Below are 118,978 nucleotides of genomic sequence, written 5' to 3'. Positions count from 1 at the left end.
TTTCAAACTTTATATTGATGATTTATTATTATAAGCATTATGATTGATATATAAGTTTGTAAAATAGCCATGATGGTAATGAGAATAATAATACTAATAAACATAAAGCGACAATAATAATAGGTAAAAATACAAATAATAACAGTCATAGTAACAAGGCTAACAATAGCAATAAGAATACAAATAAGAACAGGAATACTAACAATAACAATATAAATACTAATATGTGTAATCATTTTAATATAAGATTGATATCAAAATAATTGTAAAACCAATCTAATACTCTATTGATTATAAATTAGTATAACGACTCTTAATATGTTATAATACTATAACAAATGACAATCATACATTCATGTGTTTACAACGACGGTTATGTTAGGCCTAAGTGATCATAACGAGGTCGTATTCATAAGTAGCACAACCATATAGTAACCTAACACTTAGTCAGTTACTCGGTTATTCCCTTGTCCATAAACATTATCATTTCTTAAATCTCATATCATTGACCAAAAAATAATACGAGTATAATGTGATCACAATTGGTGATAATGATGGTTAAAGTCGATCAACACGAGCTAATACGAGTATAACTGACGGAAGCCAATGTAGGGGGTAATCACTAGGCTAAACTAAAGTAGTATATAAATTAATGTATTGCATTTCGACTATAATATGTCCATGTATAGATAATATATAGATCAATGTGTTACGTTTCTAGCTAGTATACATTAGTATAAACACAAAGTAATACAAATGGATTAGTGTATAGATTAGTCAATGTAAGTGGGTAATCATTATGATAATCGTCCTCGAGTGTAATGCATTTCATAAACAAAGAAATCTACTTGAATGATTCAAATTACATATTATACTAAACGAATGTGTCAATGGTAGTTGATAGGCTAATTAAGATAACAATACAATATTTGAGTTAATCGTCTTTATAAGAAATGCATTTTGAAAAAACATCTACTTGAGCTATATGTCTTACCTTTGTATATAGTGACTATAAACAAACTATTTTATCAGTAGACTTAAATACTTCAGTACGATATAATAATATTGGAATCATTCTAACTAATACGCGATTGATTATTAATGAGCATAGACTCTTAATATGTTCTAATAGCATAACTAACGATAATAATAATGAGTATTATATATTAACTACGAATATACAATCAATTAGTGGATACGAGATTAGTACTATAAATAATTATATTATTATTTGAAAAATGGGGTTATAATGTATGAGATTTGGGGTTTAGGGATGTGGAACATGGAGATTAGTTATTATGAATAATAATTTGGTAGGATTATTTGTTTTCTTAAGGCAAAATCCAAAATCAATATTAATGGGAAAAATCTAAACCGTTAGATCATCATAATCAAGGGCACACAAGAAAGTAACACAAAGCACACGGATCATGAATATTAACCGCTGGATACATGTCATAAAACAAAATGAACCGTTAGATCGTCTCCTACCCTATTACCTTCTCCCATCTATCCTCCAAACCTAAAAATCCTAATGGGTAGGATTATTTGCTCTTTCATCTCCTGAAAAGAAAAAACCCGCTGCTCCTTCCTTCCTTTCTCTGTCCTTGCCGGAATTCTGCCGCCACCACCACCCTTCCTCCCTTTTTCTATGCTCTTTCTCTCTCATCTCTCGTCTGCTAGCCTCTCTCATCCTCTTCAACCAATGTGTTCGTTCGCCTCCCATCATCCTCGCTGAACATCAACGTCATTCTTACTGCACATATGGGGTTTTATTCAATTATTTTGGGCTTTTGTTCGATGTTTTTACAGGTATATTAATCTGTTTTGTTCGAAAGATTTTGGGGGTATTTAAATCGGCTTTGTTCGAATTTTTCGGGGTTATATTGCGTGCTTGGTTTATGTACATAGTTAATCTGGGTTTATGCTGGAAATTTTTGCTCGGTTGATGTTCATAATTTTCTGGGTAACTGGTTTATGTGTTTCGTTTCAGGGGTTTTCTTTTTTCATTTGGGTTTTGGATCTAATCTTGTTCTTGAATTTTGTTTCATTTAAATTTTGGATCTACTTTCGGTTGATTTCAGTTCTGTTCTTGTAATTTGTTTGACTGGAATTTGTTATCTATTTTCGGTTGATTTGAATTTTTGAGGGGCGGTTGATCTAATTTTTTTTCTTGTATGTATTTTAGTTGACAGGATGAAGATGAAGAAGACCCTAAAAGATGATGAAGAACGTGGATGAAGATTCAGATTTTCTTTTTCAATTTTTTTTTAGAAATATTAAGTCAAAGTTTGATAATATGTAATGTGTTTAAAGATTTTAGGATTGTAAATTACATAAAGTATTAATTTTAATCATATCAATTGATTTATTTTTACATGTTATGTTTATTTACTGCCATTTGAATATTTGATGTTGCATAATTACATAAACTGTTGTGCGTTATGATGGCTGATGAGGAAACCACCGTGAACAAATTGGGTTTTCTTTCCGAAGAAGACGAAATTTGGGTTTGAGAATTTTAGGGTGAAGGGATATGGTGGATGATGTGTGGGTTTCTAAATCTTCCAGTAGAGGTTTAAGTATTTTTGGGATAACTATCCATTGTTTAATTATTTAGTGTTGTAATGCCTAAAATAAAAAAATAAAAAGAAATTGAAATTGAAAGAAGGGTGGGAAAATGAAAATGAAAAGTCATTTTGCGCTAAACATTAGTCATATATCAAGGAGATGAAATTGGTCGCAAAAGATCAATTGTGACGCGAAACTAAATTTAGTCGTAAAGTTATTTACGACCAAGCCTTTTACGACCACCGGAGACCACACGCGTTTCTGGTCGTAAAAGGCTTTTTGCGACCAGTTTTGAGCTTTTTACGACCAGCAATCTGGTCGTAAATTGCACATTTTCTTGTAGTTTAAAATAGATATTATTTTATTTGGTTCAACTGAATTATAGTTGAATTCGGATCTATCATAAATAAATCGGGTTAAATATCACATTTGCAGGGTCTGGTTGGATTTTGAGTTAATACTTAATATCTTGTTAGATTATGGTCGGGTTCGGGTTTGAAAGCAGGTCTGTCTGAACAGGTCAAAATATAATCTTGTCGGGTGCCGGTCAGGTCTGGGTAATCCCAGGTCAGGTTTCGGTCAGGTCTGGAGACTGACCCTCACAGGTCGAACCAGGTTCAAGTCAGGTCATAATCAGGTTGACCCAGCGGTCAGATCTGTTTCTGACACCACTACCCTCAAGGCTAGTCTTTCTTTCAAGTTAGTTCTTTCCCCGAATTCTAATTGCCACTTAAACAAAATAATTGGGTCAACCCAATTAATATAGAGGCTTTAAAATTCCAAGTCTAACATAGAGATGGCCTAACAATGCGGGCAATCCAACCTATCCCGCCCAGCCCACCTCGTGGGTCGTGTGGGCCGAGCTCGCGATTCGCGAAAAGCCCGGTCCAACCTGCCTTGAACCGTGAAATTGGTAGGTGGGTCGTGGGATGTTTTTTTTGAGCCCAACCCATGAAAGCCCGTTACTAAAGCCGCCCAGCTCGGATCACGAAATCGGCGTAGCTCGAACCATGAATCGGACTAGTCCAACCCAACTCAAGTAATTATTCAACTAAATTGCGTATATTTTAATTAATTTGTACATATTTTAGTCAAATTGCATATATTATAATTCAATCAAATTGAAAAATAGTGAAATTATTCATTAATATTGTTAATTGAATATATTTTAATGGTTCTACGTAACAATAAAAGTGAATAATTTCAATGATTAAATAATTTTGAAAAAAAATAAAAAATTCTCATGTAGACCCGATAGTCCCACGAACCACCAAAACCGCTTTTCGAAACGTGAAAATCGGTAATAGACCGGTGTGGGCCAAGATTTTCAGCCCGCGGACCAGCCCGCCCAACCCGTGTATTTAACGGTCCAGTCCTGGACCATAAAATCTCATCCCGGCCTGTTAGAGCTCACGATCTGGTGCTAGGGCCCACAATTCCGCCCGCCCAACTCGGACCAGCGGTCATCACTAGTCTAACATGCTCTTTCGAGTGAAATTAAGTTGTGTTGTAGAGATGGGTCAATTTTTTCTCAAACCTAATGACTAGGCCTATAGAGTTGTTCATTTGGATACCCAAATAAGACTAAATCCACTTCGTAGACCAATTAATTGTAATCTGAAAAATATAAACGGCAAATTATATACATATATATCACATCATGGATCATACATATATAGCAACATGTAAGGTTGGACAAACTTCGTAAGCCTCTCAACTCAAAATTTGAAAGTAAAGTTTGATAGAGTTTATAAGACTCTCATCCTATGTAATTTTCTCAAGTGAAAATGCTTAGGGGTGGAGATCCCCTTACCTTTCCCTTACACTTTTAAGTGTCTAGCTCAAGAATAGTGGAGCAATAAATTATAAAAATAATAACTATGAAACTTAAATTAACATGACAGGACCAAGAAGCTGTGAAAATTAAGATATGGTTAAGGTCTTTTTTTCCATAAGATGTATGCATATACATGCTCAATTACACACACAAACATTAACAATTATGTTCCCCTTTTTTTACAGTTCCAACTGTTGCTTAATTACTTTTTGTGTTAACTACTACCTCCGTTTCTTTTTAATTGTTACACTTTGACATTTTACACTATTCACAAATTGCACTTTGACCCTCGTTTGTGATTTATACGTGAATAAAAACATAGTCATGTGGAATCTTGCTGTTAGATTCGTATTAGTATGTATTTTATTAATATGTAGTTTTTATATTTTTTACAAATACAAAATTAGAAATATAAAAGCTCAAAGTAGTGCATCGGCATGCATGAAAAATGTAAGTGTAACATTTAAAAAGAAATGGAGGTAGTATTACATAACTTTTAGTAGTGCACACTTGTTATCTTTCCGAACTAGTCTTACATAACGATAACAATGTAATGAGCTAGCCTAAAGTGGTGCATGCTCCCGTCAAGTAGTGCAAATCAGAGCGTGTGTCATGCATGTATCACAAGTAAGATGGAAAAATACTGCATGACACAAAGACATCCATTATAGAAAGCACTACAAAATCACGATATTTAACTTTAGGCACGAGGTACAACCTAATTAACACAACTTGGTATGGGTTATAACGTGTTGTGGTCTTATCTTTGTGTTTGGTCATCTCCCATTGCACATGCACAAGTCAACATGTCATGCTTAAGCAATCATGGTCGACCTAAGATTGTCTAGACATAGTTCACTGACATCTTTAGTTTCGTATAACTATCCATCAAAAGGGGATCAAAGAGATGTAAAAAAAGTAAAATTCTAAGACGAAATATATGTTTCATACGTTCAATGTGTTATAAGCCATACATGATTTGTGTTTGTAGCAACTCGATAATAACCACAACTACAATAAGCATGATTAGACCTAACTAGCGGTAGCATACGAACTATAATAGCTAAGGTTGTTACTTGTTGGAGTCAAACCATTAATATGAATGTCTTGACTTGAAAGAGCATTATAAATACATACATAAATGTCTAACTAAGTTTATCAAATTATTATTACATTTACAACTCTAAAATATAAATTAAAGACATACTCTCTTCGTTTTTTTTAAATGTAATACGTTGACTTTGGATACTATTCATCCAACTCCTTTTGAACATCAATTGATATTTATATATATCGAAAAAAAAATATAGTCATGTGAGATCTTGTTGGATTTGTCTTGATATACAATTTTCAAATCTGTATTTGTTATAATTTTTACATTTATAAAATTAGAGATATTATGGGTTTAAGTCATGTCTCAACAAGTGTGAAAAGCCAAATTTTACATCTTTAAAAAATGAAAGGAGTAGTTTAGAGGAAGTACAGTAGTAAACAAAAAATATTATGTTCAAAAGAGCAAATCACTTCACTTAATCCTAAGGTTTCCTGACTTCTTACCTTGGGATTCCTATGCAACAAGAGAATCTTCTTCCAATAGGTCAGGTTCACAAAATAAAGTATGTAATGCCTCAATCCTTAATCGCAATTAATTACTACCTTATAAAGTCAATATTAGAAATTTCAACCCAAAATTCAATAAGGTTTCCTCTATAATTTGGACAACTCTAGATGAAAAATAATTTAAGCTTGTTTACGAACTGAATAGAATGAAGTATTCTTTATTCAAAACTCAAAATGGTCGACACTTTCACGGATGTAGCACCAACAGAAAATCGGGGGCATATTGCCAGTGGAAGGCTAAAATCATTCGACCATTCTAATCTACTTATTATTACAATTAAACTTCGACTAACAACACTTATTATTACAATTAAACTTCAACTAACAACACTTACATAACTTCAAGTGTACTCAGATTCAAATTTCTTATATGAGTTCTAGAATATAATTACGATACAATATTTTGAATATAATTGATTATCTAAATTAAAAATTATAGATTTGACTATTAGAAGATATGCAAAGATATGAGTTTAAAGGTTCTGACTAAAATACAAGATGTTGGGATATAATTTATCACGAGTTTACGTGCTAAGGGTTATTTGGGTCATCAACAAAAAATGAAGTAGGAGGTTAGAGATTTCAAAAGTGAACTATGGTCTCGAGATGTTAGGTATAGTATAAATTATGGTTTGAGGAAGATTTAATTATCTTCTTGGATTTTATGATATTATTGGAGTTAGAATAAATCTTTTGAGATGTACGATGGAATGTGAATTGATAAAGTTATAAAGCAAGATTTATGATTCTATTTTTGCGAGGAAGAGAAATTCGTATGTAAGTCAAATTATATTATACAAGAGTCTCTTTAAAGAATCTTTGGAATCGAGTTTTATAAGATTATAGATTTTTACTAGAATGATTAAGGAAAAATTGATATAATCAGTCCCAACTGTGGACGCCATGACAAAAACAATCCCAACAATCGTTTTTTATTATGCAGTCCCAACTTTAACCCCTCCCCCTTTACACTGGTGATCCGAGTGGACGGATAACTTGCTAAATCGGTCAAAGAACCACTATTTTCCTTTTTACTTTTTTTTCACCCGTTTCTTCTACCTCCTCCTTCAATCTTTCTCGCTCCTTCTTCCTTCCTTCCCTTCCCCTACCACCTCTCCTCTTCCCCCTCCCTTCCACCCAAACGACACCTCTCTCGACAACTCAATCTAGTGTTGGTGCCCACTCCGGAAGCTTTTACCGGAAAAATTAGACTTTTTCAAGTGGTTTTGGGGGGTAAAGGAGGGGGTTTCGGCGATCGGGAAGATAATTTTAAGCGCGGCGGAGGGGTGTCAGGGTAGGGGAAAGAGTTTTAGAGGGGCGAAATCATCGCGAGAAGACTTGTCTTGAGGTACAAGCTGTAACAACCCGATAATTCTCTCTTTCTAGAAAATACTTTTATAACAAATCTAGAGAATTACCCAGGCATTATCGCCCGTGTGAAAACGTTTCGGCTTACTCAGAATTTTGCAGCGGAAAACAATTAAAATAAAATCAACTTTATTAAACTTATGAAATAAATGACAACTGTTTCGAAACTAAAGCACACCAACTAAAAATTTCAAACTTAAGTAAAGATGTCCCTACGAAAACAACTTCAACTATACTAAGTATAAGCCTCTCCATTCCAGATTCCCAATGCAATGCATCTGCAAACCTGTAATGTCAATGCAATACTGACTCTGCTCACCAGAAGGATCATCACAGGATCAATAGGCAAAGCCATGATCACACACACAAACACAGCACGTAATCAGCAAAGCTGAGTACTACATATCAGGCATAAATAATCCTAAACATGATACTACAACATAAATAATAATAAGCATATAACAAACTGCAGATGACTCTTACTGAACTAGACTCTAAACTTTTATTTCTTCTTTAAATGGAATAGTTATGGGACGAGTTGTCTATACTGAAGTAGGAGATATGGGAGCTACCACATATTCCAATTGACCTGCGATATCGAGGAACCTTTGAGCTAAAAAGGAAAGGTGATCAATCCAATCCTAGGAAAATACATATCACGGCGGACTATGTATCCCAACCCTTAGTGTCCAACTCTAGACGTGCACCAGTCTAAAGTCTATAACCTATCTCGTTTCACTTTACGTTGATTCATTTTTAACTTGTGTTGAACCAACCAAGCACACAACATATATACATAATAATCACATAAGATCACAAAATCCTTTTTATCTTAGAATTAACAAGTTCACAACTTATCATTCAAGACTCTTTTAACTTCTTTTATTCTTTGCTAACTTGCCTGTTGAACCTAGCCAACAGTAAACTGTACCTTTATCTAGGTATAACTCATAATTACCAAATAAGATCCACGGTTCTTATAAGATAATATAAATAAATAACTTCAAAGAATCTATGTAACACATGATTCCAATTTACTTACATTAATTCACTCACGAATTAATACCAAACTAAACTTATCTGCTTGCATCAAACTTCCATACAAACAATCTTACTTATACATATTCTTAGTTTACATGTAGCACACAGGCAAGTAACATGTAAAGCAATCTCAGTAAATCATATATATGAACAACAAGGTCCTATACATGATACTACAAAATAAAAACATCCCAAAGCATGTTTCTAACCATATAGCACGTAGACTATGTACGTACCTTGTATAAACGCAACGGTAGGCCACTTTTATGTTCTAAAAGTCCCCTACTATAAATTCTCCGCCTACAACAATAAAATAATCAAGTAAATACTTGAACTAAAAAAAATACAGCAACTTTAAAACGTCCCAAACCTTTTAAACTTCTTTAAAAATCTTTTTATAATTTAAAATCTCGTTATTTTTAATCCCTAGTATAGTACAACTATTCTAGTGATTAAAAATCATTAAAACCTTAAAATACTAACTTTCTGAATTTCCAGCATTTATAAAATTTTCTAAACTTTCTGAAAATATTTTAAATGCATATAAAAATCGTATTCCAACAAAATTCATATTCATACTTAAATATACGGTTTCTAGTGATTTAAAACCCTAAAAACCATATCTTTCATGATTAAAACTAAAAATAATAAATCTGAATTTTTTTCTTTTATACATATGAGAACCGAAACTAATTCTTCATATAAATAATAACTCAAATCATAATCATGTAAATAGTAATAAAATAACAATAAAAATTAGGACTTTAATGGAATCTTAAAGGAGAAGTAAAGAAAAACAACCGAAATGGAGGAGGAAGGCAGCGCCGGACTAAGGCACAGCAAGGATGGCGGCAGCAAGAGTTTGGCTTCAAGAAAATATTTGTGACGTTTCTTGTTCAACAAGAAACGTTACTTAGCGAAGAAGAAACGATTTTTGAGAGAAAACGATGAACTCACGCACAAAGAAGGAGGAGAGAGAAAATGTCGAGTGAGGGAGAAGTATGAAGGACGTGGTTTTGAAGAAATAATTGGGTTGGATAAAATAATTGGGTTTTAGGATATTTACAAAAAGACTAATCCTTTTTGGTTTAGGAAAAGAGATAAGATTAGAATTTAGGAAAAGAGATAAGATTTAAAATTTATTTGATGACTAAAAAGATGATCAACTTAGGACTTTAATCATCAATAGGACTCTTTTCCTTTTTATCCTTTTAGGAGTTTCGATTCCATTAAAATTCTTTTTAAATAAATATTTTTAATGCTTAAAGCTTTTATTAAGACATGCTTAATTAAAACATTTTCAATTTTATTAAGTCATGCAAAATATTTTTAGTTGACTTTTAAAAATAGTCAACCCTTTTTAAAAGTCAAATCATTTTCCAAACTCATTTGGATTTAAATATAACTACATAAATACTTTAATATATTTATGAAAACCCTTTAAAATTGTGGGGGATTACACAAGCTGAAGGAAGGGATGTTTCGGGGGAGGGGTGCCTGAGGTAGGGGAGGGTTTCAAGGGCAGCAGAGGCGTCCCGGGGTTGGGGAAACGGGAGGTGGGGGAATGAGAGGGTAGTGGAGGGGAAGGGCAGGGGTTTGAAGGGCAGGGGGATGGGTGGTTGGGGCAGGGGTAGGGAGTTTTAGGAGCGGGGGAGGAAGGGTTGGCCGAGGCAGGGTGAGGGGTACCGGGGGAGGGGAAAGGGGAGGGTAGTGAAGGGGAAGGGGAGGGGTTTTGAGGGTAGAGGGATGGGTGGCTAGGGCAGGGCCAGGGAGTTTTAGGGGCAGGCTGGGCAAGGGAAAGGCGGCTGGGGCTGGGGCTGGGGGAGGGGAAGTGGAGGGTAGTGGAGGGGAAGGGAAGGGGTTTTGGGGGCAGGGGTGTAACACCCCGATAATTCTCTCTTTCTGGAAAATACTTTTATAACAAATCTAGAGAATTACTCAGGCATTATCGCCCGTGTGATAACGTTTCGGCTTACTCAGAATTTTGCGGCGGAAAACAATTTACTAAAATAAAATCAACTTTATTAAACTTATGAAATAAATGACAACTGTTTGGAAACTAAAGCACACCAACTAAAAACCTCAAACTTAAGTAAAGATGTCCCTACGAAAACAACTTAAACTATGCTAAGTATAAGCCTCTCCATTCTAGATTCCCAATGTTATGCATCTGCAAACCTGTAATGTCAATGCAATACTGACTCTGCTCACCAGAAGGATCATCACATGATCAATAGGCAAAGCCATGATCACACACACAAACAAGCACGCAATCAGCAAAGCTGAGTACTACATATCAGACATAAATAATCCTAAGCATGATACTACAACACAACTTGTAGAAATAAATAATAATAAGCATATAACAAACTGCAGATGACTCTTACTGAGCTAGACTCTAACTTTTATTTCTTCTTTAAATGGAATAGTTATGGGACGAGTTGTCTATACTGAAATAGGAAATACGGTCATGACTCCGTAATCCAAATTGACCTGCGATATCGAGGAACCTTTGAGCTAAAGAGGAAAGGTGATCAATCCAATCCTAGGAAAACCCACGGCACGCTCACCATGAATCCCAACCCTTAGTGTCCAACTCTAGACGTGCACCAGTCTAAAGTCTATAACCTATTCTTGTTTCACTTTACGTTGCATTCATTTTATACTTGTGTTGACATCAACCAAGCACATAACACTCACAACTAATAATCACATAACATCACAAAACTCCTTTTTAATCTTAGAATCAACAAGTGTTCACAACTTACCATTCAAGACTCTTTTAACTTCTTTTATTCTTTACTAACTTGCCTGTTGAACCTAGCCAACAGTAAACTGTACCTTTATATAGGTATAACTCATATTTACCAAATAAGATCCACGGTTCTTATAAGATAAATAAATGAAACTCATGAATCTATGCAACACATGATTCAACTTCTTACATTAATTCACTCACGAATTAATACATGAACTGAACTTATCTGCTTGCATCAAACTTCCATACAAACATACATATATAATACTTCTAGTTTACATGTAGCACATAGGCAAAATACATGTAAACAATTTCAGTAAATCATATATATGAACAACAAGGTCCTATACATGATACTAATAAATAAAAACATCCCTAAGGCATGTTTCTAAACCATATAGCACGTAGACTATGTACGTACCTTGTGTAAACGAAACGGTAGGCCACTTTTTCGTCTAAAAGTCCCCTACTATGAATTCTCCGCCTAGAAAATAAAATAACAAAGTAAATACTTTGAACTAAAAATTTACAGCAACTTTAAAAACGTCCCAAACCCTTTTAAACGTCTTTAAAATCGTTTTTATGTATTAAACTTTCTTATTTTTAATCCCTAGTATAGTACAACTATTCTAGTGATTAAAAATCATTAAAAACCTTAAAATACAACTTTCTGAAATTCCAGCATTTATAAAAATTTATAAACTTCTGAAAATAATTTAATGCATATAAAAATCATATTCTAATCAAAACTCATATTTATACTTTAAATATATAGTTTCTAGTGATTTAAAACCCTAAAAACCATATCTTTCATAATAAAAACTGAAAATAATAAATCTGAAATTATTATTTTTATACATATGAAAACCGAAAATATATTTTCATATAAAATAATAATTTAAATCATAAACATGCAAATAACAATAAAATAATGTAAAAATTAATACTTTAATGGAATCTTAGAGAAGAAGAAAGAAAAAACCACAACAAGAGGAGGAAAGAGGCGCCGGCAGCTGTGGCAGCAGCAAGGGTGGCGGCAGCAAGACTTGGCTTCAAGAAAATATTTGTGACGTTTCTTGTTCAACAAGAAACGTTACTTAGCGAAGAAGAAACGATTTTTGAGAGGAAATATGAACTCACGCACAAAGGAAGAGGAGAGAGAAATGTCGAGTGAGAGGAGGAAATATGAATAGCGTGATGTATATAAAATAATTGGGTGGATAAAATAATTGGGTTTTAGGATATTTACAAAAGCTAATCCTTTTAGGTTTAGGAAGAGATAAGATTTAAAAAGATTTGATGACTAATAAGATGATCAACTTAGGACTTTAATCATCATAGGACTCTTTTCCTTTTTATCCTTTTAGGAGTTTCGATTCCATTAAACTTCTTTTTGAATAAATACTTTTAATACTTAAAGCTTTTATTAAGACATGCTTAATTAAAATATTTTCAATTTTATTAAGCTATGAAAATATTTTTAGTTGACTTTTAAAATAGTCAACCCTTTTTAAAAGTCAAATCATTTTCCAAACTCATTTGGATTTAAATATAACTATATAAATACTTTAATATATTTATGAAAATCCTTTAAAAATGTGGGGGATTACAAGGGGGATGGGGGATGGGTGGTTGATAGGCTAAAGTCGTATCACCTAATCAAAAATAACCTAAGGTCCACTAACTAGTTGTTAGGATCGAATCAACATCGAGAAAGTTATATTATTATGTCTGAACTCTAATATTATACTACCTAAATCAGATGAAGATAGTTGTGTTACTAAACTAAGCAAATAACAGAATTAAACATGAAGGTAGAATAAATTAATAAAGAACTAGGATTATGGATCACTATGCATATAACTCGAAAAATCAGGGATGAATAATAACCATAAGTCAATATATCTAGGGCACATGTAATTTCTCTCGAACATTTCCTCCCTCAAATATCACCTAGCCGCTCTTGCATGGTCAATGGTCACTTTGCCTGATGATTGAAAGCCTATACAATATCTCTCCTCTCGAAGCAGATTCAATATTGCGATATTAGAAATATAAATCAAGCCTAACTTATAAATCTAGCATGAACAATTCAACCATAGGAAACAATTGAAATACAAGGCAATTAGATTAATGTATCAATCCCTCATTACATACATAGATCCCCACAATCCTAGAAATAGAACTACTCACTCATATTTATGAAAACAATAACAAAATCAATATAAAAACTCATACTTTGAAACATTGCAAATAACTAAGAAAGTAATCTTATCAACAATAGAGAAAGCAATAAAAGGATGAGGAGCTAGCTCATGTGGTAGAGCACTCCCCTCTGATCCTTGAGGTCAGGGGTTCGATCCTTACCCCCAGCATTATGTTGGGGTATTTCCTTAGCATGCTTTGCATGCTTTACCAGCCAATTGTGTTGGTAGTTCTACAAGGCTAGTAGCCTTGGTAGGGTTAGCCCTTGGGCTAACTTAATTTCCCAATCAAAAAAAAAAAAAAAAAATAGAGAAAGCAATAAAGAAAGAGTACCAAATTGAAGAATTGTATTGAACTTGTGAATTATCCAAAGGTTTGATCTTGAATTCAAAGTGAAAAGCAATAAACTAGTGTTCTTGAATCACACTCTAGAGAAAACTATGAAAACTAATGGCTAAAACAAAGATGAATAATAGAAATTATAATTTGGCTATTTATACTAGCCCTAAAACAAATAGGAAAAAGTCTTATAAAGTAGCTCAAAATTCATTAAATGTGTGTGTCGGGTCGCTGCCCGATCGGGCTAAGTATGCTCGATGTAATCAGGCTCATTAAACTTGCAGCAGCCCAAAAATCATAAGCGCCTGATGTAATCGGGCCGACCCGCCCGATGTCATTGGGCCGTATGCTATTCTAGCAACGCACTCAACAGGATCTCCATGGGCACCCGATGTCATCGGGCTGAATCGCCCGATCGGGCTACATCAGCGACTTACGACAGGGCGCAAGCGCCCGATCAGGCCTGCAAACAAAGTAGCTTGTGTCTCTTGGGCGCCCGATCGAAGTAGGCCGACGATCTGATCGGGCCTAGCCACTTTTTTTCGTTCCTTAGCTCCAAGTGCCAAACCTAGTACCCAAAGACCATATCTCCCACAAAAGGTCAGGGCAAAAATAATGCAAAAAACAGTGTATTTGTAGTTTTTCATGGAAAATCGAGGTGGGAACCAATGAAGCAAAGTATCTCAGCAGGATCAGTATTTTGATACCTCCCACAAAAATTTTTTCCATAAGAAATAGAGATGCAAAATGGAAAGATGGGAAGTTAAGGGCGCTTTTAATATGCAGCCTTTCGCACCTACATATTCCTTCAAAGGAAAGGCACTCACAAATCTCTCTATGGCTCATCATATGTGTGTGGAAGTAGGTAATGAAGTTAACTGCTCTTTGATCAACAAGAAAAGGCAAGCAACGACTTCATCCTTAGGTCCAAGTCCATGGTCATAGAAGTGAAGAAAAACAATCTCGCATGATCTCGAGGATACATAGATGGAGCCACACTTCTCACTAATGGTTTCCATGGAAGATTACACTGATAGGATTGTGATTAAACCAGATCAGTCACCAACCCCTCATGAATATTACATCTTACAATTGTCGATGATTGAGTGCCAACGCAACCTTGACTATCCCGTACCTTTTCTAGCTCATTTCCGATTTTTGACCAACTTTTTTGTGCTTGCAAAAAACTAACACGGGCTTGGCTAGTATACATAATATGTTACGTTCCACTAATTCTACTAGTGTAATAAGTGTATATGTAGAAGAAAATAGGGGTGGCGTAGCTTTTTTTGTTGGGCCCCCTATTCTGTAATGGTTGTTAGGATAAGTCGTCATTTTGTAGTTTATAAAATAGTACCGGGTAATGGTAACTACTTGCATGTTTTGTTTCTATACGAGGAATCGCTTCATCATTTACGCTCCTCTATATGGATTAATCTTATGGATCTCCTATACCAAGTTCCTAATTACCTCATCATAGATGGGTACCCTGCTACATTGGTGACATGAAATCACCATGAATAAATGGGTACCCTAATACATTCTTTAAAACCTATATATTGGGGACTTCTTGGGTGCGTGATGTTTCAGAATATTAATCACTTTGTCTCAATCCACCATCTCCTTAGTGAATGGAACATGACACTACTCTTCCTTATCCCCAAAAATAACAGCCCCAGAAGAAGCTAATCTAAGCCAACCAAGTGATTTGGGGATGTCGGCGGTGAGAGGGTGTTAGGTATGAGTCTTGAGGTCGTTAACTGAAAATAATTAGAAATAAATAGAACAATGCTTATTAAAAATAAAATCCTAAATGACATAGACTTGACAGGAAAGGAAATAGCTAAGGGAGGGACTCCGACTCAACCTAGAAAACTAACATTAAATGACTGTGCCCCGACATCATTTAGGCACTTCCCAAGGGGGTTGCCGCTATTGCTGACTTTTGCTGCAGGCGGAACTGGCAATCTATCGTCTTCAACCATATCCTGCAGATGATGCTTAAAATTCCAGCATTGTGATGTTGATGCCCATTCCCTTGATGGTACTTGCAGTAAGCATTAGGATTCCTTTTGCTGGATCTTTTCTCAGAAGGAGGGTCCGGAGTAGGACCTATACGTTGAAGCGCTCCTTTTGCATGGAGCCTAGTGGAGGCTTTGTCAAGAGTCATGTCCAATGGAGTGAATGTCCTTTGAGGTCCTTGATAACCTCTCTTATCAGTATTTAGGACATTGACATTAGAGCTAGAAGGGTTGTTATAATTACTCTTCTTGAAAGAGTGGTTATTATTACTCTTCTTGAAAGAGTTGTTATTATTGGAACCCTTGTTCTTGTTGGCCTGTACTTCTTCTTCAATCAGCATGCCTACGTTATAAAGCTTCATAAAAGACTCTATGGGTTGGAACTTGATATGATCCCCATACTTAGGTTATAGGTTACAGATCACTAGTCGGACTTGATCCTCCTGGGATGGCCTATTAGTCATTTGTGCAGTTTTTTCCCTCCATCTGTTAAGGAAGGTGACTAAAACTTCGTTGATTCTATTTAGTTAATTCCAACTCACGAAGGCCAATGGGAAGCCGAGTGTTGTATATGATATAATCCCAGTCATTCAACTTAGACTTGGATGGATGTGCATCCAAGTTTGAAGGAAAGACATAAGCGTAAACAGGTCCTTGCTCATGCCCTTGAGAGCCATAGAAATGGAAAAGGCTCTTAAATAATCATTTGGGTCTTCGATCCCCTTGAATTTTGGGAGGTCACCCAATGTTACCTTTTTAGGGAGCTTGTCCCTCAGTTCAGGATCAATGATGTCATGGCCATAAGCCTGACCCTCAAGCGCTGGAATTGCCTGGATCAATTACTCGAGTTTCTCAAACCTCAATTCGGTCTCGGTATTATCAGGAGGTGGTGGTGGCGGAGGAGTTCCATCTTCCTCAATCAGTTTATCTCTGAGTACTTTAATCTCCTTGTTTTGCTCTACAAGTCGAGAGTTCTTCATTTGAAGTTGGGCCATAATGGCACTGAGCTGTTCATTAGTGTCTCCCATTTCAGATGATGATTCAGAGGAGTTAGAGGATTCGTCTGAGAATGTGAAAATGCATTTGACGAGTCTAGGAGTAGGTTGACCTTGTATTCTCTATGTCGGGGGTTTCCAAGTTATAATCTCACGATCCATCCTGAACATAAATCGAATGGACCTCGTAAATTTTAAGAAATGATGCATTCGAAATGAGACACGGAAATGAGGGATGGAGAGATGGGAATAGAGATGAGAAATGAGAAATGAAAAATGATTGATGAGAAATGAGGATGAAAGTGGACATGGTAATGGGAATGGAAATGCGAAATGAGTAGAAATAGCTATGATTATGGTTATGATGGCGACATGGGCCTAACAATATGTAAATGCAGATGTGAAATGAACGTAAGCTTCGACACGAACCCACAATCGGGGTATGTCGAAGTTAATGAGTTGAGGCATCTGGTTGGCAGAGCTAAGGCATAAAGTGATAAGTCACCCATGAATTATTGTCATATGTTGTAGTAAAATTGCATCTCAATCGCTTCGATTTTCGCATTCAAGTAGGTAATAATTACTCGTGCGGTGAACGCGAATTTACCGATGTGTAAGTCGGTGATGATTTGTGATATTTGAGACTAGTGTTTCGTGGGGTAGGGCAAAGCCAAGAAAAAACCACACCACCAAAGTCCAATTAACGACTGGGTGGGAGGGAAGTTTATGTGGTTGGATGAGATAACCCATCCGATTGAGATAAGCTTGGATTCTTGGGGAGGATTCAGAGCTTGACAGGGGAGGGTTGGTAGATGGTGGTGAGAGAGTGGTGTAGTTGGAGATGGTTAGGTTAGAGTTTGGAGTACTCGGGTGGCAGAAATCCCGATAAATAGGTAACAATAAGATAGAGACAAAAGGAATAAAATACATGGATGGAGACGCACGTTACTAGGTGTTCGACGGGGGAAAGGAGGCTGCATCTGAAGAAGACGACTCTGCTGCAAATTGTAGGAAATGATTACCTCTGGGGCGCTGATCTCACAATTTGTGAGTGGTTACTACCAATAAGGAGAGAAGGGAGAGGATCATCGCTCTCTAGCTTTTGTTGTGTTTGTTCTTGAGTGTTTCCTTAAAAAGTCAAAACAATTTCTTAATTAGATATAAGCTTTCAGTTGCAAATTTGATAGGATTTTGCATAATTTAAATATGAATTGTGTTTCTTTCTTTCTTTTTTAGGTTGAATGTGTTAGGATTAAGCAAAATAGAAAAAAATATTATTCTGGATGGGAAATTTTTTGGGAAATTCTATATAGTGACCCTCAACTTTTTTAAATTCTATTTGGTAGACAAGTTTTATCTTTCCTCTATTTGGTAACCCTCTACTTTATTTTTTGTATTTTCTTTGACCTTATTACATTTTTAATTTTTTTTTAAATAAAAACCAATTTTTTAATTACAAAAAACAAATTTTAAAATGAAAAATTCTCAAACCCTCCCCACCCACCATAACCACCCATCCTACCACCCTCTCTCCTCCCCTAGCCACCATCACCCACTTCCCCCTTCATTGCCAGCCACATCACCCCCTTCCTCTTTCACTATTGTGCTCCGGACCACCCTCTCTGCCGGCGCCAAGGCTTCCTCCCCTACCGCCGACCGTAACCCAGGACCCACGAACCCTCCCCGACCATTTTTCCTCCCGCTCCGACCAGTGTCGCACCTCCCTCTCTCTCCTTTGCCGAAGAACAGGTTGCAATTTAGGATCGGAGGGGGTGGATGGGTGGTGAAAATCGGAAGGCTCGAGGTTGGTGGTCTGAAATGGTGTGGAAGGTGGTGGGTTTCGGTTTTGTTAGAGGAGAAAGAGGGAGGTGCGGCGGCTAGTCGGTGTGGGGGTAAGAGGGTTGGGGAGGGTTCGTGGGTGCTAGGTTACGGTCGGCGGCAGGGGAGGAAGTCTGGGTGCCAGCAGAGAGGGTGGTCCGACGCTTTGACAGTGAAGGGGGGAAGGGGGTGATGGTGGCTGGCAGTGAAGGGGGAAGGGGGTGATGGTGGGTAGGGGGTGGTAGGATGGGTGGTTATGGTGGGGGATGTTTTTTAAAAAAATTTCAAAATAAGTTTTTTGTAATTGTAAAATCAAATTTTTAATTAAAAATGATTTTAAAATGCAGTAAGGTTAAAGAAAACAAGAAAAATAGAATAGAGGGTTACCAAATAGAGAAAAGATACAAATTGTCTACCAAATATAATTTAAAAAAGTTGAGGGTCACCATATAGAATTTCTCAAATTTTTTCCCAAAGCTCGACATGTGTCTTTTTCTAGAAGAGCTTTAGTAGTAAGTAAATTATTTTTTCAAGTCTCAATTAATGTTGCTTTAATATGCTTTTCCAAATTCAGATATTAATGCATTTTAGCATTGATTAATTTCCTAATGTACATAGCACAAAGTACATTAAGCTATCATAACTACTCTTGTCACTTTTTTCTTTGATATGTTTTATTTTACGCTCCGTAATGTACAAAGAAAACAATTATATAATAAAAATAGCTTCTAGAAAATATATTTTGTTAATTATGTTACATAAACAGGTAGGGGTGTAAGTGGATTGAACTCGATTGGAATTCGCCATATTTAAATCCAGTACAAAGGTGTTTTGAACTCGAGAAATTACGTACAAATCCGATCCAAATTTTTTTTGAGTCCAGTCCAATTCAAAACATTTTCTTGAGTTCGAATCCAATCTAGTCCGGTTATCATATAATATATATGTTTTTTCCTATTTAGATTCACAATATTTTCTCATCATTAAATAATTGATATTTGAAAATTTGGGCTCATTACATCAATTCCACAAAACTACAAACATCTTTAAAGTCTAAAATTTCAACAAAAACGTCAAAGAATTGTTTTAAAATATACATATTATATTTTATATGTTATATATTATGTATTATATATTATGTATTATGTATTATATATGCTATATGTTAGTATTATGTATTATATATGTTATATGTTATATGTTATATGTTATATGTTATTGTTATATATTATGTATTATGTATTATGTATTATGTATTATGTATTACGTATTATGTATTATGTATTATGTATTATGTATTATGTATTATGTATTATGTATTATGTATCATGTATTATGTATTATGTATATATTATGTATTATGTATTATGTATTATGTATTATGTATTATGTATTATGTATTACGTATTATGTATTATGTATTACGTATTATTACATATTGCGTATTACGTATAATGTATTACGTATTACATATTACGTATTATGTATTATGTATTATGTATTATGTATTATGTATTATGTATTTATATTATGTATTATGTATTTTGTATTATGTAGTTGTATTATGTATTAAGTATTATGTATTATGTATTATGTATTATGTATTATATATTTTGTATTATGTATTATGTATTATGTATTATGTATTATGTATTACGTATTACGTATTACGTATTATGTATTACGTATTATATATTATATATTATATATTATATATTATATATTATATATTATATATTATATATTATATATTATATATTATATATTATACTTATTCGACTCCAAAGGTGTGAGTCCAAATCTAGTCTGAAAATATTTGGACTCGAAAATTTGAGTCAGAGTCCATTCCAAATATTTTTCAGTATGATCCAGCAGTCCGATAAGTTTGGATTGGACTTTGCACATTTGCAGTCCACTTGCACCCCTATAATTAGGAATTTTATAAAGGGATATGAATTTGTGATTTTTTAGATTGACAAGGTTTCTTTCTTATATTGCATATGAAATTTCCAGAAGTTCTTTCCGTCCTTCGTTAAGCAAAGCCGAATATCATTTAGGCAATATTGACCAATGATACGTGAACATCCACAATAAGTGCATTATTCATCTTATTAATATCGTGCAACTATCCTCGGACAAGACCAATTTTTTGTGAGGATTTATAACATGTTGATCTTATTCCACCACGCTTAACCAAGCTCAAAATATTCACGATGGGTCACTGAAAGTTGTATACGATTTTTGTGTTCTTCCCATCATGTTTCCAAAAAATTTTGATTATTATTTTGACAAATGTTGTCGATCCAACATCATCAGTCGTATTTCCAAATTTACCAGTCAACCTATTCAAATTTAGTACTAGGTGATGTTCTTTGACTTTCCACCAGACCATAATATTTGTCCCATATGCCGTGAATCGTGAAATGATAAGTTCTCACGGGTTCTAGACAACATGGGCTATGAAGGACTATGCTAGGTCTAGGCAAAATGTTGTAGGCCATGTTACTGCATAAGTCAAAGTTCTCATGGCCTTTGGAAACATGAAAAGCTAAAGCAAGTGAAATAAAATATGGTTGTGATTATTTCAACATGGACATGAAATTCTCCATTTAAATATGTAGAATTGATTGTTAGGAAGTATAGAGTGTTGTGCTTAATGTCTTTAATTTGCCTGATTCCATCAGAATATATTTAATTGCCTTTAGAGAAGCCATTAATACTCTAGAGAGGGTATTGTTAATCGAATGGTACATTCTTCCTCTGTGGCATATTATTTTATTATTTAGGAGAAGGAATTCTAATCCATTGATTTTGGTTCATTATGATACTTAACTCTAGATTCTTTGGTAGAGTAGTTTAACCCTTGCTATGATATTTTAGTTTAATTAGTTCATAATTGTTCCCATCAAGCATTTGTAACCTATGTAGTTGAATAAAATAAACAAATGTCTAATATTTGGTATCGATTATCTACGTGTGGGATCGAATCTAACCAGGGATGACATGGGTCAGTCTGGGATAGGTCAGGCCAGAACCAAAACGGTGTATTTTAATTTGGACCCAGTACTGCCCCAGACTCACAAGGTCTAGAAAATTCGAATTCTTACCAAATCAAATGCATCTAGCGGATCCTGAGTCCCAAACGAGTCCTAATTACTTATTCAAAGTTCCAATTATTTTTAAATCCCCGAATACACCGATTTTAAATTAAAGTCCTGGCAAAAAGTGGTTCTCGAAATGAGGCCTCAAAACCAAAAAAAAAGTTTTTTTTTTATTATTATTATTATATATATATGTTATTGTTATATATTATGTATTATGTATTATGTATTATGTATTATGTATTATGTATTATGTATTATGTATTATGTATTATGTATTATGTATTATGTATTATGTATTATGTATTATGTATTATGTATTATGTATTATGCATTATGCATTATGCATTATGCATTATGTATTATGTATTATGTATTATGTATTATGTATTACTCCCTCCGTTTCCTAAAGATCTTCCATCTTTCCGTTTAAAAGCGTTTCCAAAAGATCTTCCCTCTTTTACTTTATTCCTTATTTGGAGTTTTTTCCCCATTTTACCCTCTCATGTCGTTATCATATGGTCCACTATTACATTATTAATTCAATTTTACTCCATTTCTCTCTTCAACTTTAACCTCTTTTTATTTGTTTATTTATCTTAACCCTTTTCTCCCTCCTACTTTACCCACCCCACACCCCACATAAATTATTTCTCATTGGTATCTGTAGTAACAGTAACAAGGAAGATCTTAAGGAAACGGAGCAATTCATCCCATTCTTCGGTTGAAGCTGCTAATGTTTTTTTCGCCTTCAAGCCCTTATCCCGGACCGGACAGGGGATGTATGCAAACGATGCAGGAATCTAAGTTGAGTGATTCAGTAAGATAGAAGAGCAATTTACCAGTTTGTTTCCTAGTTTCCTACAGGAAGCTTGACTCACTCGGCCAAAGGAAGAGGAAGCGAGACCTTTCTACTAGTTAAAGAGGTAGGAGAAGAAAGGGATGAGACGTCTGGAAAGAGAGGAAAAGAATGTTTATTTATCCTTCTGGGGACTTTAAAGAGCTAAACCCCGGTCCTTTTTCTGCCCGAGCATGTAGAATTTATATTCTATTCTATTTGGCTCTATATGGCCTTCTAATGCTCCTCATGTGGAGAATCCCATATGAAGAAAGAAAGGTGGTTTTCTCAGTAAGAATCTAGATGTCTGCTCGCTATCTGCGTCTCGTGTAAGGGCATAAAGAAGTGACTCGAGTGAAAGGAGAGGTGAGAAGATACTCGATCGTAGGTAGGGAGAGGGATCTGGCTATGAGACTTCACGAGCAAGCTCTTCCGTAGCTGCTAAAGAAACGAAGCAAGTCGAGCGAAGCGAGGGGAGCTAACGCCTTTACCTTACATATAAGAGATTATATGTTGGCACCTTAAGCTCTCTTTCTTAACTATCTACTGTACCAGTGAAGTAACCCATGGGTATGGGATACGAGCGATTAAGAGTCTTATTGCTTTCACGTAGTCAATGTAGGTACGTACTTACTCATATAGCCAGCTATGAGTGACTACACGTACCTGCCCTCTCCTTACAGTCGAGTGGTTTCACTCCTTAACAGGAAAATGACTGACGTACCTTATTCTTGATGTCTGACGCCGTTCATGCTATGCTCGAAGAAGGGAAGTGAGAATCCTCAAACTAACCAGCAACCAGCCAAGGCGGAAGAAGGGAAGAGTGGAATTAGCCACTCTTTTAAGAAAGAGGAACGAAACAGACTCGCTTAAGTCACTCAACAATAGGAAAGGAACGAAGTAGGGGAGACAAGAAAGAGAGGAAAAAGGAGTCAGTGAGTTCATAAAAGAAATAAGGGAGAAGGCTAGTTTGATTCCTAGTTAGGTTTCCGGCTCGGTACTTCATTCGTTTTCTTTAAGAGTGAGTAGGTAAGGTCCAGTTGTTCGGGTTAAGATAACTAGTATGGCGGTGACTTTACGGAGAGAATAGAAGCTCGCTAGCGCTCTTTCTTATTAAAGAAATGAAGTAAGGGAGGATGCTAGCTTTCTTTCAAAAGGAAGATGGTTGAAAGGGTCCCAACGAAGACTTCCGATCGGTAGGATACCTTTTATACGAAAGAATCATCTTTTATGAAATCGGCTATCAAAGTGAGTTTGCATTCTTAAGCCAAGCCAATGAGGTTCCAACTCCGCATGCCCTTACACAGATCTTCTGTCACTTTCGTACGCCCCTATCACCCATTAGTTCATTTGCTCGCCCGAAGCCTTAGCATGGTTCTTAGTAGGATTGACCCACCCTTAGCAGGGTACCAAAGAACATGAGTATTCGCAAGTCTTGGTTGCAATTGGCTATTAGGGTTTAGTATCTAAGCGGCTGGCTAATGTCGCGAATTCACCGGATCTTTCCTTAGCATATACTATACTAATCTCTTCGAACCTTAGCCTTTAAAGGCTAAGATCTTCGAACCTGAGCCTATTGGCTCAGATCTGTGAACCTTAAGTGACTTCTTTTCTACATCAGTCTATGAGATAGAATAGAGGATCAGACGCGAATCGAGTGAGCTCATTTGCTTTGGTCTTCCCTGGAAGATCTATGATTTGGTAGCAGAGAAGGGTGTAGCTTGGAGCCCGCCATGTCATCAAGAAAACCTCCCTTCATCCCAGATGAGCTGAGCCCTGAACATAGAACCATGGCGGCGAACAACGACACTTCTTTCTAAGCTTCTTTGTAAGCCTTGACCGTCTCATCGGCTCGCGCCTTCTTTCTTTTTGTGTTACCATGTGAAAAATAGCTCCTGGCTACAACATAAGAGCCTAGCTGCTTCACTTAGCAAAGGTGGAAGTTCAGTCAATTAAACATCAATAGAGACCCAAGGAGAATGATAGAAAGGCAAAGCATAGGTGGCCCGTAGCGAAGTGAGAGAAGGTCGTCAGTGTTCTCATTCATCCCCCTCTTTCCTGATCTGATGCCTTGATCAAAAGGCCAATCTCAGTAATTCAAAACGAGACTTTCGAACCTCATATGTCAAACCCATTAGATAGGGATATCACATTCTATGTATATAGAATCATGGTCAATCCAACAAAGTCTCATTCAGACCTGTTGATATACATGCCATGATGTGGTTCGATTCGGAGGTGAAATCGTTTTGAAGCTAAGACCTTTCAGGTTTGTAATTGGATTCCTTCACCACTTTGAAGCTTTCCAGTTAGCTTATTAGTAGATATTGGATTGAGGGTGTAGAGTAAAATCATTTTATGAACACTCATGATATTCCACTTTTATACTCTTCTATTTCCCTTCGGGCTAGTAGAAGGAAAGCGAAGTAACTAAGGGGTATTACTGACGAGCTGTGAAAGGAGTTGCTCTCTTTCTCTTCCTTTTCACAAGTCCATGCACCTACAGCTCGATCTACTAGCGCTCTCTTCGATCCTTCCAGGTCAAGACCTTCGCTTGTTTTGTTGACCAAAGAGCGACCTTTCTTCCTTTCCATCTCCCACCCATGCATGATGCTTACGTCCTGTACTGAAAATCATACCAATTCAGATTGAGCCAAGAGCGGCAAAGCATAGAATGTGGGGTTGAGAAACTAGTTTTCGAGAGGTTTCAAGATACTCGACTGAAAGGAGAGGGATGAAGCGACAATGAGGTCATTCAAGCATTTGGGCTTGCTTTGATGATGGGTAGGCTTGTTCCCTTCTGTGGTCTTTCATCGAAACAGGCCCAAGTCTTAATTTGTAGGATGGTCCATGTACATGTAGGCTTGGGTCTTTTATTCGGGCCCTATTGGGGCACCCTGTGGGCCAATGCGTATAAGCTTGGGCTTTATTAACGTGGCTCATTTGACGACTCAGTACATGGATGTCACGAGTCCATTGGCATAGAATATGGAATCTTTTCCACGTAAGCTGGTTGTACAAAGCTTGTTTGTTCATATAGGCAGTGTGATTTGGGGATCTTTTGTTTGCTCCGCAAGGTAGCCAGAGCCAGCCAGTTTTTCACTAAATAGGCATTAGAGTATTTGAACTGCAGAAAAGTAGTGCGGATAACTAGTTAGAATTGGGCCTGCCATCCAATTCGTGACGTGGATGATCCGCCGAATCCATTGCTGACCTCACCACGATCGATTAGGTGAAACAATTCTGCAAAGTTTGTTTGTTCATACAGACAACGTGGTTATAGTAGTCAGAATTAGGGCTGCCATGCAATTCGTACTGCATGGCAAGACTCCTCTACCACTCTATAAATGGAGGCTCGATAAGTGTCCTCACTTCATGAAATTCAAATAAAATAAATTGATTACTTGTACGTATGGCTATGGATGCTGCAAATAGGTTTTATGCAATTGCTGCCGAAATGGGGCAACTGCAAAATGAGATGGAAGAGCGCCGTAGAGTGCTAAACCTCTTTTTGAGGAGTGTTAGAACACTGGATCCTGCCAGGAAAGAAGCGCGCATTCGCGCTGCCATAGAGCGTATCAAGGATTACACCGAAGGGAACTCGGTTCTAAGGCAGGACGAAGCTACGCCTCCCTTAAAATCCTTCAATAAAGGCTAATCTTCTTTTGTCTTAAAACGAAGTCAGTGTTGCTACCGCTTTCTTTCCAATAAGTTCGGGAGCCCTTGTATTATGTATTATGTATTATGTATTATGTATTATGTATTATGTATTATGTATATTGTATTATGTATTATGTATTATGTATTACGTATTACGTATTACGTATTATGTATTATGCATTATGTATTACGTATTATGTATTACGTATTATATATTACGTACTATATTATATATTATATATTATATATTACGTATTATATATTGTATGTTATACTACCTCCGTATTTTTTTAGTTGCACCATTTGCTTTTTCACATTTGCCGAGACGATTCTTTGAACGTTAATATCTCTTATTGGGTGCAAGTAAAAAATATAAAAATTTGATATTTGGAATCCTCGCATTGAGACGAATCTAACAAGACCCCACTTGACTATGGTTTTTCTTATATAATAATGCGAGATAACTTAACAAAGTTGATTGATGAATAGTGCCACCAAACCAAATGGTGCAACTAAAAAAGTACGGAGGTAGTATATTATATATTGTATATTATATATTATATATTATATATTATATATTATATATTATATATTATATATTATACATTATACATTATATATTATATATTATATATTATACATTATATATTATATATTATACATTATATATTATATATTATACATTATATATTATATATTATACATTATATATTATATATTATACATTATATATTATATATTATACATTATATATTATATATTATATATTATATATTATATATTATATATTATATATTATATATTATATATTATATATTATATAGGCTGGATTATACTTATTCGACTCCAAAGATGTGAGCCCAAATCTAGTCTGAAAATATTTGGACTCGAAAATTTGAGTTAGAGTCCGTTCTAAACTTTTTTCAGTATGATCCAGTCCGATAAGTTTGGATTGGACTCTGCACATTTGCAGTCCACTTGCACCCCTATAATTAGGAATTTTATAAAGGGATATGAATTTGTGATTCTTTTAGATTGACAAGGTTTTTTTCTTGTGAAAGTATTGGGTCAGACCGTCTGACCCAATACCTTCCGTCGGACGGGCTTAACCCATCAAAAACGCGCGGGCTTTTTTTTCATATTTGTTTTGTTGATCAGCAGTTTTGTTTATTTTTAGAAAAAACATTTAACGGTAATTAGGTCATTATCTTTTTTCGAGTTTGAAACTGTTTTTTGGATATCTGCTTGATTCTCGCTAGTTTTAAAACTGATTCTTCTTCTTTTCAAAGAAACCGATATATTATTTACTGATTATTTCTAGAATTTTTCTGCTTCTCTGCTGTTGAAACTTAGCGTGTTTTTTTGTTCGTAATTCATTACTGTTGCATCTTAAATATGGTGAAGAGGATCAGAGATGATGATTCTAGGTATAATTTCGTTTGATTTTTGCTGCAAATTTTTTTTTTGTTTTCAAATTTTTAGCGTTTTTTTGTTGTAATTGTAATGTAGCCCGAAGTTGAAGAAGGTGAAGAGTGTCGCATCTTCAGGAAAATTTTTGGCACTGTCTACTGCTGGGAAGAAGAAAGAGAAAGATGGTGATTATGATCCAAGGTAGATTTCAAGTTCTTAGTGTAGTTGAGATATTTATTTTTCTATTTTTGGATGTTTTCAGTTTATTAGTGTATTTATTTCATGTTGTTAGGGTTTGTGTTTCAGTTTTTGTTGTTTTATACACATATGTTTTCAGTTGTTGTTTTTCAGTTGATATTTATATTCTATCTGTTGATTATAGTATTCTTTCAGTTGCTACTTGTATTCTTTCAGTTGATGTTGTTTTTCAGTTGATATTTATATTCCTTCAGTTGATTCTTGTATTGTTTCAGTTGATTCTAGTATTGTTTCAGTTGCTTCGTATATTCTTTCAGTTGATGTTGTTTTTGTTTCATTTAGACATTTCTACCTTTCTTTTGGTGTTTTTCATTTGTTTTTCTTTACTTTTTTTAAAAAATATAGATGTGTAACCGAAAAATGAAAAAGTGTAACTGAAAAATGAAGTAGTGTAACTGAAACAATGTAAATTGTAACTGAATATTTTTAGTCTCATTGGAAAACAATGAAATAGTAAGAAGACCAACTGAAAAATAAAGAAGTCTAACTGAAAAATAAAGAAGTCAACTGAAGCACTATTTAGACTATCTGAAAAACAAACAAGTCTATCTGAAGCACTATATAGACTAGCTGAAAAACGGAGAAGTCTATCTGAAAAACAAACAAGTCTATCTGAAGCACTATGTAGACTAGCTGAAAAACGAACAAGTCTATCTGAAGCACTATATATACTAGCTGAAAAACGAACAAGTCTATCTGAAGCACTATATTGACTAGCTGAAAAACAAACATGTTTAACTGAAGAGTAAATAAGTCAAACTGAAAACAAAATAAGTCTAACTGAAAACTGAATCAGTCTAACTGAAGAGTAAATAAGTCTAACTGAAGAGTAAATAAGTCTAACTGAAAAGTAAATAAGTCTAACTAAAAACTTAATGAGTCTAACTGAAAACTAAATAAGTCTAACTGAATTATAAATAAGTCTAACTGAATAATAATTAACTCTAACTGAAAACTAAATAAGTCTAACTGAAAACAAAATAAGTCTAACTGAAAAATACCTTTTCAATTGCATTGCCCATTGCCTTATCTTGATCAGTGAAAATTGTCTTTGGCTCTTGTTGGCACATTGCTCTCTTGAATGTTTCTAGTAGCCATTCAAAGCTCTCTTCCTTTTCATTAGTTATGAAAGCACATGCAAACATTGTTGTTTTCCAATGGCAATTTATGCCAACAAATGGTGCACATATCAGTCCATATTTGTTTGTCCTATATGTTGTGTCGAATATCATAACATCTCCATATGCTTTGAAGTCCTCCAACATCATTGAATCTCGCCAAAAGTAGCTGACAATGTTGTTATGTTCCCCAAATTTCAGCCTGTAGAAGAATGCAGGATCATCATCCGCTCTTTGCTGAAGTAAATCCAACACGCTCTGCATATCCTTTCCTTCAACCAATCTTGTTCTGTACTGTGTGATATAGTTTAGATGGTCCCTTTTTGTGTGCCCACTACTTCTTCTGATCCAGCCTCATGACACAAAAAGTTGTATGCATGCATTGGCTTTATGCCAGATTCAACCATTGTTTCTATTAGTTGTCCTTTTTGTTCAGTTATCTTCCTTTCTGATTTCAGATGATGTATTTCTTGTTGTATTACCAACTCATGGTTGTGCTGCAACTCATGAGCTACTACAACAAAGTCTTGACCAGGTTTTTCTTGCTTAAATCTGACCATGGCTTTGCATGCTGTTCTTGTTTCATTGACTACTCTTTCCTTTCTTTCCTTGGTTGGCTGCTCAACATCTGGTATCTGAACATGTTGTTGTTGTGTGTCTTTTTCTTTTGGTTCTGTTATTTTGTTTGTTGATTTTGAGGCTCCTTCCTTTGAGCAAACCAAGTAGAATTCGTATATTGAATTATCAATTCTCCTCCTCCTTAGAGTTTGTTTCCTAATACTAAATCCTAATGCTCTTGAGTGTGCTTGATACAAGTTGTAACCATCTTTGTGATCTGTAACATGTCTCCCTATTAAACTGCTACTGATATTCTCGTCATTGATGTACTTGAGATATTCATGTTCAGCTGTTGAGTTCATTGACAAAAAATAAGGACACTAACTGAAAGAACAGAAGCACTAACTGAAAAATAAACAAGTGTAGCTGAAAATAATTGTAATAGTATCAAATGAAAGAATCATTATACTAAATGAAATAAATTAAGGACCAACTGAAAAGAAAATAAGTCTAACTGAAAAATAAAGAAATCTAACTGAGAAATAAATAAGTCTAACTGAAACTAAAATAAGGCTAACTAAACTAGATAAGTCTAACTGAAAACTAAATAAGTCTAACTGAAGAGTAAATAAGTCTAACTGAAGAGTAAATAAGTCTAACTGAAAACAAAATAAGTCTAACTGAAATGAATCAGTCAACTGAAGAGTAAATAAGTCTAACTGAAAACAAAATAAGTCTAACTGAAAATGAATAGTCTAACTGAAGAGTAAATAAGTATAACTGAAGAGTAAATAAGTCTAACTGAAGAGTAAATAAGTCTAACTGAAGAGTTAATAAGTCTAACTGAAAACTAAATTAGTCTAACTGAACACTAAATAAGTCTAACTGAAAACTAAATAAGTCTAACTGAAAACTATATTAACTGAAAACAAAATAAGTTTAACTAAATAATAAACAAGTCTAACTGAGTATTAAATAAGTCTAACTGAAAAAGAAGTTAATGAGTGAAAAATAGACTTTTGTTGCAATGTAAATGCTAATTTTATACATACTAACTGATACAATCGAAATTCTAACTGAAAATGAGTAAATGCAATTGAAAATTAATTTTAGACATACACCTGTTTCTTTATCTTCTTTTCCAGCCGATTCTTCATGTAATTTTTTTTTTCTTCTGATGTGATATATGTGTTACGGTTTTCATTGTTTAGTTCAATTTGTAATGTGAGATCTCTGTCAGTATTCTCATTGCTTAGATCAATTTGTAATGAACTTCCGATTTGTGAATTCGAATCTTCGGTTGACATTCTTGGTTGAACTAGATTTGAGTAGTGGAATGTTCAAATGAGATTTAATTGCAGGCAGAAAGTGGATCTGTTCGATATGTTTCGGTTGTTTTTGTTTTTGAACAATGGCGGATGAAGCGGATGAAGGGGATGAAAGTGTTTTTTTTATTTTATTTTTTATTTTTTCGGTCTTTCATAACTCGCGCGCGTGTTGCTCGTCCGATGAGAGTGTTGTGTCGGACGAGTCCGACACAATACGTTCTCTTTTTTCTTATATTGCATATGAAATTTCCAGAAGTTCTTTCCGTCCTTCGTTAAGCAAACCCGAATATCCTTTAGGCAATATTGACCAATGATACGTGAACATCCACAATAAGTGCATTATTCCTCTTATTAATATCGTGCAACTTTCCTCGGACAAGACCAATTTTTTGTGAGGATATCCAACATGTTGATCTTATTCCACCACGCTTAACCAAGCTCAAAATATTCACGATGGGTCACTGGAAGTTGTATACGATTTTTGTGTTCTTCCCATTCATGTTTCCAAAATTTTTGATTATTATTTGGACAAATGTTGTCGATCCAACTATTATCAGGTCGTATTTCCAAATTTACCAGTCAACCTATATCAAATTTAGTACTAGGTGATGTTTCTTTGACTTTCCACCAGACCGCATAATATTTGTCCCATATGCCGTGAATCGTGAAATGATAAGTTCTCACGGGTTGTAGACAACGTGGGCTATGAAGGATTGTGCTAGGTCTAGGCAAAATGTTGTAGGCCATGTTACTGCATAAGTCAAAGTACTCATGGCCTTTGGAAACATGAAAAGCTAAAGCAAGTGAAATAAAATATGGTTGTGATTATTTCAACAGGGACATGAAATTCTCCATGTAAATTTGTAGAATTGATTGTTAGGAAGTATAGAGTGTTGTGCTTAATGTCTTTAATTTGCCTGATTCCATTAGAATATATTTAATTGCCTTTAGAGAAGCCATTAATACTCTGGAGAGGGTATTGTTAATCGAATGGTACATTCTTCCTCTGTGGCATATTATTTGATTATTTAGGAGAAGGGATTCTAATCCATTGATTTTGGTTCGTTATGATACTTAACTCTAGATGCTTTGGTAGAGTAGTTTAACCCTTGCTATGATGTTTTAGTTTAATTAGTTCATAATTGTTCCCATTAAGCATTTGTCACCTATGTAGTTGAATAAAATAAACAAATGTCTAATATTTGGTATCGATTATCTCTGTCGGATCGAATCTAACTAGGGATGACATGGGTAAGTCTGGGGTAGGTCAGGCCAGAACCAAAACGGTGTATTTTAATTTGGACCCAGTACTGCCCCAGACTCACAAGGTCTAGAAAATTCGAATTCTTACCAAATCTAATGCATCTGGCGGATCATGAGTCCCAAACGAGTCCTAATGACTTATTCGAAGTTCCAATTGTTTTCAAATCCCCGAATACACCCATTTTAAATTAAAGTCCTGGTAAAAAGTGGTTCTCGAAAAGAGGCCTCAAAACCAAAAAAAAGTTATTATTATTATTATTATTATTATTATTATTATTATTATTATATATGTTATATGTTATTGTTATGTATTATGTATTATGTATTACTTATTACGTATTATGTATTATGTATTATGTATTATGTATTACTACCTCCTTTTCTTTTTAATTGTTACACTTACACTTTTCACGCATGCCGATGCACTACTTTAAGCCTTTATATCTCTAATTTTGTATTTGTAAAAAATATATAAACTACATATTAATAAAATACATACTAATACGAATCTAACAAGATCCCACATGACTATGTTTTTATTCACGTATAAATCACAAACGAGGGTCAAAATACAATTTGTGAATAGTGTAAAATGTCAAAGTGTAACAATTAAAAAGAAACGGAGGTAGTATGTATTATGTATTATGTATTATGTATTATGTATTATGTATTATGTATTATGCATTATGCATTATGCATTATGCATTATGCATTATGTATTATATATTATGTATTATGTATTATGTATTACTCCCTCCGTTTCCTAAAGATCTTCCCTCTTTCCGTTTAAAAGCGTTTCCAAAAGATCTTCCCTCTTTTACTTTATTCCTTATTTGGAGTTTTTTCCCCATTTTACCCTCTCATGTCGTTATCATATGGTCCACTATTACATTATTAATTCAATTTTACTCCATTTCTCTCTTCAACTTTAACCTCTTTTTATTTGTTTATTTATCTTAACCCCTTTCTCCCTCCTACTTTACCCACCCCACACCCCACATAAATTATTTCTCATTGGTATCTGTAGTAACAGTAACAAGGAAGATCTTAAGGAAACGGAGCAATTCATTATGTATTATGTATTATGTATTATATATGTATTATGTATTACTTATTATGTATTATGTATTACGTATTACGTATTACGTATTACGTATTATGTATTATGTATTATGTATTATGTATTATGTATTATGTATTATGTATTATGTATTATGTATTATGTATTATGTATTATGTATTATGTATTATGTATTATGTATTATACATTACGTATTATGTATTATGTATTACGTATTAAATATTACGTATTATATATTATATTATATATTTTATACGAGAAGGTATTGTATCAGACTCGTCTGACACAATACAACTGGTCGGACCACATCAGTTAGTCTTAATTTTTTTTTTTCAGTTAGTCTTAATTTTTTTCAGTTAGTCTTAATTTTTTTCAGTTAGTCTTAAATTTTTTTCAATTAGTCTTAATTTTTGTTCAGTTAGTCTTAATTTTTTTTTCAGTTAGTCTTAATTTTTTTCAGTTAGTCTTCATTTTTTACATTTAGTCTTAATTTTTTTTCAGTTAGTCTTCATTTTTTTCAGTTAGTCTTAATTTTTTTTTTGTTCAGTTGGTTTTAGATTTTTTTCAGTTGGATGTCTTCTAAGTTCAGTTATTTATCTTACCTCTAAATGAAAGTAACTTACCTCTAAATGAAAGTAACTTACCTCTAAATTAAAGTAACTTACGTCTAAATGAAAGTAATTTACCTCTCTAAATGAAAGTAAGTTAGCTCTAAATGAAAGTAACTTACCAGAAAGTAACTTATCTCTAAATGAAAGTAACTTACGTCTAAATGAAAGTAAGTTACCTCTAAATGAAAGTAATTTACTGATAGGCTAAAGTCGTATCACCTAATCAAAAATAACCTAAGGTCCACTAACTAGTAGTCAGGGAAGTCAGGATCGAATCCACAGGGAGAAGTTATAATATCGTATCTGAACTCTAATATTACACTAACGAAATCAGATGCATGGTTGTGTTACTAAACTAAGCAGATAGTAGAATTAAATATGAAGGTGTAAATATATTAATAAAGTACTAGAATCATGGAGCACTATGCATACAATTCGGGAAATCAAGGATAAATAATACCCACCTAGAAAGTCAACTGTCTAGGGCACATGTAATTTCTCTCGAACATTACCTCCCTCAAAGATCACCCAGCCGCTCTCGCATAGTCAAGGGTCACTTTGCCTAATTATTGAAAGCATATACGGTGTCTCTCCTATCGAAGTAGATTCAGTATTGCAACAATAGAAATATAAATCAGGCCTAACTTATAATCCTAGCATGAAGAATCAATCAAAGGAAACAGTTGAAATACAAGATAATCAAACTAATCTATCAATCCCTCATTGCATACATAGATCCCAACAATTCTAGATATAGAACTACTCACTCATAATCATGAAAATAATAACAAGAATCATATAAAAACTCATACTTTGAAATATAGCAAATAACTAAGAAAATAATCTAATTAACAATGAAAGAAATAACAAAGAAATAATGAAGAAAGATTACCGAATTATATTGAACTAAGAACAAGCAAAAGGTTTGATCTTGAATTGAAATCACAAAGCACTAAATTAAGGTTCTTGAAACACTCTCTAGAGAAAACTAATAATAAAAACTAGATAAAAGCTAATAATTCGGATTTTTCTATTTATACAAGCCCTAAAACAATAGCCAAAAGTCTCGAAAGAAAGGCCCGTATTCATTAAAAAACCGCGTCTCGTCAGTCGCCCGATCGGGCCAAAGATGCCTGATGGTATCGGGTTCCAAAGCGAAGGAAAAACCCAAAAACCATCAAACGCCCGATGAGATCGAGCTGACCCGTCCGATGACATCGGGCGGCCTGATAACATAGTGTTACGCAGCAGCTGGAGGGGCGCCCGATATCGGGCCAACTCGCCCGATCGGGCGAGACACCGAATCACGACTGGGCGTTGAACGCCCGATCGGGCCCGCAACAGAACTATGGACCTGCTTCTTCGCCCGATCGGGCAGGGCCGCCCGATCCCGTCGGGTCGATCAGTTTAAACTCGTTTCTTATTTTTCCTTTGCTCAAAGTCCCGAAAATCATCCTCGGGATCTAGAAACTCGGCATCTAACCTCTCTAATCCAATGTGCAATCATGTAAAGTAGGTAATAGCTTCCAAAACCTACAATCCAATACAAAACAGCAAACCACAACTAGATGGAGAGAGTTAGTACCAAATGGCTCCTAAGAGCACCATAACCACAACTTTTAGCACATAAATAGGGGAGAAAACTCTATATAAAACCATAATATCATTTACCTCTAAATGAAAGTAAGTTACCTCTAAATGAAAGGTAAAAATGTCTAAATGAAAGAAAAACAACATCAACTGAAAGGAAAAACAAATGTAAGCCAAGAAACAATAGACTAGCGCAAAAAGCAGCTCATGTAGTCATGTTATTGTTTGACTGACTTAGCAAAATCAGTAGCGGAAGGATATATGAAACTCAAGAACAAGGTTTTGCCTATGTGTGAACTTACCAGTGGGTTGCTGTTGAAGACAAAACCCCCACACACAAATATTATGGGTATTCATGTTGCAGGTGGAGCCTCTCATTTTCTCACTCGTCTTCTTCTTCCTCTTTCTCTCTCTCTGTTTTTCTCTCCCAAAAAACAAAAATAAAACAGATCCTAAATTCAGTGGTTTCATGAAAATCGCAAAGGTTGCAGTTATCAGTGGATCATCAAACCTAAATATGTTTCTGGGAACGAGGAGCATCCCGTCCGACGGAACCTATTGGGTCAGACGGTCTGACCCAATAGTTTCACATTGTATATTATATATTATATATTATATATTATATATTATATATTATATATTATATGTTATATGTTATATATTATATATTATATATTATATGTTATATATTATATATTATATATTATATATTATATGTTATATATTATATATTATATATTATATGTTATATATTATATGTTATATATTATATATTATATATTATATATTATATATTATATGTTATATGTTATATGTTATATATTATATATTATATTATATATTATATATTATATATTATATATTATATATTCACTACAACAAATAGCTTCAAGGAGGGCAATTGAAATTGCCATCTTTGATACAAAATTTGCCTTCATAGGCTACGAGGGCAATTTTAAAATTGCCCTTCCGTTGCCCTTGTAGCCCCGTTGTATTAGGTTTCAAGGGCAAAACTCATGTTTTTGCCCTCTTTGATCCAATAAAAAAGGCAAAAAATTTTACCCTTTTTGCTTCATCAACTAAGGCAAATAAAGTTGCCCTCTATGATCATCAGAAAGGGCAATACTTTTGCCCTCTTTGCTCAAAACCAAGGAAGACCAACACAATTGTCTTATTTATTGATCTGCAAGAAACAAGGCAAAAATAAGATATTGCCCTGTTTGTACTTTATCAAACGGGGCAAAAATAAAATATTGCCTTCTTTGTATTTTATCAAGCAGGGCAAAAATAAAATATTACCCTCTTTTTACTTTGTCAAGCCCTGCTAGTCATTATCTAAAAACCATTATGCATCGAAGATCAATCTAATACCAAAGGAAAAAATATTATTATACTGATTTACTAAAGTTTTAACAAAATCATATTCACATAATGTTTACTTGAGATAGTGCAACAACATATACTAAAATAATTTATTCATCTAAATTATAGTGTAGGAAGTTTAGGATCAAAAGTGAACTCATCTAAAATGCTCAAGTGAACTAACATTTCTACAATCATTTGATAACAATTACGCGCTGGTTTCGAGCCAAAGTTGTCATGTGCTAATAAACTGTAGAACAAAGAGATATGTCGAAGGAGATTCCATCACAATAGTACCTCCATGGCTCATGACACCTATAACAAAGAAAAAGCATGATACATTACCAAGGAATTCTCCACAGCATATGAATTCAAAGAATGAGATTGAGAGTTTCAGAAAAAGGCAATCTTTCCATAGAAAACATAAAGCATCACAATATCACATGATAGGTACTCTTAATGGCACTAATTAAGTTTATAAAGGTGATTTGCTTCCTCTTAATTACTCCCTCTGTATTTTTTTATCTTTCCTACTTTAACTTTGCACGTTTGCCAATACACTTATTCTACGTTAAATATCTTTCATTACATATTAGTAAAAATTATAATAATTGAATATTAATAAAGTACTCATTGAGATGAATCAAACAAGACCCCACATGACTATATTTTTTCTTATATATTGAGAAAAATCTAAAAGATTCTCTCTAATTGTGAATAGTGTCAAGATTCTAAGTGAGAAAGATAAAAAAATACAGAGGGAGTATCAAACAAGTTAGGCAATCAGACTTGTTTTCTTTCAAGGGGATAATATCATAATACTAACCTCATGTCTTCAACGACAGATTTGCCTAGTTCTGGAAATTTAATATAATGTATATATACTCAATTCTAGTACAAGGAGCATAAAACCCTAAAATGTCAAAGTGACTCCAGCAGCATGAACAGTTAATTAGCATTAACACTAAAACAAAATGGACCACCTACATGAGTGCTAAGCTGCTAACAAGAAAAAATTAAAGGGACAAACATATAGGAAAAAGGTCTACAATGCTTTCTACTTTCAATGATTTTTTCCATGTCCATAAAACTCCCATTGACATTGTTTCGATGTGCCTAGATTGAGTTGACCTGACTTCATAGTGGTGCATGCATGGTTCCTCATTAACGTTTTTTACTTGTATAAAATTCTTATGAGATGCAGAGGGGATCCCTATGCAACTCAAAAACATAAGGAAATTAGAAACGAACGCTGAAGATGACTAAAATGAAATAATATTAATAATGAACTACATCATATTACGATTGCTATTTGCTGCATTGAGTTCAATAGCACAGAGCATCAGATAGGGTTAGTAATAAGAAAATTTTAACACCGACATCGCACAAAAATCAGCTCAATTATAGACTTCACATCTACATTTTTGAAAATCAGATCCTATAGCTTTGATCCGATAACTACAATACAGAACGCAGCTGAATCCAATTGAAATGTTGAATACTCATTATTTAGCAAGATCATATGCTTCTTGTGTGAAAATACAGTAATATATTGAGCTTAGTATAGCTAATAAGTGGAGCTTTAAGCAAATAATTACGTGCTCCACTTCATGAATACCATATAAATGAACTAGATTTGAATAAAAACTGAATATTTCAGCCAGATTATAGATCCTGTGAACATATGAATTCGACTACCAAAGGCAAAGAGAATTAAGCACTATTCAGCAGCATCAACACTTTATAGCTAGCGTCAGCACTATTCAGCAGTCAAAATTGAATTTCAGATCAATAAAAACAAGATTATATGGAAAATTTGTGATTTGTGAACCACACAAATTCAATGACATAATTTTAAGATCAAGTAAATCAGAAGAATAATTAATTAATTACAAACTAATTGAAAGGAAATAAACCTGAATTATGAATCAATTGAAGTGAAATTAAAGAAAGATGAGGATGAAATCGAGTGAAACAAAGTCGATCGAACAAATTGCACGGACTTTGACCAAACTAAACTTGAAATTCTACCCTAATACACACGCGCGCGCGCGCGCACGCGCACGCGCACACGCACACGCACACGCACACGCACACGCGCGCACACACATACATACATACATAATTTCAAATTCCAAACCTAAGTTCACGACAATTTATCTAATTGAAACACAGATTTTCAAATTCCAAACCTAAGTTCACCAAAATAACAAAAAACACACATACAAGCATACAAATCTGTCACTCATAAGCAAAATCATTCAGAAAAATAAAGGATAGAAAAGTGAAAAAAACGAAATATAAACAAAAATTTGAATCAGATATAATAAAACACTTTATTCATCAAATTGAACCATAAACAGAAGTTATTAGGTATTTACCTTGGGATTGAAAAGGCGGAGATTGAAAATATGTTGTTATGGTGATTCAATAAGCTTCGATTTCGAATAACTTCGCTTTTGATTCCAAAAGTAATCGAACAATCTGATGGATTAGGTTGAATATAGTGACAAAATTGTTGCGTAAAATTGAGCTTCAACAAGTAGTAGCGAATCGGCTGAGCTTCAATTGTTTTGTGTGTTGTCTGAGATGAAAAATATCAGCGTTTATGATTGTTCATTAGTTATATCAAGGAGGACTTCATAATTATTAATTATGTTATGGCCGAACTTCTCCGAAACTAGACAGTACGGTTCTCTCTCTAGTTTTCTAGAGAGAGTTTGTTCCCTCTAGGTTTTTCCTTGGGAGGGTTTCTTCCTAGCCTCCGCGGCTAGGGTTTTCACTTTTTCAAAGCTTTCTCCTTCTCTCTTTCTTCCTCCTCTTCTTCCTTCATCCTTTTCTTGGGGGCTACCACTGGTATCTTAACCAGTGGTAAGCCCCGAAAAATCCTATTTATTTGCTTTCAATAAAAGTTCCCATCTTTTAGATGGTGATTTTTTCTACTATGTTGATTGTGTTGGTTTTTGAAGAATTAGGGTTTCACAACTTTTGTAAAATTATGGAAGACTATTGGAGTACGTTCATCCCAAAATTTCCGCATCTGCAGATCGTATGCCGAACCAGAGCGAACTCACAGATTGCATTGCTTCAGATGAAGATTTTTATTGGCAAAATTAAGTCAAATCTGCGATGTTTACATTTCTAGGGTGGTATGTATTTTTATTAGAATTTTATGTTTTTCAAAAATGGCTTGTAAGTGCCGTTTGGCGAAATATTAATGAAATCCCTTTTCTTTCCGTCAAAAAAAAAAATTATGTTATGGCCCTTCCTTCTCACTTTTTTTCTTTTTTTCACTTATATCAAGGAGGACAAATAGTTTACTTTTTTTTTTGGTGAAGACAAATACTTTACATTATTTTGCCCTCTTAGTTAATTTCAAATAGGACAAAATTAGATAAACTGCCTTTTTAATATATTTCAAAGAGGGCAAAATGTTTAAATTGTCCTTTAAATTTTTCAAAGATATCAAACAAATAAATTGCCTTAGTAGGTGTCTTTTAAAAGGGCAAATTTATGAAGTTGTTTTATTAGGTAATATTAGAGAGGGCAAATTTAATATTGCCCTTTTAGGTGATATCAAATAGGACAAAATGATCAAATTGTCTTCTTATTTATTATCAAAAAGGGGGAATTTTATTTGCCTTTTTTTATACTATTAGACAAGGCAAATAGCTAATTGCCCTCCTTGATTGATAAATATTGCCCTCTTTGAAATAATTTCTTGTAATGATTATATATTATATATTATATATTATATATTATATATTATATATTATATATTATATATTATATATTATATATTATATATTATATATTATATATTATATATTATATATTATATATTATATATTATATATTATATATTATATATTATATATTATATAGGCTGGATTATACTTAATCGACTCCAAAGGTGTGAGTCCAAATCTAGTCTGAAAATATTTGGACTCAAAAATTTGAGTCAGAGTCCATTACAAACATTTTTCAGTATGATCCAGTCCGATAAGTTTGGATTGGACTCTGCACATTTGCAGTCCACTTGTGTAACACCCCCAAATTTCTCCACTTTAAAAACTTATACTTTCGTAAAATACTTGGAGAAACTTAAGGGTATTACCACCAAATATAAATATATTTTGGCAATACTATAACTTAATACACAGAATATACAGCGGAAAGTTCTCACTTTATTTAAAAAAAATATTATTATTATCCAAAAACCACAATACTAATACGAAAAGTCTAAAGACTACAAAAATAGTGATCTAGTTCTAATGATCCCAAAAGGTTCCTCCCATGCATCATGAATCATCAATAGACCTGCAAACTACTCCCCGTAAGGAAAGTAGGGCAAAGCCAAAACAAATAGGAAATACGACTCAGTTGAAATACTGAGTACAATTACGTGCAAGACTTGTAAACTTGTAAATATATAATTCACATACTTTCATGAATATGCTTTATTTCACAATTCTAGTGATAACAAAATATAAGATCAATCCATTATTAAATTCACGTTAACACCAAAGAATATATCTCCTTTAATAATTCCATTAAAAGTGGAAAATAATAATATAAGAACTTAACTTAAACCCCTTTCCTTAGCTTGATCCGCGGATCCTAAGTGTGCACACCCCCAAGTTAGTATCCCTTTATGAATACAAAGACATTGGAGTAACCTTGATTCCAACTAGTGGACTTGGAAGAACCCTTCTTGAATAAAGCCAAGTGATTGTAATCAGAATAACATAGGGATAACCTTTCCTTTAATTCAAATAAAATATTATGATAAACAAACTTAATTATAGGGAATTAAAAAAAAGATAATTTAAACTTTTAAAACTAAAACTCATGCTAATATTTTTGAGTTACTCAAAGCCACTGATTTGCAAAAGTGGATTCCTTCATAAAAAAATGGATTATACATGCAAACTGATTTTTTTTTATTTACTTTTCTAAAAAAACAAAACAATATTTGGTTGGTTTAGCATATCTACGAGTCAACAAAGCAAGAGAAAGACAAGCTTTAATTTTATCTAGCCTAAATGATAAGAAGGTTTGATTAAACCAATTGCATATACCAATTCATATAATTTATATTAAAACACATAACTAATATATACATAATAATTAAAGATCAAGCCACGTAAACGTACCTTGATAATTCACGAAACAAGAAAATCAACTAGTAAGGGAATGTTCACGAACGAAATCCTCCTATTAATTATAAACTAGTTCTAATCAAAACGATGAACAATATATGAACTCTAAAAGAAAATTATGCTAACTAACTAATTATAGAAATTCATGCTCAAACAATTAAAACATGTTTTTATAAACTCAAAAGATCAAAAACTAGGAATTAAAACAACTTTAAAAAAAATGGTACTTACAAAACCTCCGCTAAAACTCCTCGGTGAAAACTAAAACTACTCAAATAGACCACTCACTTTAGGGAATCTCAATATTTTTTTGTGAAGAGAAAGTGAAGGATTAGAGGGTATTTATAGTGTAAACTAGGGTAGAAAAGAGGTAAAACTTTCCTAAATTATTAAAATTAGGGCAAAAGAATTTTTAAAAAAAAATAAAACTTTGCAACATTACAAAGCTGCCGTGCAGCAGCTGTGTAATGCAGCAAAAAAAAAATTGTTTCATTTTTTTTAAAAAATAACTCTTCCCTTTATTTGTAAAAATTCTTTCCTAAAATCAATTTTGTTTGATTTTAAAGAGATTGTTAAATGTTCCCAAATCAATTAAAATCCCATACTTTTAATCAATATAAATCTCATAAGAATATGATTTTATAAGATTTAACAAAATATTTTAAATATTTAAAGTTTTCGGTTTTATTTAAAAGAATCGATTTTTCAAAACAACACTTATAAAAAATCCGAAAATTACATACTAAAATGTATAATCTAATTTTATTACCCAAAAATGAATTTTGGATTTTATAAAATTATTTATCAAATATTTGTTTAAATAACTAATTAAATAAATAAGATAATGACAAGAGCAGCTATTGTTAAAAAAATTACTAAAATAACCTTTAAAATTCAAACTATATTTCCCTCCAAATGATTCCCTCCAATGTGATTTTAAAATAGTTTAAAATGAGTTTTGAAGATAAAATTTAAAATTTTTTAAATAATCTCAATAAATGCCTAAAAATACGGGGTATATAAGTCTACCCCCTTAAAAGAAGTTTCGTCCCGAAACTTACAAAGATTTTAAAAATATTTGTTTTCATGCTAAAATTATGAATGCACATGTAAGATGCAATATAACGACTCTATATGCTCTAAGAATGTAAAAGCGCGCGAAACTCTATCGCCCCCCTTAAAAAGGGAGTTACGCCCCCGTAACTCTACTAACCTCAATGAACAACTCTGGGTACTTTCTACGCATTTCGTCCTCAGCCTCCCAAGTCGCTTCCTCGGTTTTGTGATTGGACCAAAGAACTTTCAATAACTTTACATCCTTGTTTCTAGTACTACGGACTTTGCTATCTAGGATCTTAATCGGTCTTTCCTCATAGGTTAAGGTCTCATCCAATTCGATAGATTCAGGCTGCAACACATGAGAAGAATCTGCAATATACTTCCTCAATTGTGACACATGAAAGACATTATGTACCTTGCTTAACTCATTAGGTAACTCTAAACGACAAGCCACCTTGCCAACCTACTCAAAATTTTATAGGGTCCAATGTACTTTGGGCTTAGCTTGCCTCTCTTTCCAAACCTCATTACCCCTTTTGTCGGAGAAACTTTGAGTAAGACGCTTTCTCCAACCTCGTACTCCTCATCCCTCTTCTTCAAATCGACATAGCTTTTCTGTCGATCTTGGGCGGCTCGTATCTTTTCCTGAATCAACCTGACTTGCTTCACGGTCCTCGATAAACTCTGGCCCAAGTACAATCGTTTCACTTATATCATTCCAACATATCGGGCTTCGACATTTTCGACCATACAAAGCTTCAAACGTGCCATTCCAATACTTGCATGATGACTGTTGTTGTAGGAGAATTCAATCAAATCCAAGTAATCTTCCCATGATCCTTGATACTCCATTACACAAGATCTTAACATGTCTTCCAATGTCTGAATAGTTCTCTCAGTTTGCCCATCAGTAGCTGGGTGAAAAGCGGTACTCATCAGTAGCTTGGTCCCCATTGCTTTTTGCACACTTTGCCAAAATTCATAATAGAATTCTGATCAGAGATGATGTCCTTTGGTACTCCATGATACTTCACTACGAACTTCACATAGGCTATAGCCAATTGATCCATCGACCAAGTATTCTTCATTGGTATAAAAACTGCGGTCTTAGTCAAACGGTCCACTACCACCCAAATAGTATCATTTCCTTTCTTACTTTTGGGCAAGGCTCCCACAAAATCCATTGAGATAGAGTCCCATTTCCAGCTAGGCACTTCCAAAGGTTGGACCATCCCTTGAGGTCTCTTATGTTCAATCTTTACCTTTTGACAAGTAAGACACTTAGCCACAAATTCAGCAACTTCTTTCTTCATGTTTGACCACCAAAAAGTCTTCTTCAAATCCTTATACAACTTATCTCCCCCTGGATGCATTGAGTATGGTGAGTTGTGAGCTTCCTCCATCAATTTCTGCTTAAGATCCCCTTGATTCTGAGGCACACACCATCTTCCTTTGAATCTCACACTGCCATCATCAAATATTTTGAAGTCTAGTGCTTGGCCTCTTGAATTTTCTCCTTAATTTTTCCAATTTATCATCCCCAGCTTGACTTTCCCTGATCTCATCAAGAATAGAAGGTTGGATCGCTATGGCACCTAGTAGTTCTTCTACGCTTCCAGCTCCATGACTTCCAAGTTCATCTTCTGAAACTCCATACAACTGATCTGGCAATATTATTGCGTTAATCGAATGACTAGTCTTCCTACTCAAAGCATCAGCCACAACGTTAGCCTTCCCTTCATGATACTGGATATCCAAGTCATAGTCCTTAATGAGTTCTAACCATCTCCTTTGCCTCATGTTCAACTCCTTTTGAGTAAATATGTACTTCAAGCTCTTATGATCTGTATAAATCTTACAAGTTATCTCCATATAAAAGTGTCACCACATCTTCAAGGCGAACACAATGGCAGCTAATTCAAATCATGAGTTGGATAATTCACCTCATAAGGTTTCAATTGCCTCGAAGCATAAGCAATCCCCTTTTGATTTTGCATCTGTACACACCCTAAGCCATATTTCGATGCATCACTATAAACCTCATATTGTTGACCTTCATCTGGCAATGCTAAAACTGGTGCTGAAGTTAACCTGTTCTTCAAGTTCTGAAATGCCTCCTCACACTCTGAACTCCAAATAAATTTACACTCCTTTTTCATCAAGTTATCATAGGCCTTGAAATCCTAGAGAAGTCCTTATAAATCTTCGGTAATATCCGGCCAATCCCAAGAAACTCCTTATATCAGATACACTCTTCGGAGTAGGCCATTCAGTAACAGCTGAATCTTAGCGGGATCCACTGAAACACCCTCTTTCGAGATCACATGGCCCAAAAATGCAACTTCCTCCAACCAAAACTCACATTTAGAAAGCTTGGCATATAACTGATGCTCTCTCAACTTTGACAAAACTTGTCTTAAATGCTCCTCATGTGCCTCCCTATCCTTAGAGTAAACCAGAATGTCGTTGATGAAAACAACAACAAATTTATCCAAGAACGTTCTGAAAGTTCTATGCATCAAATCCATGAAAACTGCAGGTGCATTAGTCAAACCAAAAGGCATCACCGTGAACTCATAATGTCCATAGCGAGTCCTAAAGGTTGTCCTTGCGATATCATTCTCCGCAATCCTTAATTGATGATAACCAGACCTCAGTCTATTTTAAAAAGATTCCAGCCCCCCTTGAGTTGGTCAAACAGATCATCTATTCTCGGAAGTGGGTATTTGTTCTTGATAGTTACACTATTTAGTTCCCGATAGTCAATGCATAGCCTCAAACTCCATCTTTTTTTTCACAAACAGTACTGGTGCACCCCATGGTGAAGAGCTTGGCCTGATGTAGCCTTTCTCCAACAGCTCATCCAGTTGGACTTTTAGTTCCTTCATTTCTGCAGGTGCCATTCGGTATGGGACCTTAGAGATTGGTCCTCTTCCGGGCACTAAGTCTATGGTGAAATCAAGATCTCTCACTGCGGCATTCTGGAATCTCGTCAGGAAAAACATCTGGAAACTCACTCACCACTGGTACCTTGCTAGGTTCAACCTCTTCCATTATTTCTTGAACACTACACATAAACAATGGGTACCCTTTCTTTATACAAGACTGTAGTTGCAAGGCATAAATTATCCGTAGACCCTTTTGTTTCCCTTCCCTCCTGTAAGTCACCCTAACCTTGTTTGGTCCGATTAAAATTACTTTTTGAGCCTCACAATTGATATGACCCTCATATTTTCCAAGCCAATCCATCCCAAGGATGACATCTAGGTCTTTCATCTCATACTCAATCAAGTCAGACGGAAATTCTATTCCTGCTATAAGTAGAGGTACCTGCCTATACAACTTAGAACAATGCAATTCTTCTCCTGATGGTAATGCAAAACTGACAGAAATGTATTCTGGACTGACTAGTCCTAGACGTTCACCTAGGGTCCTAGTCATGAATGAATGTGATGCTCCTGAATCAAATAGAACTTTAACAGGCATAAATTAACAGAAAAAGTACCAGCTATCAATCAGATGTGGCTCGCCTCACGACCATTTATTGCAAAGATGCGCCCCTTGGTCTGACTATTTCCATTCCTGCTTCCTGGCTTAGCACTCCCAGATTGTTGGAGTAGGGTTTAAAAGCTATGGTCTTGTTATCCTGGGCAGGAATAGGTGGTTTTCCTTCAGATTTCCAGTAACATTCATACTCACGATGACCTAGCTTTTGGCAATACCTACAAGTCACTGGCTTTCCTTCACATTCTTTTCTTGGGTGGTTCTTGTTACACTTCTTACAATGGAACACCATTTTGGGCCTTTCTCCGCCTGATTGATTCCTTGAAGTCTGATCATTGGTCCTAGCCCCAAGGTTTCTTCCATCTCTTCTTTCACTTCCTTCCTTAAACTTTTTCTCATTCCCCTGGTTCGGGTAGTTGCCATTCCCTTTCCTCTTTTCTCCTGAAGAGTTTCCTCTAGTTCCTTCCCTCTAATCCATAAAAGTGGGCAGCTCTCCCATAAACCTCATCAAGGTGCTAAGGGCCTGCTCCAGCTTATTTTCAGTTCAGTTCAGCTCCAATAAGTTCAGTTCAGTTCAGTTCAGCTCCAATCAGTTCAGTTCAGTTCAGTTCAGTTCAGATTAGTTCAGTTCAGTTCAGCTCCATTCTTTTATAACTATTTTGTTAAATACTATTATTATGTTGGTATGATTTATTTTACTAATTACTCTTATTATTACTATTATTATTATTATTATTATTATTGTTATTATTATTATTATCATTATTATTATTATTATTATTATTATTTATATATATCATTACTATTAAGTATTACTATTATTATTGTTGTTCTATATATTATTTTTTTATTATAGCTTTACTCATTATTATTACTATTATTATTAGGAGGAATATGGTTTTGGTCAAAGTACAAATAAACCCACTTTTTTTAGCCCATAAACCAATCAAATCGCGTCAAGACGGTTTATGATGTAATTTTCGTGACCCAACCCAATCATTATTTTTATTACTAAATATTTTTATATTATTAAATCTAATTATTAAAATAGAAATAGTAATTTACTTCTTAAATATTATTGTTATTATACATCATCATCAAGTATTAATATATTAATATAAATAATAAAAAATAATTATAATTAATTATCATTATTATCATTAATTATTATTATTAATTTATGATTATTAATATTATTTATTTATTACTATCATTTAAAAATATCCAAAATACTATTATTATAATTCATTATTATTACTTATCATTATAATTATTATTTAATATTCATATTATTATTGTTTCAAATATTATATATATATTTATTACATTCAGTTTAATTCAATTGAATTCAATTCAATTCAGTTCAGTTCAGTTCAGTTCAACTCCAATAAGTTCAGTTCAACACCAATAAGTTCAGTTCAGTTCAGTTCAGTTCAACTGTTTTATGCCGAAGAGAACAGGCCCTAAAGGTGGCTCCTCCGAGCTTTCCTTGCAAAGATAGGGTCAAGCTTTGCTCAAATCTTTGAGCCTTAAGAGCCTCAGTGGGTACCACTTCAGGTGCAAATCTCATTAGTTCTATGAACTTACTGTAGTATTCTGAAATGGACATGGCCCCCATCCTAAGGCTAATAAACTCCATACTTTTCTGCTTTCTTAAGTCTGTAGGGTAAAACTTGGTTCTTAAGACTTCTTTCAACTTGGTCCACCCAAAATTGCGCTCAATTGTCAAATCATTTTTCCTTTTGGCTCCACCAAAGATCTGCTTCCTCCTTTAGATAATAAACTGCGATATTCAGCTTAAGCTCTTCTGGGCAGTTGATGGCATCAAAAAGCTTGTCAAATTCCCTAATCCAGTTTTCAAGACTAGTTGGGTCCTCTTTCCCATTGTAGTAAGGGGGTTTTGAAGCAGACACCCTCTTAAATACTTCTCCAAATGCATCTAATTCATTGGACTTCGGGGGTGGGGCATTTGCAGCATGGGATAAGGCAGCTGCTATTTCAGTCAACTTTTTCAAAGCAGAATTCAATTTGGCACTATTTCCATCCCTATGCCTTTGAGACGTCTTCCTGAGTGGAGAACAATAGATCTTAACTAAACAAACATATAATGAACTGATAACAGGTAAACCATCTCATTAATAATAATCAAATTGCATACATGGTTTCTTTATTCGAAAGCAACACAAAAATGATAATAGTAATAATAACTCCATAAAGTTACTACATTAACTTGTCAACTATTGACAATTATTTAAGCCTAACATGAAGATCCTATTAATAATAAATCATAGGTAAGACTCCCTCCCTCCGAATTCTCTTTCATAGGCGGCCGACGACATGGGTGAGTATTCAGGACTCAGTGACACTTCTTTAAGAGGGTTGGATCGTGCCTTTGAAGTGTTATCTTTCGGAGTTGTAGGTGTATATTCTGAACTTGTAGAGCGAACAGATGGTGGTATAAGATGATGAGATGATGAGGCTTCAGACATAAGCGAATCAGTTATCGGAACTTCTATGGTAGAAACTTAAGGGTATTACCACCAAATTTCTCCACTTTAAAAACTTATACTTTCATAAAATACTTGGAGAAACTTAAGTGTATTACCACCAAATATAAATATATTTTGGCAATACTATAACTTAATACACAAAATATGCAACGGAAACTTCTAACTTTATTTATAAAAAAATAATATTATTATCCAAAAACCACAATACTAATACGAAAAGTCTAAAGACTACTAAAATAGTGATCTAGTACTAATGATCCCAAAAGGTTCCTCCCATGCATCATGAATCATCAACAGACCTGCAAACTACTCCCCGTAAGGAAAGTAGGGCAAAGCCAAAACAAATAGGAAATACGGGTCAGTTGAAATACTGAGTACAATTACGTGCAAGACTTGTAAACTTGTAAATATATAATTCACATACTTTCATAAATATGCTTTATTTCACAATTCTAGTGATAACAAAAGATAAGATCAATCCATTATTAAACTCACGTTAACACCAAAGAATATATCTCCTTTAATAATTCCATTAAAAGTGGAAAATAATAATATAAGAACTTAACTTAAACCCCTTTCCTTAGCTTGATCCGCGGATCCTAAGTGTGCACACCCCCCAAGTTAGTATCCCTTTATGAATACAAAGACATTGGAGTAACCTTGATTCCAACTAGTGGACTTGGAAAAACCCTTCTTGAACAAAGCCAAGTGGTAATTGTAATAAGAATAACATAGGGGTAACCTTTCCTTTAATTCAAATAAAAAATTATGATAAACAAACTTAATTATAGGGAATTAAAAAAAGATAATTTAAACTTTTTAAACTAAAACTCATGCTAATATTTTTGAGTTACTCAAAGCCACTGATTTGCAAAAGTGGATTCCTTCATAAAAAAATGGATTATACATGCAAACTGATTTTTTTTATTTACTTTTCTAAAACAACAAAACAATATTTGGTTGGTTTAGCATATCTACGAGTCAACAAAGCAAGAGAAAAGACAAGCTTTAATTTTATCTAGCCTAAATGATAAGAAGGTTTGATTAAACCAATTGCATATACCAATTCATATAATTTATATTAAAACACACATAACTAATATATACATAATAATTAAAGATCAAGCCACGTAAACGTACCTTGATAATTCACGAAACAAGAAAATCAACTAGTAAGGGAATGTTCACGAACGAAATCCTCCTATTAATTATAAACTAGTTCTAATCAAAACGATGAACAATATATGAACTCTAAAAGAAAATTATGCTAACTAACTAATTATAGACATGATTCATGCTCAAACAATTAAAACATGTTTTTATAAAACTCAAAAAGATCAAAAACTAGGAATTAAAACAACTTTAAAAAAAATGGGTACTTACAAAACCTCTGCTAAAACTCCTCGGTGAAAACTAAAACTACTCAAAGAGACCACTCACTTTAGGGAAAACTTTATAAGGAACTCTCAATATTTTTTTGGTGAAGAGAAAGTGAAGGATTAGAGGGGTATTTATAGTGTAAACTAGGGTAGAAAAGAGGTAAAACTTTCCTAAATTATTAAAATTAGGGCAAAAGAATTTTAAAAAAAATAAAAATTTGCAACATTACAAAGCTGTCGTGCAGCAGCTGTGTAATGCAGCAAAAAAACAAATTGTTTCATTTTTTTAAAAAAAATAACTCTTCCCTTTATTTGTAAAAATTCTTTCCTAAAATCAATTTTGTTTGATTTTAAAGAGATTGTTAAATTTCCCAAATCAATTAAAATCCCATACTTTATAAATCAATATAAATCTCATAAGAATATGATTTTATAAGATTTAACAAAATATTTTAAATATTTAAAGTTTTCGGTTTTATTTAAAAGAATATCGATTTTTCAAAACAACACTTATAAAAAATCCGTAAATTACATACTAAAATGTATAATCTAATTTTATTACCCAAAAATGAATTTTGGATTTTATAAAATTATTTTATCAAATATTTGTTTAATAACTAAATAAATAAATAAGATAATGACAAGAGAAACTATTGTTAAAAAAATTACTAAAATAACCTTTAAAATTCAAACTATATTTCCCTCCAAATGATTCCCTCCAATGTGATTTTAAAATAGTTTAAAATGAGTTTTGAAGATAAAATTTAAAATTTTTTAAATAATCTCAATAAATGCCTAAAAATACGGGTGTATCAAGTCTACCCCCTTAAAAGAAGTTTCGTCCCGAAACTTACAAAGATTTTAAAAATATTTGTTTTCATGCTAAAATTATGAATGCACATGTAAGATGCAATATAACGACTCTACATGCTCTAAGAATGTAAAAGCGCGCGAAACTCTATCCCCCTTAAAAAGGGAGTTACGCCCCCGTAACTCTACTAACCTCAATGAACAACTCTGGGTACTTTCTACGCATTTCGTCCTCAGCCTCCCAAGTCGCTTCCTGGTTTTGTGATTGGACCAAAGAACTTTCAATAACTTTACATCCTTGTTCATCTAGGATCTTAATCGGTCTTTCCTCATAGGTTAAGGTCTCATCCAATTCGATAGATTCAGGCTGCAACACATGAGAAGAATTTGCAATATACTTCCTCAATTTGACACATGAAAGACATTATGTACCTTGCTTAACTCATTAGGTAACTCTAAACGATAAGCCACCTTGCCAACCCTAGTTAAAATTTTATAGGGTCCAATGTACTTTGGGCTTAGCTTGCCTCTCTTTCCAAACCTCATTATCCCTTTTGTCGGAGAAACTTTGAGTAAGACGCTTTCTCCAACCTCGTACTCCTTATCCCTCGTCTTCAAATCGACATAGCTTTTATGTCGATCTTGGGCGGTTCGTATCTTTTCCTGAATTAACCTGACTTGCTTCACGATGTCCTCGATAAACTCTGGCCCAAGTACAATCGTTTCACTTATATCATTCCAACATATCGGGCTTCGACATTTTCGACCATACAAAGCTTCAAACAGTGCCATTCCAATACTTGCATGATGACTGTTGTAGGAGAATTCAATCAAATCCAAGTAATCTTCCCAGGATCCTTGATACTCCATTACACAAGATCTTAACATGTCTTCCAATGTCTGAATAGTTCTCTCAGTTTGCCCATCAGTAGCTGGGTGAAAACGGTACTCATCAGTAGCTTGGTCCCCATTGCTTTTTGCACACTTTGCCAAAAGTTCGATAAGAACCTAGAATCTCGATCAGAGATGATGTCCTTTGGTACTCCATGATACTTCACTACGAACTTCACATAGGCTATAGCCAATTGATCCATCGACCAAGTATTCTTCATTGGTATAAAAACTGCGGTCTTAGTCAAACGGTCCACTACCACCCAAATAGTATCATTTCCTTTCTTACTTTTGGGCAAGGCTCCCACAAAATCCATTGAGATAGAGTCCCATTTCCAGCTAGGCACTTCCAAAGGTTGGACCATCCCTTGAGGTCTCTTATGTTCAATCTTTACCTTTTGACAAGTAAGACACTTAGCCACAAATTCAGCAACTTCTTTCTTCATGTTTGACCACCAAAAAGTCTTCTTCAAATCCTTATACAACTTATCTCCCCCTGGATGCATTGAGTATGGTGAGTTGTGAGCTTCCTCCATCAATTTCTGCTTAAGATCCCCTTGATTCTGAGGCACACACCATCTTCCTTTGAATCTCACACTACATCATCAAATATTTTGAAGTCTAGTGCTTGGCCCTCTTGAATTTTCTTCCTTAATTTTCTCCAATTTATCATCCCCAGCTTGACTTTCCCTGATCTCATCAAGAATAGAAGGTTGGATCGCTATGGACCTAGTAGTTCTTCTACGCTTCCCAGCTCCATGACTTCCAAGTTCATCTTCTGAAACTCCATACGTAACTGATCTGGCAATATTATTGTGTTAATCAAATGACTAGTCTTCCTACTCAAAGCATCAGCTACAACGTTAGCCTTCCCTTCATGATACTGGATATCCAAGTCATAGTCCTTAATGAGTTCTAACCATCTTTTGCCTCATGTTCAACTCCTTTTGAGTAAATATGTACTTCAAGCTCTTATGATCTGTATAAATCTTACAAGTTACTCCATAAATAGTGTCCCAATCTTCAAGGCGAACACAATGGCAGCTAATTCTAAATCATGAGTTGGATAATTCACCTCATAAGGTTTCAATTGCCTCGAAGCATAAGCAATCACCTTTCGATTTTGCATCAGTACACACCCTAAGCCATATTTCGATGCATCACTATAAACCTCATATTGTTGACCTTCATCTGGCAATGCTAAAACTGGTGCTGAAGTTAACCTGTTCTTCAAGTTCTGAAATGCCTCCTCACACTCTGAACTCCAAATAAATTTACACTCCTTTTTCATCAAGTTAGTCATAGGCCTTGAAATCCTAGAGAAGTCCTTCACAAATCTTCGGTAATATCCGGCCAACCCAAGAAACTCCTTATATCAGATACACTCTTCGGAGTAGGCCATTCAGTAACAGCTCGAATCTTAGCGGGATCCACTGAAACACCCTCTTTCGAGATCACATGGCCCAAAAATGCAACTTCCTCCAACCAAAACTCACATTTAGAAAGCTTGGCATATAACTGATGCTCTCTCAACTTTGACAAAACTTGTCTTAAATGCTCCTCATGTGCCTCCCTATCCTTAGAGTAAACCAGAATGTCGTCGATGAAAACAACAACAAATTTATCCAAGAACGTTCTGAAAGTTCTATGCATCAAATCCATGAAAACTGCAGGTGCATTAGTCAAACCAAAAGGCATCACCGTGAACTCATAATGTCCATAGCGAGTCCTAAAGGCTGTCCTTGCGATATCATTCTCCGCAATCCTTAATTGATGATAACCAGACCTCAGGTCTATTTTAGAAAAGATTCCAGCCCCTTGAGTTGGTCAAACAGATCATCTATTCTCGGAAGTGGGTATTTGTTCTTGATAGTTACATATTTAGTTCCCGATAGTCAATGCATAGCCTCAAACTCCATCTTTTTTTTCACAAACAGTACTGGTGCACCCCATGGTGAAGAGCTTGGCCTGATGTAGCCTTTCTCGAACAGCTCATCCAGTTGGACTTTTAGTTCCTTCATTTCTGCAGGTGTCATTCGGTATGGGCCTTAGAGATTGGTCCTTTCCGGGCACTAAGTCTATGGTGAAATCAAGATCTCTCACTGGCGGCATTCCTGGAATCTCGTCAGGAAAAACATCTGGAAACTCACTCACCACTGGTACCTTGCTAGGTTCAACCTCTTCCATTATTTCTTGAACACTACACATAAACAATGGGCCCTTTCTTTATACAAGACTGTAGTTGCAAGGCAAAATTATCCGTAGGCCCTTTTGTTTCCCTTCCCTCCTGTAAGTCACCCTAACCTTGTTTGGTCCGGTTAAAATTACTTTTTGAGCCTCACAATTGATATGACCCTATATTTTCCAAGCCAATCCATCCCAAGGATGACATCTAGGTCTTTCATCTCATACTCAATCAAGTCAGACGGAATTCTATTCCTGCTATAAGTAGAGGTACCTGCCTATACAACTTAGAACAATGCAATTCTTCTCCTGATGGTAATGCAAAACTGACAGAAATGTATTCTGGACTGACTAGTCCTAGACGTTCACCTAGGGTCCTAGTCATGAATGAATGTGATGCTCCTGAATCAAATAGAACTTTAACAGGCATAAATTAACAGAAAAAGTTCCAGCTATCACATCAGATGTGGCTCGGCCTCACGACCATTTATTGCAAAGATGCGCCCCTTGGTCTGACTATTTCCATTCCTGTTTCCTGGCTTAGCACTCCCAGATTGTTGAGTAGGGTTTGACGAGTTAGAAGCTATGGTCTTGTTATCCTGGGCAGGAATAGGTGGTTTTCCTTCAGATTTCCAGTAACATTCATACTCACGATGACCTAGCTTTTGGCAATACCTACAAGTCACTGGCTTTCCTTCACATCTTTTCTGGGTGGTTCTTGTTACACTTCTTACAATGGAACACCATTTTGGGCCTCTCTCCGCCTGATTGATTCCTTGAAGTCTAATCATTGGTCCTAGCCCCAAGGTTTCTTCCATCTCTTCTTTCACTTCCTTCCTTAAACTTTTTCTCATTCCCCTGGTTCGTGTAGTTGCCATTCCCTTTCCTCTTTTCTCCTGAAGAGTTTCCCTCTAGTTCCTTCCCTCTAATCCCATACAAGTGGGCAGCTCTCCCATAAACCTCATCAAGGGTGCTAAGGGCCTGTTCTCCCCAGCTTATTTTCAGTTCAGTTCAGCTCCAATAAGTTCAGTTCAGTTCAGCTCCAATCAGTTCAGTTTAGTTCAGTTCAGTTCAGTTCAGCTCCATTCTTTTATAACCATTTTGTTAAATACTATTATTATGTTGGTATGATTTATTTTACTAATTACTCTTATTATTACTATTATTATTATTATAATTATCATTATTATTATTATTATTTAAATATATATCATTACTATTAAGTATTATTATTATTATTGTTGATTCTATATATTATTTTATTTATTATAGCTTTACTCATTATTATTACTATTATTATTAGGAGGAATATGGTTTTGGTCAAAGTAAAAATAAACCCACTTTTTTTAGCCCATAAACCAATCAAATCGCGTCAACACGGTTTATGATGTAATTTTCGCGACCCAACCCAATCATTATTTTTATTACTAAATATTTTTATATTATTAAATCTAATTATTAAAATAGAAATATAAATTTACTTCTTAAATATTATTGTTATTATACATCATCATCAAGTATTAATATATTAATACAAATAATATAAAATAATTATTATTAATTATCATTATTATCATTAATTATTATTATTATTAATTTATGATTATTAATATTATTTATTTATAACTATCATTTAAAAATGTCCAAAATACTATTAATATTATTCATTGTTATTGCTTATCATTATAATTATTATTTAATTTTCATATTATTATTGTTTAAAATATTATTTATATATTTATTACATTCAGTATAATTCAATTTAATTTAATTCAATTGAATTCAATTCAGTTCAGTTCAGTTCAGTTCAACTCCAATAAGTTCAGTTCAGTTCAGCTCTAATAAGTTCAATTCAGTTCAGTTCAGCTGTTTTATGCCGAAGAAAACAGGCCCTAAAGGTGGCTTCTCCGAGCTTTCCTTGCAAAGATAGGGTCAAGCCTTGCTCAAATCTTTGAGCCTTAAGAGCCTCAGTGGGTACCACTTCAGGTGCAAATCTCATTAGCTCTATGAACTTACTGTAGTATTCTGAAATGGACATGGCCCCCATCCTAAGGTTAATGAACTCCATACTTTTCTGCTTTCTTAAGTGTGTAGGGTAAAACTTGGTTCTTAAAGCTTCTTTCAACTTGGTCCACCCAAAATTGCGCTCAATCGTCAAATCATTTTTCCTTTTGGCTCCACCAAAGATCTGCTTCCTCCTTCAGATAATACACTGCGTTATTCAGCTTAAGCTCTTCTGGGCAGTTGATGGCATCAAAAAGCTTGTCAAATTCCCTAATCCAGTTTTCAAGACTAGCTGGGTCCTCTTTCCCATTGTAGTAAGGGGGTTTTGAAGCAGACACCCTCTTAAATACTTCTCCAAATGCATCTAATTCATTGGACTTCGGGGGTGGGGCATTTGCAGCTTGGGATAAGGCAGCTGCTATTTCAGTCAACTTTTTCAAAGCAGAATTCAATTTGGCACTATTTCCATCTCTATGCCTTTGAGACGTCTTCCTGAGTGGAGAACAATAGATCTTAACTAAACAAACATATAATGAACAGATAACAGGTAAACCATCTCATTAATAATAATCAAATTGCATACATGGTTTCTTTATTCGAAAGCAACACAAAAATGATAATAGTAATAATAACCCCATAAAGTTACTACATTAATTTGTCAACTACTGACAATTATTTAAGCCTAACATGAAGATCCTATTCATAATAAATCATAGGTAAGACTCCCTCCCTCCGAATTCTCTTTCATAGGCGGCCGACGACATGGGTGAGTATTTAGGACTCAGTGGCACTTCTTTATGAGGGTTGGATCGTGCCTTTGAAGTGTTATCTTTAGGAGTTGTAGGTGTATATTCTGAACTTGTAGAGCGAACAGATGGTGGTATAAGATGATGAGATGATGAGGCTTCAGACATAAGCGAATCAGTTATCGGAACTTCTATGGTAGCATTAGATGTAGACTCTAAGTTCCTTTCCCATGTCTTCTTTGCATAGTATAAGTATCCCTCAAATGTCAACATATCAGCTATCCATACCCCTTCATGCACGTGTTCACGCTTATTCCACTCATTTTCATTCAATAGTACATCATCATATTTCCTAAAAAGATTTTCATACTTTGGAATTCTAGGTAAGTGAATAAGAGTTAGAAGAATTTTCCAAGGGTCAGCCCTCATTTCTCTTCTTCCTTGTGAAACTAAGAACTTGGCATTAAGATTAATTCCTTGAATAAAGAATGCTAGTGTGATAATGCCTCTTGGAATAGGCGGCATCATAGTAAGTATCCCTTACAAACTCTAGCATCTGAAATTTAAAATTTAACAAGTAAGCATTTAATTTGCAAATAGTTAACCAAATAAAGTTGCATAACGCAATTTCTTTCTCCTTTTTCCACAAAAGAATAGTCCTAAAATAATAATGCAACTTGATAAAAATCGGCCTACTATTTAGGTATTCGAAAAAAAAAATCAAATTCTATCATCTTATTCTACTTATGCACATAAAATGCTAAAACTTTTCTTGCCAAAATTATTTTTACAACCTTTTGTTTTTCCAAATATGTTTTATAATGAGTACTTGATTCATGAAAAAGAATAGTCGGGCCAATGAATTTCCTAGGAAAGGGTTGGTTACACGCAACGTTGGTGAGAGCCCAAGCCTTTCTTTGCCAGAAGCATTGACAACCCAACTTATCCAAATCAATCGTTTTTCCTCAAATAATAAAATAGAAGCCTTTCCTTACCAAAAGCATTGACAATCCCTAGGCTTTTAAACTGATACCACTTTGTAACACCCCCAAATTTCTCCACTTTAAAAACTTATACTTTCGTAAAATACTTGGAGAAACTTAAGGGTATTACCACCAAATATTAATATATTTTGGCAATACTATAACTTAATACACAAAATATGCAGCGGAAACTTCTAACTTTATTTATAAAAAAATAATATTATTATCCAAAAACCACAATACTAATATGAAAAGTCTAAAGACTACTAAAATAGTGATCTAGTTCTAATGATCCCAAAAGGTTCCTCCCATGCATCATGAATCATCAATAGACCTGCAAACTACTCCCCGTAAGGAAAGTAGGGCAAAGCTAAAACAAATAGGAAATACGAGTCAGTTGAAATACTGAGTACAATTACGTGCAAGACTTGTAAACTTGTAAATATATAATTACACATACTTTCATAAATATGCTTTATTTCACAATTCAAGTGATAACAAAAGATAAGATCAATCCATTATTAAATTCACGTTAACACCAAAGAATATATCTCCTTTAATAATTCCATTAAAAGTGGAAAATAATAATATAAGAACTTAACTTAAACCCCTTTCCTTGATCTGCGGATCCTAAGTGTGCACACCTCCCAAGTTAGTATCCCTTTATGAATACAAAGACATTGGAGTGACCTTGATGCCAACTAGTGGACTTGGAAGAACCCTTCTTGAACAAAGCCAAGTGGCAATTGTAATAAGAATAACATAGGGGTAACCTTTCCTTTAATTCAAATAAAAATTATGATAAACAAACTTAATTATAGGGAATTAAAAAAAAGATAATTTAAACTTTTTAAACTAAAACTCATGCTAATATTTTTGAGTTACTCAAAGCCACTGATTTGCAAAAGTGGATTCCTTCATAAAAAAATGGATTATACATGCAAAATGATTTTTTTTATTTACTTTTCTAAAACAACAAAACAATATTTGGGTGGTTTAGCATATCTACGAGTCAACAAAGCAAGAGAAAAGACAAGCTTTAATTTTATCTAGCCTAAATGATAAGAAGGTTTGATTAAACTAATTGCATATACCAATTCATATAATTTATATTAAAACGCACATTAATAATATATACATAATAATTAAAGATCAAGCCACGTAAACGTACCTTGATAATTCACGAAACAAGAAAATCAACTAGTAAGGGAATGTTCACAAACGAAATCCTCCTATTAATTATAAACTAGTTCTAATCAAAACGATGAACAATATATGAACTCTAAAAGAAAATTATGCTAACTAACTAATTATAGACATGATTCATGCTCAAACAATTAAAACATGTTTTATAAAACTCAAAAAGATCAAAAACTAGGAATTAAAACAACTTTTAAAAAAATGGAGTACTTACAAAACCTCCCGCTAAAACTCCTCGGTGAAAACTAAAACTACTCAAAGAGACCACTCACTTTAGGGAAAACTTTATAAGGAACTCTCAATATTTTTTTGGTGAAGAGAAAGTAAAGGATTAGAGGGGTATTTATAGTGTAAACTAGGGTAGAAAAGAGGTAAAACTTTCCTAAATTATTAAAATTAGGGCAAAAGAATTTTTTTTAAAAAAAATAAAAATTTGCAACATTACAAAGCTGCCGTGCAGCAGCTGTGTAATGCAGCAAAAAAAAAATTGTGTTTCATTGTTTTTTTATAAAATAACTCTTCCCTTTATTTGTAAAAATTCTTTCCTAAAATCAATTTTGTTTGATTTTAAAGAGATTGTTAAATCTTTCCAAATCACTTAAAATCCCATACTTTCTAAATCAATATAAATTCTCAGAAGAATATGATTTTATAATATTTAACAAAATATTTTAAATATTTAAAGTTTTCGGTTTTATTTAAAAGAATCGATTTTTCAAAACAACACTTATAAAAAATCCGAAAATTACATACTAAAATGTATAATCTAATTTTATTACCCAAAAATGAATTTTGGATTTTATAAAATAACCTTTAAAATTCAAACTATATTTCCCTCCAAATGATTCCCTCCAATGTGATTTTAAAATAGTTTAATATGAGTTTTGAAGATAAAATTTAAAATTATTTTAAATAATCTCAATAAATGCCTTAAAATACGAGGTATTACAACTTGCACCCTATAATTAGGAATTTTATAAAGGGATATGAATTTGTGATTTTTTATATTGACAAAGTTTCTTTCTTATATTGCATATGAAATTTCCAGAAGTTCTTTCCGTCTTCGTTAAGCAAACCCGAATATCCTTTAGGCAATATTGACCAATGATACGTGAACATCCACAATAAGTGCATTATTCATCTTATTAATATCGTGCAACTTTCCTCGGACAAGACCAATTTTTTGTGAGGATATCCAACATGTTGATCTTATTCCACCACGCTTAACCAAGCTCAAAATATTCACAATGGGTCACTGAAAGTTGTATGCGATTTTTGTGTTCTTCCCATTAATGTTTCCAAAAATTTTGATTATTATTTGGACAGATGTTGTCGATCCAACTATTATTAGGTCTTATTTCCAAATTTACCAGTCAACCTATATCAAATTTAGTACTAGGTGATGTTTCTTTGACTTTCCACCAGACCGCATAATATTTGTCCCATATGCCGTGAATCGTGAAATGATAAGTTCTCATGGGTTGTAGACAACTTGGGCTATGAAGGACTGTGCTAGGTCTAGGCATAATCTTGTAGGCCATGTTACTTCATAAGTCAAAGTACTCATGGCCTTTGGAAACATGAAAAGCTAAAGCAAGTGAAATAAAATATGGTTGTGATTATTTCAACAGGGACATGAAATTCTCCATGTAAATATGTTGAATTGATTGTTAGGAAGTATAGATTGTTGTGCTTAATGTCTTTAATTTGCCTGATTCCATCAGAATATATTTAAGTGAAAGTATTGGGTCAGACCGTCTGACCAATACTTATTGTCAGACGGGCTGAGCCCAAAACTCAAACTCTGTACGCACCACTTTCTCTTTTCTCTTCTTCTTCTCCCCACTCTGTACTATTGTTGCCATTACCACTACAAGGCCCCATAAATTGCTTCTTAAAACTAGCACACCTCCTTTCTCTCTCCTCTGACCACCTCAATATCACCAATTTCCCCTCTCGATTTCGCATGTGAAGCTCTCTCATTTTTCTGACGGAATCTCCGGCGATGAACCTCGAACTCCGGCGAAGTCGTCGTTTGCCGGAGTTTCAAAAAGCTTTATCATATTGCAATAATGCAGTTGGGAAGATATCTGGCTTGGTTCAACCCAAGAGTTGCTTGAACTTAACTTAGATTTTACTTTCTGTTGCTTGAAATCATTCATTTTGTACTACTACTATGAAGTATATGTAGAGTTAGGGATTCTGGTGGTTTAAGAAAGGTATTATGCTTTTTTGACATTTTTTCAGTTAATGCTTATAATCTTTCAGTTAGTTCTTTTTTCTTTCAGTTGGTTTTTGTATTGTTTCAGTTAGTTTTTGTATTCTTTCAGTTCGTTTTTTATTTCTCTCACTTGGTCTTTTTATTCTTTCAGTTAGTTCTTTATTTCTTTCAGTTAGTTCTTTATTTCTTTCAGTTAGTTCTTTATTTCTTTCAGTTGGTGTTTTATATGTTTCAATTGGTGTTTTAAAAAATTTGAAACCAACTGGAAAAAAAAAAGACTAACTGAAAAAAAATGAAGACTACCTGAAAAAAAATGAAGACTACCTGAAAAAAATGACCTAAGTTACTTTGATTTAAACCTAAGTTACTTTCAGTTAGACCTAAGTTACTTTCAGTTAGACCTTAGTTACTTTCATTTAGAGGTAACTTACTTTCATTTAGACTAAATGAAAAAAATGAAGACTAACTGAAAACAAATTAAGACTAACTGGAAAAAAATGAAGACTAACTGAAAAAAATTAAGACTAACTGAAAAAAAATTAAGACTAACTGAAAAAAAATTGAAACCACCTGAAAAGTCGTCCGACCAAATATTATGGTCGGACGAGTCCGACACAATACTAACTCTATATTTAATTGCCTTTAGAGAAGCCACTAATACTCTAGAGAGGGTATTGTTAATCGAATGGTACATCCTTCCTCTGTGGCATATTATTTGATTATTTAGGAGAAGGAATTCTAATCCATTGATTTTGGTTCATTATGATACTTAACTCTAGATGCTTTGGTAGAGTAGTTTAACCCTTGCTATGATATTTTAGTTTAATTAGTTCATAATTGTTCCCATTAAGCATTTGTCACCTATGTAGTTGAATAAAATAAATAAATGTCTAATATTTGGTATCGATTATCTCAGTCGGATCGAATCTAACTAGGGATGACATGGGTAAGTCTGGGGTAGGTCAGGCCAGAACCAAAACGGTGTATTTTAATTTGGATCCAGTACTGCCCCAGACTCACAAGGTCTAGAAAATTCGAATTCTTACCAAATCTAATGCATCTGGCGGATCATGAGTCCCAAACGAGTCCTAATGACTTATTCGAAGTTCCAATTGTTTTGAAATCCCCTAATACACCCATTTTAAATTAAAGTCCTGGTAAAAAGTGATTCTCGAAAAGAGGCCTCAAAACCAAAAAAAAGTTTTTATTATTATTATTATTGTATATATATATATATATATATATATATATATATAAATATATATATATATATATATATATATATATATATCTTATATGTTATTGTTATGTATTATGTATTATGTATTATGTATTACTTATTACGTATTATGTACTATGTATTATGTACTATGTATTATATGTATTACTACCTCCGTTTCTTTTTAATTGTTACACTTACACTTTTCACGCATGCCGATGCACTACTTTAAGCCTTTATATCTCTAATTTTGTATTTGTAAAAAATATAAAAACTACATATTAATAAAATACATACTAATACGAATCTAACAAGATCCCACATGACTATGTTTTTATTCACGTATAAATCACAAACGAGGGTCAAAGTGCAATTTGTGAATAGTGTAAAATGTCAAAGTGTAACAATTAAAAAGAAACGGAGGTAGTATGTATTATGTATTATGTATTATGTATTATGTATTATGTATTATGTATTATGTATTATATATGTATTATGTATTATGTATTACTTATAATGTATTATGTATTACGTATTACGTATTTCGTATTACGTATTATGTATTATGTATTATGTATTATGTATTATGTATTATGTATTATGTATTATGTATTACGTATTATGTATTATGTATTAAAAATAATTGCCTTTAGAGAAGCCATTAATACTCTAGAGAGGGTATTGTTAATCGAATGGTACATTCTTCCTCTGTGACATATTATTTGATTATTTAGGAGAAGGGATTCTAATCCATTGATTTTGGTTCGTTATGATACTTAACTCTAGATGCTTTGGTAGAGTAGTTTAACCCTTGCTATGATATTTTAGTTTAATTAGTTCATAATTGTTCCCATTCTGCATTTGTCACCTATGTAGTTGAATAAAATAAACAAATGTGTAATATTTGGTATCGATTATCTCTATGGGATCGAATCTAACTAGGGATGACATGGGTCAGGCTGGGGTAGGTCAGGCCAGAACCAAAACGGTGTATTTTAATTTGGACCCAGTACTGCCCCAGACTCACAAGGTCTAGAAAATTCAAATTCTTACCAAATCTTATGCATCTGGCGGATCATGAGTCCCAAACGAGTCCTAATGACTTATTCGAAGTTCCAATTATTTTCAAATCCCCGAATACACCCATTTTAAATTAAAGTCCTGGTAAAAAGTGGTTCTCGAAAAGAGGCCTCAAAACCAAAAAAAAGTTATTATTATTATTATTATTATTATTATTATTATTATATATGTTATATGTTATTGTTATGTATTATGTATTACTACCTCCGTTTCTTTTTAATTGTCACAGTTACACTTTTCACGCATGCTGATGCACTACTTTAAGCCTTTATATCTCTAATTTTGTATTTGTAAAAAATATAAAAACTACATATTAATAAAATACATACTAATACGAATCTAACAAGATCCCACATGACAATGTTTTTATTCACGTATAAATCACAAACGAGGGTCAAAGTGCAATTTGTGAATAGTGTAAAATGTCAAAGTGTAACAATTAAAAAGAAACGGAGGTAGTATGTATTATGTATTATGTATTATATATGTATTATGTATTATATATTACTTATTATGTATTACGTATTACGTATTACGTATTACGTATTAGGTATTACGTATTACGTATTACGTATTACGTATTACGTATTATGTATTATGTATTATGTATTACGTATTATGTATTATGTATTATGTATTATACATTACGTATTATGTATTATGTATTATGTATTACGTATTATGTATTAAATATTACGTATTATGTATTATGTATTATGTATTAAAAATAATTGCCTTTAGAGAAGCCATTAATACTCTGGAGAGGGTATTGTTAATCGAATGGTACATTCTTCCTCTGTGGCATATTATTTGATTATTTAGGAGAAGGGATTCTAATCCATTGATTTTGGTTCGTTATGATACTTAACTCTAGATGCTTTGGTAGAGTAGTTTAACCCTTGCTATGATATTTTAGTTTAATTAGTTCATAATTGTTCCCATTAAGCATTTGTCACCTATGTAGTTGAATAAAATAAACAAATGTGTAATATTTGGTATCGATTGTCTCTGTGGGATCGAATCTAACTAGGGATGACATGGGTCAGGCTGGGGTAGGTCAGGCCAGAACCAAAACGGTGTATTTTAATTTGGACCCAGTACTGCCCCAGACTCACAAGGTCTAGAAAATTCGAATTCTTACCAAATCTAATGCATCCAAACGAGTCCTAATTACTTATTTGAAGTTCCAATTGTTTTTAAATCCCCGAATACACCCATTTTAAATTAAAGTCCTGGCAAAAAGTGGTTCTCGAAAAGAGGCCTCAAAACCAAAAAAAAAGTTTTATTATTATTATTATTATTAATATATATAGTACTTTCATAAGAAGGGAATGAATTTTACGGGCTATAACTCTTATGAATAAGTGATGTGACTCCAAAAAAAGAATATATTAGGAAAAAAATAATTTTTTTTGGCTCTAATCCAATCGTGTGGTTGAGATTCATTATGTAATACTCTGTATTTTTTAGTAAGTTAATATTTATATTTTTATAAAAGTTTTAGTTTTTAAAAAGATTTTATTTACTAAAAAGGTTTATTATTTATTAGAAAGGCTTTTATAAGAAAGGTTTTGGGTATTTAAAATATATTTTAGCCCAAATGAATTTTGGGCCTAACTTTCCTAAGTTTTACTTTCAAGTAGATGGTTCAAAATAAAATTGAAAATGTTTTGAAGAAAATCCAAAAAGGTTTGGAAAAAGAAAAGAAGAAAAAAAATAGATTATACAAAAAGAAAAAAAAAATACGCGGCCAAACTCACGGTTGTGTCTAGGGGTGTTAATGAGCCAGGGTGGCTCGCAAACTATTCGAGTTCGGCTCGGTCAAAGTTTGGCTCGGGAGGGCTCGGCTCGAGTTCGGGATCGGCTCGAGACCTTAACGAGCCGAGCTGAGCCTCCCTAAGTTCGGCTCGAGAGTTCGTGAATTAGCTCGAAAATATTTTAGATATTTTTTTATATAAGATATTAATGTCCCACATCGACATAGAAGGTGAACAACAACCTTATTTTCATTATAAAATCTTACTACCTTTCACTAAACTTCATTTTAAATTATGTCTTATTTGTATTATTGGACTATTTATAAAGTCTTTAATTAACTAGTTCAATTATTTTAAAATATTTATATAAACATTTATTTTAAAATATTTATATAAACATTGAATACATCATATCTAAAAAAAATATTACAAAAAGGTGGCACTAAGTCAACAACTACATATTACAAAAGAAAAAATAAACCTGCATACCTCTTGCAAAAATAAAAAATAAAAAAATTGCATGCTAGAGCGGTACAACTACATCATACGAAATTGCAAGTGTCCCACATCGGTGAAGTGCAGCTTGTGATTGCAAGATTTGTTATATGAAATTTCTGAAGTCCCACATTGGTGAGGAAGGAAAGGAAAGAGTGAACCTTTTGCATTAAAAGGGCATGTGGATAAAGAGTGACAAACTTCAATGGAAGTTGGGCCTATTTATTAAATGGGCATTACCTGACTTTCATATTAGTTTAATCTTGGCAAAAGTATGTTGGGCTATATTTTTATCAAAAGCCTAATCAATAAATATCTGAAATTTTTTGTTTTCGAGCCAAACTTGAGCCGAGCTCGAGTTTGAGTCTTTCGAACTCGAGCCGAGCCTAGATTTTTAGGCTCGACGAGCTTCGAGCTCGAGCCGAGCTCAATCTCAAACATTTTCGAGCTGAGCCGAGCCTGGACATGTTTGGTCTCGGTTCGGCTTGTTAACACCCCTAGTTGTGTCGATGTGGCCAGTGAGTTGTAATCTTTGGTATTTTCATTATTTTACTTATCTTCTTAATTAGATTAATTTAACCTTATAGAATTATGTATTATAGGATAATTTATTATCTTTTGCTAATCTTAGTTGGATAGTCGTAAATATTAGCTATATCTTAGCTAGATTAGTTTATCTTTTTTTTCCTAAATTCATCTTTTAGTTTCATAGTCCTATTCTGATCTACCTATCCAACTAGTATAAATAGGGGTCTCCACCCATCATATTCTTCACACCAAATTTGAGAAATACATCTCTTTTCTCAAGTTTAAACTCTCTCTCTTTCTTAGCCTACCATTTCTCTATCTTCTCCCTTAGTAGTTATTAATTTTCAAGGTGTGTGTATATGTAGATATTTAATAATTATTTTGCAACCTTAGTATCATGTTTTTAGAAAAATATTTTGGATTGAAGTTTATGTTTTTATAAGTTATATTATGAACTACATGTGTTCTGTATGAGCATGTTTGAATGTTTATTTATTTTATTATGCACTTGAATCATGGTTTTAGGTCAATATTATTATAAAGTTTGATCTTTGAATCTATATTCATATAATTTACAAGAGTTCGATATTTAAATGCATGTTTAAATATTTAAAAAGGAGTTATTTTGAATTAGTATTATTTTTCAAAAATTACCTCTTAAGCAAGTTATTTTATTTATGTCTTTATATGGCTAAATTTATAAGCAGTACTATTCTTTTTAAGGGAGGATTATTTCAGAAGGATTTTTATTAGATATACGATCTTTTATGATCGCAATTATAAAGAGGCAACAACTTGTTATTTATTAGCAAGAACGTGAAGGATTTTGTCCTCAATCAAGTGTAATAAACTAAATAATATTAGGATAAGTTATGGAGATAATATATTCAATAATATTATATGATCACAACGTTTTGCTAGAAGTTAATTGTGGTTTGTTGGACTAATATGATTAGGGCCAACTACTAATATCATTGAGTCCTATGAGGTCACACAAGTAATGACACTTGGATATTTACCCAAATCCATTTGTGAAATGGGTTGCGCGGTTTGATGATGGATGGGAAGAGTTGTAACTCATGAGTTTATTAGGCTCATAATGTATGACATTATGAGGCAAAATAAAGCCTCATGAAACACCTCTTTTGTAACCACCTTATATAATGATATGGGGTTACAAAGGTGTACATACTTTACAACTTCTAGAGTGAAAAAATTGATTTTTCCCTTAGCCTTTTCACACTCATTTTCGGCCCTCACCACAAAAGTAAGAGAGTGTTTTTTCTCTCTTCCATACTAGCATACGTGGTGATCCAAGTGTTGTTCGTGAACCAACATTAGAGGAACGACGCTTGACGTTCTAAGGTGATCTCCACTCGAAGTTTGGTGGACAAGAGGAACATACGCATCAAAGGTATAATTCTATACTATTGTTTGATTCATACTAATTTATGCAATGATCTTGGGATAGATGTACAAGTATATGATACTTGATTTTCCGCATTATGTATCTAAGTTCCTACCGTGGTATCAGTTAGCCTCTTGCATAAATTACTATGATCATGTTGATGCATGTTTTATTTCATTTTTTAATTCAATCAAGGGAAGGCTTTATATATGAGTTTATTTGCAAGATTAATATTGTGATATTAATGGATTGGAAACATAAAAATTGGATTTTTATGTATATATAAATATATATATTATACTCAAAATTGAAATCTCACATCACAAAATATCAGATTTTGTGTGTTGGTTTATGTTTTTTTTTTAAAAAAACAAAATTGATATGAACCCTAACTTTTTCACCAAAACAATTTATTGTAACTTCCCTTCAATTATGCACAAGGGTTGTTGATAATTGAGAGGGAAGGGGGAAGGCCGCCGGAAAATCAGCCGGCGTGGTGGCTAGAGCGCCGGCGGCGCCGCCAGACTGTGGCTGGCGTGCGTGGTGGCTGGCGCGGGTCATACCCTGTGCTAGGTGCTGCAGCTGCTGTTCGCGCAGCTTATTGCCTGCGCTGCGCAGGCTGCCGTGGTTGTCGCCGTGGCCAGGTCGCCGGTGCTACCAGCCTGTTGTGCGTCGGTGGTGGGCCGCTGCTGAGGTGGCAGTGGTGCTTGCACACTGCTGCCTTGGCAGCTTCTTTTTTTTAAAAAAAAAAATGTTGTTTTTGAGTATATTCCAATATTGCAAATTGATTGATTAATGGTGATTAATTTCATATTTAAGTCATAATTGAATTAAAATAATGAACTTTGATTTTATTAGTTAATTATATGTGATAATTGACTAGTTAATTTAAAAAGGGATTACTAAGGAGTTAGTAACTATGTTTTATTATTGTTTTTATGATGTTAATTACATTTTAGGTTGTTAGTATTAATAGTTGATTAATTCTTTCATGCGTTTTTATGTGGTTAGTCATCATGTTCAGTTTTTTTTTTAATATGATTAATTTATATGTGGTGCCAACAATTGCTTTAATTTTTCTTTAAGTTTAATATGATTAAATTTGTTAGATTAATATTTTAAAGCCTTTGTGACACGAAAGTCTAATATGATTAAATTTTTTTCTAGAGGTACCAACCATAGGATTTAATGTGAGATTAAATCTTCATGGTGTTATTATGTTTTAAAGTTGTTAAAACATGATAATTTATTTTAGTAGTTGATTAAAATGTATGTTTTATATATATGATATTATGAATGCATGCGGTGACTAGTATGACCCAAAACATGGATAGAAAATACAATCTGCGTATCGTTAATGTATTTTTGTAATCTAAATAAGATCTACGCATCGTTGGTATTCTTGTAATATTTTAGTTTATAATTCCAAAAATATTTATCAAGTATTAATAAGAAGAATGGTGATTCAATCTTATCCTATGAAGCACAAGGATGGAGATCCATGGTGATTCAACAAGGGAGCCATAAAGAGTAGTCTTTAGGTTTAGGGGCCATACTAGGATCACATTTTATTTTATGCATTTAAATATTGCTTTTAAATGCTTTCTAAGTTTATTATGCTTGTGATTTAATTATTTAAATGTTCACTAGTAATTAAATCAACATAATAATTTACTTAGGTCCCTTAAATAAAATATTGGGTTTTTGCTATTCCAAATAAAACACCTACTAAAACTTGATCGTTAGTAATAGGTTCTGCCAAAGCAGGTGTTACTTTCAATCTTGGGCTAAGTAGAGTAATTTTCGAAATTTGCAAGTTTAGTTTGGTTTGGCCCAACAAAATCATCAAAACGGTTTTGGATTTTGTAGCAAAGTTTATGGGTTTTTGTGTTTGGGTGACATGCTCTGTCTAGGATTAGGAAGGCTCTCCCCAACGTTGTGGGTAACTTCCTTACCTGGGAGCGTAATCACCTTAGCAATCACCCATTAACTAAGAGTTACAATTGTTGTAATTAGTAAAAGAGTTTACTTACCTTTTAAACTTGGTTTTAAGTTGAGGCCAAAGTCCACTTATAAATCATGTTTGATAGGATCTTAGAACCACTTGATTCAAAAGGGACAAAATTGGTCAAGTGCTAGCTTTTATTTTAAAGTGTTTAAAATTTGTTAAAACTATTATGATAAACATACTTATACTTTTTGCATCTTCTATGTAGATATCATGTCTGGTAACAACAATAATTCACCTTTTAACTTACGTTCAATCCTTGAGAAGGATAAATTGAACGGGAACAACTTCCTTGATTGGGAAAGGAATCTAAGAATTTTTCTTAGGTCCGAAGGTCGAGAGGATGTTCTTGAAACCCGATCCCAGTTTTAACTACTACCTCTACTGATGCTGAAAAGAGGCCCATAAGGCCGTTGCAGAAAGGTCAGTAATTGTTACTTGCCTTATGCTAGCGGCTATGGAACCAAGCCTTCAAAAGAGGTTTGCAAGCTTGGATGCCTATAGCATTATCCGACAGTTGAAAACCATGTTTCAACAACAAGCTCGGATAGAGAGGTATGAAACTCACAAGGCTATTCTTGAGTGTCGTTAGTTGAAGGCAAGCCGGTCGCCACTCATGTCTTCGAAATGATTGGTTATTTCGAAGCCATGGAGAGGTTGGGCTTTCCTTATAGCCAAGAGTTGGCTACTGACATCATTCTGCACTCACTTCATGAGGGGTTCAATACATTTCGATTGAATTTAATATGAATGGGGTGTCGAAAACCCTTGCTGAGTTACATGGGATGCTCATGACTGCCGAGCAAAACATCACTTTGACCTAAGAAGGAAGTTCTTATGGTTCAAAAGGAAAAGGGTTTTAAGAAGGAATGGGCTGGCAAGAAAAAGCAAGATAAGGGCAAGCAAGTTGCCACTAAGACTGCTAGTTAAGCCACAGGCAAAGGCAAAGCCAAAGGTGGCCGCAAATGCCAAGTGCTTCTATTGTGATCAAATAGGTCATTGGAAGCGTAACTGCCCAAAGTACTTGAAGGATAAGAAGTCTGGGGCTTCTTCTTCAGGTATCTATGTCATTGACATTAATTTAGCAACCTCTACTTCTTGGGTATTTGATACCGGTTGTGTTTCTCACATTACTTCGAATGTGCAGGGACTAAGAAGGAGTAGAACCTTGGCTAAAGGAGAGGTGGAACTGCGAGTTGGAAATGGTGCAAGAGTTGCGGCTTGCAGTTGGGACTTATAGTCTACCTTTGCCTTCTGGATTAATATTAGAGCTTAATAATTGTTATTATGTTCCTGCTATTACCAAAAACATTATTTCTATTCCTGTTTTGGATAATGAAGGGTTTTCATTTACAATTGAGAAAGGTTGTTTCTCTGTTTATTTGAATTCAATGTTTTATGCCACTGCTAAGAGGTCTAATGGTCTATATTACCTAGACTTAGACAAAGATGTCCTTAACATAGACAGCAAAAAACATAGATCAAGCGATACTAATCCTACTTACTTATGGCATTGTCGTTTAGGACACATAAACGCGAAACGCATTCAGAAGTTAATAAAGATGGACTTCTAACATCTTTGACTTTGAGCCATTTGATGTGTGTGAATCATGTTTAATGGGTAAAATGACAAAGTCACCTTTTACTGGAAAGGGTGAAAGGGCCAGTGATCTATTGGGCCTAATACATACTGATGTATGTGGACCAATGAGCACAAAAGCTAGGGGAGGGTTTGGATACTTCATTACTTTTACGGACGATTTAAGTAGATATGGATATGTCTATTTAATGAAGCATAAGTCGGAATCATTTGAAAAGTTCAAAGAATTCCAAAATGAAGTCCAAAACCAGCTTGGCAAAACAATCAAAGCACTGCGATCCGATCGTGGTGGTGAATATTTGAGCCAAGAGTTTAGTGATCACTTGAAGAGTTGTGGAATTCTTTCACAACTCACTCCGCCTGGAACACCTCAGTTGAATGGTGTTTCCGAAAGGAGGAACCGAACTCTACTTGATATGGTTCGGTCTATGATGAGTTTTGCTGATCTTCCAATATCCTTCTGGGGATATGCTCTCGAAACTGCTACTTTCACACTTAATAGAACTCCATCAAAGGCAGTAGATAAGACACCATATGAGATATGGAGTGGAAAAGTTCCAAACTTGTCTTTTCTACGTATTTGGGGATGTGAGGTTTATGTAAAGCGTTTACTTTCAGATAAACTCGCCCCTAAATCAGATAAGTGTTTCTTTGTGGGTTATCCCAAGGAAACCAAGGGCTATTACTTCTACAATCGCCTGAGGGCAAAGTGTTTGTTGCTCGTCGTGGTGTCTTTTTGGAAAAAGATTTTATTTCCAAAAAGGCAAGTGGGAGTAATGTATTTCTCGAAGAAGTTCGAGAAGAGCAACAAATGGACATAGTTCATCCTATGTGTACAGCGACACAAGAGCCAGATGTTGGGCATGAAGCAGTTCCTTCTTTGGAGAAATCTTCTCCCATAACTGACCAAGTGTTGGAGGACATACATCCCGTACACGAACCTCCTACTGTCCCACTCGAATCTAATTCGTGCGAAAATTCTCAAATTGTTGAGAAGAAAATTTCTCCTGTTGCAGCCCCTCGTAAGTCTAGTAGAACAAGAATACCAACCAAGAGGTTTGTTGATTTCTTGTTAACCGAAAATTCTGAGATAATGATTTTAGAATTTGAGGAACCTACTACTTACAAGCAAGCTTTGATGAGTGAAGACTCCGAAAAATGGCTTGAAGCCATGAGGTCCGAAATGGCATCCATGTCTGAAAATCAAGTATGGGACTTGGTGATTTGCCCGATGGGACTACACCTATTGGTTGCAAATGGGTTTTCAAAGTGAAAACGAACAAGGATGATAATATTCAGGTTTACAAAGCAAGGTTGGTTGCAAAAGGGTTCAAGCAAGTTCATGGTATAGACTATGACGAAACCTTTTCACCGGTAGCCATGCTTAAATCCGTTCGGATACTCCTAGCGATCGCCGCCTTTTATGATTACGAGATTTGGCAAATGGATGTCAAAACCGCTTTCTTGAATGGGTTCTTGAAAGAGGATGTGTATATGACACAGCCGGAGGGTTTTGTGGATCCAGAAAATCCTAGGAGCGTATGTAAGCTTCAAAAATCCATTTATGGATTGAAGCAAGCATCCGGAGTTGGAATCTTCGTTTTGATGAGACAATCACAGTTTGGTTTTCTCAAAAACGGAGAAGATCTTGTGTTTACAAGAAGGAAAGTGGGAGTAACATAGTCTTCTTGGTCTTGTATGTAGATGACATACTTCTCATAGGAAAGACATTCCCATGCTTGAGTCAGTCAAGGAATGGTTGAAAAGTTGTTTTTTTATGAAAGACCTTGGAAACGCTGAATACATTTTGGGGATCAAGATCTATAGGGATAGGTCTAAGAGGATGATCGGACTTAGCCAACGAACTTATATAGATAAGATCGTCACTAAGTTCAACATGGAAAACTCTAAGAGAGGCTTCCTACCCATGCAACATGGAGTGTCGCTTAGCAAGACTCAGTGTCCTTCTGGGCCTGATGAGATTAAGCGAATGAGTAATGTTCCTTATGCGTCAGCTATAGGGTCCATTATGTACTCCATGATTTGTACTCGCCCAGATGTTTCATATGCCTTGAGCATGTGTAGAGATTCCAATCAAATCCAGGTGACGCACACTGGAGTGCAGCTAAGAATATCCTAAAGTACTTGAGAAGGACTAAGGATAATTTCTTAGTGTATGGAGGTGAAAGTAAGTTAATTGTTGAGGGTTACACAGATGCGAGCTTCCAAACTGACAAAGATGATTTCCAATCCCAATCTGGTTTCATCTTTTGTCTAAATGGAGGGGCAGTGAGCTGGAAAAGTTCAAAGCAAAGCACTGTGCTGATTCTACACACAGAAGCTGAGTATTGCTGCGAGATGCAGCAAAGGAAGCCGTTTGGATGAAGAAGTTCATTCTGGAGCTAGGAGTAGTGCCTAGTGTTGGAGATGGTATTGTTTTACATTGTGATAACAATGGTGCCATAGCTCAGTCTAAGGAACCAAGATCACATCAAAGTGTAAACAGTACTTAGAAAGTTTCATCTCATTCGAGAAATCGTTGAGAGAAAGGATGTAATAGTTTGCAAGGTTCATACGGATAGCAATGTCGCTGATCCTTTGACTAAACCTTTGCCACAGCCCAAGCATGAGAGTCATACTAGGGCTTAAGCATATAGGAGAGTGGGTTTAATTGTGTACTATTTACTTTTAATTAATCCACAGTTATAATTACTCGCTTTGATATGTTATGTTTATGTTTATCAATAAAAGTTTTGTTCTTATTTAATCTTGGTTTAGTATTAAATAAAACGTTCAAAGTATTTTATAACGTTTGATAGAATTGTCAAATACGTGATTTGACAAATGGAACTCTATCCAGTGAACAGGAGTTATAATATACCTTAGTCCCTAGTTCGAATCATTAAGTTGAACGTAAATGATTCAGTTTCATGGACTAGATTGCAAGTTGATTGATAGCGCAGTTTCATGGGCTATAGGGACATGGAGATGTCTAGTCATTTGCATAGGCTTGTATAGTTGATACACGCTGGGCAGACCTAGTGGGAGTTCTCTAAAAGGTTTATGAGACTCTTATTAATATTTTAGTGGATTCCTTTGACATGAGTATGACACTGTTCTTACTTAAGGATTAGTATGTTCTTGACGCTGTAAAACGCCGTGCCGTAAAAGGAGGTTATAAAAGCAGCGATCGAACTGCTATGAATTGAGTGGGAGCTTTGGTCATACAAGATTGGATAAGTCCTCCTAAGAGTTAGGATTGGTGTCTTGGCCTCTTGAAGAGTGAGAACTGAAAATGCATGGCCGTGCTCAAATGGATTAAGAAGTTAATCATTTGTTTCGACAGTTCGAACTCAGATTTCAAGGAACGACTTGAATATTGGTATGATGAACATATGATGTTATCATATCATCAAGTTAGACATTAAGCGACTTAAGGAGTTTGAAGGTTACACACTTGTTCTTAGACAAGTGGGAGATTGAAGGATTTTGTCCTCGATCAAGTGTAATAAACTAAATAATATTAGGATAAGTTATGGAGATAATATATTCAATAATATTAGATGATCACAACGTTTTGCTAGAAGCTAATTGTGGTTTGTTGGACTAATATGATTAGGGCCAACTACTATATCATTGAGTCCTATGAGGTCACACAAGTAATGACACTTGGATATTTACCAAATCCATTTGTGAAATGGGTTGCGCGGCTTGATGATGGATGGGAAGAGTTGTAACTCATGAGTTTATTAGGCTCATAATGTATTACATTATAAGGCAAAATAAAGCCTCATGAAACACCTCTTTTGTAACCACCTTATATAATGATATGGGGTTACAAAGGTGTACATACTTTACAACTTCTAGAGTGAAAAATTGATTTTTCCCTTAGTCTTTTCACACTCATTTTCGGCCCTCACCACAAAAGTAAGAGAGTGTTTTTTCTCTCTTCCATACTAGCATACGTGGTGATCCAAGTGTTGTTCGTGGACCAACATTAGAGGAACGACGCTTGACGTTCTAAGGTGATCTCCACTAGAAGTTTGGTGGACAAGAGAAACATACGCATCAAAGGTATAATTCTATACTATTGTTTGATTCATACTAATTTATGCAATGATCTTGGGATAGATGTACAAGTATATGATACTTGGTTTTCCGCATTATGCATCTAAGTTCCTACAGAACGATATCCATTATTATTTACCCAGGCAACGGCTTGTTATTTATTAGCAAGAACGGTAACCATTATATTATTTACTCATGTAATTTTTGTTTAAGTCATGTGGATAAGGTAGTAATCCCTCGTAATAGACTCAGTAAAAAATACTAAACTTGGGGGGTGCACACTTTAGGAAAGGTATCTAGGCAAGGAAAAACGATTTTTTTTATCAAGGTTATATAGTTTATATTATACAAGTATTGTCAAGTATCCAGAAAGGTTTTTTCGAAATTAAATATTTCAAAAGTTTAATTAAATAAAGTGTTTAATATTCCACATATACATGTACTCAGTACTTTTACTGACACACTTTTGTTTTGTTTTGTTTTACGGCTTTGTCCCTGTGATGACCCTATTTTGGCGAGCAGAATTTATAGGTTGATATGATGCATACTTCATGTGGGGGGAGCTAGTGAGGAATCATAATTAGTCAAGGAGTTGTTATTTTACTTTTTTTATTCTTATTTTTATATAGTTATACAATAAAGTTTATATTAATAAAGAAAAGTTATTTCCGCTGCATTACTTTAAGTTCAGTTAGTAGTTAGTATTAAAGCCTTCAACGTTATCACGTGGCGGTAATACTCTTAAGTTTCTCAAGGAGTTTTATATTAAAATAAGCTTTCCAAAAGAGAGAAATTTGGGGTGTTACACATTCTCATTTCTCATGTGATCTTGCATATATATATATATATATATATAAATTTTAGGGGCTTCTTTTTAGGGACCCCTTTGGTAAGAAGAATTTTTATTTGGGTTGGCCTCGTACCCCCCCCCCCCCCCCTCAACATTGAAATTTGGTTTCACCAATATCAACCTTGGTCTCACATGTGGGGGAGATAAGAAGCAATACCATTAGATCCAAGGGTCCTTGGTATTACTCTTTATAAATACTTTGTATTATACTTATTTATTTAATATGTAAAAAATACGGGTGTGTATAAGGCGGTTTTAGGTTTGAATATATCAGACCCAGACCAATACATAAAGAGTCTCAATTTTCTAGACCCAAACCCTTAAAAACAGATCGGAGCTAACTGAGTTTGGGTTGGATCCTCGATACATGTCCCTAACTCTAACATACCCTGTGCGCAGGTCTGTCCACCTGACTCATGGCGAGTCTTTGCCAGCTTTGATTTATTTGAAACACGTTTTAAAAGATTTCGTTTATCTTTTGACTACAGACATCCGATTTTACGGGATAAAATCTGATTTTAACCCTCGAACTCAATCTTTGGTTTATGAAGTTATGATGCGAAAATCTACATTAGATACGTCTCTAAGATATCCCTAAAATGTCCATATAGTTTCCCAAAATATATATCAATTAGGTTTATGAGTCTTCCTTTAAATACTTCTTTTTTCGAAACATATTTCAAAACTAAAAACCACTACAACGAGCTAGTCAAACTTGCGCACATCCCACGTAGGCAACAAAATTATGCCTACTATCGTCAATGACTTTTTTAATACCAAATTATCAAAATAACTTTTTGTTTTAGGATTTCTTGTCAAAAGCTACCTAATAAGTCCAATGAAAAAACTACCCTTTAATATTTTTTTCAAACATAAAACTACCTTAAAAACACAAAAACCTTTAGTAGCGACTACCGTTTAACAGACGTTGTTATTAATATTTCATGTTAACGGGACCCAACACGTGACTTCCATCCACTTCTTATAGCTGCAAAATCAATTTTTGATTTTGTACTTACTTAAAACAGAGCAAGTGTTAGTACTAGAATAATTGTTTATTGTCGAGGTTGAATTGTTACGGCTTTACCGATACGCATCAACAAACCACGTCAAAAGAAAAGGAAAAATCAAAAATCAACTTATTGCTGCGGTTTTCATCATCAACGAGAATTTCACAAAATTATTTGACTAATTTGACCAGATATATTGATGCGGTTCCCACAAAGAACCGCAAAAATAGATTAAAATATTATTTTTTTAATAATATTATATTCTATTATTGTGGTTGTTGGAAAGAACCACAACAATATCCCTCCCTTTTTTTTAAATATGACATACTTAAGGTTTTCTCAATTATTAATCCGTCATCTTCCTTCACTCCAATCTCCTTCCCTCTTTTTACTCCCTCTGCATAAGTCTCTCTATATCTTTGAGCTTCCTCCCTCTACAAGTCTCTCTCTCGCTTCTTCAAGCTTCCTCGGTTTTCCTTCTTCTTCAAGTCTTTCTCTCTCCTCTCCTCATCACAACAGCTTGAATCTTTCTCCTCCCTCATCCTTACCAACCACACGAAGCCGCCAATAAATCTCTAGCACATTTAACGGTCGGCGTTCCTCGCTCAACCACACGAAGCCCTACGTTCGTCCTACTCGCCCGACGTTCATCCCACGCAAAACCCTTCGCTCGACCACACAAGCTGCCAATCTCCAGCGTTGTTAATGGTCGTCACTCGACCACAAGATCCCTAGATTCAAGGTCATCACTCAACCACAAGATCCCTAGATTCAAGGTCAGAATCAGAGACGCCAATCTCATTTTTAAATTTTTCTTTTCGTTTCTTAGTTTCAAGTTTCACTTAATTCATTTCTAGGTTGTTGTTCAATTTTTTTCTTTTTGCATCTCAGTTCCGCTTATATGTCATTTAATTTCTTTTATTTTGTTTTTTTTTATTTTGTATTTAGTTTTCGAGATCTGTTGGTGATATTGTATATTTGTGGAATTTTTCATTTTTACTTTTTTGAATTATTATGATGTTAGGGTTTCTAATTTTTGTTTTTATTCTATATTTTTGTTTTATTTGTCTTTTATTTTGTATTAGTTGGATTTTTTTCTATAAGAACATTTAGGAGTTCTTTGTCATTACTTTCAATTTGTTGTGCTTTATTTTCTTCCAAAATTTTTATCTTTTAAATATGATGGCAAAATGCAAAAAAAAATATTTTCCGGTACTAGCACCTGTTGCTGCGGTTTTTGGCTAAAATCGCAGCAATAAGCCAAACTTATCGCTGCGATTTTGATCTATTAATGCGCCTTGATTTGCGATGGCGCGAAATCCACAACAATAGGCCACTTAATAAGACCGCATCAGTTAAGGATGATTCTACTCTCCTTTACAGATTCTCTCCAACTAAAGATGGAAGACAAAAAAACTCACTCAAAATCAACCTCTCTCTTACATTATTATGTATATTTATGAAAATTAGTTCATATCTGTAAAAAAAAAGGGAAATTTCCTCAGGTACCCCTGAGGTTTGGCGTAATTCCCAAATTACCCCCACATTTGGAGAATTCCTCAGATACCCCTGAGGTTTGTGTTTGTGCTCAAAATACCCTTACTATGGATGGAAACCTAACACCGTTAGGTTTTCCTCTCCTTCTCCCCAATTTTCTTTTTCTCTCTCCATCTATCATCCTTCATTGATGAACATGGAAGATTTCTCTCTCCTCCCACCTCACTCTAAATCCCTAACCACCCAACCCCCACCACCTCCCCTTCCCCCCCCCCACCCCCTGCGTCGCGCTCAGTCGCATCCCCTGCCTCGGCCGCCGCTCGCCGGAGCTTCGCTGGCCACCAGCATCCTCGTACTCTCTCTCTCCCTCCTCTCCTTCGTCGATTTGGACGGGTTGGGGTGGGGGGGCTACGGGGGAAGACCACGAGTGAGGCGAGAGAGAGTTGCGAGCTCCGGCGAACGGCAAGCGAGCAGCAGCGGTGGTCTCCGACGGTGTGGCGTGCGCTGGTCGCCGGTTGTGTTGTACTGTAACAGCCCGATTCCCGAGCTGCTAGGTAAATACACTTAAGATTCACTAATCACAATCAATGCTTAATAAGCCTCGAATTAAATATTTACTCGCAGCGAAAACATAACCTATAAAACGATCCTGGACATGTGGTTTATTGGCCCACAAAACAAAATGCTTTATATAAGACTTCAATTACACCTATATCTCGACTAATATTCCCAAATATTGTATACAACGAAATATATCAGATTCTATTCCTTAATTGACTATCTAAAATACAAACTCAATGCATAAGCTACGACGACATCTTTATCTTGCTTCGCTTCAAAATCCTAAGCTCACAACACCAAACCTGCAACAATGTTTGACTCTGCCACCCACCAAGTGACAGGCCACATAAATGACAACACTATCAGCAAAGGCGAGTACACACTGTGTAATAGAAAATACAAGTTTAGGTGTATTTTGAAAACTAACACATAGTTATAATAACAGATAATCACATTCAACTCAGTTATTATAGTTTCACAAAATCAATCGTTTGGCATGAACGTGAATGGAGACGGGTACCACGCAGTTTCAGCTGTCTCCAAACTATTGAGGGTCGTCACCCCACCTTTTATTGTTCTGCTTGCAAGATTTAACCGGACATGTCCTATAACGCCAAGAATTCGCCCTTCCTGGAAGGCAACAGTTAGGGACTCTACCCGCCCTAACTCGGGTGCATGTTCATGCCTTACTTTTATATGTATAAAATAAGATATTTAATTATTCATACTTGAATCCTCAATACTCATAACATAACACCATATGCAACCTTATCTGGTCTTAACTCATATCTGAATCATTTCCTCACTATCATACCAAATCATATTTTAAGAAACATAGTATTTTCGAACAATTCCAATAATTGAACAAAAAGATACTTTTATAACAATCCAATAGCAATTCACAACTAACTCATAGAGATGGATCTATAATCATGACCATAACTATAAACGATATATAATATCTAAAATTTAATATGACGCACACAGGAGCATTTAGATATATTTTGCTGAACCTAAAGGTTTTCTCAACTCTATAACAATTATACGAAACCTCCAAGCATCATAACTTGATTTCCCATATCATCTTGAATTATATACGTCTACAAAGCCATTCTCCAACAACCACCTCACAATAACATCAATAATCAATAACCAAACTTAACTAATTCCCAATTCACAAATTATCAACCTTTAACATTCTAATTTCCTTAATCCTTAATTAATAACTATAACTTTGATGATATTAGCTACATCGGCTAGCATCCCAATTCATAATCATAATTATAAATTATATAACTAAACCAACTAAATATAACACACAACCTTACCTAAATCAAGAACATAATTTGGCTACCAACAAATATAATGAAAATATAAGGCTAACTCGGCACATAAATAAACCTCAATAAACTGATTTCCATCTTGCACTCAAATCCTTAACCAACCGAATAACAATTCCAACAACATGATCCCTTTCATAATTTCGAATGATACTCCATTCCAAAATCATCCTCCAATAATCACCTCATGACAATAATCAACAACCAATCTTAACTATTCTAATTAACTTCTTCTAACGCAACTACTATGCTAATCAAACTAAATCCCGCAAATAGAAATTAACGAAGTCAATCCCATAACTCATAATTCGACTTCATACATATTAACTCCAACTACAATAATCATAACAGACTCCCAGTTCTAAGTTTATGATTCCCATCACATCATCAAGAACGGCTATCCGATAATACATCTTAACCATAATAGAGATGAATAAATTATTCACTAAACAACCTGTAACCATATCACTTAATCTAAATCAATAAGCTTTTCTAAAATCATCAACAACTTAGTTTTCTTAACTAAACTATAAACTACTATAACAACACCAGAACAACATAACAGCAGCAACCACAAAACCAGCCACCACCACCACTACAATGACACAACAACAAAAACAACAACGTAACCCCACCACAACAACTCCACGGTAGCCACCAACCAGAACAACAACAACCAATAACTGTGGCACATCACCACCACCACAACAATCCCAACACCAACAATAATATAATAGCAACACCACCACTAACAATAACAACAACAGTACCACAACAACAAAACAACAACACCAGAACAGGACAACAACAATAACAGCAACGCAACAACAACAAAAATAACAACTTCACAACTCCACCACCACAACTTCACGCACTAACAACAACAATAACAACTTCACAACTCCACCACAACAACAACAGCAACACTCTAGAGCAACCACAACAACAATCAACACAACACTTACAACCACTAGAAGTAACACAAACAATAGCAACAACGACAAATAACAACTTGAGCTTGAATCACTAATCAAGAATTCTGAAATTTAAAGAAAAATAGACAAGAGGTGTGTACCTCTACTCTATTAGGAGCAGCGAAGAATCGAGAAACAGAGGGGTTGAGGGGGAGGTTTCAAAGCTTCAGCAACAACGCAGCAACAACAATAACAAACAATAATAACTTGGTTTAATTTACAAAACTTGAAATCAGAATTCAAGAGAAAGAAAGAGTATGAATATACCTCTGCTTCAAGAGCGGCGAAGAACAGAGAAGCAGAAGGATGAAGGGGTTCTCGAAGCTTTGACGGCGAGCACCATCAACCACAACAACAGCGGCAGCAGCGATTGAACACAACCGCCGATAGAAGAGAGGAGTGATGGCGATGGCGAGTGCAACCACAAAAACAAGATGGACGAAGAAAGAGAGAGGGACGAGTCGGAGAAGAACGACCAGCAACAAAGCTTCGGCGAGCAGCAATCCCAAAACAACTCGCATCATCGGGGATGAAACCACCGGATTCCGGCGAGGCGGAAAGCAGGGGACGAGGAGAGAGAAACAAGGCTGCAACCCACAGCAGTGGTGTGGTGGCTTGCGAGCAGCACCACACGCACGACAAGAACACTGGCGAGGAGGGGCGCGGCTCCGGTGAGCATAAGACGCCGACGAATGGAACAGGCGAACAGAGGAGAGAGACACGAATGGGGTTGGGGTTTTACTGGGGTTGGGGGTTTCTTGAGTGAGAAATCACAAGTAAAAGAAAAAGGAATGGGTTTTGAGGTTTTATCTTCTATTGACCAACCAAGCAAATGGGGAAGTAGATTGGTTTTGTTGTTTCGCCAAATAACCGACAAACACGATTTGGGTTTTGGGTTTGTATTTCTATTTTGGGCAAATTATCCACAAACCACGCTAAGAACCATAATAATAATAATAATAATAATAATAATAATAATAATAATAATAATAATAATAATAATAATAATAGTAACTAGATAGAATTAGTATAACAAATATATTACAACACGACAAAAATAATTCATACTCCAACTCAAATAAAATAAAAGTTTTCGAAATATAATTAACTTAATAAATATAATTAATATTTAATAAACGCACTTAAAAATAGGGTTATTACATGTATGTGCAGCAGCTCGATGAAGGAGAGGAGCGAGAGAGAGAGTGCGACGAAGGAGAGAGAGTACGAGGATGCTGGTGGTCGGCGAGCGGCGGCCGAGGCAGGGGCTGCAAGAAAATTGGGGAAAGTTTGGAGGATGGTGGGGGGTGGTGGGAGGAGAGAGAAAGCTTGGAGATTCATTCATGGAGGAGGGTAGGAAGAAGGAGAGAAACTGAAGAAAGAGAGAAAAAAAAGTTAACGGTGTTAGGGTTCCGTCAAGAGTAAGGGTATTTTAGACCCAAACACAAACCTCGGGGGTATCTGAGGAATTCCCCAAATGTGAGCGGTAATTTGGGAATTACGTCAAACCTCGGGGGTACCTGAGGAAATTTCCCAAAAAAAATGTCGCATTTGGGGGTCATCATATTTGCACTTTTGGTTCGATCAGTGGCGGATCGTAAAACTTTTTCTATCAGGGGCCAAAAAATTCCACGGTGCTAAATATAGAAGTCTGAAACTACCAAAACATATGGATATTATTTTCAAGTCCAATGTGACAATATACATATATATTATAAAAATTTATCTATGTATTAGCTAAAATATTAAAATACAAGTACCATACTCCCACTCTTGGAAAAAAATTAAAGTAAGGGTCGACACTCTTTCAAAATTTTAAATTATTAATAATGTACTTGATGATAAAACTTTTATAAAGTTATGTACAAATAAAACAAAAAAGTAAATAAACAAAATCCTTGAAACATTAGCCACTAACAAGGAAAACCATAAAAAGAATAAAAGAAACATAACCTTTATTATACAAATTAAACATCAATTAGACAAAAAAATTATAAGAAAACAAATAAAATACATGAAATATCATCCACTAACAAAGAAAAACCCTTCCTCATAAAAGGAAAATTAAAATCCAAAACTCTACATAACCAACAAAGAAAAGAAAAACTCAATCTGATAGATAATGAAGTTGATTTCTGATTTCTGGTGCATCTGATTGAAATATAAGAATACAAAAAAGATAGAAAAGATTCATCATTTCTTCCTCAATCTTCAACTTCGTAGTATTAAATCCAAAATACATAAACAAACTAAAATCAAATAACCTCCAATCACCTTCTCTTTCAATCTTGAACATAAAAACCATGAACTTTCATCTGACCTTCCTATTTGTTTTTTTACTTCGTCATCATCTTTGAAGTCACTTTTTCGTGATTGTTATTCATCAAAGTAGTAAATGTTTCAATACCATGTTGCTAATGTTCCAAACTCAAACCAATTGGAGTGATTTTCCTGATGGCGGCTATGAGAAGAGAGAAAGATAATACAGAACTTTGAAATTTGTCTCAGCAATACTAAGGCTATGTTCAGTTCACCTTATTTTTGCTTATTTCAGATCTAATCAGATCAGATCAGATCAGAAAAAATAAGTTCAGATAAGATCAGTTCAGATTTTGCTTATATTTAAAAATCATTATATCTTTCATAACATATTAGTAAAAATTATAATAATTGAATATTAATAAGTACTCATTGAGACGAATCAAACAAGACCCCACATGACTATATTTTTTCTTATATATTGAGAAAAATCTAAAAGATAAGATCTTGTAATCAGATCAATTCAAATCAGATCAGATCAGAAAAAATAAGTTCAGATCAGACCAGATAAGTTCAGATCAGAAAATTTCAGGTGAACTAAACATAGCCTAAGGAGAGAGAAAGGGTGAATAAAAAAAAACCAAGTTCAAATAAATGACATGTCTTTAGATTTAATTTGAGATTATTTACATTGGGCTTATTTATTAATGTCATCCAAATCTATATTCTTGGATCACCCAAACATATCATTTGTCTAATCCCATAATTTCAAATAAATATCCATATCCAAACTAAAGTTTTTTGGATACGAGAAATTGAGTTCAATCAATCCAAACTCTTTTTGAGTCTAGTCGAGTTCATTCTGAAACTTTTTTCTTGAGCCTGAATCCAGTCCGGTCCAATAATTATATAATATATCTATACTAATATATTAAAAGGCGTGCGTAAATCATGAACGGTGCCACGTGGCGCTCTCCCTATGGAGTTTTAGTTCATGTAATCCATGTACATAAAAAATTAGAAATTGCATGGTATTGGTTTTGATCCCGTGACCTCAAGTTCATGTACTAAAGTTTTAACCACTAGACCAAGTTATAATTAGTGATATCATATCAAAGTACAATATTCATAAATGAAATTTTTCTTATCCGGGGCATAGCCCGGGCCTAACAACTAGTTAATTTTTCCTAATTTAGGTATACGATGTGTTTTCATGATTGAATCGTTGAAATTTAAAAACTTGGACTCATTACATCTAATCCACAAAGTAAGTTACATACATCTTTAAATTCTTATAAATGCAAATGCAAAATATAAAAAATGCCAAAAAGGTTAAAGTAACTTTTGCCTTTTCAATTTTCACTTCTCATTTTTTACTTTTGGAGGGTAAGTGAAAATTATTACGCCAAGTAAAAGAATTTAGTGTGGGAATGTTAAAAGGCCCAAAATTTTTAAATTTTATTTTATATATATATATTGGATTGGACTTCTTGGACACTAAAGGCTTGAGTACAAAACCAGTACGAAAATATTTTGTAACACCCCGATAATTCTCTCTTTTTATAAAATACTTTTATAATATACAAGTAGATAATTACCCAAGTATTATCGCCCGTGTGATAACGTATCGGCTTATTCAGAATTTTGCAGCAGAAAACAAATAACTAAACTCTAACTTTATTATAACTCAAAATGAATACAAATGTTTAGGACTTAAATAAACCAACTTAATAGCACAAACAACTTAAATAAAATATGTTCTCACTAAGCAGGAATTAAACTATGCTAGTTACACAATCTCTCCACTCCAGATTCCCAATGATGCACATCTGCGAACCTGTAATAATGTCAATGCTATACTGAATCTGCTCACCATAAGGATTATCACTGGATCAATAAGGCAATTCCATGATCACACACACAAGCAACGCACATAATCAGCAAAGCTGAGTACTACATATCAAACATAAGCATTCCTAAACCTGATACTACATAAATAACATGCAGGGATAAATAATAATATAATCATACAACATTCTGCAGATAACTTTTACTGAACTAAACTCTAAACATCATTTTATTACTTTAATGGAATAGTTATTGGAACTGAGTTGTCTTATCTACTAATGTCTTCACCTACGAAGACGAAATACGGGAGCTACCACGTATTCCAGAAATGACCTGCGATATCGAGGAACCTTTGCTAACTTGAAAAAGGAATGGTGATCAATCAATCTCCTGTAAAAAGCCATGGCTCGCTCACCATGTACCCCAACTTCTAATGTCCAACTCTGTGCACCAGTCTAAAGTCTATAACTATTCTCGTTACACTTTACGTTATTTACATATTATTACTTGTTATGACACACATACAAGCAACACATAAATAATAATCAGACAGTCACAACTTAACTTCTTTTATCTTCGGATTTAACAAGTGACCACAACTTACAATCCAAGAATACTTTCTTTTTAATCTCAACATTCTTTACTTGTTGAACCTAGCCAACAATAATCTTACCTTTATATAAGCATAACTTGTCAAACTTACCAAATAAGGTCCACAGTACTCATAAGATAATAAAATGATACTCGTCAAGGAATACATGAATAACATGATTCAATTCTATAACATATATTGATTCTTCATGCGAATTGATAAATAAACTTTCTTTTCATGCTTGCGTCAATTATTCCATACAATCTAGTATTCATATTAAATCTCACATCACGTGCTTGCACAGAGGCATAAAACATGTAAATCAATTACTAGAAATCACATATATATGAACAAAAATACGTTCCTATACATGATACTAAAATATATTCCTCCTTAAATTAAAACATGATACTAAGCACATAGCACGTAATTATGTACGTACCTCGTGTAAACTATAGATAGTAACAAGTGATGGTCATACAGATGGATTTTATAAGTAATTTTGTGAATGAAGTCGCATGCCGATGTCCACGGTAATACTTATCCATTACCCAAGTATCTCCTTTTCTTCATAAATCTCCATTAACATACATCATCAGTCGCAATACAGATAGTTCAAAATGTAATACAGAGAATTTTCTCACAGCAAGAAAGAGAGTGAGGTCTGATGTAATACAGAGAATTTAAGGATAGTCCAAGAAAGAGAGTTGATTTCTTCAGTCGCAATTGAACTAGACTAACATCAGGAGAGAAGTTAGGTGAGGTCAACACACTCCCTAATTTAGAATTAAGCTAGCGAGCACCTCATCCACCTTATATATTATCTCCTAATTTCGTTCCAAAATGCAGAGATCCAGCCTTCTATTCATTTTAATATCAACAGCAGCAAATCAAAGACATTTAATTCTGATGAACTAGACTAACATCAGGAGAGAAGTTAGGTGAGGTCTGATGAACGCTACTGCTAGTTAGTAAAAAAAGCCATGCAAGCAAGCTGCTTCAGTTCACCATAAAAACACAGCCTGGCCTTACATATATGTAGAGATATGGCCACTGCTTCAACGTTGATCCCTCAAAACCATAAGACCAGAAAGATTATACAGACTCTCAAGTTTAGATCAACTCTCTCCTAGCAAATCAGAGACTACACCAAACAACAGATGTCATATTCACAAAGAGTAAAACACATATACTGGACAACAAGCAAATCACAATTCAGAATGTCTTTTTGTCGTTTGGTTTGATTGGGGTTTCAAAGCACCAATTTTGGTTTAAGATTCTAATAAAATCACACCAAACGAACATAATACAGCCAAATTCGACAATTATATCCCCGTAAAAAAAATCGACAATTATGGTTTACGATTATGAAAATATTTAAATCAAAATTATGCTTGAATATGGAAGAATAATACCTAATATCTCGCAATTATGGTTGGAGATTATGAAAATATCTCACAAATTGGGGAGCCAATGGGATGAATCTAGGTCGAGAATTCCCGTAGAACTATGAAAATTAGATGAACAAAAACATGAAGACCGTCAATTAAGGCGAAAAAAAACAAAAGAGAACATCTGATTTTGGCTTTATAGCATGAAGGATGGAGAAATTTACCCAGAAATTCGAGATGAACAGAGAGGAGTTCGAAGAAGCTCGATGAGAGAGAACCGCAATGGAACAGTACGTACTGAGGACTGAGAAGCGTAGGGCTTTTTTTAATTTTTGGGGATTAACAAATTAATGATATTTTTAAAAATTTCAATAGTCTTTTGCAACCGTTTATCACGTTGTAATTACTAATTAAATGGATGTTAAAAAATTGAGAAACCGGGAAAGCTCCCGCTCATTTTTTTTCCGCACAATTTCACACATTTTACGACCAGATTTTATCGTTTACCACCCAATTTAGGACTCGTTGCAAAATAACCTTAATATCTACGACGGGTTCCAAATCTCGATGTAATTGGTGGCTTTTTACGACCGGATTTCCGCACGGTCGTAAAGGTTGGTCGCAATTGCCATTCATTCTTGTAGTGCTAGCCTGTAGGCCACTCTTAATCCTTTAACCCCTACGAGATATTCTCCGCCTAGAAATCAATATGACCGAAGTTAATAACTTCAAATAAAAATTACAGCAGCCTTAAAGTACTTAAAACCCCCTTTAAAAACGTTTTAAAGTTGAGTTTATTATCAATATAAACTTGAATTGTTTTTAATTCCTAGCATAGGACTACCATACTAGTAATTAAAAACTCTTAAAAACTCTATAAATAAACCCTTTCTGAAATTACAACAACTTTAAAAATTAATAAACCTCCTTAAAACATGTATAACATATTTAAAATCATATTCTAAGTTAATCTCACAGTACCTAATATGCTACTATGGTTTTCTAGCAATTTAAAACCATAAAAATTCATGTTTTCGTGATTAAAACCAAAAATCTAATCATAATAACAAATCTGAAAATTTTTTTATAATATAAACTATAGATGAATCGAAATTACTTATTAAAATAGTAATTTAAACTAATAAACATGATTAACAATAATAGAAAACATAAAAAAATATAGTCTTTAATGGAATCTTAAGAAGGAAGAAAAGAAAACAACCAACAAAGGAGAGAATCAAAGAGGCGCCGACAAGGGGAGACGCAGCACAGCAGCCGTCGGTGGTTGTGTGGTGTTTTCGGATTTTCGGTGACGTTTCTTGTTGAAGAAGAAACGTTATTTGAACAAGAAGAAAAGGGTTTGGAAGAAGAATTGAGAATGACGTGCAAAGAAGAAAGAGAAGTCGAGTAGGGTGAATGGCGTGAAGGAGAGAAAATATATAATTTGTGTGGGATAAAATAATTGAGTATTAGGATATTTATATAAAGGCTTCCCTGGTTGGGCTTAGGGAAAGAGATAAAGTTTAATGAAAATTGATGATGAACATGATAATTAATTTGAGACGTTAATCATCACTAGGATTCTTTTCCTTTTTATCCTTTTAGGATTTTTAGGTTTCTCAATTCCATTAGGCTTCTTTTTCAATATAAATTAGTATTTAAAACTTTTTATCAAAGCATGCTTAATTAAAATATTTTCAACTTTATTACATCATGAAAATAATTTCATTTGACTTTTAAAATAGTCAAATCATTTTAAATAGTCAAATCATTTTAAAACTAATTTGGGTTTAAATATAAATATATATATATATATATATATTTATAAAATCCTTTAAAATTATTGGGGATTACATATTTGGATTCGAAAAATTGATTATGAGTACAATCCAAATATTTCTCAGTTCAGTTCGGTATGACAAGTTTGGACTGGATTGGAACGTGGAATTTTCACAGTCCACTTACACCCATAATCCGAACTAAGCATTAGGGTTTTTTTGCTAAGTAATAAATTCATTTCATGCTCCAAATCATTACAACCACAGGCACCCATACTAAGCATTAGGGTTCTTGAAATTAATAATTTTAGGGTTCTTGTCTAAAATTGAAAATTGTATTCAGGGATTTGGTAGTAAAATTTTAGTACAAACTGTGTGAATTGAGACAATGCAATAGAATGTAAAAGTGGCTAACTTTGATTTGAATCTTCTTTGATGTAACTATTCCAAATATAATAACCAACTGATTTTGGAGAGGAGGATGTTGAAAGAAGAGCTTTTTTCAACTTTGCCCCTCTTCACTATTTGGAAGATGCTTCTATTCTTTCTGCATTAGCTTGCTTCTTTGCTTGATTTTTCCCCCTTTCATCAATGACAATAACCAATGAATCTGGCAAGAGAGAGGTAAGATAATTGGAGTGAATAATGATGAGGAATGAAGAATTGGAGAAGTTAATCTTACTGTGCAAGGTAAATGTTTAGGTGAGAAAGGCATTGAGTTAAAAGATGAAAGAGAAGAAAGATAGTTGTCGGAAAAGAACTAATCGAGAGGCATAAACGTCCTTTTTTACAAAATATGGGAGGGAATACACTGTAGTACAACTCTTGACATAATATATTGACTGAAAACATTAACTGGTAGTGCTACTAAAGATTTTTGTATCTTTAAGGTATTTTTTTAAAAAAATAAAATTCTTCATTTTAAAAATGATAATCTATTAGGTAGTTTCTGACCAAAAAAAAAACACTTGTTTTATCAATATGTCTTTTCTTTGTTTTATCATTGTAATACAATTGCGTGCCACGCATTGAGGTTGCATGGAGCGCAACGATAAATTTTCATCTTTTTTTATATATTTCCTATAAATAGGCCACGGTTCAACCGGATTTTGGCATGTTTTCTCACGCATACTTACGCTCTTACAACAATATTTCATACTCATAATACTCCCATATACTCTTAGCAAATACATTCAAACACTTTAAACACATACATACGTTCGATCTTTCATTGTTTTCATTGAAGGCTCCATGATTGCTCCTTCTGAACGTCATTATTCTCTCAGACCCAAGCGGCACCGGTATATTCATAAGGATCCTTGAGCTTTTCCTTTCATATTTATTGTTTTGAAATCACTAATGCACTTTTTATGATGCAGATCTATAAGCAATTTCGTGTTTCTTGTACATTCTTAATTGATCTACTCCTTTATATTTTTGTATATATTTTTTGTGTGTCCATGCTTATTGTTTTTATCACCTCACATGTTATTATTTCTAATCAACGCCTAAATAAATGTTCTAAGGCCTAATAAGATAATTGGACAATTTGTTTAGGATCCCAGTAATTTTGATTGCTTAATGACATGTCACTGAAAGTAATTTTTCATGTATTTAATAGACCAACCTATACTAATCTTATTTAGGGTGCTTGAAAATATTGTTTGGCTGTTTAATTCCATTAAACTTGCTATGTATCGTGTTAGGTAAAGGCCTGCAATCGACAAACATTATTCCTAATCATGTTCGTACCTTCATCGTAGAATTCAATTTTTGGTTCATGATCAATATGAAGTTATGATGGAAAAATCTACATTAGATAAGTCCCTAATTTGTCCATAAGATATTTCAGTATCCATTAGGTTTATGAAACTTCCTTTAAAGATTTTTTTGGCGACTTCAAATACCTTTTTTAATAAAACCCTTCAATGAGTTAGTCGAATACGCATCAAACCGCGTAGGTCGTAGGTGAATAAAAGCACGCCTACATAACGCCTAATAAGATAATTAGACAATTTGTTTAGGATTCTAGTAATTGTGATTTCTTAATAATATTTCACTAAAAAGTAGTCTTTTATGTGTTTAATAAACCAACCTAGACTTTTTGGGTGCTTGAAAAATATTGTGTTTGGTTGTTTAATTGCATGAAACTCACTATGAATCGTGTTAAGTAGAGGCCATCAATGAGCGAACGTGATTCTTGATCATGTTCGTACCCTCACTCCCGAACTCAATTTTTTGTTCATGACCAATTATGAAGTCATGAAGGGGAAATCTACGGCGGAGAAGTCCCTAAGTTGTCCCTAAAATTTTCCAATAACCAATTAGGGGTGTGTTTGGTTGGAAGGAAAACATTTCCAACAGAAACTAGTTTTCCATGAAACCATTTTTCAAAGGAAAACTCAATTCTAGATTGATTTCCTTTGTACGGTTGCAAGGAAAGAACTTTCCTTTGAGCCTATTTTCATTTATTTGTGTTGTGTTTATATTTGACAGGGTGGGGGAAAGTACGGATTCCCTTGCCCGCCTAGAGAAAGTAATTTTTCACCCTTGAAAAATGAATTTCAACCCATGTTTTTGCTTTCTTGATCAAATCCTAATCAAACAGAGGAAAATGAAGAAAATAGTTTTCCTGAAAAACACTTTCCTCCCAGCCAAACACACCCTAGGTTTAGGAGTCTTCCTTAAAAGACTTGTTGGCGACTTCAAAAATGTTTTTCAATAAAACCATTTAATTTTATAGTCAAACACATGCTTACACTACATCGTCGAGAAAAATACGCCTACAATCAGAGGGGTAGATGAGAGTGTGCAAGGAGTCCAATAACACAGGGCCCCCAAAATTATAAGGGCCCGAAAATATATTATTTTGAAAATTTTACTTCATATTTGAAGAAATCACCTTTGTTTCTCACTCTTAATAAATTTGTCAATGATCTATCTTTATATTTTCAACTTTCCATCTTTAGAACTCTAACCTTCCATCTTTATTTTCTATAAACTTAGGGGCCCAAATTTCATATTAGAATCGGGGTCCCAAAATCTTCAAGACCACCATGCCTACAATTAGATAGTTCTTTTCAAAAGTGATAATATATTAGATAGTTTCTGTTTTATCAATGTGGTATTTGAAGTGTACTTACTTATTAAAGATCTTGTCTTGTTAAAACCTATTATAATGCACTAGTAGTAAGTAATTAGTACCAACGTAAACTTGACGTAGTAGCTTTTAAAGCCTTTTAAGGCTTTAACCCCCATGTCATATTAAAAGCCAACAACAAAAATAAAGCAAAACTTAAACTACACTTGCATAGAGTTACAGGAGAAAACACAAGAATATGGCCAAATAACTTTTTCAAGCAAAAAAGCAAAAGCAAACTCAGAAAAAAAAGCTGAAAATCCCCCTCAAATCGAAACTAAACGCTAAAAGCCGAACACATCACATTTTCCAATCCCACAACCCTCTCTTCACTTCCACTCTCTCTCCTCTTCCTCTCCCCACCTCACCTTTTTGTTTATTTTTCTTCCTTTTTCACCTTTTCACCTTTCCATCTCATCTTCTTCAATGGCGGCAACTGAACAACAACAACAACAACAACAACAAGAAAAAAATGATGAGAGAGAAGAAACCCAAAAACTATACTCAAGTTACTTAGGTGTAAGTTTTGCAGTATTTCTCTCTCTCCTACCAAAAACCACCCTATCATTACTCCCAACTCTGCAGTCTCGAAACCAATACCTCCTCCACCGCCTACGCAAGGCGGAAGACGAGCTCTCCCAGCTGCGGTCAAGGCGACAGGAGGATTCGAAGGCAAACGCTCGTGTGGTAGAGATCTTCGCCACACACCGTAACGCATGGCAACAAGAAGAGCGTCGCCTCCTCCGCCGCCTCGATGAGTCAGCTGAGGAGATCTCCCGCCTTAGGTCTCGCCTCGCTGACCTCGAGTCTCACGAGGGTCAACTTCTAGCTGAGGCCGATGACCTACGGCGGGAAGTTGGGGAACGAGATGAGCTTCTCAACTTCATGTCTAGACATAAGAGGCATGATAATGATGGTGATGATGATAATAATGATAGTGTGGGTGGAGAGAGTGTGAGTGGGGAGGAGAGAGAGTGGAGTAGAGAAGAGGATAGTGGTGTTAATTTGATGTTTGGGAATCTGGGTAATGATTATAGTAATGATGGATTTGATACTAATTACATGTCTTCTAGCTCTAAATTCTGGGGTGAAAGCCGTCCTCCTAATTTATGGCAGGTTTGAAAACAAACCCTTTTCTCTCTCTTCTTCATTTGCTTCACTTGCATTATTTGTTAATGTGGCCTGTTGGTGTACTATGAGAACAATTCTTTGTTTTCTTCTGCTATATGATTAATTATAATGTAGCTTAAATTGCTTCTACTTAGGCCATGTTCTTTTGGCCACTCTTTCAGTTTAGCTCCGCTTTACTTTAGTTTAGCTAGTTTCCTCTCATAATTTCAGTTCAGCACAAAAGAACAAGAATAAGGACTTACAATTGTATTAGTTTCAAGCTGAATTTATTAGTATGTTAGTGAGACTTTGGCTGTTGAAACTCTTTCTTTGGTATGAACAGATTTGTGGGTCTTTACAAAACGTTGTCTTTTGTAGTTTCTGACTAATAATGGAGTATCTAAGGCTCCGTATATGCGGGTCTCCCAAACAAACGGGATGTATATTGGTTTGTTGTTGCTTTTTCGTGATTAGTACAATAGTACTTGGTTTTGTGATTAAGAGGATAGAATGTGCATTATGAATCTAGCTAAATTATTGTGAGTGAACTTTAAGTTGTTGGTATATAATGAATTATGGTTCCTTATAAGTTATAGTCATGACTTTGTGGATATAACGTTGTCTCTTATGCTACATGTGAAAGAATTGATGTGTCCTGTGTGTTATTGTGGCGGTATCTTCCACCCAGCAGCGGGGTCTTAATGTTTGGAATATGGATTGAAATATCATAGTGTGCGATTCCAGCTGTATGTGGGACTTCATTTCTGTGGTGTGGTGTGTTTTGTTCTGGGTAGGATCTATCTTTGTTGTGCTGCCTTGTTTCCTTTTTTTGCAATCTTCCGTTCCACGCTCATCCTATTATTCATGTGTAGCATCTATCATATTCTGGTTGGAGTGTGCACGGGGTAATGTAATATCCTTTCCCTTGAATTGCATGATAATGCCCATATTATTGTGCTCTAACTCTGAAATCCGACATGTTTATTCTTGTAGCAATAACCAATGGTATATGGCTCTTCTGAAACAAGCTTTTATACTCTAGACTGCCTCTTCCTGATGTTCACATGTCACTTGTTTTAGATAATTTTTAATGTTATTAGTAAATGTGGATGGTGTGGCCAAATAGCGATAATGAGACATAAGATAAGATATAGAACGAAATAGAGGATTCTAAGTCCCAACTAGAACTTTGGGATTGTCTAGTCTTGTTTTGTTGCAAATTCGCAATCTTTATTTTATACTTCTGCAAAAAACTTGGCAATGCTTGTTTACAAAAATGAAGATACTTCATACTTGTGTGTCTAATATGATGTTGTGTGCTTACTGTGCTGGTAGAGAGAGTCTTACATCTCAAAGTACTCGTGCTCTTGCAGGACGTGCAATATGAATCAATTGAACCCACACATCATGTGAAGCAATTTGCAGTAAGGTAAAAGTCCTCTCTGACATATATATCACATATGGGAAGAAGATGAAGGTGAAATTTAAGTATAATTATTTTCTAACTGCTAAATGAACAAGCAGGAGGGAGTCCCCGTGGAAGGTTGATGGTGAATCAAGTGGAGTTGCATCAAAGTTAAAAGTGCTCGAGGAAGAGCTATTAACTCTGGATAAAGTAGGGAAGAACAATCTACCAAAGGTAGCTTCATCAATGAGGAAGCAGGCTAAGCGGTATCAAGACCTTTCCGGGAAGATTGATGACCTTTGCAGGAGGATGGTATATGATCATTCTTATAATTGCTACTTGACACTTTGTACGTATTGCTTAAATGTTCTTTAAGTTGGTTAGAACTAGCACTTAAAATTTATGTTTGCTCGTTCCTTGGCTGCTTCTCTATTACGATCTGAGCTCTTGATTACTGTATCATGCCCTTAATTGTTAGCCTCATATCCCAAACATCTCAGGATTAGTTAGAGCTTAAGAGATACTTGAGAACCCCTGGGATTGCTCGGTTATATCCAAACATGCAAGTTTGTCTTGTGAAAAATACTTGGCCCAGGTCTAGAAATTGTGGCATAAATATTGTTGGAAGTTGGAAACTGAAGTTATGATTTTAATGAACAGATGCCCCCTTCCACCCACCCACCCATGATTCAGCCAGTAATAGTCAGTGGTCACCACATAAAATTTTGTCCTATTGACATGAATTCCCCTTGTGAACTTACTGACTCTTATCTAGACTTTTATATTTGAATTGAACTTGGTAGCCCTTATCTCATCTGACTTGAGTTTGTCTAAATTTATCTAACTTTCTTGTTTCCTTGAAATTATTAGTCTAAAGGAGAAAAAAAGTAGAAACAAAGCCTTAGAAAACTGAGATGTATACAGGATAAGAACAAAAAACACTTTTCTATCAGTTTCGAATCCTCTATCTTATCGCAAGTCTGCATATTGAGGTACATAATTGTAAATTCTGCAACTGTTGGTTCCTACAGCAAGCTAGCGATCCTGGTGAACCTACACTAAGTTCTGAGTTTCGGTCACAAAGGCAAACAGAGTTTCTGCTTGAAGCATTTCAACTTCAACAACGTGCTTCCGAAACTGGAAAGAAACTGACGACCTTACAAACTGAGATATATACTAGTTGTATTGGAGATGAACTGGGAGTTGAGGCAAAATTTGCTATGAGAAAGTCCCTTGATAGCATTCGGACTAACTTCAAAGAAGTCCAAAGAAACTTGGAAGTATGGTTAGCCAGAATTATGGGAGATCTTGAAGGCATTCTAGCTAGAGACGGTGCTTCTCGTGTAAGAGATTATTATTACCCTAGATATCCGTTTGTTAATAGTTATAGCTAACTTCTAACTGCGACATTGTATCGTTCTGTTGATATTTTGCTGATCTTTAAGTCAAAAAGTCGGTCTTGAGATGTCCATGTAAAATTGCAATTATTTCATGTTTATAGTGGATCAGGTAGGTAGGTAAATAGTTCTAGAGCAAATGTTGTTCACCCTGACCCCTAGGAACATTTTGAGAAGCTTGTATGTCATCTCAGCTTTCTTTGTACTAAAGTTGTACACACTGATTTTTTGATGGCAAATTGCAAATGGATAGCAACGGTTTACATGTTCCAATGATTTTCTTTTTTCATGTTGTAAGTGAATTTTAATCACTGCCGGAAAAAAAAAACTAGTACACGTATATAGGAAAAAAAAACTAGTACACGTATATAGGAAAACTCTCTGAGTTCATCGACTGTACAAATTGAAAAAGAATGGCAAAACATAATGTGAGATGGTCTTGCTATAACTTGAGAACTATATTGGGAGGTAGCTCATTGGTGTTAATTGTTTAAGTGAGGTGCTCTAACCAGAGATTTCCTTCACAACAAGAGTTCTCCCATCTTACCAGTTTATGGCATTAGACCGGACCAATTATCAGTGACTCAGTGATAAAATACAACTGAAGTTACAAAAAAGTTGGTCAAAACTTGATTAGTCATAAAAAAAAATCTCACCGAAGACTTGCTTATGACTTAAAATACTGTTACTATATAAAGGTGAGCAATCTCTTGAAATAATTTTCCACAAAACCCATATACGATGGGGTGCATTTGAAGCTGCTTTGCCTACTTAGAATATTTCATTGTTTCTTTTCACTTGCAACGGTTTGACTTTTACATTATTTACGAACTTTACTTAGTTTATCCTTGATGTTTTATAGTTGAGGAAAAACTACTTTTTATAATTTTTAATTATAGGTAATTAAATATATTAACTACTCCCTCCGTCCCATAATATAAGTCCTGATTCTGTTTTTACACGGGAATTAAAGTAAACTAGAATCTTGTTTTATTTAAATAAAAAGATTCTTTTTTATTGGAAAACACTTACATTGTTTTGTTCTTTATAACAAAAAATAAAAACTTCACATTAATATTGCATAGTTTAATGTGTAGAGGAGTAAAATGGGTTATGAGATTCTGTTTTATCATTAATAATGGTGCATTGAAAGCTGAAATTACGAGGACTTTTTGGGAGTTAAATTATTTTCATGAGGGTATTTTGGGTATAATTATTGATTCAAAATAGAAACAAGACTTATATTTTGGGACACTTTAAAAGGAAAGGGGACTTATATTATGGGACAGAGGGAGTAGTGTTTAGTCATGGGCGATGCCTCGGTTATTAACATTTTTATGTTAAAAAACATCATCCAATGTTGCATATCTTTCGGGTTAGAACTTTAGTATATTAACTTGAGGTTACGTTGTCGAATTCTATATGGAACATGTTTCAATTTTTAATATACATAACTAGTTATTAGACCTTGGCTACGTCCCGGGTAAGGAAAATTTTCATTTATTAATATTATAATTTAAGATAATAACACTAAATATTATTTGGTCTAGTGGTTAAGACTTTAGTATATGTTCTTGAGGTTCCAGGATCAAATCTTACACTATGCAATTTCTAATTTTTTTTATTGTTCTGGATTACATGGAGTAAAACTCCCTTAGGGAGAGCGCCACGTGGCACCATTTCTGGCTTAGGCACGCCTTTTAATATATTAGTATACTAGATGATAACATGTAATGTAATAACAAAAGAAAGAGTGTCATATCGTGCGTATAAAAGTTAAACATTTACAAGGAAAAAGAAACAAAAGATAACGTGTCATCACCCATACCATATGTGAACCCAGGTGTTCTATCTCTGGGTACACCTTATCAAATGAGCAAAAAGTACTTAAGAATGAGCATTATCAAATTTGAAATGATCGAAATGAGTAGAAATAAAATTAAAATGAGCAAAAGCAACATTAAAATGAGCAAAAATAATTTTGAAATGAGCAAAACTGAGAGTATGTATTGTTAACCTTATTTCGTCACTTTCAGAAAAAATTAAGTCCAGATAAAAAGTCTAATAAAGGCTAATAAGGCCTAATAAGTTCAGTTTTCCGCTTCACAATTTAAGTTCATATTAGTTTTGATAACTTCAGATAAGGTCCAAAAATTACTAATAAGATCTAATAAATTCAGATAAGCAAAACAAAGTTAAATAGAGATCTAAACAAATAACTCTAAAATGAGTAAAATTTTGCTGTAGGTGTACTTCGTGTGCACCTTATAAATTGCATTAAAATGTTAGCTGTCCCACCCGCTAAAGGTTTTTTCTTTTTGAAGTGATAGTCGCTAAAGAGTTGGCCATTCAAAGATTCGCCATTATGAGAGAAGGGGAGTGGGAGGAGAATCAAATACTATTAAACATTTACTGCAACAAGACTGAATCGATACGGTCCTTGATTATAACTTAAGGTTCTCACACAGCTAGTTCAAGTACAGCAATCAGACATGATTAGCTTAGGAAGACACGTCGATAATGGAGCAAATACTAATACATGAAGAACGAGCATCAAGTGGAACAACCTGCTGCCTCCAACAGCTGCTTGGCCTTTGTGATATAATCACTCATGCAATCATCTTGGGATTTTCCTGTTACCCAAAGGAAAACATGACATCTTCATCAAAGAATGGCAGACTACAGACTCAAGTAACATATAGTGACCAAATGATGAAACTACGAAATGTAAAATTACTGGTAGTATGGTCTGTTAGGATGTCACTATACCTTCGTTACCCTTCCAGGCATCCCATTTTGCACGTCCCTTCTGATCAAATATACCAGGGCGGCCTGTGAATGGGAAAATTACGAATCAAGTAAGAAACAAAAATCAATAGTGATGGTAACGGAGCAACATAGTTTTTCTTTCTTGGCTTCATGAGCAACATAAATGAAAGAGGCAAACTTGGTTCATGATAAAACTAGAAGACAGAGGCTATGGGAGCATGGACTAACTGGTATTCACATCACCACAAGTGGCTTGCTTGAATAACCCATAGATGATGAGCAAATCTTCGTTGGTAGCATCAGGTAAGGATTTGACTTTCTCAGCGTACTTCTCAAACTCCTCCTGCATTATCCTCACAAGTTAAGCTAAAGCCCGAAGCAGTGAAGGCAAAATAACAATTAAATCCTCACAGTGGCATTACTTTCAAGTATTTGACCAACTCATTATATTGCTTGAAATCCTCCTGGCTTTTATGACCTCACAAGTTAAGCTATCACCCAACACAATATAAGTCATATAGTAAAAGAACAAATCAGTTTCAAACAATTCTATCAGTCCTATCGCATCCTTACAACGGACCATAATCAAGTTTATGAATCATTAAACAAGAAGGGGACATCTCAATATAAAATAGTCAAAAGCATGTTTCAACATGCAAGACTTTTTAACACCAAGAAAATTCATATTTCAGCTCTTGACAGGCTCCTAGGAGGTAGAGCTCACAATTCAGGTTACAGTTTGTCTTCGTGAATAGTCATTGTGTCGGTTTAGGTTGTTCACAAAATATATCAAAAGCCATATATATGTAATATAATTTCACAATTTGATCGAATCAGGTCAGGTTCAGGTTCGTTTTGTGTCTGTGTAACTTTATGCTTGTGTCATATAGGTTTCGGTCGTGTCAGAGATTGCCAGCTCTAGGGCTAGATAACCACACTCATTAGGGATCTGCATCTTAGGCTAATGAAGCAGATTATACCAAGGAAACAACAGAGAGCCAAGATTCGCAAATACGCCTACATTGACTTTCTCCTTTAATGATCCACACGACTTCAGATAGTAAATTGAAATTGCAGTGAGGTAATTCTCACATTATTCATATATTAGGTCAATACAGATCAACCTCTTTGTTCTACCAGAAAATGAAGTCATCAATCAAAATTTCCATCAAAATCATCTATTTTCAACAGCACCTTCTATCCACAACACTTATTCTACAGTATTAAAAATTTCGAACATGAATTAATTTCTTGTTGATATCTGATTCGCGTGAAACTAATTGAAAAACAAGAACTACTGAAAAGAGGACCTGAACTCACATTTGAGTAATCTTATCCATCAATCCAGATCTATAGTTTAATTTCTATTGAGCAAATTTTTAGTGAACAAAAAAAAAATTAACAGTAAATTTGTTGCACTACCAATATGTGAAATTATGGAACAAACACGATTTAAAAGCAAAAATACAACTAAGAATTGTAAGATCAACATGGCTGAATTCTCAATTTAAATAACTACCCACCTATTGTAGATGGGTTACAACTAAGAATTGTGAAACTGGTAAGAATAACAAAAAATAAGAAGAAGAACAAATTGAACGTAAAATTGGAATAACTTAAGACGATGAGAATATAGATGGCTAAACCTTGAGAGACATTGTTGTTGAGTGACTAAGTTGATTTGATTCACTCTCTGCGATCGGCTGAAATTGCAGATACCAATGCTTGAATGATGAGGGGTAGATGATGGTCTGGTATATATAAAATAGAAACCCGAATAAAAGATATTCTTTGTCTAGTCCGATAAATATTTGTTATGGAAGAATTTTTTTTTTTTTTTTTGCCAATAGTTATGGAAGAACTTTAGAAAAGATTAATTACCCTGATTTTGTATAACGTACAAGTTAGTTGAGATTTTGAGAATCGAGTAAAAGAAAAATATCAACAATTACTAGTGTACCCCTTATAAAAGTATCTCTCTCAAAACCTCTCTATAAACAATAATCCTAAAACACTCCGATCAAGCGTGGCTTCAGAGCAGGCTTGTTGGTGGCCGGCCAGAGCGCGCGCCGCTCACCGGGTCACCGGCAAGCCTGCTCCCCCTCCTCTGTCGTCGTGATGTGATACGTCTTTTCCCTCCTCCCCTAGCGTCGTTTCTTTTAGTCTATCCTCCTCTCTGTGTTCTTCCTCCTTTGTCGTCGTGTATGCTGTTGGGTTCACTTCCCCTCCTCGTGTTCTTCCCCCTCCTCTGTCGTCGTTTCCTCTGCTCTCCGCTGCCCCCAAACCCCTGTCTCTCGTCGCCCCCAACCTCCTATCCCCGTATTTTTTCCCTTTGAGTCGGTCTCATCTCGGACTTTCCCTCCCCCTGGTTTTCTATTTGGGACTCTCTTCCCCCTCCACTGTCTAGTGTTGTGGTTGTTTTGGGCTTCCCTCCCCCTTCCCCTGATTTTGTTTCAGACTCCCCTTTCCCCTCCCCTTTGTTAGTGTCGGGCTCCCTTCTCCCCTCCCCCTCCCCCCCCCCCTTGGTTGTTGGACTCTCTAACTAGTTATGGTTAATGTCAGTATGTTTGGTTTTTTTCTTAAAATGCATGTTAAATCTCCGAATAATAGGAGTGCGTTGTTTATTTCGAGTTGCTAATGATGTTGTCAGTGGTTGGTTGTTGTGGTCATCGACATGTGTTTGTCAGTTGGATCAGGATTGGTGGTTCAAGGTTGTAATCGTAGAATATGTAGGTTTTGGGGAATATGTGCTGAGGGACAAGTTGACTCAAGAAGTTTGTGAACATGGATGAGGCAATGAACGTTTTTCATGGTTGGGACGTATGTTTTCCGGTTTTGCGAACCGACGGCGTGTTAGAGAGCTTAGTTTGTTTCGCTCTCTTTTTAGCTTGGCATTGATCTTCATGGTCCTTGCCTTGACAACTTCAAATTTGAAGGCAGCACCCCAATTGCATCTGAGGTTTTCAACATGCCAACTCATATGTGTTTCTCCTACCTCTTGGAGAAACCTAAAATACTCTCGAGAGAGAGTAATGATGTAATACTCCGTATTTTTTAGTAAGTTATTATTTATATTTTTATAAAAGTTCTAGTTTTTAAAAAGGTTTTATTTACTAAAAAGGCTTATTATTTATTAGAAAGGTTTTTTTATAAGAAAGGTTTTGGGTATTTAAAATAAAATTTAGCCCAAATGAATTTTGGGCCTAACTTTCCTAAGTTTTATATTCAAGTAGTTTGTTTAAAATTAAAAATATTTTAAAAATCATTTCAAAAAGGTTTGCAAAAAGAAAAGAAAAAAAAAAGATTTAAAGAAAAAGAATTTATAAAAAAAAAAAAAAAAAAACGCACCGTGCATTATGCACGCTAATGACTAAGGATTGAAAAAGGTTTGACAAGTTTGGTTACTTTTTGTTATTCTTTGTTATCTTTTAATTATGTTATCTTATATAATGATGTATTAGGGGATAATTTATATCTTTTCCTAAACTTAGTTGGATAAGCGTAAATATTAGTTATATCTTATCTAGATTAGTTTATCTTTTTCTCTAAATCTATCTTTTAGTTTCCTAATCCTATTCCGATTCTACTTTTCCAACTAGTATAAATAGGGGTCTCCACCCATCATATTTTTCACACCAAATTTGAGAAATAAATCTCTTTTCTCAAGTTTAAACTCTCTCTCCCTCTTAGCCTACCTTTTCTCTTCTCCCTAGTAGTTATTAATTTTCAAGGTGCGTGTATTTGTAGATCTTTAATAATTGTTTTGCAAGTGTAGTATTATGTTTTTAGGAAAATATTTTGGATTGAAATACATGTTTTTATGAGTTTTATTATGAACTGCATCTATATTATATGGCATGTTTAAATGTTTATGAACTTTAAATTATGTCTTTCGTATAATATATTTATAAAGTTTGATCTTTGAATTTATATTCAAATATTTTAGAAGGAGCTTGATCTTTTGATTCATGTTTAAATATTTTAAAAGGAGTGTTTCTGAACTATTATTATTTTTCAAAGGTTAATCCTTGAGCAAGTTATTTTATTTATGCCTTTATATGGCTAAGTTTATAAGAATTATTATTCTTTTTAAAGGAGGATTATTTCAGAAGGATTTTTATTAGTTATATGATCTTTTATGATCACAATTATAAAGAGGCCACGGCTTGTTATTTATTAGCAAGAACGGTAGCTATTATATTATTTACCCATGTACTTTTTGTATAAGTCATGTGGACAAGGTAGTTCCCCTCGTAATAGACTCAGTAAGGAATACTAAACTTGGGGGGTGTGCACACTTTAGGCAAGGTACCTAGCAAGGAAAAAGGATTTTTATTAAGGTTATATACTTTTATTATACAAGTATTATCAAGTATCTTGAAGGTTTTTTGAAATTAAATATTTCAAAAGTTTAATGTAAATAAGTGTTTAATATTCCGCATATACATGTACTCAGTATTTTTACTGACACGCGTTTTTTTTGTTTTGTTTTATGGCTTTGTCCCTGTGATGACCCTTTTGGTGAGCAGAATTTACAGGTTGATATGATGCATACTTCATATGGGGAGCTAGTGAGGAATCATAATTAGTCAAGGAGTTGTTATTTTATTTCTTTATTTCCATTGTTATATAGTTGTACAATAAAGTTTATATTAATAAAGAGAAGTTATTTAAGTTATTTCCGCTGCATTAGTTTAAGTTCAGTTAGTAGTTAGTATTAAAGCCTTTAACGTTATCACGTGGCAGTAATACTCTCAAGTTTCTCAAGGAGTTTTATATTAATTAAGTTTTCCAAAAGAGAGAAATTTGGGGGTGTTACAAAGTGGTATCAGTTTTCCAGGTGCTTTTTTAAAATAAATAACAGTCAATGAGAGTTATGGGTAGACTAGAAGGGCATATAAGCTAGAGTTTCGCATTCTATTTACATTTTTTTGACATTTTATATTATGTGAAAAAAAAATACTTTTTTTTTTAAGCAAATACTTATATTTTCAAGTATAATATTTTCTGATTTATATTTTGAAGAACGGAATAAGTATGTGGATTTATTTTTCTGAGGAAAGTTCTGGCTAAGGAAAGACTTGGTACTTAAGTTGGCCGTTTGTGCCGCACCTCTCTTTCCTGGGAACTCACTCGATTAATTATTCATACACTAAGCCTAGTACTCAAATAAACAACTCTTTTGGTCATATACACATAATGTATTTTTCAAGATATCAACAAATTATATTTTTTTTATAGGAATTTCAAATATATTTTTTCGATTCATTTCAAATTATAGTTCAAATGTTATTTTTATTTTGACTATTATGTCAACATGCAATCTTATTTATCTTATAAATCTATATATTTATTCGAATTATAAAGCTGAAACGTTTTATAAAGTATTGATTTTTTTTATGAATTGTTTTGTGTTTATTATTCTATTTGTAATATGATTATTTTGAATATATTTTAAGGAAGTTTGACTTATTGTCAAGTTAATATGAAAAATCTTCGTATTTTTCATAAGCAAAAGAAAGAGTTTTGTTTATTATAAGAATTGAGTTATTATTTTGTCTTTTATGACATGTTATTAAGAAAAGCTACTTCTAAGTTGGGATATTACTATCTCTTACGACATTTTTTTTTTGACAAGTATATTTTCTATGAGATGAACTTGGTTATTTAATGTCAAATGACAAGTATGCATGTGATCTAATTCATGCAAAGTATTTATATACATTGTGTAAAGCATTATGTTTATTTTTGTGATTCATAACTGTTAGGAGAACCTATGAGTTCAAAGTAAGCCGAGTTGACTATTTGAGATCCATTAAGGGTGAAAATTGTTCTAGTTTATTCCTTTGGAGGAAAGAAGTTTAGTAGTTATTTTTTTTAGTAGGAGTGAAGAAGGCAATACATTATATTATGTGCTGAGAATTGTGAAATTAGTCATTTGAAGTTTTATGTAGTTGGATGATCTTTAATGTTTAACGACATGAGTAAGGAAGGAAAATTTTATAATTTGTGGAAACAAGTAGGAGGTCAATGGTTTATACCAGCTTGGAGGAATTATTAAGATTTAGATAAGTTATATTATTTATTTATGGATATAGTCAACATCATTTTAGCAATGATATAGAGATAACCTTTGAAAGGTGGCAAAATAAGAAATATTATGAGGACCTTATAGGTATATGAGATATCATATTTGAAGTTGGATTTAATTAAGGAATTTTCCCCTATGCTGAATCGCAAAGGAGTTACCGTTGTTATAGTTAAGCAAAGAAAGTTCGAAGTAGACCATATTTGAAACTTTAGCAGGTTCCTTTAGATCATTCTTATTTTCAAAGGTGAAGTAAGATACTAGAATTCTCTAAATGAATTCTAAGTTGATTTTGAGGATTATTGAGGGTCAAGAGGAGTATTATTTTTTTGGAGTAGTCTTGAAAATCTGCTTGAATGATAATGTATAATGGTTGTTTTGGCAATATAAAGGATAGAGTGATTATAAGGATTGAGTATATCACTTATTGAAATAAGTGACTCTAATAATAGAAGAAAAATATTCTTTTGGGAGAAATGTGGAGCTTAATAAAAGAGGACAAGTGAAGAAACTAGTCAATCAAGGTTTGATTTTGGAAAGAATAGTCGTATTTTTATATTATGGATTTAAGCATTGAGTTTGTATTATATGAAGGAGTTAATGAAGATTGTATGAATTTTCAGGAAAAGATTGCTTATTTACTATCTCAAGTATAGTTGAGTACTGTCTATTTTGGAGAAAATATTAATTATGGTACTTTAAGAAAAATTTGAAGATGAATTTTGAGGAGTTTTAGTTTTGAGGACCTAAGTAAGGAAGCCTATTTTTTTTCTTCAATTATATGTTGTGTTAGTATATATACTAACAAGTTTTGCTTGTGAATAATGATGAATTGATTTGACTTTGATTTGTAATAAAGTAGGATAAAGGGTAAATTTTTATATGATATTCATTGTGAGACCTTCATGAGTTATGTGAAGCTGAGGAGAAAGCAAACGTATTTTACAAACAGAAGGAAAAGGCTGCTTTAATATTGTATTTTCGAGTAAAGCTTACAAAAGGTTTTATAAAGTTCTTATATTCTCACTATATTATAGTATTTTGATAATATATTAGTATTTTCTCAAATAGTGTTCCTACAAAACTTATCTTTATTATCAGTATGTAATTCTTTATTTCAAGAATTTGGAAAATTTTCCTACTCAAGTTTTAGAAAATTTTTAGTTTGTCACAAATTGTACCCTTTTGTACTTATTCAAATACATTCTCTATTAAATTGATTTATTATTGAAAACAATTATTTCTATTATTAATACCTTGAAATAGAGGTTAATTTTTTTTTAAAGCTTAAAAGTTATTTTTTAAAAGTGTTATTATCTCTCTAGTGATTTTGCTATTACATTTCCAACAACGATTCTTATATTGTTGTATTACAAAATTGGTATATAATTTGAAGTCAAGTTTTAAGCCTTAGCGAGTTACGGGGGCGTAACTCCTTTTAAGGGGGGTAGAATGTGATAGAGTTTCGCGCTTTTAAGTTAAAATGCTATTCTTTGACCTGATTTTGACTTATTTTATGAGTTATTAAGTGAGCCAACTTACTTTAATAGAAAATTTTTGGTATTTATGTTAATTATTTGCTTTATTTCTTGCTTGCTTCAAGTTTCGAGGACGAAACTTCTTTTAAGGGGGGTAGTCTGTAATACTCCGTATTTTTTAGTAAGTTATTATTTATATTTTTATAAAAGTTCTAGTTTTTAAAAAGGTTTTATTTACTAAAAAGGCTTATTATTTATTAGAAAGGTTTTTTATAAGAAAGGTTTTGGGTATTTAAAATAAAATTTAGCCCAAATGAATTTTGGGCCTAACTTTCCTAAGTTTTATATTCAAGTAGCTTGTTCAAAATAAAACTAAAAATATTTAAAAATCATTTCAAAAAGGTTTGCAAAAAGAAAAGAAAAAAAAAAGATTTAAAGAAAAAGAATTTATAAAAAGAAAAAAAAAAAAACGCACCGTGCATTATGCACGCTAATGACTAAGGATTGAAAAAGGTTTGACAAGTTTGGTTACTTTTTGTTATTCTTTGTTATCTTTTAATTATGTTATCTTATATAATGATGTATTAGGGGATAATTTATATCTTTTCCTAAACTTAGTTGGATAAGCGTAAATATTAGTTATATCTTATCTAGATTAGTTTAATCTTTTCTCTAAATCTATCTTTTAGTTTCCTAATCCTATTCCGATTCTACTTTTCCAACTAGTATAAATAGGGGTCTCCACCCATCATATTTTTCACACCAAATTTGAGAAATAAATCTCTTTTCTCAAGTTTAAACTCTCTCTCCCTCTTAGCCTACCTTTTCTTCTTCCCTAGTAGTTATTATTATTCAAGGTGCGTGTATTTGTAGATCTTTAATAATTGTTTTGCAAGTGTAGTATTATGTTTTTAGGAAAATATTTTGGATTGAAATACATGTTTTTATGAGTTTTATTATGAACTGCATCTATATTATATGGACATGTTTAAATGTTATGAACTTTAAATTATGTCTTTCGTATAATATATTTATAAAGTTTGATCTTTGAATTTATATTCAAATATTTTAGAAGGAGCTTGATCTTTTGATTCATGTTTAAATATTTTAAAAGGAGTGTTTCTGAACTATTATTATTTTTCAAAGGTTAATCCTTGAGCAAGTTATTTTATTTATGCCTTTATATGGCTAAGTTTATAAGAATTATTATTCTTTTTAAAGGAGGATTATTTCAGAAGGATTTTTATTAGTTATATGATCTTTTATGATCACAATTATAAAGAGGCCACGGCTTGTTATTTTATTAGCAAGAACGGTAGCTATTATATTATTTACCCATGTACTTTTTGTATAAGTCATGTGGACAAGGTAGTTCCCCTCGTAATAGACTCAGTAAGGAATACTAAACTTGGGGGGTGTGCACACTTTAGGCAAGGTACCTAGTCAAGGAAAAAGGATTTTTATTAAGGTTATATACTTTGTATTATACAAGTATTATCAAGTATCTTGAAAGGTTTTTTGAAATTAAATATTTCAAAAGTTTAATGAAATGAAGTGTTTAATATTCCGCATATACATGTACTCAGTATTTTTACTGACACGCGTTTTGTTTTGTTTTGTTTTATGGCTTTGTCCCTGTGATGACCCTTTTGGTGAGCAGAATTTACAGGTTGATATGATGCATACTTCATATTGGGGAGCTAGTGAGGAATCATAATTAGTCAAGGAGTTGTTATTTTATTTTATTTATTTCCATTGTTATATAGTTGTACAATAAAGTTTATATTAATAAAGAGAAGTTATTTAAGTTATTTCCGCTGCATTAGTTTAAGTTCAGTTAGTAGTTAGTATTAAAGCCTTTAACGTTATCACGTGGCAGTAATACTCTCAAGTTTCTCAAGGAGTTTTATATTCAAATAAGTTTTCCAAAAGAGAGAAATTTGGGGGTGTTACAAATGAGTCACAACGGAACATAACTCTTCCAAAGATTATGAGCCTAGAATCTCAAGCGATATCATATTGCTAGGATTGCTCATGCGGCGAAACGCGACGCTCGTCGTTGGTTGCTTGTTGTTCGGATCGTGAACGTCATCCGCTTTTTCTCCCACTTCCATCAGCCATCCGAGGTTTGAACTCGCCATCACAAACACTGACCAGTGACGCCCCTTTCCTAAACGACTTTTTATTGGTTTTACTTATTTTTGTTTTTGATGGAATGTACGAGCTCATAAAGCTCCTTTAGGTTTGTTTGGTTGGTTTATATTTGGTTGTATTAGCATTAGGTTGTACTTTCTCTTTTAATTAATGCATAATTTCTCGTTGTCAAAAAACAAAGAACAATTACTAGTAGTGTACATGTCACATAAAGCTTATTTGATGATATATTATCTACCTTAGTACTTGAGTTTTATTCATTTATTAATGTAAACTTTTAATTACATTAATAAACTATTGTTCTTCTCCTCTTCCTCCAAAAAAAAATCTTAATCATTTTCTTTTAGATCGGGGTTGCAATCATCCTTTGGATAGTGGTAAGCCCCCAATTTGTCTTTTTCCTTCTAGTTTCAGTTTCTATCACTTTTGTTCATAATAATCATCCAATTTTGGGGTTCTACCTCTTCTTTTACGGGAATTTGGAGTTCGATTATATATATTCTCTTCCACCGAGGAAGTTTAAAAAAATAGTAAGGTAAATTATTCTTATTGGTTGAAGTTCAAAACTATCAACATAAAAGTATTGGAAATTCGGATGCGATCAACATGATTCAATCAAGAATATTTTTTCCCATATCATGTCAGAATGATAGATCTCCCTATCAATAGCTGCTTGATTCAACAAATACAATGGGGTTGCATTGTATTAATCAAATTGGTTCATTGTAGTTTCTTGGAAGACGAATTTGATTTGATCTTGTCTAATTGTATCTTGTTTGTCTTTTAATTGTAGATATCGTTTGGACTTAAATTAATGAAATTTATTTGTTGAAAAAATATACCTAAGTACTAAACTGTATGTTTCACATATATTATTGTGTCATTTTAATATTTGATTGCATTTGTTTGACAATATTTTTTTTTTATTAATGATCTATTTGACGACATAATTTACACTCTTTACTCGTGTATTGATCTTTACAAACTTGTCACTTGATAGACAAATTTAATCAATCATCGTTATTAAACTGGCAGTCCTAGGAACTTGTATCCATTCTTCTTAGCCTATATAGTAGTTTGATTTTTCCCAATTGTCGATAGATAATCTCGATGTGTTTGAATAAACTTATATGAATAAAATATCGATTAAGCAACATGGACGATGTCTCGGTTTCTTGTGTGTTTTACATTTTACTAGTAGTGGTGAACATTTATATACTTCGATCTATTCGAGAATCTATATGTTGTTTATTTGGTGGAAAATGGTATTATTAAAAAAGAAAGTAAGTCATTTTTTCTATATCAATAAGTTTCACACTTACTAATTATGTACGTTCTACAATGCCCCTAATACTTGTATGTCTTTACCTATTTAAATTCGCCATCACCCTATCTCTTTCCTATCACTTGTCCCACCAATATTTGTTTGATGTTTAGAGAGACCACAAGGACAATAGATGATACTTGATCTAGAAATCTCCTATAACCGGGAGAAAAAGTCTAGCGAACTGAGTTCTCTCTCACTGTTACCAATTTCTTATATCTATATCCAACTCCTCTCTTTGTTTTATGTGCAAAGAACACATTTAATCTTATTGTAAAAGAGATTAAGTAACTTCAACACTTGATTACGATTGAAGGTCAATAATAATTTAGTTGTTTAAAAATTTCTTCTTACTTTGACCAATTACTCTCACAAAAAGATTTCAAATAGAAATCACAAAAAAATAGTAGTGGAGTATTACTTTAATATTTTTTTAAAAGTTGAATGATAAGATTATAATAGATTGGTGGATAAGTATCTTTTATGTATATATGCTTGAAGTTATAAGCATAAATCTTTACATAAGCATTGTAAAAAATCGTTATTTATATGAGGTTGAGTGTTAACTTTTACTCATTTAGTGAAACCCCTTTGTAACGGGGTAGTTTTTACACGTCTACTAGATTGTGTGTCCATGTTTTTTAATATAATAGAGTAGTATATATATGACGATTAAAAGATATAGTAATTGAATTCAAGCTAAATGCTATCTAAGGTACGACTCCTCTAAATGTTATCTAAGGTACGACTCCTATATATCATATTCGAAACCTATATATTTTATTTATTGACTAGGGTTGAATTGATCTTTTTCTTGTGGGTAAATAAGGAACTAAGTGTAGTGATGTAGGCCGAATTTAATTTCAAGTATTAGATATCACCCCTAGGGTACTTAGCTTATTGCACGAGCGGAGCCTGAATTGTACTGAGCTCGGCTCGTTTATTGTTTAGCTTCGCTCCGCTCGACTCGTGAGCTCGATAAGTGAACCTCGTCTTGAGCTCGATAAGTGAACCTCGTGTCGAGCTCGTGAGGTTTTTTCAAGGCTTGAGCTCGTGAGCTTCTCTCAAGGCTCGAGCTCGATTAAAAACAAATTAAGAATAAACCACACAAAAAAATTCATATTCGACATTTAAAAAAATCATTGACAATTTTTGTAAAATTATAGACTAAATTCAAAAAGTACTACTAACATATTTTATTTCTCTTTTAGATACTAACCAAATGAATTACTTACAAATATACATAAAAAATTGACAAATTAAATTTGAAAATATACAAAAAGAAAAAAAAAACATTAACTGTTCAATTTAAAAAATGGGATAAAATAATCGAGCTTGTTCACGAGTCGAGCTTGGCCTCAGGAGAGAAGAAGTTTTAAGGTATCGAGAGGAAAGAAGCTGATCCCAAAGCTTCGAGGGATGGTAAAGGATTTTCCAGGCAAGTTTAGCCATGAAGCAAAGATTCCAAAGTCTTAGCTTCCGTATTCCCAAACCACCAACCGTAATGGGATTTGTGACAATATCCCAGGAAGTACGAGAAAGATATCTAGTATGATCCACTTTGTTCCATAAAAAATTCTTACAATGAAGATCAAGAGAGGAGACAACAGAAGTAGGGAGAATAGAAGTTTGCATAGAATAGAGAGGATACGTATTTAGGACAGATTTAATTAGAGTATTACGACCTGCCATATTGAGAAGCTTGGCCTGCCAACCTTTAATGCGATCTTTAGTTTTGTCCAGGATGGAGAAAAAGTCCCCTTTCTTAAGCTTAAAAGGACTAATCATAATCCCTAAATATTTCCCAAAAGAAGAGGAGAACCTGAAACAGGTATTTCTAACCACTCCCATCCGAACTGGGTAGGACATTTTCTTAGGAAAAATGATATGGGACTTCGACTCATTGAGACGCAATCCTGAAATGTCTCCAAAAGAGTCCAGAATAGAGAGAATAGAAAGAAGATTGAAGTTAGAAGCCTTACCAAAAATGAAAACATCATCAGCATAGAACAGATGAGAAAGAGTTAATTCTCTGGAGATGTGAAGAGGAGACCATTGATTATTGGAAACAACAGAGTTTATCATACGAGAATGACGCTCAAAATAGAGCACAAATAAGTAGGGAGAAATGGGGTCCCCTTGACGAATACCTCTAGAGGGAAGAAAGGATTGGGTAGTTTCTCCATTCCAAAGATAAATAATTGAGGAGGTTGAAATACAAGACATAATTAGATTAACAAGAAGGTGAGGGAAGCCAAAACCATCAAGGTGTCTTTAATAAAACTCCATTCAAGACTATCAAAAGCTTTAGTTAAATCAATTTTTAGAGCCATAATATTCTTACCCCTCTTTGCTTTGTTAAAAATGTGGGCTATTTCTTTGGTCATGATAATGTTTTCATCAATCGTTCTCCCAGGAACAAAACTGGTTTGGACAGGATCAATAAAAGAGGGAAGATAGCGCTTTAGACGAGTGGCAATAATCTTGGTGATGAGTTTATAAATAATATTACAAAGACCTATAGGGTGAAAATCCTTGATACTAGAGGGATGAGGAACTATTGGAATCAAGGAGAGGTAGGTTAGGTTGATTTCTGATGAGATTCTACCAGTTTGGAAACATTGGCGAATGAAAGAAGTAATATGAGGGCCAATGGGCTGAATGCCATCTGGGCCTGGACATTTAGTGGGGGCCATTTGAGATAGACAAAGGAAAACTTCTTCAGCAGAAGGAGGTTGGGAAAGAGAAGAGAGACTATCAGGGGGAGGAGAGTGGAGGGATGGAAAGAGGAGGAATAAGAGTGAGAACAGTGAGAAGTGGAGAAAATATCCATGAAATAGCTAACTGCCAGGTTTTTTAGAGCAATCTCATCATGAATAAGGTTACCCTGAGTATCATGAAGACTAACAATCCTATTTTTGGTTTTTTTAATTTTTGCAATAATATGGAAATATTTAGTATTGTAATCCATATTCTTGCACCAATCAAAACCAACTTTCTTAGCCCAAATAACTTTCTCAATATGATGAAGATGATTAAGGTAAAGAAAGAAGCTGTTGCTCAAGGTTTGAGAGAAAGTCAGAATATCGGGTAGCAAGTACAATTTGAATTCCATCAAGACGAGCTAAAATTCTTTTTTTTTTCGGTAAAATATTACCAAAAAGATGGTGATTCCAATGACGAATAGAATTTTGAAAATTATGACTACCTTGGAGAAAATCCTCTGGAGGTACATTCCAATTATTAATAAAAAAATCTTTGAAGTCAGGATGATAGATCCAGGCTTCTTTACAACGAAAAGGGAAATTGGAAGAAGTACCATGCATGGAATCATCAGTAGAGACTAAAATAGGACAGTGGTCAGAGTGAGTTTTTGGAAGATGAATTACCTTAGAAGAACGAAAGGCTCGTCGAGCTTTGATCAAGTCGAGCTAACACGAGTCGAACTTTGACCGAGTCGATCCCGAACTCTTCGCGGACGGAACAAGCTCATTATTATCCCTACTCACCCTCCATAAAACTTTATCAATTAAGTTAGTTCAAATCTATAAACAATCAAATAAATGATATTTTTTTTTTATCCATATGAGCCACGAAGGCGGTACAACGTACAAAGAAGGGGATGGGGATTCAAACCTGTGACCTATCGTTCACAGCACCTCATTCTTAACCACTAGGACAAGACATCCTTGGTAATGATTTTTTTTATTGGTAACACATAATCGAATTCTGACCCGATTGTCATCCTTGACCTAAAAGCTTCGTGCTTCGATTGTAACGCCTCAATATTATACGCCACAGCCATATTATTCGAAACTTTCTTCACCAAAACAAAAAGAAAAATCTAAGCTTTCCTTAGTCAAGCGGTAACACGAATCCGATACCTGTAATGGGCCCAAAGCTATCAACGCTCCCGTTTTAAGAAAAAGAAACGAAAAAGACTGTTATCATTTATCAAGCAGATTCAAGGCAGCTAACTGGTCCTCGTGCCAAGTTGGTGGACTACTGGGCTTTATCTTCTATTTGGGTTTACCAACTTACTAATTCACAATATATTTTATTGTGTGCGAGAGAGAGACTAACGACATTAATTTAGATATAACTAGTTATTAGGCTTGGACTATGCCCCGGGTAAGAAATAATTTCATTTATTAATATAATACTTTATAATAATAATACTAAATACAACTTAGCCTAGTGGTTAAAACTTTAGGCCTTGTTTGGTTGACAAAACAAATCATGGGAAGTGGAAATTCCTAAGAAGTAGAAGTATATGAAGTTGTTTGGTTGACAAAATCATGGGAATTTGCATTCCTAGGAATGTCTACTTCCTCCAAAATGGAGGAAGTTACTTACCTAGGTCCCCTAGATAAGTAGAGCTTCCATGGGAATTCTAATCCTCATTATCAACCAAACACATTTTATACTTTCTAAGAATTTCAAATACATAGAAAAAATAACTTCGTAGGAAGTATGACTTCCATATACAACCAGACTAAGGCCTCGTTTGGTTCACATGGGAAGTAATTTCCATGGGAATTTACATTTCATGGAAATTCTTTCCTGTTAATTTCAGAATTAGACAAAATTGTTTGGTTGACACCATAGGAAATTGCATTTCCTAGGAAATTACTCACCAAGGGGGGGCTTGGTGAGTTATTTCCCATGTTTCATGGGAAATTCTATTTCCCTTGGAATTTGTATTTCCTATGCTTCTCCCATTTCCCTCCAACCAAACACAACACCCATAATGTATTTCCTAGAAATTTGTATTTCCAAGGAAAATATCCAACCAAACAACACCTTAGTATATGTACTTGAGGTCTTGGAATCAAACCCTATACTATGCAATTTCTTAATTTTTTTTATTGTACATGGATTACATGAACTAAAACTCCCTAGAGAGAGCGCCACGTGGCACAGTTTCTTGTTTTCGCACGCCTTTTAATATATTTATTTATATAGATTAGCCTTTTGTGCACGCGATGCGTGCGATGATATTTTTAGGCCTAATACTAAGTAGTAAACAAACTGAAAATGCAAGTTAGTATATAAGTTCACCTTCATTTTGTGAATAAGATTCTTCCATGTTCTTTTCTTGTTATTCATTTTTGTGATTTTGAATAGTTTTTTGTTTCTCAAATCTTATATGCGCATGTTCTTTTATAATCAGTATGATGTTCTTTACTAAATATCGTCATGCTTTTTTTTTGGTTTTTTCATTTTTGTAATTTATAATAGTTTTTGATATGGATTTCAGTAATTTCTCTATGATCCCAAAATTGTAACCGAAAAATATAATACAATTTCAGTTTTTTTCCCTTGTCTAACTTCTAATTCTGATTTCTCAAATTGATATTTAAGAAATTTCATCATTTTAATTTTTCTCCTTTTCTAAATGTTCACACTTTGAGTTACAATTATATTTGAAAGGAATTTTAAGTTTTTCATACACAATCTGATTTCGCATGAAATGATCATTTTTAATTTTTCTCCTTTTCTAAATTTGAACACTTTGAGTTTCAATTATAGGGGAAATGAAATTTCAAAATTTTCATACACAATCTGATTTCGCATGAAATGGTTTTCGCAAATTAATGTAAATTTTTTTTTTTCTGAAAATGGATTTTTGCAGAACTTGTTCGCAAAAATTAAAGGTTTGATATTGTTTCGTTTTTCAAATTTTATTTCTGAACATGGATATTCTGCAAAAGTTTTGGGCAAAAATTTTATATTGGAATTAAAAAAAAAAGAACTAAATTTGTAACTTTTTTATCAGTGTCATAAATGAATCAAATTTCATACACATCTTGTTTTCTGATTTTATATGAAAATGAATCAAATTTAAGTCTGATTATATAAAAGCCCTTTTCAACTGATTGCTATTATCTCCATTTTTTCAACTACATACAGTCGACTAATGTGAAATAACTTTGAAGATTAAAAGAATTATGTACCTATGTGAAAGTTCGCAAATCGTCGATGGACAAATGTGTGATGATATCACTGTCAAAATCTTATGTTTTTTTCTCAAATTTGTGTTTATAGGTAATTTTTGTGAGTATGTAATTGTGAATGGTTATTAAGAACAATGATTTGTAAGTGGATTTTGTGAATGATTTTATATGTATGGACGTCCTAGTATATTAGTTTTAGTTTGTAAGTTAATTTTCATTTTTTGTAAATTTTTCTGATCATTTGAGTGGTTTGCGTGATTTTTACAACGTGATCTTCTCAATTCTACGAGTGATTTGTAAAGTTTTCTCATATAAGTGATATCTGAGTGATTGTTGAAAATTAATTTTCGGTGCTTTTGTTTGACCCCCATTTTGGTTTTGAGATTCCTTTTGTAATTTAGAAAAGGAAGGGGGTAAAATAGTCAGTTCAAAAGAGGATATCGTTGCTCCCCCTTCCCTTATGTAATAGAGATTTGATTATAAATCTTCAATATTACTTCTACAAGATTTTCTCAACAAATTTATAGGTCTTCTTGTTGATGTACTCAATGTTTGAGATTGAATCCCTTTTACACTACTACGCTTAACATTTATGATTGAAACAAATCCCCATACGTTTAATTTTCAATATCTAATGATAAAGTATTAAACAAAATAATTTTATTGATGTACTTTATAAAAATAAGATTAGGAAATTTAGTTGGTGCCGACTAAGAAATAAGTAACAATTAGAGTTTGGCTAGGGGAGATCATAGCATCCTATGATAAGAAATTGAGGGAAAATAGCGGAGCTTAGTATCATTTTCAATTATGTGAATTGTCTCACTTATTGAGAAATGCGAAAAGTACAAATATATGGAAGATTAATTATAATTTTCAACATAAATTGATAGTATGTAATCATAGTATGATTACCAATTATAAACAAGTTTTCTATGCATTTATATCCTACACCTGGGTTTCTCGTAAAGCTACGGCTATTTATTTATCTATTTATACATTGCACATTTGTAGATCTTTAAATGAGCATAAGAATGAGGAGTAAGCAAAACAAAAGTTTCAGGTGTACAATACAATAATTAGACTTGAAAATCATTTATTAGCATTTGGGATGACGATGAGTTATTTGTTGTATAGGTAATAGGTATGATGGCAAATCCAAATTCATAACTAATATGCATCCGTTCCTCCGACACTTTATCAACCAAGAAAGGTGAAGTTTATGAGAAGAAACGAAAACCATACTACTCTAACGTAGCTTTCTGCAGCATATACCTTACTGCTAAACCGAAAAACATAAGTATTATTTTAAATCATATACTATAAAATCAGAAAAAACACTATGTTACTTGGGTATTTTAACTCACAACTCTGATTGAAAATTTTCACAAGGAAATCAGTAACTTTAATACTATACTACTACTTTTATGGTTCTATGTAATTCAAATTATTGTGCTACCTACTTATGTCTTATCCAAGTTAATTAGGTATGCAGATGATAGATAAAATTGAAAAGAAGACTCGTTTAGACAGTGGACAGTGATTGTTTATGCCAAGCCTACTCGTGCGGCTAGGAGATCATCCTAGGATCCTAGATTCCGATGTTGGTGGTTCCAAAGAGGAACATGCTGTCGAATCAGAGCAACCCGAGAAACACAACGACAAACATAAATGGGTAAAATGTCCTCGAACTTTTAATTGGAAGTTGATTAACCTGCACCAAGACGACCACTTTTTACGAATTTGTTACGTGGTTATCGAGGTCACGTAGCTTGTTACATTTTGGAGAAAAATGCGATTCTTTATGTATAGTAAATTTGTTTGTTATCACAATTTCATCAATATGCATCGAAAAAACAAAAAAAAAAATGAATATGGTAGTTTTTTAGTTGAATTTTGTTCACTTTACCAGGTTGATCGTGGTTATTTGGTTACTTAGTCACGAACACATGTGATTGATCTCTTTCGATTTAAGCCTCGTGATGCATGGTATCCATTATGGGTTAGGTCAATTAAGGGAATGCATGTTTTCTCATCATAGTGCAGGTTTGATATCAGATTTTGTTGAGAGGTGGCATCCTGAAACTAATAGTTTTCATTTGCCTTTTGGAGAGATAAAAATTACATTACATGATGTATATTTGATTTTGGGCCTTCCTATGAACGACTTGCTATTAACCACCTAATGCAACAAAAATATTCACGGAATTCACTATTTTCTTTTGTTGGTAAATTGCTTAATACAAATGCAAAAGAAACAGAGTATGAACATGCACATGGTGGAATTAAGTTGTCACAAATTAGAGAAACTTTGATGGATCCAAAAAAATAAGTGTGGTGCGGATGATCTAGCTAGAAGCTTCTTAGTCACATTACTTGGGTCCACTATATTGATTGACAAAACAATATATTGCGTATCCACTCTATTATGTCCTTTAGTCTGCAACCTTGTTAGTGTAAAGTCATACTGCTGTTGGGCTTCGGCAGCTC

The 118,978-nt window shown here is 33.9% G+C and overlaps 3 protein-coding genes across 6 annotated transcripts; 1 reads left to right on the top strand and 2 right to left on the bottom strand.

Annotated features, from left to right (window-relative positions):
* Window positions 1-36,785: 36,785 nt before the first annotated feature.
* On the bottom strand, window positions 36,786-82,654 carry LOC125497538 (uncharacterized). 4 transcript variants are annotated; one of them, XR_007274426.2, is made up of 3 exons: window positions 82,067-82,630; window positions 81,901-81,963; window positions 79,513-79,805 (listed from the first exon to the last, which is right to left on the bottom strand). XR_007274426.2 is itself a non-coding variant. In XM_048644708.2 (2 exons), exons 1-2 carry the CDS (start codon window positions 82,321-82,323, stop codon window positions 36,994-36,996), a joined length of 330 nt encoding a protein of 109 aa, XP_048500665.1. In that variant the 5' UTR covers window positions 82,324-82,631; the 3' UTR covers window positions 36,786-36,993. The 4 variants fall into 4 exon arrangements, 1 of the variants encoding a protein (XP_048500665.1); XM_048644708.2 differs by lacking the exons at window positions 79,513-79,805; window positions 81,901-81,963 and adding an exon at window positions 36,786-37,066 and having other exon boundaries at window positions 82,067-82,631; XR_007274427.2 differs by lacking the exon at window positions 81,901-81,963 and having other exon boundaries at window positions 82,067-82,654.
* A 10,371-nt stretch (window positions 82,655-93,025) lies between these two features.
* LOC104893115 (hypothetical protein) lies at window positions 93,026-96,991 on the top strand. Its single transcript, XM_010679193.4, has 4 exons — window positions 93,026-93,922; window positions 95,290-95,345; window positions 95,441-95,633; window positions 96,353-96,991. The coding sequence occupies exons 1-4, from the start codon at window positions 93,233-93,235 to the stop codon at window positions 96,713-96,715; spliced, it is 1,302 nt and encodes a 433-aa protein (XP_010677495.1). The 5' UTR covers window positions 93,026-93,232; the 3' UTR covers window positions 96,716-96,991.
* A 2,151-nt stretch (window positions 96,992-99,142) lies between these two features.
* Window positions 99,143-101,307, bottom strand: LOC104893114 (acyl-CoA-binding domain-containing protein 1). The gene is made up of 4 exons (XM_010679192.3): window positions 101,134-101,307; window positions 99,716-99,830; window positions 99,488-99,550; window positions 99,143-99,351 (listed from the first exon to the last, which is right to left on the bottom strand). Exons 1-4 carry the CDS (start codon window positions 101,143-101,145, stop codon window positions 99,272-99,274), a joined length of 270 nt encoding a protein of 89 aa, XP_010677494.1. The 5' UTR covers window positions 101,146-101,307; the 3' UTR covers window positions 99,143-99,271.
* Between the last annotated feature and the right edge of the window lie 17,671 nt (window positions 101,308-118,978).

This window comes from Beta vulgaris, chromosome 5, assembly GCF_026745355.1.
Source record: "Beta vulgaris subsp. vulgaris cultivar EL10 chromosome 5, EL10.2, whole genome shotgun sequence".
Classification (NCBI taxonomy): Eukaryota; Viridiplantae; Streptophyta; class Magnoliopsida; order Caryophyllales; family Amaranthaceae; genus Beta; species Beta vulgaris.
Note: the sequence above shows the minus strand (reverse complement) of the source record. Positions and strands in the feature narration are given on the sequence as shown.

Excerpts from the sequence above, each read along its gene's own strand:
- LOC125497538 (XM_048644708.2), bottom strand. The coding sequence starts at position 82,323 with ATGATGCGAGTTGTTTTGGGATTGCTGCTCGCCGAAGCTTTGTTGCTG. Across the intron at positions 37,067-82,066 it reads TCGCCGCTCTTGAAGCAGAG|GTGTCATGAGCCATGGAGGT; the intron begins GTATATTCATAC and ends TCTTTGTTATAG.
- LOC104893115 (XM_010679193.4), top strand. The coding sequence starts at position 93,233 with ATGGCGGCAACTGAACAACAACAACAACAACAACAACAAGAAAAAAAT. Across the intron at positions 95,346-95,440 it reads GTGAAGCAATTTGCAGTAAG|GAGGGAGTCCCCGTGGAAGG; the intron begins GTAAAAGTCCTC and ends ATGAACAAGCAG. Across the intron at positions 95,634-96,352 it reads ATGACCTTTGCAGGAGGATG|CAAGCTAGCGATCCTGGTGA; the intron begins GTATATGATCAT and ends TGGTTCCTACAG.
- LOC104893114 (XM_010679192.3), bottom strand. Across the intron at positions 99,551-99,715 it reads TTGTGGTGATGTGAATACCA|GCCGCCCTGGTATATTTGAT; the intron begins GTTAGTCCATGC and ends TCCCATTCACAG. Across the intron at positions 99,352-99,487 it reads TGCCTGGAAGGGTAACGAAG|GAAAATCCCAAGATGATTGC; the intron begins GTATAGTGACAT and ends TTTGGGTAACAG.